A 121,664-nucleotide genomic window follows, 5' to 3' on the forward strand; every position below is an offset into this window, starting at 1 on the left:
GACACATTCATCACACAGAATTAGCTCGCTTTGAACTGGGAAAGCAGCACAGCAGCCTTTGCCAACCTGGTGCCTTTCAGATGATTTGGACTACAACTCCCATCAGCCCCAGCCAGTATCAGTTCCAGCATAATATGGCCATGTCAGCTAGGGCTCAAGGAAATTGCAGTCCAAAACATTCTAGAGGGTGTGTAAAGGCTGCAGTCATGTAATGCCCATTTTCCAAACAGGGTGCAAACAAAGCACCCTCTTCTCAAAACACAGCCATGAACAAAACCTGCCAGCAGCCAAGCTGGATTCTAGAGCACCCCAAAAAAAGTGCATTGTAAAAATAATAAAACTCAGATAGTAGCAAAGGTTTGTGAAATCATGCACGGCATGGGGAAAGTTTTTCTCCCTCTCTCATAACAATAGATGTCATGCACATCCAATAAATGTTGGAAGATTCAAGACAAACAAAAGAATGTACTTCTTCATGTAGTAGATATTTAAACTATGGAACTCACTCCCACAAGAGAGAGAGAGAGAGACACCCACTTAGATGGCTTTAAAAGAGGACTGGACAAATTTATGGAGGAAAAGGCTACGGATAGCTACTAGCCAACACTCTGCTTTGCCTCCATGGTCAGAGGCAGTCATGCATCTGAACAATAGTTGCTGGAAACTACAGGAGGGGAGAGAGCTCTTCTGTCTGCATTGTGGGTTTCCCACAGGCATTTGGGTGGCCACTGTGAGAACAGGATGCTGGACTCAATGAGCCAGCAGGCTCTTCTTATGTTCTCACTATCTACTATTAGAATCCAACTAAGCTTTATTCAGAGTGAATGCACACCAGCCATGTCCCTTAGTTTCAATGGGTGAGGGTCTACTCTGACCAGCACTAAATACTACCCTCTGTATTGAGTTCACACATAACCAATTCCCAACATACACAGCAGAAGAACGCTTCTTGTAGCCAGAATGAATGGATTACTCAAAAAAATCCAGAGCAAATCAGAATTGTACTCCTAGGGAACATTAGCAAACCCACTAGCAATCCATGCTGAGAACATCCAACAGCTGCTCAATTTTCTCCATCCACTGTAAGGCTACTTTGTTGGCAGGACAATTCTGGAGGGACACAGACCCTTCCTTCATCCCTCTTCACAACACCAGCCTCTCTTTTTCCCTAGCCGCTGGGTGTATAACTAACGGCCATTCCAGAGTTTACCTTTGCAACAGACTGGGGATGGCCAGGGCTTTGCTTGTTCATTAAATATTTGTGCAAAACTGGCCAGCTGTCTCCGTACATGGACTTTCAAAACACAGGCCTTTCTGGGGGCAGGAAGGAAAATGGGGAAGGGCCAGGTCTCTTCGTGAAGACACTTTTGACAGCCAGCTGATGCAACAGGAGCGGCTGGGAAAACTACGAGATAGATTCACGGGTTGCGTTGCAAGGCTGCAGATTATTCATTCGGAATAATCCAGAGCAAGAGGAAGCCTTTGAAACCCTGAACTGTCTTGTTTCAACAAGGAGCTGCGGGGTCACCAAAGGAAACCTCTCTTTACTTCAGTTCAATGCACTTTGAAACAAAAACAAAGGCAGTCATTATTCCTGAAGGAACAGGTGTTGAGAAAAGACGACAAGCCCAGAACATATCATCTGAAAATAATAATCATCAGTAATCTCCATGGAACACCATGAGAACACCATGAGGTGCTATTTCTCCAAATGCCCATGTCTAAGAAGCCACCCCATGTATTTTACTTAATTGCAGCTACTCACACAATACAGCTGCAGTTTTGCTGCTAGCAAGATTGGAGCTTCCATTTGAAACAGCCTGGCAAAACGGAATTCCGCAAGGGAGAGTCACAGACAATTTTGTACAGATAGTAGTGCTTTAAACTGCAAGGATTCTCCTTTCCCGCCCCTGTTTTGCAATGGGGGAAAATTATTATTCTTGATATAGTGCTACTGGTATAGACTACATTTTACAGTGTAACACAACAAAAGATGGGTTCACACACCCACACCCCACCCTGCCCCGCTAAGCATGCAATCTAGATTTAGGCAAGTGAGTGGGGCAGAACAGAGGGAGGGAAAAGAGAAAGAAATCAACCAGTGAAGGTAGATAGCTAATGGAAGATTAGAAGGGAGGGGTGAGATTAGGGCAATCCATTGGGCAAGTTATTGTGGCTGTGATGCAGAACCTTAATGTAATTTTTAAAATATTTTTATCTATTTTATTAAAATGCAAAATCACCACAGAAAACAAGTGTCAAATATTGAAGCAAAGGCAAAAAGGGAGCCAGGGACATCAGCAATACGTTCCAGACTTTGGGCTTAATATAAATGGTAACAAGTCTATAAAAATAAGAATACACATTTAACAATGATATCCTTTATTCTCCATGGAGATGAGCTGCATTTCCATCTAAATAGTTTGTGAAGCTCTGCACACATTCCTATTTTATTACTGACAGCCATTTACATGGGGGGGGGGGGCATTGGTTATAAACAATAAAATAATACCAAACAGAATGACATTTGTGCTTACTTCTTTGACCCCTAGAAGTTCTCAGTTTCTCTATAATTGTTTCTAATACTTTAGTTTTAAAAGGTTCCACAGTTTTGATGCAGTGCCTCGTCATCCCTTGGTAATGCACTTGGGGATGAAAAATGAGCCCCACCTCTCTGACAGTGCCCTGTAAGGAAGCCTGGAAAAATACTTAAAATTCCTAGAAGCCAGCCTGGGCATTTTTGTAGGTGCCAAATACACAGAGGAACAATTATTAAAATAAAATAAAGTTGGAGTGTCAGCATCAGAGACTTAAGTCAGTTGGTTCCTGGATGATGATGATGACTATTTTAATAAAAGTCTCTGCTTGTACAGAGATCTCACTTACTCTTGCTAGGCTCAACAGCAAAATAATTTCAATAGCTTTCCCTTATTTCAGCCCTCAATAAATAGCAAAGTACCGTATTTTTTGCACCATAACACTCACTTTTTTCCTCCTAGAAAGTAAGGGGAAATGTCTGTGCGTGTTATGGAGGGAATGCCTACGGGTGGCATGCCTACGGATTTTCCTCCTCTAAAAACTACGTGCGTGTTATGTTCGGGTGCGTGTTATAGAGCGAAAAATACGGTACTTCATGCCTTAGAAGTTTGTTTGCTCTAACCCTCCGTACCAGGAAAGGCAGTGCTGAAATCTGCTTCCTTAAGTTTGCTTTGGGGGTATTAACAACATCTGTGAAGAAGATGTAGCTGTATGTTTTATTGGAATTTTAATGGGGTTTATTAGAGACTTGGAATGCATTGTTTGTTGCCCTGGGCTCCCACTGAGAGGGAGGGATATAAGCATATGTAAATAAACATCAGAAGAGCCCTGCAGGATCAGACCAAAGGCCTCCCTGCATCCCAGAGTGGAGAACCAGAAGCCTCTAGGAAACCCACAAGCAGGAGATGAGCACAACAGCCCTCGTATCCTGCCTCTGATCACCAGCACCTGGTCCTCAGGGGCAAACTGCCCCTGATCCATTGAAATTAATAGACCAAAGTTAGCCATATGCATCATTCAATGTGTCTACCTCGTGTAGAACTAACATGGATACATACAAGCCATATACATTTATCATGACTAGTAGCCATAGGTAGCCTTATCCTCAACGAGTTGATCTAAACCCTTTCTAAAGCTGTCTAAATTGGGACCCATCACCCCATCTTGTGGATGTGAGTTCCACAGTTTAATGGCACACTGTGTGAAGTGCTTCCCTTTTGTCTGCCCTGAATCTTTCTGAATTCAGCTTCACTGGGTAACTCCATTCTGGCTTTATAGGAATTGTAGTTGCATAAAAGAGAGGGATAAAAGAGTTTCCTCTATCCACCTTTCCCACAACATGCAGAACTTTCCCAAGTTCTGCAACATCCCTTTTCAAGCTGAAGCTACCAATACTGAACATAGTATTCCCACTGCTTTCACAGTGTAGATTTGTATAACAGTGCAATGATATTGGCAGTTTTTATTCTCAATTCCCCACAAGGAGGATTTGCCTTTCTTCACACAGCTGCCACACACTACATTAATGTTTTTATCGCACTATCCATCGTGAATCCACCATCACTTTTTCTGTTCAGTCACTCCCAGCTCAGACCCTGCATCATGATGCCACGATTGCAAGCCTCAATGTGCAAAACACAATGCTCACTGATCTTCCCTTCCACGTGTTTGCTACCTAGAGTCTGTTAGCACCACAATATTAATTCCCACCAGGAGGTCTGATATCAACTTCCTACTTTCCTTTGTGTCCAAAAAGGAAGAGGGACTCTAGGATACTGGAAAAGCAGGAAGTGCAAAAAAAGGAAACACAGTCCTAACCTTCAATTTATACCTCTCTCTGCATTCTCAGCCTATACTTGTCGGTACAAAATAACCCTTGTTGGCAGGACAAATTATGCACGTGCTGTCAGCACCAGAGAGCAGCGTGTGGGGGTGGGAAGAGACTTCTAGGGAAACTCTAGACCAGCACCCTGTTCTCTCAGTGGCTACCCAGATGCCCCAATGGGAAGCCTGCAAGCAGGGCAGGAGTTCAACAGCACTCTGCCTTCCAGCAGTTCCCAGCAGAAGCATTCGCTGCCTGCGACAGCGGAGGCAGAACAAGCAAAAGAGACGCTCCTTCTGTGCCTTGCGAGAACCAAGGTGGGGCTGCCGCCAGTGTCTTCCGCAAGGCTCACCAGTAGCAGCCACCTTCTCCGCAACCCACCCAAGTGACTCACAGCCAGATCCACACAGGATGGGCTATTCAGTCATGAGCGAGGAATTTTGCAACTCTACCAAGAAGTTCTCCCTCGCCTCTTTCATTCAGAATCTCAGATCCTCAGACAGGAAAGGAACAGAATCCATATGCCAGCCGGTATCCACCACATGCAAAAACTGTGCGCCATGGCGAGGGTCCCCTAAAGGTCATTGACTCCAACCCTCTGCCTTGTGCACCATGCACCAGGTTTTCAAAGGTTGCTCACGCTGTGGTCTAGTAGACAAAACCCGGGGCTTTATTCATTCTTCACTTCAGCCACTGACCCCACTCGTGGAAATGGGCAGGTCCTCCCAACCAAGAATTCCCCGATTCGTAAAAAAGGTAATGAAGGCAGCCAGCGGGCGCGACTTCCGCGGAAGCGCAGCGTGGTGGGAGCGGGCCAGCAAAAGCGCAAGGTGACCGCGACGGAGACGCGGAGCCCCAAGGTTGAGTCAGCGAGGAGAAAGCGAGAGAGCCCCCCCCCGCGCGCGCGCAACCCTAACACTCCACCACCCCAGCTGTGCCACTGGAAGAAGCACTTCTCTGAACATCTGGAACGGGGGGAATCCCTGGAAAACGCGCGGGCGAGAAATAGGAAGAGAGTGCTGGAGAAATGGGGGGGGGGGCGGGTGTGTCTCCCACCCCAGGTCCACTACTTACCCGCCAGGAGGGAGAGCGGCAACAGCAGCCAGTAGAGGACCCCGCAGCAGACCCGCAACTCCATCTTCTTCGCCCACTGGGGCAGCAGCGCGCCCTTTGCGCGCTCAGGCGCAAGTTCCGCAGCCAGCAGGCAAGGCGCGCGTTGCCGGCGCCAGCATTGCCGCCCGCCTGCTCCTCCGGCGTGGACGGGGGAAGGGAGGAGCCTCTAAGCCCCCCGCCCCCAAGTCAGTCCCCGCGCCAGCCCCGCGGTCAGCGGGGTCCTCCCTCGCTGGGGGCCCCGCCGTGCTCCGGCATGGAAGGACCACTCCCAAGGCGCCGAAGCAGCGGCAAGGCGCGCTTCCCGGCCGCTCCGGCCAAAAACGCGCAGAGGCTCCCTCGGGCGAAACTTGCTGACTCCCTCGGGGGCCGCCCTCTGGGCTCTGCTAGGCGGCGGCGTCTCCTCCCTCCCGGCCCTCGGGGATCTCAGGCGCAGCTCTCCGGGGAAGAGGGCCGAGAGGTGGGGAGTCTACCCTGGCTTTACTCCGGAGTACGCGCGGGGTACCCTGGCGGAGCAAGGTGTTCCAGGGCAGCCTGCTGCAGCCCGCGCCAAACTCCGGTAGCAGCTGCTCCTGCCGCGGCGGCTCCTCGCCTCCCTCGGCCCGCAGCACGTGTCTGGCTCTGGCCGGGGCGGCGCTGCTTTGCGTCAAACTTGCACTTTGCTGGAAGGAGCCTCCGCCTCCGCCTCCTTCTTCTCCTTGGCGCGGCCTCCCCTGGCCTTGGCTCGTGGGGCTCTGCAGTCCCGTTCCGTCCGGGCCTTTTTCCGGGACGCAGCACCATCTAGCGCCAGCTCAGCCCCACCGCAGCAACAGACCACCAGGACAGCCCGTTTCCAGATGCCACATCACGCTCAGAAAAATAATAACAATAATTTTGCCAGAAGAAAGCGCCTCTGGGCACTTGGAGAGTGTGATTTCGGAACCACCCCGAGGAAGCAGAGCCCTCGCTACATGCGGAGGTTTGACTGAGACTAGACTGGACAAATTCATGAATGAGAAGCCTGCCATGTCAGGGTGGATCAGGACAGCGGCTCCTCTAGTCCTGTGTCCTGTTCTCGCAGTGGCCAACCAATGCCTGTGGGAAGCATGCAAGCAGGACCTGAGCACAACAGCCCTCTCCTCTTCTGGGGTTTCCAGCAACTGGTTCGCAGAAGCAGGGTTGCCTCTGACCGTGGAGGCAGAGCATAGCCATCATGGCTAGTAGCCATTGGTAGCCTTTGCCTCGTCTAATCCAGGGGTCAGCAAACTTTTTCAGAAGGGAGCCAGTCCACTGTCCCTCAGACCTTGTGGGGGGGCCAGACTATTTTTTGGGGGGGGATGAACGAATTCCTATGCCCCACAAATAACCCAGAGATGCATTTTAAATAAAAGCACACATTCTACTCAGCTAATAACACCAGGCAGGCCCCGCAAATCACCCAGAGATGCATGTAAAATAAAAGGGCACATTCTACTCATGTAAAAACACGCTGATTCCCAGACCATCCGCAGGCCAGATTTAGAAGGCAATTGGGCCAGATCCAGACCCCGGGCCTTAGTTTGCCTACCCATGGTCTAATCCTCTCTGAAAGCTGTCCAAGTTGGTAGCCTTCACTGCCCTGTACATGAGCTCTGGGAGTGCGGCTTTCTCCCGACTGAAGTGCAGAGTGTTTGAGGACCAGGACATTCACAGGGAAACCAAAATGCTTGTTTACAATGCTATTGTACTACCAAACTTACTATATGCTTGTGAAACATGGACCACTTATAAACTCCAGCTCCTCGAAAGATTCCATCAACGGTGTCTCCAAAAAATTTTACACATCACTTGGGAAGACAGGTGAACTAATATCAGTGTACTGGAAGAAGCAAAGATCTCCAGTGTTGAAGCAATTGTTCTTCAACATCAACTTCATTGGACTGGTCATGTTGTGCCTGATGATCGTCTTCCAAAGCAACTACTCTATTCCGAACTTAAAAATGGAAAGTGTAATGCTGGTGGCCAACAAAAGAGGTTTAAAGACTGTCTCAAGGCAAATCTAAAAAAATGTAGTATGAACACTGACAGCTGGGAAACACTGGCCTGCGAGCGCTCCAGTTGGAGAACAGCCTTTACCAAAGGTGTTTTGAAGACACTCGAACTCAGGACGTAAGGGAGAAACTTGCTAAGAGGAAGGCACGCTTGGCAAATCCACACCGTGATCAACTCCCGCCCGGGAACCAATGTCCTCACTGTGGAAGGACGTGTGGAACCAGAATTGGCCTCCACAGTCACCTACGGACTCATTGCTAAAACCGTGTTTATGGAAGACAATCTGACCCGGCTACGAGTGATCGCCAAAGAAGAAGAAGTACATGAGCATCTCTCATAGCTTAACTATGGGCTGTGTGAAGAACTATTTTCTTTTGTCTGTCTGGAATCCTACAGTATTCAAGCTTGATTGGATGTCCATGAATTCTAATGTTACAAGAGAAGGAGAAAAACTTTCCTCTGTCCACTTCCTCCACTCCGCCTCTATCATTGGGCCTAAGGTTGCTACTATAAAGCCACTGATATGTCTCTCTTCCTCCTCTGTGTATGTTGGCTACATGAGCTTCCGTACTTTTCCATTTTCTCAGTTGTGGATACTCATTGCTATTCCACCACTTGCCATCCATATCAGTGAGTGGAGCTTAGTGCAATGTATCCACAGGGTTTTTAAAATTGTGCCCACAGTCATTCCTCCCCTGTCCTCCCCTGCCTTTTTTCTGTTCTGGGCAACACAAGAATTCCCATACACGTGTAGTATTCCTATACAGTGGTACCTTGGTTCTCAAACCTAATCCGTTACGGAAGTCCGTTCCAAAACCAAAGCATTCCAAAGCCAAGGAGTGCTTTCCCATAGAAAGTAATGCAAAATGGATTAATCCATTCCAGACTTTTAAAAACAACCCCTAAAACAGCAACTTAACATGAATTTTACTATCTAACGAGACCATTGATTCATAAAATGAAAGCAAGAAACAATGTACTGCAGTCACACAATTAATCAGAAGCTGAACTGGGTTCCGCAAAAACAAAAAACACAAAATAAATAGCAAAAAGCCGCAAAAACAAAAACACAAAATAAATAGCAAAAACAGACACTCCTCAGCGAAACACTCAAAACGGAAGTGTGGTGCTCAAATCAGAAACGTAACACTCAAAAGGAGCACATTTGGCTTCCAAAAAAAACTTTGCAAACCGGAACACTTACTTCTGGTTTTGCAGTGTTTGGGTTCCAAGTTGTTTGAGTACCAAGGTGTTTGAGAACCAAGGTACCACTGGACAAGTATTCCTATACCCATGTGGGCACAGAAAATACGGTATGTGAGGAAGGGAGCCATAGCTCAGTGGCAGAGCAAAAAGTCCCAGGTTCAATCCCTAGCAACTCCAAGTAGGGCTGAGAGCATCCCCTGCCTGGAGGGCAGCTGCCAGTCAGTATATTGTGTATTGTATTGTGAGCTAGATGGACCTATGGTCTGACTTGGTATAAGGCAGCTTGCTAAATCTTCCTGTATTTCTACACTAAAAAAATATCCAGGAAGTACACAAGAGCAAATGTTACCAGCATTAGTTATAATGTTTCACAATGGGTAAAATGGAGGCTTGAGCTTCTCTTTTTTGGGGTGAGAGGGTGGGGAAAATATCCATTTGTTTTTGTTGTTCTAATAACCGTGGCCTTGTGCAAGAGTAATGTTTGCCTGATTAAGACTAGCACAAGAAATATGTCTTGCACAAGACCTCTGCATAATTCTTTTTGGTAAAAAAACACATGATTGCTCCGCCCACTTGTGCCTCTGCCCATGATTGGCAGGTGGCCCCCAGAAGGTTGCCCAGAAAGGAATGTAGCCCTTGACCTGAAATAGGCCCACCACCCTCATGTGTTAGTGGAGCACCCCTTCTTGAGGGGTGGTGGACTGTATTTCACGAAAGGCTTTTAATAAGAGTCTGGATGGCCACTATCAAGGATGTTGCAGCAGCAGATCCAGGGGGCTGTGCTAGATGACCTTTGATATGCCTTCCTATTCTCTGATTCTATGCTTTTGCTGATTAAGGGAGGAAGAAGGAGCCACCAATTTCAGGATCCCACTTTTTGTTCCCCTTTCGTTTGTTCTGCTCCCACCCAGATAGGCCCATCCCCAGTGTGCAAGCCACAACTCTAACAGGAAATAACAAGCTTTTGACATTCCTCAGATTCCCTGGCACAGCAACTGGGTCTTGCATCCTGAACATGACTAATAAAAACATCGCTCAGCTGTCTGTTGATGGCTTATTTCCCATTGTTTCATCTGAATCAACTCGGCTTCCCTCGTTTTGTTGCGATTCCTCTGTTGTTTCCTGTATGGCATGCAGGTTCAAAACATCCCTTATTTCAGTTTGCTGCTAAACCCATATTAAGGCAAGGCCTCTCACTGTGTAAGTACCAATTCTGCAGACACTTAAATATTTACACTGAGGGGAGTTGTTTGCACATAAGACAAGCCACCTATCCCTAGCTAGCTGCCACCTACATTATATAGCAATAATGTAAACATTACCTGTCTAATATATTGTACTGCTTACCTTGAATGGGCCTTATGTTTCCTTTCTTGAGGGTACAGGAGAGTTCCTGTGCAGAATGAAACACACTTTTTAAAACCTGTATTTCATAAAACACAGACAAGAAGTTTTCCCTTGGCTCCTAAGAAGGGAGTTCCCATGGAGTTGCCTTACTTCAAGTCTCAGAATATTTTGTCCATCTGTTCTAAATCTAAATCCAGCACTACTCTAGGGGACTCTCATGAGACACAGCAATTTGTTTTGTACTAGGACCCCAAGATCCAGCCACTGACAGAGCATGGTGCAAAAGGTATGCACTAAGAGAAGGGGACAACAGAGGACAAGATGGTTGAATAGTGTTCTTGAAGCTACCAGCATGAGTTTGACTAAACTGCGGGAGGCAGTGGAAGACAGAAGTGCCTGGCGTGCTCTGGTCCATGGGGTCATGAAGAGTTGGACACAACTAAATGACTAAACAACAACAAATCAATTATGAGGAAAGATGTGTTTTGTACAGGGAAGGTATACAGTGGTACCTCGGGTTAGAGACGCTTCAGGTTACAGATGCTTTAGGTTACAGACCGCTAACCCAGAAATATTACCTCGGGTTAAGAACTTTGCTTCAGGATGAGAACAGAAATCGTGCTCCGGCGGCGCGGCGGCAGCAGGAGGCCCCATTAGCTAAAGTGGTACCTCAGGTTAAGAACAGTTTCAGGTTAAGAACGGACCTCCAGAACGAATTAAGTTCTTAACCCGAGGTACCACTGTATTTGGAAAACACAAGCAGCTGTGCTCCAGATGTGGCCTGGGAGTAGATCCCATTTGTTGGGATGTGGAACAGCTGTAATCCAAATGTGTATCTCTGATGGCTAGAATGGGATCACATGGGTCTTGTGCCTTCCTCCCGGTTGCTCTTTTCAAGGAGTCCCTCAAGCAGCCTTGAAAATAATTTCAATCACTCCCTGTTTCAAGGCTGCCTCCCAACTCTCTTTCAAATTCTGTCAGCAGGAAAACTTGCCTTTGTGGACATTGTTACTTCATGGCTTCTGGCCAAGAGTCACGTTCAATAAAGCATCTTCCGAGGCTTGGGCAGGCATTGATCTATGAAATAAATCCCAATGGATTAATTATTGCAAGAAGGCTTCCTTGATCTTTCCCCAGACAATTATGCCACACTTCCTTAAAGGACCCGACACAGATTGACCACTGGCAAGGTGCCAACTTTGCAGTTCTCACTGCATTCCCATACATTACTTAAAAAGGTAAAGGGACCCCTAACCATTAGGTCCAGTTGTGGCCAACTCTAGGGTTGTGGCACTAATCTCGCTTTATTGGCTGAGGGAGCTGGTACACAGCTTCCAGGTCATGTGGCCAGCATGACTAAGCCGCTTCTGGCAAACCAGAGCAGCGCACGGAAACACCGTTTACCTTCCCGCCAGAGCAGTACCTATCTACTTGCACTATGACGTGCTTTCGGTTTTTTTTTTAATGATATTTATTAAGGTTTCAAAAAAAAAAGATTACATAGATAATAAAAAAGAGAAAAGAGAAAAAAAATAAAGAAAAGAAAAAATACAGAATACAGAAAAAAAATAAAAAACACTTAAAAACAAATCAATCATAATGAGGCATCTAATCATAGCCTGCATTTTTATCAAGGCTTATAGTTTGATTAGGGTCTGTATTTTAAAATGAGCTTAAAGATTTTCAAATGTTTTATGCCAGGCAGAAGACCAGCTGCCTAAGTACTTTGGCAAGATGTTTATCCTCCTGGACAAGGGGGCCCCCTGATTTATAGCAGAAAACAATTCTCAAAGTCGTAAAAGGGAATTACAGGCTGAGAGCAAGGTTACACTGACCCTACATAATTAAGAGTTGGTAAATAGTAAAATAAAACCATGTGCCTCCCATTAAATTTGAGACATATCTTCCTAAGGTTAAAGGCCAAGAGCAAATGGAAAAGAAAGCAACTGGCTGGAGAAGGGGAGTGTAAACAGAAGAAGAGGCTTTTTTCCTATTTTATTTTGAGGCTGTAAACTATTCCTTCCTTTTACTTTGAGAAGGTTTATTCTTCTAAAAAGCTATCTATGATAATGTATGAAATATACTGGCTTAAATGTAATTATGCAAAGGATCTAGAAAGAAAGAAATGTTAAATTCTTATTTCATAGAGTCATATTGCTGTAGGAGACCAGAGGGGCAAACGAGCCCAGCCCCCTGCCAGACAGGAGACGCCATCGAGCACTCCTGACATATGGTTGTCAGGCCTTTGTTTAAAGACCTCCAAAAAGGAGATCTTTCATTGATGATGCATGAGAATGTGAACCCAAGATCTCTGACATCTGTTTAAGATAAAAATTTAAAACTATTAACCATCTGTTTTGGAGGGCAATAGGGCAAGGAGGGCAAGAGGTGAGCTGGTAATTAAGGTTCCTTGTTGAGACAAATGTAAGATATATGACTACTTATTTGTCATTTATAGATAGAAGAATATATAGCTTTTTGTATCCCATAAAAGGCAATAGGAAATGGGTGTATCTTTTAGGATTGGTTATAGCAATCAGCCAATAGGAAATTCAACCAGGCTGATTGGACAGAGGCAGCCAAAGGAGGAGCAAGGGGGCTGGGCTGAGGGAATATAAGTGCTGGCCATAATGGCAGGAGACCAGGCCAGAGCTTGGTAACCATATACCACTGTGCCTCTCATTTATTTGTCTGACAAATAAATTATTATTTTAATTTCTCTATTGCTGCGTTGAATATTTCATTCCAGCTAAGCGTTAACCACAAGCAGGGTGCTACAATTCCATGCCTTACATTTCATTTCCTTACTTCCCTGACCTCCTCACACCTCCCTTCATACGTTACTTACAAAGCAGTTACTTACAAATATGTTACTTACAAAGCAGTAAAAAATAGATTAACTGTACTCTATGGGATTACTGCCTCTGAACATGGAGGTTCAATCTACCCATGATCCACCATGACTAACTGGCATTGGTGTGCCTCTCTTCCTCAGTGAGTTGGTCTTAGTTCCCTTCTAAGAACTGAAGCATAGTGACAGGGCATAGGCTTTTTATGCAGAAGGTCATAAGTTCAATTTCTGGCATCTCCAGGTGGGCCTGACAAGATCCCTCTTGAAGTTTTCTGGCGAGCTGCTGCTGGTTAGTATAGTGTAGATACTAGTGAGTTGGATGGACCAATGGTCAGACTCTGTGAAAGGCTGCTCCCTATGTTTTTGGAAGCCATCTAAGGTTGTAGTCCTCAACATAGGTAAAAAAGGTAAAAGGACCCCTGACCATTAGGTCCAGCCTTGGCCAACTCTGGGGTTGCGGCACTCATCTCGCTTTACTGGCCGAGGGAGCCGGCGTACAGCTTCCAGGTCATGTGGCCAGCATGACTAAGCCGCTTCCCACCAGAGCGATACCTATTTATCTACTTGCACTTTGACATGCTTTCAAACAGCTAGGTTGGCAGGAGCAGGGACCGAGCAACGGGAGCTCACCCCGTCGTGGGGATTCAAACCGCCGACCTTCTGATCGGCAAGTCCTAGGCTCTGTGGTTTAACCCACAGTGCCACCCGCGTCCGGTAGTCCTCAACATACCAGAGAGTTAAGTTCCATTGAACACAATGGGAGTAAGCATTCTAGACAGGTCTACTCAGAAGTAAGCCCCAATAAGATGCTTACTCCCAGTTAAGGGTGTACAGTACATGATTACTCTCTGTTTACACCTGTTTTTACTTTATTGAAATGTTGTTACTTCTGGACAGGGATACGAGCCTGGATCTCTCCTGTGTCCTCACCCAAACAAACCTCAAAGCAAGTCCTACTCTCTCACTGCAGAAAAACAGAGAAATACAGAAGTACTTAAATTAGCTTCCCTGGGGGACATCTGCGGCTCTCGAGATGTTTAGCGGACTCCAACTCCCATGGGCCCCAGCCAGCATGGCCAATGGTGAAGGATCATGGGAGTTGTAGTCCAAGAGCATTTGGCGGGCTGCAGCTTGTTCACCCCACCTCCCTGCTAATTGCCAGAGTTTTGGACTACAATTCTCATCAGCCCCAGCCAACATAGCCAATGGCCGGAGATCGTGTGAGTTGTAGTTCAACAGTACCCTGAAGACTACAGGTTCCCCCGCTCCTACAGAAAAAAGAAGAAGCGCCGCCTCTCTAGTTTTGCTTCGCCGGGCTCAGGTCTGACCCCACAGGTCTCTGCAAGCAATGGAGGCGGGAAAAGCTACGCGGCGCCTTTAAGAGCTTGTCCGCGCCAGCGCGGGAAAGGAAGCAAGCTAAGGGGCGGGGATTAGGCCAAGCCCGCGAAAGTCAGATACTTTGTTGCAGTCGGATGGAACGCTGAGTAGCCGGCCGGGCTCGAAACGTTCCATCGGGAGACGAAGCGGCCACGTGGACGCCATGGCGCAGCTCCGGGTCACCGATTTCTTCGCGCAGAACAAGAAGGGCCCCGCGGCGGGCAGCTTGAGCGCCAAGCGCCGGAAGGTACAAGCTGATGGAGCCCCCGAGCTCCCGGAGGCCGGCAGGCCCGAGAAGAAGGAGCAGCAGCAGCAGGAGGAAGAGACGGGGCTGGGCCTCTTGGAGCCTCCTCGCACCCCGCTCGGCTCCAGCTGCCCGCAGCCCTCGCTGCCCAGCAGCAGCAGGAAAAGGCGCAGGCCGGAGCCCGAGGCGAAGCTCACGCCGGTCTCTGCCCAAGGCCGCCTCGGTGCGAAGGGCAGCGCCCGGAAGACGCTGGTGATGCCCGCGGAGGAAAAAGGGGAGGCGGTGAGTGACCCGAAAGGAGGGGAAGCAGAACCGCGCGCTCTTACTTCGAGCCTCTTTAATCCGGATTAGTTGCCCGGAGCCTTGTTGTGTAGTGGGAAAGGCTGGAAGTCGGGGTTGTGTGAATGGGCCCGCCCCTTCGGGTTTTCTTGGTCCTTCCTGGGTGTGAGCTCTGAGGCGACATGGCAGCAGACACCTTTCTAGGGAAGACACCTGTGGGGTCAGACCTGCCATGCCGTTCCCACGTTGGTTGTCTGCAGTGTCTTGGATGGTTGAGGTAGACTGTTCCTGAATATGGCGGTGCTATTAAGTTGTCCTAGTGTAGAGGCCTTGTTGGTTGGTTATTCACTGTGCCCAAAAATGGGAAAAAGAATACTTCTGAAATGGGCATTAAAATGGTTAATGGGGCTCAGAGCAAAATATGTGCAAAGTGTTGTACATTGAGAGTAAAAAAATAATAATCCCCCTGACTTTGCAGCACATGCATTAACAGGGTTTGAATTGGTGGGGACTGACCAAGGAGGGAATACGGGTTTGTAGTGAGTAAGATATTACAGTGAGAACCCAATGTGGTTAGAAAACTTGGAATACTCTGTTCAGTTGTAATTTGAATCCATTGGTTTGGTTCCCACACTCTGGAGCAGCAGAAAACAAGCCTGCTCCTTATTGCATGTGACAGCCCTTCAGATATTTGAAGCTGGCCATCATGTCAACTCTCAGCCTTCTCGTCTCCAGGCTACATACTGAACTCCCTTAAGCAACTGGTATTCTGAAGGGAGACGTGTTGCCAATTCTGACTGGAGTGCTTCTGTTTCAGGTCCCAGGCTTTGCTTCCCCCACAGCCCTTGGGCTACCCAGCCCCTCCAGTCTGGATAAAAAGGCAAAGGATTTGGCCAATGTAACTCTTTCACCAGATCTGCAGCTGGAGACCACAGTGCAGCCTGGCATAGTGCCGGTAGAGAAGGTGAGCTTTGGAGAGGAAGGGGGGCGGCCTTTGGATTGTATAGGCCACCATCTCTAAACATCTGACATAGCATTCTGCCACCTCCTGAAGCTTGCACAGCTCAGTAAACCTGATAGCCTCTGAGCTGCCACAGCACCCTTTGTCATTAGTATACACATTGACTGGGTTCAGTGGCTCCAGATTCTAATGACCCAGCACTACCTCCTGTGTTCTAAACTCCCATTGTTCTAGCCGCATTTTGCAACAGGGAATTTCATTAGTACGAGCAGTTCCTGAGTTCTGGGCGCAGTACTGCGCCTAAGATTTCAGATTAAAGCTGCAGAGTGGAAGGAAAGGATCAGCTTTTTCTGCCTCCCCACTTCCAGCTATTCTCTGAAGACTGGAGAAGAGGCCCTCTTAAGAATATTAGAGGGGTGGGCAGGGGAAAGGACTAGACCCTGTGAAAAATGAACATAATATTTTAGCTGCACTTCATTCATTTTCAGCTTCGTATTCTTGTTTTTAAAAATGGGTGGCTAGACATTCTGTTGTAGCACCTGTAACCTCAGTTTAAGGTGCTATTTAGCTCCTAGCTTTCATATCTCAGTTTCTAACACTGACTACTTCAGAGCTGCGAGATTAAGGAAAGATGAAGCACTGCTGCTAAGTTTGCTTAAGAATTGCAACCGTAGTGATTGAGGGCTGGCAGTCTGATGGAGTCTGTGATGCTCACAGGCCATTCAGTTGCTTACCTCGCCACTGGTTGCCGCTTGCCACTGGCAAGTACCAAACTGTAGAGATTACTTAAAAGGATTGTCTGCTGGATATTTAGATTTCAAAAGGGAGCGTTGCCTGTACAAAGGAACATAGGAAGCTGCCTTATACCAGCTCAGACTATTCAGGCCACTGCTGTCTACTCTGAATGGCAGTCCCTCTCCAGGGTCTCTGGCAAAGAGAGGTCATTCTTGCCCTTTCCTTCCCTATGTGAATAAGGCAGGAATCTCCCTGGCTGAGATTTCTCTCCTTCCAAACAGGAGATGGTGTCTAAGGAGAAGTTGGCGGAGCTGAGCGGTCGTCTGGCAAAGATCCGTGCCCTGGCACAGAAAGTCACTTTGCCAGCCAGCTCCTCAGAGGCTGACGGTGACATAAAGAGCAGATTAAAACGGGCTCGGCTGCTGGAATCCAAAATCAGCAAGAGGAAAGAGGCTGAGAAGGAGAAAGTGAGGAACCTCCCTCAACTCCAGCTGGGCGAAAGCAATCCTGAGCCAACAGCAGAGACCAGGTAGGGGAAGAGCTTTCTGAGGGGTTGGCCTTGGTGATGAAGCCAGGTGTCTGGTGAGAGGGGACATGGCGATTTTCTAGATCAGGGGTCTTAGGGTATTGAACCCTTTTTTTTGGAAATTCCCAGGGCGACAGCTTGCATTTGATGCCTTTTTACTTTTAGCATATCAGTACTCATCCATCTTTCTTCTTTGTGTGTAATATTGTGCTGCTGCATGTAACCTTCTGCAGGGATTAAGTTTAGCAAATTTATAAATTTGTTTTCTGTGCCTGGTGTTCTGTAGTACAACAGTTATACTAATAGTTTGATTGCTGTTGTTTTCTATTTTGCTTTGTATGTTATATATTTGTACAAAGTTCCTTTCTGGTTACTGGCCATTGGCCATAATAGAGTGATTGTTTGATTCAGTTTAGGGGTGGTTAGCTTGTGCCCACCCCAATTGTTACGTGACTGCCATTTCCCCTAGAGATTATTGGCCTCGCTGGCTGGGATTGGTGGGAGTCTAGCAACATCTGGACAGCGACAAGTGAGCCATCCCTGTTCTAGGCCATCAAACAGCCCAATCCTAAGCAGAGCTGGCCGTCTCCTACCATTTGAGTCTGCAGGATGGTTGGATGTCCCAGTCAATAATTAGGATTGCAACGCCCAGCCAATAAATTGATTTAAAAATATTTTTGATCCGCTAGAAAGGTGCCCCTCAGTAACTTGTACAGCAGATCTGAAAATGGCTTTGCTGCTCTTAAATGTTTGCAACTATCATCCAAAACCTCCGCCGACAACTACCTGTGTGAGAGCTAAGGTGACATCGTGCTGCCGTGTGACGGAAACACCCGATTATTTTATTCTCCCCATCTTCCCAGTGCGAAGGCACCAGCCTTCCAGCGCTTCCACAACCTCGCCCAGGACGTCCCCCCGGGACTCGCGCTGCCTTACAAGTACAAGGTGCTGGCCGAGATGTTCCGCAGCATGGACACCATCGTGGGGATGCTTTTCAACCGCTCGGAGACGGTGACCTTTGCCAAGGTCAAGCAAGGCATCCAGGACATGATGCGCAGGTGAGAGCTCAGCCTTTCTCCTGGGGGTGGGCAGGGAGCGCGGGGGGCAGTCGCCTGTGAGCAGTCAGTCCGGAGAGGCAGAGAGAGTGACTATCTCTCCACCTGGCAAGCTAATAATTCTGCCCAGGATGCCAATTGGGAATAACAGAGTGAAGATGAGAGCAGCCTTTGTAACACAGCGGTAGACCAGAATTCCCTTCTGGGCTGGTGATTTTTTCCCCTGATGTTAATTATTTGGCATGTAATAAAATTGATGGCCTTCCCTGAGCAGAAAGCAATAGTACTTTGTGCAATGAATGGTGAACCAAAGAAGTTCAGCACACAGGGTGTTGTCATCAGCTCCAGACACCTCTGGTTGGCCCCCAGTGCTCTTCCAATGCCGCACACCCTCGCCAAACCTGCTCTGTGCCCAGAGTGCTTTGAGGACCCATTAAACCAGGGGTCAGCAACCTTTTTCAGCCGTGGGCCAGTCCACTGTCCCGAATTCCTATGCCCCACAAATAACCCAGAGATGCATTTTAAATAAAAGCACACAGTCTACTCATGTAAAAACACGCTGATTCCCGGACCATCCTCGGGTCGGATTTAGAAGGCAATTGGGCTGCATCCAGCCCACGGGCTTTAGGTTGCCTACCCCTGCATTAAACTGTGGTCATGCTGCTCGGTTGCTTGAATGGATGCGAGGGGCTGTAGAAGCCTCTAACTTTTGGTGAGGTGGTTGGACTGCCCCCTACTGCTCAAAGTTAAGAGTTGCAGCTGTTGCCCTGCTCACTTTTGCCCCGACCCTTGTCTACCACTCCCACATGCACGCCCCCCCCCTGCAAAGATTTCCCATTCCCTTGACTAGATAAAATCATGGAAGCTGGGTAACTGGTCTTGGGAGCTCTTGGCAGTGATAAATGGTGTTGGAACCTCCACAGCTAGAGTCAGAACACCTCTTTCTTCTGCTTGAAGACTTCTGGCCGGAGAGACAAAAGTGCTGGGCTAGGTGGATACTCTTGACCACTTTTCCTTCAAGCTTTTAGTCCTCATGGTGTTGGTACTAATGCACAAGGCCAGTACAGCTCAGGGTCAGGTTACTTGAGAGAGAGACTGCCTTCTCCCTTATACACCCAGCAGATTGCTTGGTTTGTGGGTAAGTTTCTCGGGCAAGTCCCCAAAATCTCAGAGGTTTGTCCCATAGCAGCTTAGAGCAGGGCTTTTAGTGTGGCTGCCCCTGTTACATGGAATAGCATTCCTGTTGAGATTCAGCAGACGCCCTCTGTCTGCACTTTCTGAGAACATGTTAGTTGTGATTCCTGCATTGCAGGGGGTTGGACTAGATGACCCTTGGGCTCTCTTCCAACTCTTACCGTTACAGTGGTACCTTGGGTTACATACGCTTCAGGTTACAAACTCCGCTAACCCAGAAATAGTACTTTGGGTTAAGAACTTTGCTTCAGGATGAGAACAGAAATCACGCAGCAGTGGCGTGGCGGCAGCAGGAGGTCCCATTAGCTAAAGTGCTGCTTCAGGTGAAGAACAGTTTCAGGTTAAGAACAGACCTCCAGAACGAATTAAGTTCTTAACCCGAGGTACCACTGTATTTGTTCCATCAGCCTTTCCCAGCTGGACCAATGGTTATTTGCCATCACTGTCTATTTTGGACGGTTTTCATCTTGTTTTAAATTTATCTGCTGTTTTTTGTGTCTCTAAATGTTTTTTGTTTGCTTGCTGGTTTTAACGCTACGTCACCTTGAGATGATTGTATAGAAGGTGGTTAATAACTTAATGACAATATCACGGGTGCAAACCTACTTTGCGTGCCTTGTATCTGTCTGCCAGACCCAAGAACCTCAAGACTCTCCTGGTCCTCATTTTGAGGGTGCCACTATATTAATGGGATGTTCACTCCCGAAGGGAATGATTACATTCTATTTATCTGATCGTTTATAAACCTCTGATTGCATGCAAGATCTTGGGTGCTGATGTTCTCCCTGCCTGTCTGCAGGCAATTTGAAGAACGGAACCTGGGTCAGATCAAAGCTGTGTATCCAGCTTCGTACATCATGCGCCAGGAGAAGAACATTCCCACCTTTGGCACCCCTGGTCAGAAGAGAGGAGACTACCAGCTGACGATCGAACCCGTGCTGGAGGCAGGTGGGTCCCGTGCGGCATTTGCAAAAGAAGCTCCTATGAGCTCGGGAGGAAAGTGGGCAGGTAGACTTCATTGTACGTTTCCTGCCACACCCTTTGAAATGTACCAAAGACCAAACTTGAAGACGTTTGTGCTGGGCTGCCAAAGAACAACCCCAGCGTGTGTCATTGTAGGACCACTTCTTTACAGTAAGGCAACCTTGGTCCCGGGGACCCGGGGTGGCTCTCCAGGCCCCTGTTTCTGGCCCTTGGGAGTCTCTTTGGGCCGCACCCTGTTTGTTCCTGACAGTGGCACCTCTTGCTTGCCTTGGGAGGAGGATGGGGAGAGGAGTGTGTAAACACCAGCCTATGCCACATTTTACATTAGTTGCCCCGCCCACTTTTGCCTCTGGCCCCACCCACCACTGGCATGTGCCCGCCTCCAGCCCAACTCAAAGGTTTCCCATCCCTGAACTGGCGGGTAGAAGGGAACAGCAGTTTCAGAGGGAGCAAGAGGGAGATGTGGCTCATCACCCTTCATTTTTTTGTTTCAGGAGAGAAGCTGTCGGCATCACACCTGATGCAGCGTCGGAAAATATTTGGCAGGAACTTAGTTAACATCGTAAAAGGGCACCACAAGGCAAGTCTCTTCTCCCCTCCCAAAAAAGTGCTGGATTTACCCAGTAAGCAGACTAAGCACATACACCAGCAACGCATGAGAAGCTTTGGGAAGAATTTGACAGTTCAAAAAAAAGCACCAAAGAATCGGAACTTTCAGGCATCTTACACTCCACAGTCTTCCCCAGTTTTCCTGTTCTCTTCTTATTACTTATCCCCACCTAAACTGGGGATGACGACAACTAATGTCTACTAACGTAGACCAAAAGAATGTGAAGAAAGCAGATCCTGTCATGGGTTGCATAAGACATAATATGCACACACATTTCTGCAAGCATGCAAGCTCTTGAAAAATACAATTTTATTTTACGGTTTAGTATCGTCCTTGTTTTCAATTGCATATGGGGGCACCATCATCTTGTCAGTGCCTAGGACCTCTGAAGGTCTTCTTCATCTGGCCCTTCCCCCTCCCAGCTGTCGTCTCCTCCCTCCACTTGTTCCTGCCTTTGCCACGTAAATGAGAAAATACCTCCTATGGAGGGTTGTTTCACATCAGGGTTTCCCAAACTTGGGTCTCCAGATGTTTCTGGGCTACAGTTCCCCTCATCCCTGACCACTAGTCCTGATGTGAGTTGTAGCCCAAAAGCAGCTGGAGACTCAAGTTTGGGACAACCTTGCTATACCTTATCAGTTGCTGGTCTGGGTGCTATACCAGGCATAGTCATCACCTCCCCTGTGCTAACTCCCCACAGGCTTTCTTGGCGTCTCTCAACCCTCCAATGGTGGTGCCGGAAGACAAACTGACAAGGTGGCATCCCCGGTTCAACGTTGATGACGTGCCCGACATCGTCCCTGCAGAGGTGCCTCAGCCCCCGCTGGTGGACAAAATCACGACTGCTCAAGAGGTGCTGGCCAAGGCTCGCAGCCTGATGACGCCCAAGGTAAAGCTGGCCAAAGGAGAAGGCCCTCTGATTGTGGGTGGAACTCTTCGACTTAGCTATTATTATTTCCATTTTATATCCTGTTCTTCCTTGCAAAGGAGCCCTCAGGGCAGCAAACCTGTCAATAACATCAATTTTTTTATACAGCCTTCTTGCAAACAGTTAGCCAGTGATCTCTCAAGGTTGCCAGGAGCAGCTTCTTTCAGCCGTCAGATGGAATTCCTTGTGGAAGGAATTCCACAAATGGGGAGCCACCACCAAAGAGGCCCTGTTGTAGGTTGCTGCCAACTGGGTATGCCCCAGTGATGTTGCAACTGCAACCTCACCTGACAATCTTGGGATAGGAGATGCTTCATATTGAGGAAGGTGCCATATTTGTATGCTAATACTTTGAATTTCTGTGTACTAAATTTGTAAGGAATATTTTATATATTTTTTTACTGATACCTTGAATTTATTATGAGTGGATCTTGACCATCGAAATAGGAACAATTGTGATGGGTCTGCCTCCTTGTGTGACTATTGACTCTTTCCCTGCAGTCAGAAGTTGGCCAATTTTTTCTTTGGACTTGTTTTTATTTTGGCCTTAATGCAGCTTTCTTTCCTCTCCCCCCCCCCAAAAAAGGGAGGGGTCCAAAAGTTGGGATTTGGTACTAGAGAGGGAAAGCCTGTGGCTAGATAAAGTTGGTTGTTGATTACTGTGCTGGGGAAGAGGGAGCGAGAGGTCTTCTGCTGCCTCAGCCACCTGCATTTCACTTGAATGGGCTGTTTGTGCATGATGGGGGCGAGAAATTGTTCAGGAGCTTATCAGTTTACTGTTACGCATGGCATCGCAACTGCTTTTCAGCTACGCAAGACTCCTTTGCTTGCCAGGTGAGAAAATCTGCTAGTGATGACTGATCCACCTGCTCTCTCTTTCTTTCTGCCACACCCAACAACAGATGGAGAAGGCGCTGGCCAATCTGGCTCTGAGGACCGCCGAAACCAGCCCCTCTGTGCCGGAGTCCCCTCAGCCACCCCCGCCAGCTCCGACTGGCACCCCCAGCAGCCTGAAAGGGGTGTCGCAGTCCTTGTTGGAGAGGGTGAGTGCCTTGCCGTCTCCTCACCTGGCAGGCTTCAGGCTTGTGGGATGTGGGTCTCCTTTGTTCTTGGTTTGTAAAGTAGGGAACTCCAGGTCGCAACATCCAGAGTCAGAAAGGGGGTTTGCAGATGGGGCAGGACCACCGACCTGCTCCACCTCATGCATCATTACCATTACTATTACAGTGGTACCTCGGGTTACATACACTTACAGACTCCGCTAACCTAGAAATAGTGCTTCAGGTTAAGAACTTTTGCTTCAGGATAAGAACAGAAATCGTGCTCCAGTGGCGCGGCAGCAGCAGGAGGCCCCATTAGCTAAAGTGGTGCTTCAGGTTAAGAACAGTTTCAAGTACGGACCTCCGGAACGAATTAAGTACTTAACCCAAGGTACCACTGTACTATTACTTTTATTTCATTTTATTTTTTATTTTAGTTTAGTAAGTAGTAGTAGTTTCCGAGCACAATTCAAAGTGTTGGTCCTGACCTTTAAAGCCCTAAATGGCCTCGGTCCTGTATACCTGAAGGAGCGTCTCCACCCCCATTGTTCAGCCCGCACACTGAGATCCAGCGCCGAGGGCCTTCTGGCGGTTCCCTCATTGCGAGAAGTGAGGCTACAGGGAACCAGGCAGAGGGCCTTCTCAGTAGTGGCGCCCGCCCTGTGGAACGCCCTCCCATCAGATATCAAAGAGATAAACAACTACCTGACATTCAGAAGACATCTGAAGGCAGCCCTGTTCAGGGAAGTTTTTAATATTTAACGCTGTACTGTTTTTAACACTTGATTGGGAGTCTCCCAGAGTGGCTGGGGAAACTCAGCCAGATGGGCGGGGTATAAATAAATATTTATTATTATTATTATTATTATTATTATTATTATTATTATTATTGTATTAGGGTGGCACCTTTGAGTGCAAGTTGCTGGAAACTGCAAGATGGGAGAGTGCCCTTGTGCTTGGGCCCTGCTTGTGGGATTCCCATTGGGGGCATCTGGTTGGCCACTCAGAACAGGCTGCTGGGCTAGATGGCCTGATCCTGCGGGCTCTTCTTATATTCTTTCCCTTCCCACACAGACTCACTCCCTGTTCTTTTTGCAACGCTCTTTGCCCTGCTCTACCCACCCCCTTTCCTTGCCGCAGACAAGATGCACACTTAGAATTCTAAAGGATGCTTAGCTCACTTCCAGCAGAGCATCTGCTTTGCACACAGAAGCTATCAGGGTTGATCGCTTCTGATGCTGCCGCCGCCGCCACCTCTCTCCCTTTCTCTCTCTCTCTCAGGTCAGAGCCAAGGAAGTTCAAAAGCTGCAGGCGCTGATGGTGCGGAACCCGCAGCAGGAGCGGCGCCTGGACATGCTGTCGCGTCTGCCGGAGATGGCGCGGGTCCTGCGCAACGTCTTTGTGGCGGAGAAGAAGCAGGTGCTGCCCATGGAGGTGGCGTGCCAGCGGATGATGGCCAGCTACCGGTCCCTCATGACGTTTGGTAAGGGGAGGAAGAGGGCACATCTGGCGAGCTTGGAGAGGGAGAGAAGGGGGGTGATGCGTTGTCTCCAGGCAGAGATGGGGAAGCTGTGCCCCTTGGATGTTGCAGAACTATAGTTCCCATCATGCCTCATTTTAGGCGGCTCCCAACACCTGAATCTGCTCCATTCTTCCACCCCATCAGGGTTTGTTCCTTCTTATTTCCCCAGCCATTTTAAAAAGTGTGTCCCCTCTTTCTATGAAGTTTCAGAACAACTAGACTAGGCTGTATTTTAGGAGCATAGGAACTGGCCTGCTGGGTCAGGCAAGTGGCCCATCTAACCGAGCATCCTATTCTTCCCCCAGTGGCCGACCAGATGCCTGTTGGAAGCCTGCAAGCTGGACAGGAGTGCAACAGTGCTCTGCCCACCTGCGATTCCCAGCAGCCTGGTATTCAGAGACCTAACGTCTCTTAACATTGGAGGCAGGGTGTAGCCTTGTCCTCCATGAGTTAGTCTAATCCTCTTTTGAAGCCATCCCAGTTGCTGGCCGTCACTGCCTCCTGTGGAAGGCAAGTTCGAGATCAAAGTTTCAGCTTAATTGGTCTTTGCTGCTTGCATGGCTTGGGATGAAGTTGTTTACCTCCCAGCTGTGTAAGAACAAACACCTTATAGGTGTGTGTAGCACACAATTGGAAAAGATCGGCTTCCCCTGCAACAGTGGCTGAATTGGTCTGTTGTGTTTACACAAAAAATAATCTTCTGTATACTTGAGGGTAACCCGATCAAACCCAGTTGGGCTAGGTATTCCAGCCTGAAGCAGGGTGATCGCTAGTCTAGAAAACTTTCCCTTTTTTGTCCCTGGCACCACCCTCTGCCAGCATGTGACTTCCGTCTTACTATACACGGAGCCCTGGGAATGTGCCCTCTAACCCAAAAAAGCTGCATATCTTTTTAAGAGGAGTTGTTAAGAGGATTAATCGTGCAACTGTCTGCATGCAAAGAGTCCTTTCCCTGCCATGTTTTCAGTGGTGATTTAACCACCATGGAGTCATTTATAGTGGGTATCCCTATGATAGACAGGGGCTTTCTGTTCTCACTTAACAAAAGCTGTTAAGTGAGAAAACAATCAGTTGGCACAGTGCTCTGTCTGAAACTCTTCCTCTGTCCCTGCAGGAGAGACAGAAAAGCACCTTCGTCTCCTCTCAGAGCTGCTGCCCGACTGGGTGAGCGTTCTCCCCATCCGGCAAGAAACGTACATCAAGCTGGACAAAAGTGTGGACCTCAACGTTGTCACGGAGAGACTGGCCGCAAGGGCAAAGCAAGAGGAAAGGCTCTAATCTAGGCTGCAGGATGTGGGGAGATCATGCCTTAGGCTCAGCAGCATCATTGTGTCCCAATCTCTCTTGGGAAAGGACCCCAATGGCCAGAGACGTGTGTGTCGTTTTCTCTCCTTGCATGAATGTGAGCAAAATGTGAATATTGTGGCTTTTTCAGAATTAAGAGGATATGGCAGCTCTCCTTCCTTCCTTTCCTCCTAGTTTTCTAAGTGCCATCCTGGTGCCTGTGTAGCTGTTACGGTTCTGTAAGGCCACAAGAGGGCAGCACATACAAACCAGGAAATTCAGTTTGATTGGCGTATCACAACAAAGTACCAAACTTTTCGCCTTCGTGCATTAAAAAAGTTCTTTGTCAGCACCGCTTTCCCACTTGCCAGATTTGCTGAACAGGCATAGAGAATGACGCTGCAGGACCACAAAGCCATTACTCCTTTCATGACTAGCGTTTCCATTCCCTCATCTGGCAGGAACGGGTGGGAGCTGCCTTTTCCACAAAGGGAGTTTCAGTTCCTCCAAGACTTGGTAGATAGAGGACATTAAAAGTACTTTTAAAAAAATTGGTTGTAAAACATAACTTGTATATGAACCTTAGCAATAACTATTTATTGATCAGGAGGAGCTTAAAATGAGTGATTTTTAACTGGCCAAGCCATTTAGTTGACATTTTTGTCTCTTAGCTTCAGTAAAAGGGGATTGAGCCAAGAGCAGCGGTGGTGGATTTCTACAATTTCGCTTGAGCCTGAGGTCACAGGTCCACCATACATTTAACGTACTGCCCCAAAGAATGCTGGGAACTGTAGTTTGTTAAGGGTGCAGGGGTTCTAGCTGAGTGGTAAACTACAGTTCCCAGGATCTTGGGGGGGGGGGGGAGTCATGTGTTTGTAATGTATGGTGTGGTTGTGACTTGACTTTGCATGCCCTAGAGCACTCTGTCTCAACCTTTCCCCAGATGTTGGACTTACAGCTCCCATCTTCCCTGACCACAGCTCCCGCCTGGTTAAGGATTATGGGATTTGTAGCCCAACCACCTGGGACCCTGAGGTTGGGAAAGGCTGGCCCAGCCCATTGTACGGCTCTACAATCGCACACATGGAACCAGGGAATCTATCTGCCAGTAAAGGGACTTCCTTGTGACTGCATGTGACCTCATCTCTTCCCCTTCCTTTATTTTTTTGGCTCTTTCCTTTAGCAGATGCTGAGACAGCTGCTGTGCAAACTGCTGTTGTGACTTATTTGCCTTAAACCTATTAAATTAATTATAGTTCACCCTGTTAGGCAATCCATGGGTTTGGGAGCTAAATGGGGCCCTTGAATTGAGGTCCCTGGCCTGCACCTGTCTCTTAGCATTGCAGCACTGAGTTTTGCAGCAGCACGAGAGCTATTCTGTACTAACTCCAAAACCATCAGTGGCAGCAGTGGATTATCTGTTCTGTGGCCACAGGAAGCTGAATAAAACCCCTATTCACAAATACCTTAACTGACTCTGCTTGCAAGCTTAAGGGGTGGCTAATTTGAGGCCCTCGAGCTGTCGCTGGACTGCCGACTCCTATCATCCTGAACACCAGCCGTGCTAACTGAGGCTGATGGGAGATAGCTGGGGCACCTCCAGTAGCTACTACTGCCTTTTGTTGAAATGATCTTGATGCCATTTTTAGTAGTTAGAGCAACCTTGCAATAACATTTTAGAAATCAGCATGAAAATAAAGAGAAAGCAGAATGCAACAAAACCAAACGACCCCAAACCCACAGCAAACAGAAGAATCCACACCAGAAAAGTGGTGCAGGTGAGTCTGCACAGTGTATTTTGATGGCAAAACTGAAGACCTAGCTAGAAAAAATGGCGTTATTGTTAATTATGCAAATAAAACTTCATTCTTTTTCGAGTTGGGGTTGTTGTTTTTTTAAGGTGTTGGCATAAGAGAAGTTCTAGGGTGATCAGAGTATAATATTTATTATATATAGAGAATATTTTTAACTTTAAAGTAAACATAAGCAGAGACATTTTGTATGCGTCTCTTAATGCTGATAACATAAATGATTTTAGCCAGAAGAGTTATTTTGAAGAGAGTCAAGGAGGGGGAAGGAAAGGGTTAAGAGTGGGCTGTATCCACTAAGTCATGTCCATTAATTTCAATGGTTCTACTCTTACACTGGATGGTTTTAAGTCACTGGTGCTTTTACTACCTGGTTCTCTTCCTTACCTGTACATTACGTGAAAGGAACATTTTTTTTACAAGCCGTTTCAAATCTGGGACAGCACAGAAGTACTTTTCCATTCCGGTGCCAAAAGACCTGTGCAGAACCGCAAGCCATAGCTATTGGGGGAAATGCTCAGGGTGCAGTTCATCCAAAGTCTTCTAAGAGGATGGCCATAATATGCTGGTATGGTTTAGGTGGAATTTAGCAACCAAGACCGATGCCAACCCTAGGCATCCCTGCCCTGGGGGTGCATTCCAGCTTTTGCAAGGACTACAACTTCCATCATGTCTTCTTACTGAGGCTGATGGGAACTGTAGTCCAAAATGTTTCAAGGACACTAGGCTGGCTCTCCCTGCCCCCCCCCCCCCCAATTAGCATAGAGGAATAACAATCTCTTGCTTTCTAAAAGGTGTAAGTGACTTCTGTTTTGAAAAGGCTGACTCTGGGAAGCCTCTAGGCCTGGGTTCTGGTGAGCGAGTCATCCCCAAGACTGCCTACAAGGAGATAGCCTTAAAGAAAAATCCGAGCATCATTTGGTGCTTTTAATAATAATAAAAGCCTCTCCCATGGCACTTAAATAATTAGCCCTTCACGTACAAAGTCCAGGGTGACAACGGCAACTTGATGGGAGCAAGGGTCACTTTAAGGGAAAAAAAGGAAAGAAAGCTTGCAGGCAACAATGCAAAGCTGGGAATTGTTTGGCAGAGGAAGGCGGCAAGGCCATCTCAACTGAAACAAGGCTTGAGGCAGGCGGTCACTCCTGGGTATCAGTCATACTGCAGCAGCGAGTAGAGGGAGTTTGGCTTGATGGCTTCTTGCCCTTTAAGGGACTTTAACTCTATAAGTACCACACACTCCAGGATATTAGCCCCCAGCTTCTTCATCAGCTCACAGGCAGCTTGCATGGTCCCTAAATGAGAGACGGGGATGTTAACTCATGCAGAAGAAAAACCTGCACTATTCAGCTACCGTTGATTGTAACATGAGAAGAACCCACAGCTGGAGCCCACATCCTGTTCCCTCCATGGCCAACCAGGCAGCTATCGGAATATCTCTCCCCTAACTTGTGATTCCCAACAACTGGCACTCAGAGTATGCTGCTTTTAACAGTGTGGGGTAAGGCACAACCTTATGCTCCACCAATATGTTAAATCCCATTTTAAACCCAAGTGGGCCAACATTACGCCATGTGTTTGCAATTGGGTAATTAGGACGAAGTAAAAAAATGGAAGCAAGCTTCCAAGTTCTCCAGAATTCCTCATCAGGAAAAATGTGACACAAGTTGAGAGGCAACTTTTGAGAAGGAAACTAAAACAAAAAGGCAGAAAAATGAGGCTGGATAATGTTTTAGCTGTGAGATCTGCTTACATGTCGAGTCTAGCATGGAGATTGCAGACTTGTTCCACTCTCGGGTGCAGAACTATCATGTTGCACACTTGAGATTAAGGAGGAAAAACATGGCTTGAGCAAGCAAAGCCTGGCATGTCACCCAGTGCTGACCAGCACCCACAATGAACCCACAAGGTCCTGGGCAGGCAAGAGAGCAGGAATAAAGAGGGACATGGCAAGTCTGTCTTTGGGCTAAGCCAGCGGGGGCGTCATCTTCCATTTGGGTGTCTGCAGAACTGGAGAGGACCCCGACTGCCAATCTACCCAACAGCCTCAGTATCTGCCCGGTTCTCACCTCCTGTGGCAAGCAGGTCGTCGATCAAGAGCACATTCTGACCGGGGTTCACTGCGTCGTTTTGAACTTCGAGCTCTGCCTGTGGGGTGCAAAAGAAGGGTGGATTTTAGGCTTGCTGAATGGGCAATGTAGTGGCCAGAATCCTGGGGTGGGGGTGGGGGGCTCATCACCCCAAAATGTGGGACAGAACTGCCTAGCATTGGTGAGGGAGCAGGGAGGACTCAACCGCCAGCAAGTCAGCTGTCTGTGGGAAGAACAGTGGCATGGATGTTAATAAGGGATTTGATGGGGATCGGGGTGGAAAGAGGACTTCAGGGGTGGGGCTACTCTTTATCAAGCAAATGGCAGCCAGAAACACCACTTGCCTCAGTTGTAACTTCCAAGAACCGTAAGAACTTGTGTTTGGCAAGATGTGGGTCACAATATTGATTATGAATTATGCAAAAAGCTGTGGAAAGTGAATATGAATTTCATGGCATGCTATGCGATAAAATATGAAAATGACCCACAGATGGTGTTCAACACACACCAGATTGGCAAAAATGTCTAAAAAAAGAAAAATGTTTATGTTGGAAGTGTAATAAAATTGAGCGATCCTTTTTCCACATGTGGCGGTCCTGTAAAGTAATTAAGGAATATTGGGCAACTATATATAAAGAATTAAAAAATATATATTAAAAAGAAAACTTTCCCTAAAACACCTGAGATTTTCCTCTTGGGAATGGTAACAACAAAGGAACCAGGAAGGAAAAACAAAGGAACCAGGAAAAGGGTGGAAGGGAAGTTATATGGTATATGTATACATGCTGTATTTGGTACAAAGTCGTAAGTGGGGCAGGCGGAGGGGGGTGAAGTGTGCTCTGTTCCTGTTTTTGAAAATGCAAATAAAGGGAAAAAAGAATTTGTGTTTCAGCTTTTCCCTCCTCCTTTTTCCTCATGTGTCACGTATTTTTAGATTGTGAGCGTGAGGGAAGAGACTGTCTTAGAGCTGACTTTGCTAAGCTGCTCTAAGATTTTTTGGTGTACAAATGTGGTAAATTAAAAATTATAATACACTTTTTTAAAAAATGGCTTTGCATTCTCCTGCTGAGGCAGCATAAATCAACACTGGACGATCTTTAGAAGCCCCTCCACCAGAGCTGCATTTGAAATCCTTTGATTAGCCCCCACCTCCACCCCCTAGAAAAAACCCCCACCAATACCTGGCCATATTCCAGAGAGTAGGCAACGGACACTGTGGGACCTGGTAGCTTCCCCTTCTTCCTTATTAGCACAAATCCAACTCCCAATCTCTGTGCCAAAACTGGTCCAAAAAGGAATCCTCGGGAATCAAGACCTGTCAGAAGCAGAGAAGCAGCAGCTTACTTTCTCAGTCCTCAAAGTTAAAAGCGGTACTCCCATCGTTGTGGCACAGTGAGTGTGGTATCTGAGGCGTTCTACCTGCTGACAGGAAGATGAGATTGTAAACCTGTCTCTGGACTTCACATTGCAGGGGGCCTGCACGCGTTCACATGACAGAATGCTTCTCTATGCAGTGCAATCCCCCGCAAGTAGAAAGTTAGCAGACCAGGGAGAAACCAGGCACAGGTTTAGCACTTCTTCTGCTGTTTGTGAGGCCATTCAGTGGAGGCTTAAGTGGAGCAAATGCCAAGCTCTTTATGATTTAAAGGGAGTACTGTCTGGTTTCAGTGGCTCAGCCTTGGCATATACATTTGACCAAGAGTGCATCTGAGCATGCACAGAGAACTCAGAGGAGTCAAGGGAGGAAGATTTGTTGTCAGGATGCAGCATGTTTGTAGATGGGGCATTCATGGCCTCAAGATCCACTGACTTCCTCTTAAGGACAGCCTCCCCCAACCTGGTGCCCTCCAGAGCTTTAAAGACAAACTGGTCCCTGACTCACCTGCAATGTACTCAACCTGGGGATGTGAGGCCTTGACATGAGCTTCCAGGAGGTCAATTGCAGCTGCAAAGGCAACCGGGTCCTTTAAGAGGGGGGTGATATCTCTATGGAGAGAAAGAAGTACTTGTCAAAAGAAATTATTTGTGAGTGGGAATTATCCTTCAGAAGAAAAATATTTGGGATCCAGCATTGGAGCTGCTTTATAAATGAAGTTAAAGCAACAGGTATCCAACCTCTTGTGTATTTTCCTTATTCTCCCACTTCTTCTAGGCTTAATCAAACCTGAAAGCTAGGTATCACATCAGTCACATCCCCTGGCCCACAGGTGGCATATTCCGCTTGCTATGGCGCTCTTTGGGGCATGGGCCTCAGCAGGAACTTTTCGCTGGGGCAAAGTAAAACACTGAAAGGGGGAAACAGGCCAAAAAATGAGAAGAATCATGGCTACACATTTCGTCTTATATCTCAGGTTCCACGCATGCTAGAAACTGACTGTGGAGTCAGGGAGCTTTGGGTCATGTCCCACCCACCCCTGTGGATGCCCATACTTGCTGAGAGGGCAGAAGCACAGGGTCCTGCTTCTCCTTTGTCCCCTGGCCAAGGGCAAAAACCAGCATGGTCCTCCTTTCATCTCTGCAGTCCTGGGGCAAATCATGTAGCAAATGCGCACATAACTGATTGTGCTTTCTGGACTGCAAGCTCCTCCAGAGACCTGTCCTGCTGGTACTTTGGAGAGCACCAGGCGCATGGAGGGCGTAATCATAAATAAAGGGATATTTTTAGAAGACGACCACCCCCACCCCTACTTCGAGACCGGCTTAGTCTGAGCCCTGGAGCCTCTTAAATGAGGGGAATTCGACAACCAGAGGGAAGAAGTTTACGGTCAGAAAAAAAGTGTACTTCGGAGCATGGGCAGAGTGCATTTTCCTTTCCGCAGTCGCCGGGACCTTGTAGTGGTTCACTGGCAACAGGAGCGCTTCCCCAAGGGAGGGGGAAGGACTGCCCTCTGCACATGCTCAGGGGAACAAGACCTCGGCATCACATATAGCCCCAAGTGGCCGCTACCCGTCCCGCTTACCGGAAAAGCACCCCCGGCGTGGGAAAATCGGGGAACTCCCGGATCCGCTCCTGGACCAACCGCCTCTTCTGTTGCAGCCGCAGCTGCCGCAACTCAGCGCCCATGGCTAGAGCAGTCAATCTGCCCGGTACGAAGCAACGCGCATGCGTGGGAGAGTGACCTCCTGGGAGAAGCCATTCGGCGGGAGGGGGGGGGACACTAGTTGTAAGGAACCACCACTCTTACGCGGTTGGGGGTGGGGAGGAGTCAGCAAAGAAAGTTAGAATCTCCAGGTCCCTATCTATGTGGGGTTATATTAACCACAAATAATTAGTGGCTCCTTACTTACCATGAGTTTTAAAGTCCAGCTTTGTGCACAGAACCAAGGCCGTTAAATACTTTTGGTTTTGAAAACGGGGAGTTATTTTCCTCCACTTTGCCAGCGGGTGCTGAAGGGCGAGGCAGGACTCTCATTGCATATTTAGCCGGTGAATCAGCAGAGACTGTGGTTTTGCAGCCCTGGGCTTCCGCTCTCTGGCTTGCAGCCGTCATCAACGCGAGCTATACTTTGCAAAGGTCAGGTCCCTGCCCCACCTCCCTTACAATCGAGAATCTTGACACAAGGCACACGCAGAGGAGGAGAGCTGGGGTCAGAAAATATGGGGTTATTGCAGCTACGAGGACATGGAGTGGGTTTGTGCGCAATTTTCCAGAGGAAATTCCTCTCTTTATTTTCTGTGTTATTTAATTTTCCTCCAAGAAGCTCAAGGTGGCATACATCGTCTTCTCCTCCTTCCCCATTTTTATAATTCAGAATCCTGTGAGATAGGTTAGACTGAGAGTGACTGGCCCAAGGTCACCCAGTGTGCTTCCTGGCTGAGTGCGGATTCAGACCCAAGTCTCCCATGTCCTAGTCCAGCATTCTGAGCACTACACCACACTGGCTGTCCAGTCCAAGTCTGGTTTAAAGATAAACCAGCCTACCAGTAATTAGCAGATCAAGCAAGCACACAACTCCTCCCCCCCCCCCCCGATATTTAAATCATTGTGATTTCCCCCTTAAAATATGCAAATATAATTGGTTTATGCAAATACCTTGGGTTAAGAACTTAATTTGTTCTGGAGGTCCGTTCTTAACCTGAAACTGTTCTTAACTTTAGCTAATGGGGCCTCCCGCTGCGCCGCCGGAGCGTGATTTCTGTTCTCATCCTGAAGCCAAGTTCTTAACCTGAGGTACTATTTCTGGGTTAGTGGAGTCTGTAACCTGAAGTGTCTGTAACCTGAAACCCCTGTAACCCAAGGTACCACTGTATTATGCAAAGGTGTCCTCATTTTGTGTCATGCATTTCCTGTCCTTTGGCAATCTGTAGGTGGCCATCCTCTGTGTACTTTTTGCTTTTTTAATAACTTTTTTTCGGGTTTTATAAACAAGGAACATAGGAATTATAAGTGATACAAATAAATAGACCAAGTCTTCTCATGTCATTTGTACATCACAAAAATAGCATAAAAAATTTGCAGTAACAGCTACAACATATCTTCAACCTTTTCCAACCAAAGACCCAGTTCTAATCCAAACATGCATATGAGAACATGTTTCTCATTTATTTAACCATATATCTGTATGTTGGCCATGCTGCTGCTGTGACCCACTTTAGATCATGCCGTGATCCAAACTGTTGGCCCCAACCCACTAGCTGAAGTCCCAGTATGTAGTTTAGGGCTTTAAATGGCAACAACAAAACCTTGAACTTGGCTTGGTAAGCAGTAGACCGTCAGTGCAGATTGTTTAACCCTGGTGGATGTGTTCAAAGCCGGATGTCCCATGAAGCCCCCTGGTGGAGCCGAAGGGACAGTTTCCAGAACTCACCTTGGCAATGTTGGATTTCCAGTTTCTGTTCCTGTAAGAATGTGGCTGAAACCCTGAACATACTTCTCAATTAATATGCTTTGTGCAAGGCATTTTTACTCTTCTTGCAGACACGAAAGAGGCAGCCAGGTTTGGTCCATTAGAACAGAATCCACAGATCAGCTAAATAGCCAACATTCATGGTACAGTCTGCAAGCTTTCAAGTTACGCAGAACTCTTTGCCAGGCTAGATAAGACAGAAAAGAATGCATCTTGGGTGAAGGAACACCATACAAGGTGCTTGTAGGGGCACTGCCATTTTCCCGTTTCCAGTCTCCATTGCTGAGAATATTTATTTTTTCTTTAAAGGGATATATTGGTGAGCTGAAAGCCTATACAAAGGTCACATCCATCCAGAAGGATCTGCATTTCCCAGAAAGGCCTTTGTTGGGCAAGACAGAGAACGGGGTGGGTGGGTGATGAAGCAGAAGGTCACTGTGTAGGCTATTTTCACAGCTGTCCCTGCTAATACTAGGATTTTCTCAAAGACAAATTATCTCCTCCACCACCAGAAAAAATCCTTTCCCCAACAGCTGGCCCAAGTTGGCCAGTCCTTAGCAACAGAAGAAACAAACACTGACCCAAGCATGCAACTTTCCATCGGAACACAGAGCTTTTTTAACAGCTATATCCCCAAAGACAGGAAGTGATTGGAATTGTAGGGGGGGGGGGTTCTGTTTTGCAGTTGAGTTTGTTCTGCAATTTCACCACCAATTCAGCTTTTCTGTGAGAACCCCAACACCTTCCTTTTCACAGGAGAAGGCTATAAATAGCATCTTTATTACAACTTTGCCATCTTTATTGGATCTGTCTTCACAACAACCCTGTGAGATAGGCTACTGTCATAAAGTTTGACAGAGAAGGTGACTTACTCAAGGCTACTTAATGAATCCATGGCAGAGGCCAGTCTTTCAATGTCTCCCCTGGGATCCACTTAGTGAAGTGGAGCAAGACTTTGCTGGTGTAGGCATGTGAAGAAATCCATCACAGCTTAAACCAAGAGGCTTGGCTTATCAGACAGAATGCTAGCATGACAGGCCCCAAGGCACTTCTTCTCCTTTCCGTCCCCAACTTCTCACATTTTAAAATACTGCACGCCGGGATTTGCATTTCAAATCTTATTATCTTCCACAATCTCATTCAACAAGGAGCTCAGGGAAGAGAGACACAGCACTTGTCGATCACATATTATATTGGCCTTAATTTCTTACAATCACACAATAAGAAAGTTATAAAGCTGACAGAAGTATTTCTTGAAAGTTAACAACAAACATACAGAACTCTTCTAATCATACTAAAAACAACATCACAGCAGCAGACATTTATTCATATTAACCTTTGGCACTTCTTGAAAATGTATATTTTGGCACAATTTGAAACCGAGTCTTAAAAGAAATGTTGGCAATGGAGAACACTTCTTTGCATAGCAAAATAACAGAAGAAAGGTTTACCTTGCCAGCCATCTGTTTCCAGCAGTGGCTGACCAGGTGCCTCCAAGAAGCCCACAAGCTGGGCGTTATGACAACTACCCTGTTGTTCTTCCATCCAACAGCAACTGGCATGTAGAGGTAGACTGCCTCTAAACATAGAAGCTCCACTTAGCTATCAGAGGCATTAACTATTGATAATATAGCTCAGGTGTGGGGAGCCTCTGGCCAGACCGTTTTGGCTGAGCCACACTCACCTGCCCTACACCTGCTAGCATATATTGCATCAGGTGTGAGATGCAGGTAAAGTAATAGCTGGGCCCAAAAGGGCTGCGGAGCCCTTTTTGAAGTGGAATGTAGGACTCTATGCAAACACCAATGATCAGCAAACTGTTAGTGCTCGAAGAGAGCCCTGCACTGCCAAAGCCCCAACAATCAGCTGGGATTGGCTGCACTAGGAAGTTATCTAGTGCAGCCAAGGGGGCTATAGGAGGGAACTTGGATTTAAAGCACTTCCTCCTGTGTTTTGAATCCAAAAAGCTAAGAAAGAAAGAAAGAAAGAAAGAAAGAAAGAAAGAAAGAAAGAAAAAGATGAAGCAGTTTGTATTGAAAGAGCTGGAGAAAGCACTTTGAGTAGAGACCATTTTCTTTGCAGAGGGAAAAATACTTCAATTTTAGGTGCATTGTCTTCTCTGCAAAGACTTCAAAGGGGCTTCCTGTAACTAATGATCAGCTGAATGGTGATCATTCAGTGCCAATGAGCTGATTAGTGCTGGAATAACATCCTCAAAGAAGGATGCAACAACCTCCTTTAAACTTTGACACCATTATGATGTCTGGTGATTGACAGGTGGGTAGTCCTGCCCACCTGCCAAAGCTGGCCTGCAGAGGGTATGGGAGACATTATAGCCAATAGACTGTAATGTTGCTGGCACTGCATGCAGTGAGCAGCAGTCTTTGCTCCAAGCACGTTTAAGCAACACTGTACATTTGCTGGAGCCGCTGAATACTGGCATTGACGCTTAACAATTTTTAGATGGCACAAAGATGCTCTGCCTCATCAGGTCCAGAAGGGTTCCTGAGCTCCAGGACAAACTTCCAATTCTAGGCAGTGGGAGGGGAGCAGAATGCTGTGAGAGATGATCACAACTGATAACTGAGGGCTCAGTCTCAAAGGAACTTATGTGTAGCAAAGGACTAAGGCAGGCTCTCCAGCCCCAATATCTGAAATAGTCTTAAGATCACAGTACCTTGGCCCTGTCTGTACTGAGAGACTGAATTCATATAGATTTACTGCTGTAACCCTGAGAAAGAGAGGAGGGAAACACTCTGGGCTTCTTCCCACAATGCCCCTTTTCTGAAGAAATGATCCGCAGCAGCTCTGTCTCCAGCAGGTTAGGCATGAGATGCTCAGTGGGGCCAAAAGCATTTTTGAGGGTTGGGGCTGGGAGGCTTCAAACACTTCCCTATCTTCTCACAGCCTGGAGGAGCCCAATTCTGTTGCAAGACAGGAAGAGAAACTGGGTCAGCCACAAATCACTAGGAAAAATTGGTATCTGAATTTGCTTGCTCTCCTGTTATATCCCAACCCACCCCCATTTTCATTTGGTGTCTCTCACCTTGGTAGCCTGAAGGCAGGGGCTGTTGGGTTTTTTTAAAACAAAAACAAAAACACCAAACACTTTGTGCATTACTTAGGATACTTTTGACCTTCAGTAGCTAACCTGAAAGCCTCTGATGCTCTGCTTCCAACCCCCATCCCCCCTGAACACTGGCTTTCCTGGTTGAGGCTGATGGGAGGTGGAATCCAGCAAGGTCTGGAGGGATGCAGGTTCCTCACCCCAGGCTCAGGCACTTTATTAACAACAACTTATTTCTGTTAGAAAAGTGACATTCAAGAATCGCTACACCCTGTGAACAGGATGGTAAAACTAGTGCAAAGACCCACATGCTAAAACCCCATTCCAACAGACTGGGCTGCCTTGTCCTCTTCACAACAGGGTCATGTATTAGGCCCCCCCCCCCCCCCGCACTATCCCTGCATTATTCTGGGGCTGTCTCAAATCCCTCTTCTGGCATCGTGATAAGTGAGCAAACCTTTGTATTGCTGACAGGAAGAGAGAAACAGCCCTAGACTTTGAAAGGCTCTATAATTATTTTGCACAGACATATTTGCGGAGATTACCCAAAGCGCTCAGGAGAAGACAGCAGTCTCGGAAGGCCAAGGGTGAGACAGATAAGAACATTTGTGTTTTAATGAGCAGTTTGATGGATTAGCCCGCCAACTGATGGATTAGAAGGCATTTACATGGCGACACCGAAACAGGAGAGCTCAGCCTCAACACCTCTGTGGTTCACCGGAATTATCCTGCCCTTGCTTGAGTTTTGTAGAAGACAGCCAATGTCAGGAAGGAGGAAGCGGACATCCTCCAGAAAGAGAAATCCCTTCCAGAGCCCAGAAGCGATTGGTTACAACCAGGCAATGAGTGCAACCCACCCACCTGAGAAGTCTCAAGGGGGCCTTTAGTCACCAAACGGCCTGCCTTTAGATGCCATGCAGGATGAGCATCACAGAATCCCCCAAGGGTGTTCCTGATGGCAGTGGGTCACACAACTGGGGCACCGGGGGAGAAAGTGCCAAAGTGCCTCCCCTCAGGTTCTTCACCTCAGCCCTTAATCCAGTGAGCTTCCTCGCTCCCACCCTTATCTCTGGGTCCCTTTGGCTCTGTCATCTTCGCCCTTGTGCTGGAAAAGCCTCTTATCCCTCAAAGGCATGTTTATGCCTAGCCTTTACTCTGGCCTCTGACACTTGAGATAGATAATATTTTGGGCCCCACCCTATTCCTGTGGCTGTCATTTGTTTTAAAACGTTATTAATACTGTATTTTCAGATCACTGTAACTTGCCCTGGGACCTTATGGTGAAGGGCAGGTAATAAATAAGGAAATCAACTCTATTTGGAACAGAGCTGAAAGCAGCTCTGGAGAAGGCAAGTGAAAACCAGCAGTACAGAATCAAGCCCTCACTCCTCATCGGCTAGTGTGGACAAGTCAAGAGGGCCTAGACTTCTGCATGAGCCACTCTCAGTCCCCATAAAATGCTCTCTGCTGCACATCCCTCATAAGCCACCCTACCTTCTTCCAATTTGTCCCTTCCCTCATTTGAACCTTTGCTGCTCATTAGTCAATCTATGACCCTCCGTTTTGGTCCTTTTCATCCAACAAAGGCTGCAAGGCCTCTGAGGCGGAGATTGCCTCACATCCATATTCTGTACTGCACCTAGCACACGCTTGGCCCAACATCAATCACCTTCAAAGGGCAGCCAAGCGCATCACCATCTCCCTCCTTCGGCGTCTCTCTGCAAAGCCCACCCATCCATGGGAGAATCCAGCTGTCAGTTTATTAAAGGTCATTCCTGCCCGCTCTGTGCTGTTTGCGTTATTTTTATCTGCTTTGTTTCATGTGAGAGCCCTACAGGGGGAAATAGTTTTTGAGAGGCTGCTGGTGAGTGAGGCTTTGCATTCTGCACTGCTAACACCAGGTGGCAATGATGGCCTGGCAATCACAGCAAAGGGCATTTTTGCAGGCATTCAGCTCTTGGAAGGAGGGCTCCAGCCAACTTAAAGAACAATTAACAGGGTTTTCATAATCTGGCTATCACTTCCAAAATGTAAAGGGAAGGACAGTGGAAGCAGTGCAAGGCAAACAGATGGACGCCTCAGTTGCCAGAGAAGCTGAAGTTTCTCACAGAGAGTTGGACTCTCCTAGATTTTATGACTGCAAGGGTCAAATTTCTACCTCTTTCAAGGTGCTGTGGTCCCTTGTACACTAACTGGCAACAGATCTCCTGAGTTTCAGAAAGTGATATTTCCCAGCCATACCTGGAGATACCAGGAGTCGAACCTAAGACCTACTGCATCCAAAGCACATACTAAAGGTAAAGGTACCCCTGCCCATACGGGCCAGTCGTGTCCGACTCTAGGGTTGTGCGCCCATCTCACTTAAGAGGCCGGGGGGCAGCGCTGTCTGGAGACACTTCCGGGTCACGTGGCCAGCGTGATGAAGCTGCTCTGGCGAGCCAGCACCAGCACAGCACACAGAAATGCCGTTTACCTTCCCGCTATAAAGCGGTACCTATTTATCTACTTGCACTTACGAGTGCTTTCGAACTGCTAGGTGGGCAGGAGCTGGGACCGAAAGATGGGAGCTCACCCCGCCGCGGGGATTCGAACCGCTGACCATGCGATCGGCAAGCCCTAGGTGCTGAGGTTTTACCCACAGCGCCACCCGCGTCCTTAAGCACATACTAGGCACTGCAAAAGCTGAGAAGAGGAAAGATGCCTCAGTGATGATGGACAGAGACTTTTCAGGCTCATTTCCATATGTATGGAACTGGTCTTTCAGTGCTGCTGCCTCTTTGAATTCACAAAGGAAGATATAGGACTTTTTTTTTTTACATAAACTCCTAGTGAATTGAAGCACTTCCTGCAAAAAGGGAAAGATGATGTTCTGAGTTGCCCAACCTCATAGAATCATAGAGTTGGAAGAGACCACAAGGGCCATCGAGTCCAACCCCCTGCCAAGCAGGAAACACCATCAGAGCACTCCTGACATATGGTTGTCAAGCCTCTGCTTAAAGACCTCCAAAGAAGGAGACTCCACCACACTCCTTGGCAGCAAATTCCACTGTCGAACAGCTCTTACTGTCAGGAAGTTCTTCCTAATGTTTAGGTGGAATCTTCTTTCTTGTAGTTTGGATCCATTGCTCCGTGTCCGCTTCTCTGGAGCAGCAGAAAACAACCTTTCTCCCTCCTCTATGTGACATCCTTTTATATATCTCCCTAAGGGGAGATAAGTTCCACAGACTACATGAAGGACCAAGGGGTTTTATGCTTATTTACATTTTAATCCCTTACCATGACCGCCTTGTCACAGACGTTCAGCTGAGGCTGCCCAGGTAGCAATGTCTCCTTGTGCTGCTCAACGATGGGGGAGATTCTTTCTATAACACTTTGGTATTCAGCACTTGAAAAACTGGAAAGGCAGAAAAAGGAGATCAGGCAGGACAGAGATGTAAACACAAGGAATGCTGGCATAGCTGGTGTGGTGGGTGGGAGATTGCTGTGTTATACCACATTAGACTTCTTTGACTATTTAGCCCAGCATCGTCAACTCTGACTGGCAGCAACTATTCACCACCTGCTATCAGATCTACCAGGGACTTCTGCAGGCAAAGCAGGTGCTCTATCAGGGATCTGTGGCTTGTGATGAGTTACTCAACCCATATGTGGACTGGTAGATGCGGAGAGCCATCAATGACAGCTTCTGCTCACTCTGGAGATGGTACAGCACAGTCTAGATTAAAATTTCACGTGTTGCACGGCTGTGGGTGCATGGAGTTCGCACATTAGGGCAGGAGTGGGCAGATGGTAGACAGACAGCGTGTACACAGAGATCATCCCAACAAGTGACTAATGGGGTGTGCAGCAGAAAACTGGTTCTGCCCCTTGAACTACCTTTCTGAGCCTGGTTCTGGTTGGTGGATCCTGGGATTCTAATTTAAAAACAACAACATAGCTCTCCCAAGCCTGGCATTTGCTCATGGTTGAATTAGGGATTACCAGACCTAGACAGCTTAAAAAACAGTCCTTCGGCTTCAACCCTAAGGGCCCACCACACTTGCTACCATGCCTTCAGATGGTTCCTGGACCTGGATGCTTAAAACACTGTTAGGAATAGCATAGAATACGAAGATTGGCCTTCAGCAGGCCCAAGATGCCGTGGATACACAGGGAGCATCACAGCATCTGCCTCACCCTCTGCCTGCTCCCAAGGTAATAGATATAGACTCCATGTCATAGGAACACAAAAGTGGACTGACTCAAGTTATGCTTCACAGAATGGCACCCATTTAAATAGATGTGAATTCCTCCACTGCCACCCTACTGCCACAGAGTGAGCAAAGCACTGACATGTTCAAGGGAATATATTATCACGAGAGTATATTTTACTTACTTACTTGTTAGGGTCTTTAATCCCATTTTGTTCCCAACTTCAGAATAGGAAGTTAAGTAGTAACACAGAAAACACCTTCAACAACTCAGAGCCAAGTGATCCAAATCTTTATTTCTGTTTTGGACACTGCAACCATCTAAAGCTGATGTAGTTTAAATGTTCATAGCTATGACCAATTCAGATCCAGCATGGATCTGGGTTGCAAGATGTCTTATTGTGGCTTCAGCAGCTTTGAGAGGTGGAGAGAGCAAGTCTGAGCATGTGGCAATGTGCATGCCCCACACGGGAGCACACGCTGAAGACCTTTACCTTGGTTGACTTTGGTCTGCACAAAAAGTCACTTGAATTAGAACTTCCTAAGATCATGGAACGTGCAATGTTTGAAATATCGTAAAAAGTTGGAAAAACTAATAATTGGATACTGCAAAGATTAAAAGTAACGGATGCAGTGGAAAAGGTTGTGAACATGGATATATGCAGGACATGTGGCAAGAGGCAATTTGGGCTGATGAAGGTTAATCAAAGCTACAATTTCAAAAGGCCAAGGGCATGACCACCTATGTAATGGGTAGACAATCTAAAATTAATAGCAGGGCTTATGTGGATGCAAGAAGCAAGCAACAGAAGATGATGGAGGGAACCTGAAGAGGCATATATCCAAAGATGGGTGAGAGATGATGGAGAAGACGAAGACAAGGTTGGACACCTTGCATTGTTTTCACACAAGAGGGCTTTCACTGACTCTCCTGTGAATGTTAAGGAGGAGCAGGAAACCAGGCCCCTTCCCACTCTCCCCCACCCCAACAACCCACCCCTTACTCTTATCAGGATTATAAACTTCAGCAGGTATTTGTTTAAGTGGCTTAACGTTCCCTTTCACTGTGGTATTACTTCAAGTACTTCTTAAATGGAGGATTAATACCCAGTGATCTCATTTTGTCCATCATATTAAGAGTCACTTAGGAAACAAAGAACTGCAAATTGCTTTTGGAGATAAAATGGAAACAATGCCACTCAGGCCTGACCCTGGACCCCCTTTACTTCTGGTCCGAGCTGCCCACTGGCCCCGGGGGCTCCAGAGCATTTCCTTCTCCAAAATCAATCACATTCGAAACCGAGGAACACGCCAACGGTTTCCAGTAAGTGCTATAAATACCATATCTTCTTGGCAGCCTTCCAGACAAACACACACACACACACACACACACACACACACACAGTAAGTCCAATGGGGTCCATGCTGGATCTAAGCATGGCTCAGAACAAAGTGGAAGGAAGGTTGCAAGGAGGAATTGCATTCTTGAGAACAATGACAGACTTCATCTCAGCGAAGAGAGAATTTGTGACCTCTTCTGCCACAGAACGTAAGAACCAACTGCTGGAGGAGACCCAATGGCAGTCTCTCTAGCCCAGGATCTTGCTTCCCAGTAGCCAACCAGATACAGATAAGCTTTTAAGGCAACGGCTATCAGTGGCTACTAGCCATTTTCTTGATCACTATACATCTGTTGATGCACCCTAGAATAGCATTCGCTTCTTTTGCTGCTACATCACACTGTTGGCTCAAGTTTGACTTCTGGTCTACTAAGACCCCTAGATCCTTTTCACATGTACCACTGGCAATCCAGGTGTTCCCCATTTTATATTTGTGGAGCTGGTTCTTTTTGCCTAAGTGCAGAACCTTGCAATTGTCCCTACTGAAATTCATTCTGTTAGTTTTGGCCCAGTTCTCCAATCTGTTAAGGTCATCTGTTGTGCTCAGGTCCCTGCCTGTAGGCTTCCTGGAGGAATCTGCTTAGCCACTGTGAGAACAGGTTGCTGAAGTCTCTGGAAAATAGGGGCCTGCTTTGATCTGAACCCACTATCCCACTTTTTAAGAGGGGTAGCCCTGTTGATCTGTTGCATCAAACAGACTGTTGTGGCACTGAAAACAAATGCAAAGGCATTTCAAGAAATTAGTAATGGGAGCATAAAATTTATATGCACACAAAGAAAGAACAGTGCAAGTCATTCCCAACAACTGGCAATGGGGAGAAATAAGTAGAGCAAGATCTATAGTATTGTATTATTATCATATAGTATTAACACACACAGAAAGAGGCAACGGCCTGGTTCATGTGCCAAATTATGGCTTACTGGAACTGTGCAAATTTACAGGCTCCTGGAGAACAGCTCACAGCTGCTTTGCTCTTCCCCAATTTTTCACTCCCGTGCTGTGCTATGCAAGGCCAAGACGAGCCACAATGGAGCAAGGCAATGGCGCACTAACCTCACCTGTCTGTCTTCTTGCAGCTGCCCACCAGACATTGCTGTCAAGTTTAATAAAAGCAGGGAACATGGGCATCAGCCAGCACTGGGTGATGGAGGCTGTTTATTTCACTGGGGTGCACACAGGAAATCTTCCCACACAAAAGCAGAGAGCCAGCAGCGCAGATTGTAGAGATCTTGTCTTCTCCTGCGCTTATCCTCATCAGCTTTTTGAACTGGTTAACAGGCTGGTGCACATATAGATTGCATATGGGATGTACAATACCCCCTGCTCTGCAAAGAAAAGCTGCTTGGTCATGCCCACCTCTGCATTATCCAAGGGAGGAAAAAGAATCATGAGGGAAAGAATGACCAGAATCCACAGCAATTTTCATGCTGCTGGTGGTGCTATGCCTGTACAGGTGTTTGGAACGCCTATTGTCTAAGCAAACTGACAGGCTGCTTTGCCCCTGGGCCGCCCTAAATTTGTATTCCGTCTCTTCAAGCCTGCCAAAGGGAGGATGGGAATTGCAGTGGAAGAATGAGAGGGAAGAGCGCGCCAGGGTGAGCAGGTGGTGTTGTGAGGAGTTTGCTCGGAGAGATTCCCCCTGTGTACGCAGAATTATTCCACGCTCAGGATGAAGGAGCAGAGTGGACAGAGTCCAGGGTCATTACACTAATTGACACTTTACCTCCAGGAAGTCCCCAGAGAGCCAATCAGGGATGGATTGGAGGCGCAAGGTCCCAGGCACAGGTGTGGCGTGTGTTTAGTTCATTTAGCGTAATTGTGCTTCTGCAATCTGTTCTCATTGCCCTCCCACTCCAAGCAAAATCTGTACACAACTCACTACATTGTTAACCCCGCCGTGGCCTGCCGTGAAAACTCAGTTTGGGGCTGGAAGGAAGGAGCTGGTGTTAATATATTGCCTCCCTCCCTGGGCTATGATGATCTTAATCTTTGAGCCTTTACACTCCCCTTTCCAGCTTCACAGAACTGTCTGAGGTTACTGAATCTGAATGATGAGAAGCCAAGCTGTAAATATATATATAGCTTTTTTGTATTTCTCTCTTCCTTTGTTTAAGTATCTGTGTACACACACACACACACACTCTCTCTCTCTTTCTGCATCCAAATGCCTGCAAAGCCAGGTGGTGCAGCTCTTTCCATCTGCAATGAGTTGTGTGCCTCACCCCCTGACTCAAGACAAAACAAAGAAGGATCTGGTAACATAGGAGTCTTTGCTGGAGAAAGCATTTCCCGCCCCCAAAAACCTAAGATGCATAGCAATGCAAGTTGGCATAATATAGACATCACCTCACCTATTTTCTCCCCATTTTATATTTTATTCCAAGACAGGCTCTCATTTAAAAAACAACACCACATTTCCACACTGCTCCTCCTCTGTGCAGGAAGACCTAGACACAGGGAGAACAGCTTGGAACCCTGAGACTACAAAGAGAGAGAGCATGAATTATGCTGGACTATGAGGGACCTATGGCCTGACCCAGCTTTGAGGATCTTCTTATGTTCAGTGGTATGTGCAATACAGTGAGCTCAGATTTACAGCATCCCCACAGACAGGCAGGTCCTCCCCATATTCTGTGGACAGAATCACCGACAAGCCCATTTTTGTTCCTCTGCTTGCAGGGCCCTTGCTGGTACCCATCTTTCAAGTGAAATTATGCCTGGGCAAGAAAACACTTGCTCTCCCTCTGAGAAGCACTAATACAGGGACTCCCAACAGGCAGGCTGCCAAGGGGGATAATTAAGGCAAATCAAAAATACGCACCCGCCACACTAGTAACATCTCTGCAAATGAGGATAATTTAATTACCCACAAAGAAGGGGAGACCTCCTTTCCACAAGGCTTCCAATGTGACCGGAGATATGAGAGGATATAAACATTAGAAAGCTTCCCAAATGAACTTTCATTTGGTTTATTATTATATTTATTTAAAGAGAGAGAGAGAGAATGTGCGCCTTTCTATTATGCCCTGCATATTAAAACATCATTTCACCATAATCATGTCATAATCTCCCCATAAAATTCAATCAAGACAATAGCTTGCCGGGTGTTTGGAAAGCAAGGGAGCCAGATGAGAAATGGCTGCAGATGAAAACAATGGAATGCAGCTCAACTCAGAGAGGGCGGTTTTCCAAAGAGACAATTAGATGACAAGGCAGGGGATGCCCTGTGGAGAGAGAGCTCCCAAATCTGGATCCAAGTAGCTTGGATTTTGAAAGGAAAACCCCTCAGCCCAAAGCACAAAAGTAAACTGGAGCTCTGTGTGTTACACTTGCAGGACTGGGACACCTGGGATTTGCTGCTGGGTGCAGAACTCAGCATACCGACAGCCATAGCTTTTTCTTTTTGAAAGGAAGTTTCCAGCTCTTGTGGTTGGTAAGATAAACTTGACAACACTGGGGCCATGCCTGGGGGCCCAACAGGACATAAAAGAGTGGGTACGATGGGGCTTCTGCACCCAGCATGGCAGGTTGCTCCTTTTGTAGGGGGAGGGGAATTGCAGAAATAATTCTATATATGCAGACTGTTGGACTGGCATGATGTATTCAGAAAGCTGATGTGTGTTGTGGTGAGCAGCATGTTGTGCAAGGACCTGCGAAGACCCTATAGTGTTCAGGCAGGCCTTTGAAAATTGAATTTCTTTACAAGGCAGTTCTTCTTGAGATGTTACTGATGTTATGATAATATGATGCCACTATGCTATTTCTATTTTCCGACCAGCCCTGAGGCTCACTGCGTGCAGTTGGCCTGGCCATAATTTCACTGCCCAATCTATAAGGAAGATGGGAATATGAATGTAATAAATAATAAATAAAATATTCAGCTCTCAGATTCAAGGTGTTGCTCAATGCAGCATTCAAAGTTGTTGCTCAGTGCAGCCCTACTAGGCAGCACTGGGCGGTGGTGGGATAGATGAAGGCAGGAACTTGTATATGAAAAGATGCAACAAGACATTTTAGAGTATTGGTCATAGCAGAGGTCTCACTTCAGGCAGCAAAATATTATGATCTGGCTTTGGATTTGGGCTCGCTTGGCAGACAATTTCTGCTTCTAGTGTGGACTATGCATGGTCTTGACAAAAAAAGAAATAGTACTGCATAAATGATTATCAATATAAATTAATACATAGCTGCCCACTGAAATGATAAGTTTCTCTTCACTTACCATTTTTTTCGCCCTATAGGACGCACCGTCCCATAAGGCGCACCTAGTTTTTTGGGGGGAAAATAAAGGGGAAAAAATTATTTCCTCCCCAAGCGCGGGGCTGGGTCGGGGGAAGCCCGAGCTTCCCCCGACCCCAGCCCCCAGAACAGGCAACTCTCCGCAAGCCATGGGAGCCCGGTGCTGGGCTCCCGCGCCTTGCGGAGAGCCGCGCGAAGGCTGGGCGTGCTGAGCTCAGCGTGCCCAGCCTTCAACATCCAAGCAACTCTCCGCAAGCTGCGGGAGCCCGGCGCCGGGCTCCCACGCCTTGCGGAGAGCCGTGCGAAGGCTGGGCGCGCTGAGCTCAGCGCGCCCAGCATTCGACATCCAAGCAACTCTCCGCAAGCTGCCGGAGCTCAGCGCGCCCAGCCTTCGACATCCAAGCAACTCTCCGCAAGCTGCGGGAGCCCGGCGCCAGGCTCCCGCGCAAAGTCTGGGCATGCTGAGCTCAGCGCACCCAGCCTTCGACATTCAAGCAAATCTCCCGCGCCTTGCGGAGAACCGCGCAAAGGCTGGGCGTGCTGAGCTCAGCGTGCCCAGCCTTCAACATCCAAGCAACTCTCCGCAAGCTGCGGGAGCCCGGCGCCGGGCTCCCACGCCTTGCGGAGAGCCGTGCGAAGGCTGGGCGCGCTGAGCTCAGCGCGCCCAGCATTCGACATCCAAGCAACTCTCCGCAAGCTGCGGGAGCTCAGCGCGCCCAGCCTTCGACATCCAAGCAACTCTCCGCAAGCTGCGGGAGCCCGGCGCCAGGCTCCCACGCAAAGTCTGGGCGTGCTGAGCTCAGCGCACCCAGCCTTCGACATTCAAGCAAATCTCCGCAAGCTGCGGGAGCCCAGCGCCGGGTTCCCGTGCCTTGCGGAGAGCCACGCGAAGGCTGGGCGTGCTGAGCTTAGCGCGCCCAGCCTTCGGCATGCAGGCAACTCTCTGCAAAGCCTGGAGAGCGAGAGGGGTCGGTGCGCACCGACCCCTCTCGCTCTCCAGGCTTCAGCAAAATCCTGCATTCAGCCCATAGGACACACACACATTTCCCCTTCATTTTTGGAGGGGAAAAAGTGCGTCCTATGGGGCGAAAAATACGGTAGATCACCTATGAATATAACTATAGCCTTTAAGTCAAGAGGAATCTGCAGATCCAAATTAGGTTAAGAACTTAAGAATGGCCCTGCTGGATCAGACCAAAGTCCCATCTGGCCCAGTACCCTGCTCTCACAGTGCCCCTCTGGGAAGCTCACAAGCAACACCCAACTCTCTGGGAAAGGGGCACAGCGTTCTTTCTGACTGGTGCAACCAAAATGCTTCAGAGAATGAGAGAAGGAAAGGAGAGACACAAAACCACCCTCAAGGTGAGCGAGAGAAAGTCATATTGTCAGGCTACCCTGTTTCCTTCTCAGTGGGTCGTTACAAGTACTGAAACTTGAAAAACTGTTGCCTGGCCTTCCTTTTTTCCTCCTCCCTCCTCATCAGTTTTTCCTTGCAAGTAATGCATTTCAGATGGGTTGTCTTACTACTAATCTTTGTAAACAGCTCTGGGAGGCTTTTTGGCTAATAAGTTGGGCAAAAAGAGGTTATGAATAATTTTGAGTTTGTGCCAGAATTGGTGATTCCAATAAGAACCACAGCGAGATCAAAGATGGAATTATTTCACCCACCCCCAACGACAGCATCTCTATATGCAGAGTTTACGCAAATTATGTGCACATTACAACCTATAAGTCAGCTATACTTCTCCAGCTCATGATTCACTCCCACACTGCCTGCCCCTGCAGTTAGTGCAATGTGAACCAGCAACGCTCAAGCCACAAAAATCAACTGCAAAAAGAATTCATTAGGGCTGAAAAGCAGAAAGATCTTATTCACTCCAAGGATAGGACCAACGTCTCTTTTTCCTTTCCTCCCCAGCAGAGAACACTTAGTGGGCAGCGCAGTCATGTGGTTCTGCCAGGACAGTAATGGAGTGAGCGCAATTGCTCCGCTATTTAGAAGGGATGGGTAATTGCAGCCCTGTCAGTTCTAAGAGCACCTTGCTGTAAAAGCCACTTTGGTGCAGGTGGAGCCAACAACACCCGTTTCCTCTCTCCTTAACGCTCCATTTTGTAAACAGGATTTGTTTCAGGGAAAGCAGATGGTACACTCCAGCTCCTCGTGAGAAAACCCGCCCAACCTTTCCAACTGATCCGCCAAGGCTCTTTTGCTCCATTGCCAGTGTAACCTCATGTGCCTCTCTGCAGCTACTCCTGGTGGCTGCTAGAATCCCAGGCTCACCTGCCAATTCAGAGGGAGGAGGCAGGCATGGAAATATGCTTACCAAACAGCTGCCACAGACTCTCAGTTCACACCCTGCCTTTCAGTGGCCTCAGGTGAGGGCAAAAGGCAGGCAGCAGAATGTCTTAAATCCTTTAATGGAGCATGGATTTAATCTTAGGGATACATGAAACCTATCTTGAATAGCTTCTGGCTAGACAAACATGCCAAGTTCCTTAGGAACATGGAAAGCTGCCTTTTCCCAGCCCAGAATATTTCTCTGCCTAGTCTACATATCATCTGCTCTGACTGACAATGACTCTCCAGGGTGTCAGGCAGAGTCTTTCCCATCACCTATGGCCTGATCCTGGAGATGCAAGGACTGAACTGGGGACCTGGCGCTTGCATACTGCATCATCTGCTGCTGAGCTACAACCCTTCCCCTTCGCCACCAAGAGGGCTCCCAGCTCTGACATTAAGATGATTGCTACCAAGGAGACAGTCTTCGTGATTATACTCTTCATCAAAAACACCCTCGAGGCTGAAAGCGGGAGGGTGGGGGGAGCATTCAGAGCACCATTATAACTCCAAGCATGTTGCTTTCAGGGGCCTTCTCTGCAAAGAGCCTCCCACCCGCATCCCCTAAAACTGCAGATCCCCTCCCTGTCTCCTCAGGGTCTTGAAACCAGCTTGCAGCATGGAAGTCTGGGGCCACTTGGCTGGAAGGAGGTCAAGACCTCTTGCACGGCTCTAATTAAGGTTGAGGGGGCTTGCAAAGAAGAACCAACTGGAGGGGAGGCATTGTTCCACAGGTCAGATATGCCCTCGCTTTCTACTTAATGGCATTCAGAATCTACCACCTGAGACAGCTCCCTCACATTTCACCCCACAGGAGAGCTGTCTTTGTCTGCAGCCATTAAAAATCCAGTTCTGTTGGTTTTAGTTCATTTTACCTGCTTGTCAGAGAGCTGTACAGCTGCAGTGCTGTCAGGATAATGCATTTTGATCCAACTTGCTTCTTTCACACTTTCATTCTGAGCTTCCCAGAAGCCTTGTTATTAAAAGCATAGATGCTGCCTGTCAACTTCAGGACCAGCCCAAGACATTTTGCTGCCTGAGGCAAAAGATAAGATGCCACCCTCATCCCCCGCTTTCCAAGTCCAGAAGCAGACCCGGCTGGCAGCCGAATTTTAGTTCAGCACTGGCAGTGGGACACCATGGTCTACCACAGAGCAGGCTGTGCGTGGTACACAAAGCCCCAGCCCCTTGCTGCGGCTCCCTGCATCCCAGCACCAGCTGCCTGAGATGCCCGCCTTCTTCTGACTCATTGTATGGCAGGCCCTGGTCAGCCTGGCTTTGTATGCTGCTGCTGAACAATTCTGTGATGCTCAAAAGCTTGCATTCTTTCCCACAGAGAAAGGACAAGCCAGTTAAAAGGGATGCTGTGCTTGACCAGTTTACCTCACTCTCTTGCGCGGCTGGTGTTCACCTCAAGAACACCACTTGTGTTTCCGATCACATGCCTGCCTTACCTTATTGGATACTTTTCCCCAGGGTCCTTTCCCAAGTGAAACAGAAGTGGAAGTTTGGAGTGCTCCTCTTGGTCATGGGTCGTTACTCCAGAAACATTTTGGCCGGGGCAGAAATCAATGCCCTGCAAGAGAAAGAGGAATGCCATTCACTAAAGATCAACAACAAAAGCACATGAGCTGTAGGTGGCCAGGGATCTTGAATTCTCATCAGTTTACATTAAGCAAGAAACTTTCAAGTCCTAGTGATTTAACAGAAAAACCTGGAAATAAATGTATACAGGGCCCCAGATTCATAGGGTTGTCAAATGTTGCTATGTTAATTCCAATGGATTTCAAAGTGGCTCAGTGAAATCATGTTTCCCCAGTGCTGATTCATTACCAGAATCTCCTCTCCACACCCACACGCGTTCTCAAGCTGGCTGCCAGGCTGTACTGAGCACAGGAAAAGCTTCCTAATTGTCATTACATTTGTATCACCCCTTTCCTCTACCTGGAAAATCTTGAGAATAGCATACATAGGCATCCCAGGTGGTCTTCCATCCAGGCAGGGACCAGACTCAGACCTTTTGCAAGGTGGCTGCCTCACAAGCCTTTGGACCAAAAGGCCAATAATTGGTTTCCTAGGAGTTCAATGTCACGCAAGAAAAATGGACCCAAAGAGGCTTGCAGAATGGAATTTGTTTTTCATGCTCAACTGACTGGCACATGTGTGGTTAGGAAGGACCTGCTCACCACCATCCCCAGTCAGTGACACACAACCCTCAAGACATGCTTTCCCCACAACCATGTGCCTTGACCCACTTACTGAAGGCATTCAATAATATCTATCCCCAGGACAGCTTGCTTGCTCCTGCTTCCCAACCACTATGGCTTCCAGGTACACCGTCTCCTTACTTTAATTAGTGTACACATGGCAAACTTCTCCACCATGCAAAGGATGAAACCATCCCTCACTCTCTCAGTGTAAAGTGCAGAATCATAATCAAAAGATAGACAACACATATTGCTGGCCCCACTCCAGATTCCACAATAGTCAGGTCAGGTTGAAATAGTCAAAACTGCTGCACTCCAGCAGCTGATGACAGTTCTACAGCAAATCCTATACTAATGCACTGTCCCAAACTATCACCCAGGACATATCATACTGCCAACCACAGCATACCCTTTCTTTGCAATAATGCTATAATGTCTCTGGTCTATTCCATAAGCCAAACTTTTATTTGCAACACACACACCATCACTAACAGGGCACTCGCTGGAGTCAAGAGCATGATGCAACGAGCTCTCTTTCTGCACCACACCCCCATGCACCACATCCTTCTGAAAAATTAATTATGAAGAGAGGAGTTCATTACAGTTGTGTCTGCTGGATGCTCTGGTGGCAGTCTGGATGTTGCTCAGAAAGCTGCATCCTCATGTTCCGGTTGGCTGGCAACTTCCATGTAAAGATGGAAACAAATCCATCTTTGTTGTGTGCAAATGTGCATTTGTAGACTGCTTACACCAATCTGAATCTCAAAGTGGTCTATCATAGAGGGGCATGATCCTGTGCAGCAGGAAGTATCCACCCATCACCCAACATCTCTGGAAGAAGAGTTAACTGCTAGAAATCCCCCTGGACTAGTGTGTGTGTGTTTTAAACCACCCACAGAATGGCTTCATTCACCTTGCCCAACTTCTAACCCAATACTACAATGGCAGCATTTCCAATTACCAGCATTCTCACACTGACTGAGTTGAACTACCCAGTCTGCAACATCTATTTTCAGCCTGAGTGAATCTTCCCACTAAAGGAGCTGTCAATGGGTTAGTAGGATACTTTTAAATAAATATGGCACAAGATCAGCAAATGAGATGCCAGCTCAATACACATGGGCCCTAGAAGTGTCTCTTTGAATACCAGTCACCAAGTATGTTCTTACTTCTCCTCTTGTAGGTAACAGACCACATTTCTGCCTATGGGGGGGGGAGCTGCAGATGCAAAAGCTCCCCTCATTCAGGAGAGCCTAGAAGCAGGAGGAGAAAACACATGGTCACCTAGAAACAGCCTCCCATACATCTACACCGGCCCACCACTAGTTGCCTGAAACTGATGTTTTAGGTAACCGGGGAAGGAAGGAGAATCAGAAGGAGAAGCTTGGGGCCGGGAGGAGAAAAGACGAAGAGGCTGCCCTGGAACTGCCTTGCTTTTCCACCAACCATGTGGCAAAAGCTAAAAAAAAGATCATAGGTGGGCAACTGGCAGGCCAAGAAACCAAGAATGGGTCTGCATGCAGCAAGAGGAGAAATTGGGACCAAGATGGCAGAATGGACTGGACCAATTTAGAGGACAGGCAGAGAATTGCATTTCTGAATGCTCCCCTAGGCACAAGACAAAATAAAACCCCCAAACTAAGCAAATAGAATACGAGTGCAGCAGGAAGAGAAAAGAGGCAAAACCCTTTTCCTAACGCTCTCTTATTTTCCAGGACTTTCTGCATGCAGAGCAGGTGCTCTGCCGCTGAGCTGTGACCCTGCCCATTTGCAGACAGGAGCTTCCAGCCACAGCCTGATATGGCGCTCTCTGCTCTCAGTCTCCTGCACGTGTGGACCAGGCCCTGGTCTTCTTGGCTGGGGACTGCAAGATGACAGCATCCCTTTGAAGAACACCCCTCTATTCTATGCCTCCTATAAGGTCGCCAATGGTCACAGCATCTCATTGGCATCTGGTCAATCTAGGGCTTTCCTCTGTCCCCTTCCATGAGGCTTCTAGCCTGTCCAGGTTCCTTGAAGTCACCCTCCTTGTGAAAAGCACTTACATAATACAGAGGCCAGCATGGCAAAACCCATTTAAAGGGGGGACGGGAGGGGCAGCGGCACAGCTGTACTGTTTGCACATAGAACGAACACTAAGCTGAAAGGCTCTCCACAGACGTTGGAGGGGATTTGATCGGCAAACAATTTTCTAAAAATATCCTGTGTGTCTTTAATGGACAGGCTGGTCAGTGGAGCAGTTAATATTCTGCTTTTCAATAAAGTAAGAAAGGTTAGAAGCCCATGAAATCCCATTTACCTGCACAGAGCTATAGATTCCTGAATCAGTGGCTAGAAAAATAAAGAGAGAGAGAGTTGCTTGATAAGCTGCAGCAGGCAGGCCATAATGGATTTTAAATGGATACGGAGGTGATTGACCTTTTCACCTCCTGGTGCTGGAGACCTCCGAGACCAAGCGGGGTTTGCATTTGCGTAAAGTGGAGCATTTCAATACTATTTTAAGAAGAAGAAGACGGTGACAACAGCTAATCAAAGCCAAGACGTAACATACAAGTTGTAATTTGGATGCAAATCAAAAAGGCTATTTAATTAAGAGCCTGCTAATTAGTACTGCGCTCCTCTAGTGCAAATGTTTTCGTTTGAGGTAAGAATTTATTCTCTGGGTATTTGCTTCCACGCTGCTCTGTTTACAGAGCACCCTTGGCTTCTCATGTTAAGACAGCCTTAGCATTAACGCACTCAGCTGATTGGGGGCTGAAATATATTTCCATGCAACCATGTGCAGGCCCACTACCTCCAGATGTGAGCTGTGAGTGCAGCCACCCAAGGAACAGAATGGTGATTTGCAACTGCTGCACCAGCACTCAGCTTGTGTTTGGCTTTCATTCCCAATATTAGGGCAGACCCCCAGCTCGGACCAGCAGGCAGTTCTCTTGTGCCAGCTGTGTCCCCTGTGACTGCTGCCACTTCCTTTTCATAGAATCATAGAGTTGGAAGGGACCCCAAGGACCATCTAGTCCAACCCCCTCCATTGCAGGAATCAAAAGGAACAACCACAGAGGAAGCAGGGGCTCCCCCAGCGTGCTTCCTCTGCAGTCTGCTCCAACCCTTCTGGCCACCCTGTGGCTTCTGAAGCTTGTCTGGCCCAAGGGTTGCTGTTCCCCATGTTTTCCATGGCATGTTCTGCATTGGTGGCAGCCATGGGGAATCTAACTTGCTTTAGTCACTATAAAAACAAAAGAAGGTGGAAGCGGATGTTACTCCAGATTAAGAAGGATACTCAGTTTCTTGTGTATACACACAGTAAGCACAAAAGCCATCTTGTTTTGAAAACTAAAGCCAGATGAAACAGTGAGGATTGGGCCAACCAGTCTTCTCTGAGAAGGATCTGAAGTGGCTTCTGGAAGGGATCCAGAAAGGGAACTTGCCTTCAAAAACATGGGCAGAAGTCCCCATTCTGATTTCCCTCCCTACAGTAAGGCCAAAAAAAACACAGCTGATTTTTCCTTCCAGAGATTGTTAAAAACCTAACTACATTTTTTATTTTTGATTACCTATTGATTTTTCTACGCAGACTTTGCCATAGCACACATCCCCAAGTCTACGACAGAACAGTTTGAATCTCTTAAGTATTTAAAGAAGCACCAAGTCGTCTTTGTTGCCCTGTCATCTCCACCCTAGCTTTTGTGGAAGATCAGATGTGTGTCCCTTCTGCCACCTGCCCTATTTCCCCAAAATTTTCTTCCTTCCTCCTCCTCCCCCTCCTCTTTCTTCTTCTTCTTCTTCTTCTTCTTCTTCTTCTTCTTCTTCTTCTTCTTCTTTTCTCTCTCTCTCTCTCTCTCTCTCTCTCTCACACACACACACAGAGAGAGAGAGAGAGAGAGAGACGACCTTGGTCACAGTGCTCTATGGCTGCCCTGCCAGTGCATCAATTTCCCAAGCAAATGGGCCACAGATGCTCAGTCGATATAAACATGAGGCAAAACAGCAGGCGGTTGCCAGTTGGCTCCCAGCCAAGCAGTGGAACCACCAACGTGTGCGTACGTGTGTTAACAAACGGCCTTTGGCAATCCATCACCTGGGCACGATCCCAGATCATTCTGGCCTGATGAGCAACTGCGATATCCGCCTGGCTGACACAAGGAGCGTCTCTGTCCTCTTGCTGAGGCTTCCTCATTCCAATGGACACAGCACAGGAGGAACGGGGAAAAGAGCTACGTACTAGGAAATGAAGTTATGAATGAGGAAGCTGATTGAGCCAGGAATCCTCAGCACAACCACACTCTTGGCCCTTCAAGCTCCAGCCGTCCTGTGGGAAGACAGGCTATTTCCACCGACCTGGAGGATTCCAGGCAAAAGTCTCTAGAATTAGGATGCAGAGTGAATCACCACCTAGACCCCTCCTTTGAAAATGCTATTACTATGACTTCTTCTCAGCAGCTGTTGCTTCAGCCCTGCTGAACAAAAATCGCTTTTCACATGTTAACTGTCTGGAAGGGACCGGGACCGGGGGGTGCAAATCAGAAAGTCTCCATCGGCTCTCAAGCAGAAGCGATCGATGGCTAACCCACATGCTCAGAGGACCACAATCAAATGTCATTATTTGTGAGGTTCTACTTGACTTCACACCACACACCCTCCCCCCCCCTCGCAGAAAAGGTGCTATCGATTGCTTCACGTCAGATGAGAAGGGCAATCAGAGAAGATTGCAGCATGAAAAAAACCCTTTGGCATTTTATATTAAAACAATAGGGGTCTTCGTATAAACATGGACACAAAACCTTTTAAAAATACACAGTGGCCTTTATGATAAAAAAATCATTGAAAGCTAACAAGATACGAAGCTGACAGCACCAGGAAGAAGCTGAAGCTATCGGCTAATATGCAATCCACCCAGGGGCTATGAAAAATACATCTTCTTTCAGGGACTGCAACCAGGGCTGTAGCGGGGACAGAAAAAAATGCTTTGTGGAAGGCAAGCAGAGAGGAGACTTCTGCCTTCATGTCTTGCTACGAGGAAAGCACAAGGGGCAAAAGAATGAGAGTGGAGAAGCAGTATGTGAGATGAGGACCAGGGAGATCTGGATTTTAATCCTCATTCAGCTATGAAGCTCACTGGGTGACCAGGGATTAGTCACTCACTCTCAGCCTAACCTACCTCACAGGGCTGTTGGGAAAGTAAGATGGGAGACAGCCAAGTACACCACCTTGAGCTGCTTGAAGGAAATGTGGGATAGAAATGTAACCAACAAGCCTTGAGATCCCAAAGTAACAGACAGCATTTTAATAGTCCAAGGTGGTGGTGGTGTGGAGACCCTGCCCTCCTCTTCTTGAGAACGAGACAAGACTATAGAGAAGGTGGAGAAGAAGGTAGGGACTTCCACCCAATACTGCTGCATCCTAAAGGACGTAGGACCTCCCCTCTGGCCCACAGAATCTGTGCAAGTCTGCTTCAGACTCAACCAATTCCTGCACAGAGTGCTTGTCTGTGCATAACAGTGATGCATGTCTCCATGTGGCCAAACATATTTGTCACGGGGAAGTGCTGTCAATAAATCAGCTGAGCCTCTTTCCAAGAGGAACAGGTGCATTCAAGGGCGGGGTCCTGACACTTCTAGAGCAGAAGGGTAAGCGAAGTCACAGGCCTTTCATCCTTCCAAATACTTGCCAAGAGCTTGCCGTTCCTGTGGTATCTCAAATGGATTTGCCAGTGCAGCCCAAGGTTCTTTGGTTTGCCTGCATAGGCTTAAAAGAGTTATCTACTGTACTGGCCCAGAAAATAAATGTGTCTCCAAAAATACCACAAATTTCTTTGTTATTTACTAGCATCTCCCTCCCTACACTAAACTTTCCTTTTACTCAGCACAAACCCATTCATCAGTTTCCAAGTGTTATGACAATTTGAAACTACATAGACAAGAACTACTTGTAAATCACAAACGGCTTTTTTACAGCCTCTGGCTGGCAGCTAAGTAAATATTCCTAATGCAACCCTCCCGCACAACTTACAGCTGCAAAGCGACACAGCCAGGTTTTCTTTAGTCATGCGGATTTCCTGTGGAGTGGGTTTATATTTCTTCTTTTGGCACTTTAAGGAAAACAGGTGCTCACTAAATAACATTTATATTCATAATTAAGTCAGAGAAAAATGCCAAGGTGTTCTAGCTAGAAAACAGATCATGACAAGGAAGGGGAAAACTCAACTTGGAGAACACCAGCCTAGGGCAAGACTAGGTAGTGTATGTGAGAGAGACAAGTCATATTTTTCCCTCCTCTATTATATACCCAGTAATATAGTCCATTTGGTGTGATGATGCAGGTGAGGGTGACCAGCTAGGATGGACTAAGCACCATCAAAGTTTAAGGAGCAAATGTTGTCTGTGTTTGGGACACTGAGGTTATTGGATCTTAGAATTGCAAACACCAGAAGTTAAGGAATTCAAACAAGACTTGATTTCCAGAGCAAATAAGAGTAGCCAGCATGATTTGCAAGAATGGAGCACCTTAGCTGATGAGCCAAGATGAGCAAAGAGGGGCAAACCATGGACCAGGATCCCCATCCAGAATGAAAGCTCGTATTGAATGGAGCACTTATGAATCTGTAATGTAGAGGAAAATGCTCACAGACATGGAAAGGGACCTGGGTCTTGTGAACTTTATCCACCATTGCTATTACCACAGAATGTGGAACCTTCATGAAACTTATTCATTCATCACGGGCTGGAGGAAAGAGAGCCAGGGACAGACAGCCACTGTCCCTGCCTTAAAAGACCTAAAAATAAACAAACTGGCTTGTGATGACTGTTTAGATAGGTTGAACTCCACTACAACCCCAAGAGGTGCACTCTTTTTGTCGTCACAGCTTTGAATTCACAGCTTTGCAAGTGAAAGCTTTGGGGATGCAGTTCTGGCTCTAAGGAAGCTAATGACAATACTGCATTCCCTTGGGCCAAGCACAGCCAGGCATCTGAATCAAATGGCTGATTATGAGTCACTGAGGAGACCCAACAATTGCCCATGACAAGCTCCAGTGGATCCAATGCAATGCGGGATCAGCTCATGGCTGGAATTCCGGAGTCACTTACAATTTATGCATTAGGACTCACATTTTTGCAATGAAACCAACATCTGTAATTCCTAACACCCAATTTTGCAAAGAAATCAGCTTTTGTAACTCCTAACACCCAATATCAACAATATTGATACGGAATCTGAAGGCAGTGAAACAAAGATTGTACAACAATTTCACCTTGGGAGCATTTCAAGTATCTGCAAATCGAAAGCATAACATTATTATTATTATTATTATTATTATTAAGCTGGCTTGGGTTGTAATTAATGTCTGAGCATGAGAAGAAGAATTTGAACAAATTTCAACCCCAGCTCTCTCTCTGAGCGTTGTTAATGGCTGTTCTGTCCACTAATTCTGTGCTCCAATTTTACCCACATCAACCACAGACGACATGAGCGGCAGGAAAGCAAATGAATTTTTAATCATCTCTCTGATGTACAGTATAATTGCTGACTTTTATCAACTAGCAGTTAAACAAAGACTTAGAAAGGAATAAACATTCCTTAATTGCATGTCTGCCACTGCTCACAGGAGGATAACCTTGGGAATGAGTAACTGGTCCCCATTATCTCAGCTAAGCACACACAGAAAGGCAGACATGTAGCAAGAGGCTCAGGTCAAAAATAAATGCTTCTCAACATCAGTTTGTGTGCTAGATACTTAAAACACAGCATAAAAACAATTAAACTTATCCGAGTTCTCATCTTTGCATAAAATATGGCGGCGGGGTGGGTTGCTGCCCTCTCCTGCTTCCAAATGCAACGGTCCTCCCACCATCACAAAAGGCCTATTCTCTCAAGAAAGCTAGGTAAGAAGAACCTGAGAGGACATGAAGGAGAGAAACAGAAATCTAAGGAAAGAAATCTAAAAATACTAGCAGGATTGGCACCAATGCTAAGCTTCATCAATGAACTATCACCATTGCCAGAGCAGCTTGGCAAGTGCAGCTGGAGGAAGGCTGTGACCAGATGGAAACTGGATGAGAGAGTGGATATGGGAACCTTTCCTGCAGCTACCCCCATTCTCTCTCTCATAGGAGTTTCCTTTGTCCCCCCTTCTAGCAGGTGAACCAATTTGGTTCAGGTGGGCTTTTCATTCATTTTGGTATTTGAAGCTGGTTAACTATTATGTTGCTTCTGTTTTTTTGCATTTAATTTTATTTACATGTTTACTTCTTGATTCTTTTATTGTAGTTTTAATGCTGCCAGCCACCTTGAGCACTGCTTTGGTAAATGTAAACGGGATGGAGGAAAGGAAAGGTGCAGCTAAAAAGAGGAGAGCAGCCAATGGAGAGAAAGAGAGAGCGGAGAACAAAGCCACTTCGTGAGAAGCAGCAGAGGTCAGATTGCCCTAGAGTTTGATGCATTTTTGAAGGGCGTTCTATAATTTATGGTGTGTATTTGTGGCCCATCAGAGCAAGACAGGGCTTGGTCCTTGGCCTCATCCCACTTCTTTTGGTGCGTTGGATACTAGGACCCCTGGAATCGGGTGCTGGGCAAGGCGTAAGCAGGTTTCAAAAGAACTTATTTCTGTGGTGGTTGAATGACAATGTGCTGGTGATCAGAAGGGTGTCAGTAGCAAACATCCACTGGGGTCTGGGAAGCCTGGCAACATCTAACGGTGGAGGCAGGAGGGGAGGGTCTCCTTATGCCAGCACAAGAAGCTCAGCACCCTGACCAGCTGCCTCTGTGCAGCAAAGCACAGAATTGGAAGCAAGCTACATTTTATTCATCCGTAGAAAGATGATCCACTCCTCCGCACTGCACGATCAAAGCTGCTGCCTGCAATATTTCTTCTGCTCAAAATTATTCTCTCTCGCTCTTAACTAAAGTCTAAACTCTGGGGCATTTGACAACTGGCAATGCCAAAAGTCTGGCAGGCTGATTATACCCTTCAAAGTGAGGCAGATTTATGCTGCTGTGGCTATTGGTGGTTCTGACAAGAGTGGCGGCGGCAATTTCTGAGATTATGGTTATTATCATTTTACATAGTTACACTTTACATGCTGTTGCTTAACAGGGCACACCAAGCCTCTCCAAATCCCCTCCAAGCCTCTGGTTCTTCCTTTACCCTCTCCTTGATGCTGCCCAGCACTTTCCTCTGATGCTCCCAGAGGCTGCTGGTGCCCAGCTCCACCTGCTGTGCTTCCGAAGGATGCTGTGCCGGCATATGCTCTACCAGAAGGAACATGACAGCAGCCAGGACTAGACAGAGACAGTCACAAAGAGCAGCAGGCACATGCACAGGCGATGGCCTCCTGAGCACCACTGTGGAAGGTGGGCTAGCCTGATCTGTACCCCCTTAACATATCCCCAAAACCATGGCTTGCATTAAACAAAAATGAAGATGGAGCAAAAGTTGACATTTTGATGATCTGAGTTTCTCTTCTGGGAGTGACGGGTGTATTTCCATGGGAGGAGGAAGACAAGCATGCAGGAGGGAAGGAGGGAGGGAGGATATTCAATTACCTGGCTGAATTGCTCCCAGGAATTGCTCCAGGTCCAGTAATGGGCCTTATAAGGCCCAACCCGTATTGCCATCATCTCGTTGCCACGGTAATAAAATATTGGCCTGATGGAGAGAGGGAAGGACAACAAGAGAGATGTACAGCCGCATGAGAAATGTAACGTGTCCAAACAAGCGGCTTCCCTCGCTTTTGGCAGCCACACAGATAAGGGAGACAAACACTTTAATGGAGCCTGGCTGGCAACTCAGCTATCACTCAGGAGCAGGTTGCCTTCTAATAGCCTCCACCGCAAGGTTTTCAATTAGCATTTTTTAAAGCGTCCATCAAGGCGAGAGTCTGAGTTTGCGTAAGCAAGAATGAAATGTTATGCAAGTCATCTTGCTGGCAATTGTTAATCCTTGAACTACCAGACTATGTAATTTCACACACAGAGCCTGATGGCTTAAAATACTCCAAAAGAGGGGGCACCTGTGTGATGGGAGCTGCAAAGGGTACAGGAAGCCAAAGTCTTCAGCGTACGGCCCTGGAAAGCCAGACTGTACAAGTGTGCTGTGAACACTGGCAAACCAGTCACAGAAAGGGGAATTTTGAACAGAACGGACAAATAATTATCTTGATATCTGCCATCTGAGGGACATCCTGCGCCCTACACCACCTTGAAACTACATTAGGGCGGGTGACAAAAATGTAGAGGAAAGGGATTTTTAAACACTATCTGTGTTTTGCTTGCATGCAAAAGATGTAAGAGAAAATTCCCCCAACCAGATATTTTCAGCGCACACAATGTGGATCAGCTGTTATTTTAAAGGAGGTTCATACTGGACCAGTACGCAGTCTATTAGCAATGAAGAAAATTCAGTGGGGAGGTCTGCATTAATTCACATTTTCAGGATGATTTCTAGAAAATAGCAGAAGGATCTGGTATAGTTTTTGCCCTTCACCTCATGTCCTGCCACTGACTCTCTCTATCCAGTATTTCTTATTACTTGTAGATGAACATTTGTTCCTAATTAGAGAGGACAAATATAATCGACATTGTATTATGGGTGTATATGTGAAGCTGCCTTATATCAGTCAAAATCACTGTAAATTGCCCTGTGATCTTCGGATGAAGGGCGGTATAGAAAAATTAATTAATTAATCAATTATAATAAATCAAGAGCACTGGTCCATCAAACCCAGTACTGTATACCACGCTGACCGGCAGTGGCTCTCCAGGGTTTTAGACAGTTCTCTCAGTCCTACTTGGAGATGCTGATGATTGAACCTAGGACTTTCTACATGCAATATGTGCTCTGCCAGGGAGCTAGAGTCAGTACAATAGCATTACTTTAAAACACCCAATCCAGCAGCCAAAATACCCGACCCATTCTAAAAATAAGAGGCTCTAAAAATATCCAACTTTTTCTGCTCCACACCAGTAATTGGAGGAGTCAAGGGATGGAAAGCCGCGAGTGTGATGTTCATAACTCACCTGTCAATTAACTTGCCTTGCAGGATGACAGGCGAAAGGTCGATTCCGTCGATCTGTCTGTCACTGGGAGGCTGCAGTCCTGCCAATGCGAGGCTGGTGGTGAAGAGATCCATCACGCTTGCCAGCTGATGACTCACCTGTTATTGACAAGACAAGAGAATTTGCAAAACAATCAAAGCTAGCAGGCCCTGAGTTGAGGGAGCTTCTGCTTCCAATGATGAGGTCTTAAGAATAGTCTCATCACCTTCCAAGATATGCAGTTCAGGGTTCGATTCTGGATTCTACTCCAGGCAGTTGGGTAAAAAGCTTGTGTTTAGGAAGCTTTTTCTCAGTTATCACCTACACTGGAAGCAGCTTACCAGGGTTTCAAACAGGGTCTTTCCAGTCTCTACCTAGAGGTATTGAGGAAGCAGCCTGGAATCTTTTTGCATGCAAAGTATGTGCTCTAAAATTCAGCAATGGCCCTTCCCTGGAGGGAAACTAAGAATCCTCATGATTCTGAAGGAAGGAATTATTAAAATAGGATCAGCGGAAGCTGCCTTTTATCAGATTCAACAGTGACTGACAACAGCCTTCTGGGATTTCAGATGGGTCTGTTTCCCCATCCTACATGGAGATGCCAGGAATTGAACCCAGAGCCTTCTGCATGCAATACATGTATTCTAATCTACAGCCATGTCCCAGCATTATTTCATTTTTACAGCTAAAATTTTGTTTTACGGCTAAAATTTTATTCTGTGAACCACCCTGAGACTTCTGGGTATAGGGCAGTATAATAATAATAATAATAATAATAATAATAATAATAATAATAAACCAAGTAGCAAGCTACGTGGCCCAAGCGTCTTTGAGGGAGGGAGTCTAATCATCCCACCTCTTGTCCTCTATACTTGTTCTTTGAACTCTTAGACCCAAACAAGCCTGGTGCCAGGCCTCCCAGCAGAGGTTTGCTAAGATACCTAAAGGAAGCTGCGGAAGCAGTAAAGTCGCACACTCACCAGTTTCAGAGCAGCATGCGATTTGGAATTTTTGGACACATTCTCATGATTGAGATGATATATAAGTTTAAAATAATTCAGGTAAGTGATGAAGTGTAGTATGGTGGTGGGGCTTTTCAGGGCGATGAGAAAAGGATACTTCTGTACAATATGGTAGTAGTTGGAACCTGCATATTGTTTTTATGGGTTCATGTTTGCAGTTATATATTTCAAAAAATAAATTTAAAAAGACCCTTTCAGAGCAGCTATCAAGGTCGAAGGCTTTTGGAAGCAGCTGCTGAGCCCAACAGGAGCAGCATTTCTCCAAGCTGGGCTCCTGTGGACCACAAGATGCTGTAAATTCTCCAAACTGCGTTTGGGCTGGAAGGGCAGCGGCAGGGGGAAGAGGTGAATGGTTTAAGGTCACTTTTTTAACAGAACATTGTGGGTAAACTCAAAGAGCCTTTGATTTCTGTCCTGAACCAATAGACTGGCCAGTAGGGAGCTGCCAGCGACTTCCTTGTACCTGCCCCTTGCTATTAAACAGAGCCCGGAGTGCAGGCAGCTCACTTTAAATGGCCAATTACATCCGTGGTCTTGCACGCTGTTCTCTCTGCGTAAAGGGGGAGAAAACTTCTTAAAAGAAATTAAACGTCAGTGTTACAGCCACTTGGTTTTATCTGTAGCACCACATTAAAGAGAAGAACCGGAGGGGGGGGGAAGTGGGGCAGGGAGGAGGTTACGATTTTTATATAAACTTTGAAGTATTTTCAGAGGAGAAATAAGGTTGGGGGGGATTTAGTATTTTCTTGCGTTGACAGCATGCTTTCATTTTGCTTGCAATTCCTGTAACAAATGGGGGGGGGGGGAGGAAGGATATTCTAGAGAGTAACAGCCCAGTGAAAAATAAATAATGAAAAACAGAGGAGCAAGATCAGATATTTCCAGTATCAGCAAGGAACAGCCGGTATTCCGCAAGTAAAGAAGAGGTTGTGTTTTTTTTAATAAAAAATGTTTTATATATATATATATATATATATATATATTATAAACTCTCGGCATACACAGAATGTCTTTAAGAAAATGAAATCCTTTTTGCTCTGGGCCACATTGCGAGAAGAAATAGCCAGCGCCAGCGTTATCAGTGCTTTCAAGCTCTAACTCTGAATCAAAGGCGACAATTAATAAAGTTGCCCCCGCCAGGAATGGAAAGGGGGAAAGCTAAATATTTGAAACTGGGTGAACAAATGTCAGGGTGTTTTTAAATAAAATCCTTTTACATTTATCACAGCAAGCAGACCTGATATCCCTGTCTAATTCAATTTCAATTTGTGCCCTGTGGGAGATAGTGAAGAAAAGGTTGCACTGCTGTCTTTGGGTTGATATGTTCTTTTCTCCTTCAGGGAGCAGAACCGGGGAGGTGGGAAGAGGGGAGCGCGCGGGGAGGGGGGGAAGAGCTGTGGCGGTGGTGGGAGGGGAAGAGAAAGGAAAGGAAAGGAGGGGGCACAGAGCAAACAGAGGATTCAAAGAACAGCAGAATACAGATTCCTGCCAGCAGGATACTTCTAGAAGGCAGAGGCAGCATGGGAAAATGTTTAAAGTTTGTTTTCGCTGGTTATGAATCCACCTGGAAAATTCAGCCAAGACTTTTGGATAGTGGGGAGAGCAAGAAATCCAGAAAGAGTGCTTGTTTATGTTCCACAACCTAAAACAGTATGGGCAAAAAAACCTATGAAAACTGACACTATGAAAACTTAGTAAGGAGGACGCTTCTGGTTCAGAAAACTCTCTTCCAGAACTAACCCAAAAAACCCCCAAATCACCCACTATTCTCTCATTCCAGTTCTGCTGTACCATGTTCCTTTATTCTTATATTTAACACACTTTCTTCAGTTTGACTAATGTATGTATACTTAGTACATTCCCCATGTCCACTCTGTTTGCACACTCAAGAATCTTGACATGCATATTGACCTTCTGAGAACTTCTGCTTTCATTTGAAGCAGTTTCTAGCCCTCATGTTTGAGAGTATAATGAGGAATGTCTGTAGAAAGCTTAAAAATGCCATCTTGAGACAAGATTACGATAGTTCTCACATGGCAGGGCAGCTAATGCCTTTTCATACCCAAACTATTTACCCCCTCTTCTATTGTTTTTCAATGTGCTAGTAGTTGCCAGAATATTCTAAATCCTGCAAATATAAATATATCCAGATTTGCAGTCTGCATCACACAGTACATAATTTAAAAGGCATATATCAATTGGGCTTCCTTCGGTACAATGAACACACAGCTCCATCTTTAACAGACACATGTGCTGCTTCTGCTGCTGTTGTTGTTTAAAAATGGTTTATAAAGCTCCACAGCTGGAGAGGAGGAAGGCTTGTTTGTCTGTGAATATCAGAGTTCGTCATGTAACAAAAAATATCTGCTCACAAACCATTCATTTGGGCAAAAAAGAGTTCATGTCAAAGGCTGCAATCCAAGACAGAGACAGGAGTATTTAAAGCCACTGGTCTCTGGGGACTAAGTGTACCTAAAATGATGTTGGAATGTAGCATTTCCTATGAAGCCTTTGACACAGCCCCATTTCCTATTTTTCTATTGCCGTTTTTGTGTCAATTTCAATACTGTATGTCACCCTTTGTTTTGTTTTTTTGTTTTTTAAAGATATTTATTAAAATTTTCAAAATATTACAAAATGAAAAAAGGAAAAAGAAAAAATACAAAATAAAAGTAGTTAAAAACAACTCAATCTTTCCATTACTTATCTTTCATTGGCTTGTTTCCCGGACCTCCTTGCGCCTCCCTTTTTTGTATTCCAATTCAGTATGTCACCCTTTGCCAGCGTGGTTCCCTTCAGTTATTTTGGATTACAACTCCCATGAGCTCCATCCAACATGGCAAGGGCTGATGGAAGCCATGGTCCAAATCATATGGAGGGCACAAGGTTGGCAAAGGCTGTTGACAGTCCTTAGGAACAGGTGCCTGTTCTCTCCTCATTCTTTGTAAACTGCCATGTAGGTGGGTAGCTCAGTATCAAATTAAAGACAGCCAAAAGAAACAAAAACAGATCAGCTTCTGTAATACAACAATGGCGGAATACAGGGTTAACTGAGGATTTTTTCTGTTGCAATACATTCCTCTGGGAAGGAGCTTTTGCCCTCTCTTCAAAAAGAGGAAACTCCAGCCACGTAAACAACTTCCACTCATGCTTGTATTGATTCCTAGATTTCCAGAGGAGTAGCTGCCTTAGTCTCCTGCAGCAAAAACAACGAAGGGTCTTGTAACACCTGAAACATCTAACAATTCTTTTCTGGCATTAAGCTTTCATGGGCTGCAGTCCACTTCATGATGCATGAGGTGTTACCTACGGATGTCCTAGAGATATTTCTGGCATTGATTATAAAGATAGGCTGTGAGCTACTTCAGCTTCAATTAGGCAACACAGTAAAGTAAGCAGTGAATTAAGCAATGCAGATATGCAATGAAAATCTGTAAATATGTCCCACTGAAATCCTTTTTTTGGAGGGGGAGCAGATAGAAGAGGTCAGGCAACAAACCTTGAAAAGAGAAAGAATGAAGAAAGAACTAGAAAAGCAGAAAAAGCACCATGCAGATCAGCAAAACATGATGCCAGAGCAGATAGGTAGAAACAAAAAGCAGCTCTTTACTTCTCACCTGCAGCAGGGAGACTATGGGGCTTCAGAGCATAAGAGGTCTTGAAAGTAAGGAGGAAACAGCAATTAACATCTATTGTGCTGTATTTCTCTATAAAATAAGAGCTGCCACCACATTCTCATGCTGGCACATGGAACAGAGGCTTTATCTCTAAAGGTGTGCAATCCCAAAAAAGGAAGCCAACTGCCCAGGAGAGTCCTTATAGGATGGTGGGTAGGAGGCACCAAGGGATGGTAGAGGGGCTCAGACGGGGCCTGCTGGCTGAGGATCAGAAGTATGTTGTGTGCAACATTCAGAGACCACTGACCTTTGCTTGCAAAGAGTTCACCTACACAAACACCTCTGAATAGAGATCAAAAGTGCTATGTTCAACATTTTAAAGAGGATGACATATTATTGTGTGCAATACCCATTAACAGTGACAAACCTGAAATCATCTTTCCACTTCATTCACTGGGTTTAAGATATCTGGAAGCATCCTTCCCAGTCAGTCAATGACATGGTACACATGTTAACATTGAGCCAAACCATGACTTAATGCAAACAAGCAAACATGATGATCACAGGGAAGAGCATGTTATGGTTGAACCTGGGCTCATTGTTTGTCTCACTCCGAACCACAAGGTGTGGCCAATGTTTGCTATTGGTTTACCACTTGTGGTTTGTCAGGGGGACAAGCCAGGATTCAGACTTAAAACTAAGCTAAACCATAATGTAGTCCCAGGCAGCACAGCAGCAACAGGACCAAGGGAGGAATGCAGCAGCCAAGATCTTCACTCTGGGAACATGCACAATTGCTCATACCCACTAAGCCATGGTGTGTGGTTTAGCGTTTTGTGCAAGCTGGGCCAATGTGTCATTCATACAGTGCCTTCTTCTCAATTTAATTAAAAAGCCTTGAAAGGAGATGTAGATTAGAAACTAAAAGTTTTCTTCGTCCAAGAGCACAAAGGATTCATAAAAGTCCAGTTTCTGAATAGCTCTCTCTCTCTCTCTCTCTTTGGAATGAAGATATCCACAAAAGAAAGAAAACGCCCATTATTTACTTAGAAACCTGTTTCCTGCAGGCTTTGATTGTTTGATCATTAATGAGCACCAAGATGGTTTCTTGCACACACCATTTTTGCCCCCTGAGGAGAGCTACCTGCTGGTTACCGTAGAGCTCAGAATCACTTCACATTTAAGCAGAGAAACAGCCACATCCTAGTACACAGACCTCCCTCAGTGCAACAGTCACCTAAAAAATCACAACCCACTTTTGCCTACTTCTTGGATGCTTTAGGACAACATGCAAGTGCTGCTTCCCTAACATGAGATCTGCTAATTTAGTATATCAGTTATAAACCCATCACTGTGCAGATACAGAAGGATTCTGTTCCAAAGGGCTCACAATTAAAGCTAAGTCAAGCTAGGGAGGAGGAGTGAGCACACATACTCCACTTTAAACATGTGCCCTGAATATTGTGCATGCACTTGTTACAGGTAACAGTGTTGGCCCTATGGAAGCGAGCCAGCAATCTGGAAGACAATTAGGGATGTTTAGGTGCATAGCTCTCATGGCAATGGCCTGGGTGGGTACCAGCAACTGTACTTTACAAAGGCAGTTCATAGTGCCATAGGTAAGCCACTGCCGTACAGCTTTAGTCCTCCCAGTCTCCCCACCCCTTACCCCTCCAATATGGGGGATAATAAAAGAGACTTCCTATGTAGGGTTACTGTAAGGATTATGCATCTGAAGTAATGCATGTGAAGTGCTTTGAACTCCTGGACTAATGTTAAATATTACTACTGTATTGTTATTTGCTTTATAGAAGGCTAAATATAAAATTAGGTAACTTTGCTCCAACAGGAGATTATCATGATTGGTGTTCCAACATTTTGCTTTGCCTTCCTACAATCTGTTAGGAAGAACTGAAGTTGTTTGTTCTAACCTTCTAGAGATACAAGGAGGAAAACATACTGAAACAGGCTGAACTGCCACTAAAAATGTCTAGGCAGGTTTGGAGAAAGGTCATTCTAACTATAAGGGTGGTGGAAGATCAACTGAGTTACCCTGATGATTATTCTAGCTGCCTAGGAACATACAAAACTGCCTTATATTGACTCAGACCATTGGTTCATATGGCTCAGTGTTGTCTGCACTGCCTGGCAGCAACCCTCCATGGATTCAAAAGGGTGCAAGAAGCACACAAAGCAGGAGGCCACACACTGCAGGAGAATGCCCATCTACAGGCCAGAGGATTGCAGTTCTCACAAAGGGGGTGCAACCAGGGAGAGCAAGACTGGAGGCAAGAGCTCAAAAGGCCCCCGTCTACCTTTAGCCTTGTTGGAGCAAGCTGCTCACTCCATAGTGCTGCAACACCAGATCTTACTGCCGTGCCTGGAAGGCTCTTCTGCAAGATGAGAACAGGTCTCTCTGACTAAAAGCCCACTAGAATTCATTAAAAAGAAAGAGACACCTTCAGAACAGACTGTAACAAAGTCATTAAATAACTGCAGACTCTCACCTGCCCAGCAGGTACATGTCCTGGCCACCAGGCAATTGCTGGCTCTCTCATGCCACCTTCAAAGGTAGTTTGCTTGCCACATAGGAAAGGGCCATTGCTACCAGCTAGAGAAAGAGAAAACAGTAATTCTAAAAGAGCTCTGGAGAGGTATGACTCAAAGGTGAAATAAGCAAAACTAAAGGGTAAAACAAACCTATTCCCCAAGGACACCACCAACAAATTTTGTTCAAGTCCTTTGAACAATGTCAATCAACATCATAGTCTACATAGCATATTAACCCTTCCATCCTGGACATTTGCAGTAGCATACTGAGTTGTGACACTGGTGTGACATCACTGAAACATCATAATGACAACATATACTTGATGTTCGTTTATTTCTTGACATTGTATTTGTGTAGCTTTTAGAAAACAAGCTTTAAGTCTCAGTTAAAGATGGTTTTTTAACCTACAAACTACCATACAAACCTTAATGCATTCATCCCCTTAAGTGTTCCAGAAGATTAGGCTCTTAATTATTATTGTTATTATTATTATTACTATTAACATTTTTATGAGTAGGGAAGGAGACTGAGAAACAGTGATTTGCTGAAGGCTATAAAGAGACAGAATGAGACCCCAGTTTCCATACAGTGGGTTGGTTAACCAATGTCAAGAGTAATTTCCAAAGTATATATTGTTTACTTCAGTCTCTTTGCATCACCATTAATTGTAATTTGAATAAAGGAGAAACAAGGTGAATAGTAGCAGACAAATTTTCCTTTCCCTCTATACTAAAGATCACAACTGCAAACAGACATAATGTTCAAAATCAGCAGCCAGTTAGCAGAGGCCATTGCTGCTCAGCTGAAAGTCAGGAGTTGCAGGAGGTCATAAAAAGAGCCAATAACCTGACTGGGATTAGAACTCGTGGCAATTCCTTCTGATCTGTATGCTCCTGAAATCAACCTCAGAGTTGCCTCTGAGACTGCGGGGATGGGATTGTTGGAATTCTGCCTGGGTCAGAGGAATGTGCCACAGCGTAGGCACCGGCAGATATTCCTGTCGACCTCCCCGCGTCTCCCAACCTCTGCTGATAAGCAGGCGAGGTCCGGCGATTCTTCTCAGATGTATGAGAGGAACACACCGTTCTTCCTCTCTCCCCTTTGGTGTCCCCAGGGAGGGGAAAGAAGCAGACAGAAAACTATTTACATCATTTATTTCTGCCTCTTACATCAGAAAACAGAGAATCATGTCTGCACTCAACAACAGCAAGAAGAAACTCCACCCAAGTACATCCAGTACGGGTCATATGACACACACACACACTGAGCTAACATCCGGTGCTCAGTACAGAATGGACTGCCCCTTTGTTCCCATGGCAACAGTCACAAACATCCTGTCTGGCTTTCCAGCCACAAGCAGCTGGCTGAGCTGCTAGAGCCTTTGCTTGCTGCAGCATTGGTGCTTTATGGTAACAGGGATGTGTGAACAAATTACAGGGGGCAAGTGATTAATTCACAGTGACTGTGCCCAAGGGAACTAAAAACCAAAAGGTTGTGAAATGGAGCAAACCTGTAAATGCAAGGGAATTGTCATCTTAACAGCTTTTCAGAGTTCAGTAGACATGCTTGTAAGATCCTCTGCATTTATTGAGACATGCTAAGGAGAATTTACAGATCTGGGGCTTAATAAGTTGGTTCAGATGTCAGCAGGCCACATTTTACCTGTTAGATCTTAGGAATGGACCAGTTAGATCTTAGGAACGAACTAGGTGAAATGTGGAAGTCTCAAATTCTCTATTCCTAACTTGACAAGCTCTGTACCAGGAAGACCAACCTTGATCAGGACCGGAAACAAGGGCAGCACCGTTGTCAGATGTGAAAAATACAAAGGTGTTGTTGCTTATGCCCAGCTTTTGAAGGCGACTCAGTATTTTCCCAATGCTGTCGTCAATTTCTCTCACTGCATCACCATACCTGAGAGGCAGGGAGAGCAAATTACAAGCCTGTCAAGTGGGGGTGTGGGGGTGTTTGTGTTTAGGACTTGTAGATTCTGTAATATGCAATGGTAATATTTATTTATCTGTAAATAGTTTCCAACACACTGCTCTTAAAGCTGCTCACAACAAAATAATAAACACATTATAAAACAACCCCCCTTTTTAAATCAACCAGTTCCAAAAATAGCTAGGGTTCAGAAAAAGTGTTTCATTTACAAAATAAATTTTATAACAGACTGCTAAGGGCTGAGGATACTGGTACTGACAAGGAAGATGTCACTCTTTATTGGTTTTAGGCAGCTATTACTCATCTATTTGCTAATTGTTTACAACAGCTTATGAGATCCCTGCTTACAGGATTCCCATTTGGGCACCTGGCTGGACACTGTGAGAACAAGATGCTGGACTAGATGGGCTTTTGGTCTATTCCAGCGGGGCCCTTCTTCTTAAAGGTCTTAATACCAAGCTTTTAGTATTTCTTTTAGGTACTGTAGATATTAAGTATTCAATGGTTTTAATGTGTTGACTTTATGTAGTCAGTATAAAAGTTAGCACACTATATTGGATTATATTGTTTGTAAGCCACCCTGGAACGTTTCTTAATGAAGGGCAGTATAAAAATGTCTTAAATAATTGGAAAAGGAAATGAGTTATTCTGCATATTTGTTTGGGCAACAAATGTTTATTTCCAGTTCTTCAAATATGGAGTCTTTTTGGGACCTTAAATATGTAAAAGCACATGCATGTTTACTCAGAAGTGAGTCTTACTGTGTTCAAGCGGGCTTACTCTCAGGTAAGTGTGAACAGGATTGGATTTTTTTTCACCCTGACCTTGTAGTAAGCTCTGTTGAATGAAGTGGGGTTGAATTCCAGGTAATATGCACTATTATTCTAGCAAAAGCTTGAATAGGTCAGAGTCCATGCTGTCAAGATGCATGAGTCATTCAGGTCGATTTTAAGATACCATAAACCTCTTTGTTTTTGCTTTAACAAGACGGCTACCCACCAGGAATTTACAAATCTTAGTTATGTTTGGGGAGGGGTATGTTGGTTGTTAGAGCAAAGCTCTTAACTGTTTTTAAAAGTTTTATTTGTTCATAATTAACACATTAATTATTAGGTATTGTTTTTATATATAGCTCTTAGTTATATTCAAGTGGTCACTCAGTATCACCAAGAGAACTTTCAGATGTGCTCCCAGAGAAGCTAAAAATCCAACAGCAAGATCCACCCAATCTCACAAGGGAAGCTGCTGATCACCACAAAGCTGGCTCCCTTCTTTCTGATTTGGGGGCCTTTTGAAAGCCCCACTCCATTTCAGCTGGTCATCTTCACTCAGCACAGAATGTCCTCAAAGCAAAACTGGAATGGATGGTGAGGAGAAGAGGAACCACAGAGGAAGCGTGTGTGTGGACAAGCACACACACAGAGTACTTGAAAGTTGAAAAGGAAATCTTAGTGCAAAGGATGGGGGGGGGGGAGTCTTCCAAATTTCTTAGTCTCTGATGCTGGACATGTGTCCTTGACTAAGCCCTGGTGATTCCTGGCTCAAATTAACCTCTATAAACAAAACTGGAGAGAGGAGGGAAGACACCATCCACTAAAAACACCGTATTTACTCAAGTCTAATGAACCGTCAATTTTCAGAACCTTGAAACAAAACAAAAAAACCCTATTTGCTGGCAAATGTAAATGTGCCATAGAATCTAATGCGCACCTTAATTTTCGCAATGTAATTTGGCCAAAAAAGGTGAGCATTAGATTTGAATAAATACGGTATTCAGAAAGCAAAGTTACCAATCTACTGTTTAAAAAAACAAAAAAATAAAATGTGGCCATTTTAAACGTTTATTTTTGGTTTTGCTTCGGGGTCAGTTGTCAGAAAATGAGAGTCTAACACTTCCCTCCAGGTTTTTTTGGGCTGTACACCTTTGATACGACAGCTTTTATGCTTGGCTCCCTGGCTAGATAACCCTCAGATCAGCTTTGGTCTTGCCTCCAGACTGTACCCAGGTACCAGAATCTTTGATCTCAATCAATAGTTGTCAACCCTATTTGCTTTGGATGCAAGACTTTTATTTCAGATTGCAAGAGAGTCTTCAACCGAGGATAAACACTCTCAAAGCACCTGCTGCTCTTTAATGCTCATAACAAACGTACTTTTAAACTTGTAAGTTGTGCTCTCTATTGTCAACCACCACTGTTCTTGGTTTTCTTCTAGTGCTTTTCTTCTAGTGCCAAAAAAAGGAAGGGAGGAGGAAATGATACTTCAGCTCAAAAAGCGACTTACAGTCCTCGTTGGCTAGTGCCCAAGAACTCCCTGGAGGCATACACAGGCGCGTGAGTAGCATCGATTGCCCAATACAGAAAGAACGGCTGTTGGCTGGCATGCTGTGTGCTAATGAAATCAAGGGCTTCCTGGAAATGACAAGAGAATCAACCTTAAATATGGCCACCCATGCTACATATGTATAAGCAAGCAAGCAGAAAGTGCCTGTGGGTTTTAAAGAACGTTTTATCAGAATACAGAGTACCTGTAAGTACATTTGAGTTAGGTTGGCTTCCCCCGTCTTATGGTCAATTTTTACATCTTCGTAATACCTAGAAAGTTTTAAACAAAAAACAGAAAAAATGTTCCAGATGTTTTACAGGATAAGTGCTTTGCTCCCCATCAGTCCCCTGGGAAGATGGCAGCGAGTCACTATGTAATAGGAAACGTTACTCCATGTACACAAACCATGAATACAATCTCAAATATCACCCCTTAGTTTCGCTGAGGATTGCTTTTTTGGCTGTTTATCTTATATAGTTTAATCCAGCTTTCCCCAACACTGGGCCCTCCAGATATATAGGAGTACAGCTCCCATCATAGCCAGCACAGCCAATGGTCAGGGGTGGTAGGAGTTAGGAACCCAACAACATGTGGAAGCTGTTGTTCAAAGTATCTGGAGGGTACAAGGCTGGGGAAAACTGCATTAATGTCAGAGTAGATAATGCATAAACAGGACCTTTCCCCACCCACTCATAAGTACACTAGACTGGGCAGCACCGCAGACAAAAACACATTTAATGCCACACAGAAAGCAGCCAGAGGCACTTCTTAATATCTCTTACCTTTAAATGGAGACATACTATATTTCTGTAGAGGAAAGCGTAACTTAGAAGGGGCCTTCAGAGTGATTTTCTCAGGAGTAACATTGGCTGGTGGATTTCAGCCAAAGCTACAGCAGAAGAGTAAGCCAGTTGGGGGACTGCTGTTTCCTAACTTCCGAGTGATTAACTCTGCAACCTTGTCATTGTTAATGGAGTTCTCATACATAATTCACTGCATATGGCAGCTCCTCAGGGGGTACTGAAAGCCCGCTCTGTGTACGTATCAGGTGGTGTTTCCATCACTTCACCTCGGGTGCCTGGTGTGTCTCAGTAAGTGTTGACGTGTGGTGGAATTTCTGGAAAATGCAGCCCTGCAGAGGTCCTTGATCCAGAAGCCTAGAGCCCCCTGGCCTCTTACAGGGGGGAAAAAGGCAAACGCCAGCACGTTATGCTCTGCTGGAAGGAAGGAAGGAAGGGCAGCAGAATGGAGCCCTAGGCCCTCTTCTGTAGTGGAGCTTAAAAGGAGCCAGAAAAAGCAGAAGAAAAGCAAAAGGCAACAAGGCACAGGTGACACAGAAAAGTGGCTACCTGCCAATCATTTCCCAGTCCCTGTAAATAGGGATGTTAGGCGCTGCCTTGTTATCGTAAGGTCCGAAATGGCAATTAGGGGATCCAAACCACTCATCAAATCCATGCCTCAAGGGATGGAACTCAGGTCTGTGGCCAAGGTGCCTAGAAAAGATTAACAAAAAGAAAAGAAAAAGAAAAAACCAGTCAGGGATGCATAAGAGAAGATCAATCACCCTATCAGCACCGCACAAAAAATGCACTGTAACGAAGAAGCTGACAAATGTAATAACCCATGGTTAAGAAAAAGACAATGAAAGGCCCACAGCTAACTAATTCAGATAATTTGCCTTTGGGGGCTTCCTGGTCCATCACATGTAACCTCCCAAAGTCCCTTGCTAGACCATTTCCTCTGCTGAACCCTGCACAACATTTATCAATAGTAGTTTCCATGGCTCAAAAATATGTGAAAAATGTAATATACCCTTCACCTGATACCCTTCAGATTTTCTTGGCTACAAGTACCATCAGTCCAAGCCAGCTTTGCTGTGCTAGCTGCAGCTTATGGCGGCTGTTGTCCAGAAAATCTGAAGGGCTCCAGGTTGGCAAAGACTGTGCCATTTCCAGAGCCAGAGCAAGATTGATGCTAGCCCACATAGTTCCTTATCCTGCTCCATAAGGAAAAGAAGAATGATGATGGCAAATGAGAAAATCGAAGCCAACATGCTTAATTTGTATAATTAAAGCTTAAGGCGTGTGCTGGCTTTTCAGTTTTGGGTGCTCTTAGAGAAAAATGATTATCTGGATCCAATCCAGTCTGAGTTCAGGCTTAGCCTGAGGATGCACAATTAACTAGTGGCTAGGAGCACCTTTTACCAGCTATGGCTGGTATACAAGCTGTGATCATTCCTTGCCATTCCTGGACAAAGATAGCCTGGTCACAGCAACCCATAACGTTGGTAACCTCAAGACTGGGTTACTGTAATCTGTTCTATGTGGGGCTGCCCTTAAAGCTGGTTCAGAAGCTGCAGGTACTGCAGAATTTGGCAGCTAGACTGCTGAGCAGAGCTGCCTGCTGTGACCATGGGATGCCATTGTTGAAAGAATTGAACTGGCTGCCAATTTATCACCAAGCAATATTAAAGGGTTTTTATTGACATAGGCCTGGACACTTAAAGTATGTTATCTCCCATGCTGAGATTCTCAGATGAGGAAGTCTTAGTTGTGCCTCATCTTGTCTAGGGCCATGGTGTGACAAGCCTTCTCTGTTGGGTAACCGAGCTCATGGAATCATTTCCTCCCTGAAATAAGGTGCAGACTCTGATGCGCTTTTGACACCTGCTAACGACTTGCTTTTTCACTCAGGCATCTTCTGGTTTTTAAGACCAGGTATGTGGCAATATGCTTCATTGTTTTACTGTGGTTGGTCATATCACATTGTTTTCTGAGTTACTGTATTTTAACAAGTTGATTTTATTTTTGGAATCATGTTGAAGGAAAGTATAGACCTATTTAAATGATTAAGTCACAGAATTCAGATTCTTTTGGGGGCAGAGTTTTGACCAGCTGGCTAAGCATGGAAGATTGCACCAAACATGTGACAAGTGGTGGGGCGGGCACTGGTCCTCTACTTGACCAGCATGGCCCACATTGTGCTGTTTTTTTGTGGGGGGAAGCACCACAAAAAGACAGCCTGCAGAGTGAAGAATGCACTGCATTCCCTCTTCTGCGCTGCACCCCTTTACCGATTGGCAATGACATTCAGCCCTAGAAACAGGCTGACACAACAGGCGCCAGGTCTAACCAATCTGGTGCTTCCTACCCTCACAAGAGGAACTATGCTGCAAGCTCAGACTTAATTAGCTTTCTGCTATGGCTCTGAGGTTGTTTGAGACTTGCTGCTTTCCAGATAACTCCCTGGAACCAATCTGTATCTGTGCTGTTTATTTCCTTTCCCCAGGTGTATGAATTTACATTTATTAGCACTCAGCTGCATCCCATTGCCTGCAGCCCACTGAGCTGTATTTTTCTTCTTCGGCAGTCTGCTGTTTGGATTTGCAGCAATAAATAATTCACGGGTGTGGGTTCATTTGCTTTCTTTCCTAGGACGGTGCTTCTAGTGGCAAACAGCTTGATCATCAGTGAATGTTCGCTAGCTTGTTGGCAAATCCCCTGAAATATATGCATCCTTTCTTGGCCTGTGTTATTTTGCCCCTGTTTTTAATCTGCCCTTCCTCCAAGGAACAATGTCACCCCACTGCCCTTTTATCTTCAGTGAGGTGTAACGTAAGTTGAGCTGCCAACCAGGAGTCACATATACTGTACCGCCAAACAGGGTGTTTGAACCCAGGTCCCCTGGACTCTCTATTAACAATAACCCTTGAATCTGCTCCCCAAACCAATGGGGAAAAAATGCTCATGTAGATGCTGCATTTATTAGCTGTATTATCCTGGCCTGACATTTTTTGCATGACACACTTTATCTCCAGAAAGATTTGGCTATTAATTCTGTTGCAGAATGTGCTACTTGAAATTGGGGGAATCCTATGTGGTGCCCTCTAGATATTGGTAGACCACAATTACTATTGTCTATGACCACTGGGCCTGCTGGCCGGGACTGGCTATCCTTGCTTTAAATTTGTTACAGCGGCAACCAAGGCCAACACACTTCAAAGTCAGAACCTTTGGGTCTGTGTATGGTTGCCTCATATGGTGAGCCACTAAATTACACACTGACTCTATCTGCCCAGGCTGGTATTTTGAATCCTTCAGGGCAGAAAACCCCACAACAGGCTTGCCTGTTCCAGTTAAGGTCTTCCTGAACAGCAGTGTAATTTTGCATCCTTTTGACCATTCTTCAGTCCCAATTTCTGGCTTGTTTCTCAATTCTGCCTCCTGGTTTCTCCTTTAGTCCTGGGCTTACTCTTTGGTCCTGACTACTGGCTTCAACCCACAGCTCCCAGTTCCTGGCTCACTGCCCAGCCCCAGCAGTGGCATCCTTTGCCACAAAGACTTGCACATGCAATTTTACAATGCACTTTGATCTAAGAACTCCCCAATCCTGAGTCGCCCCATTAATAGATCAGGGAGGTGGCAGTGTAGCTGCAGGTGCTAAGGCCACAGAGTAGAAAGGAGGTGTGTCTTTTAGGTTAGAAGGTAAGACCAAACTATGGTCCTTAAACACATGAACATTTCAAACAGAAGAATCCCCTTAAGGAAAAAGTTACAAAACCCTGCCTGAGCCACTGATCTCTTCATCAGCAGTAAATTCATACACCAATCTGGGAAGTCAATCGTCAGGGGAGCAATAGGAAGAGAACAGTCATCTCTGTCTCTCTCCTTTTTTCTTCTAAAGTGGCTCAGAAATCACACTTTCCTCCTCAGCTGCTGTGAGCCTTTTCTTAACAACCATGATTTATATAAAAGAACCATTTTCAGTGGCTTTGCCGTTACCTTTGTTAACACCTGCGCCAGCACCACAGAGGTTTGTCATCAATTTCAATGATCCAACTCTTAGCTCTTTTAAAAGTGCTCCTGGGATACAGCACAAGCAGATTGTGGGTCAATATTTGTTCAGTAGTTCCTGGTTTACCCTCTGCCCGCCTAGATTATGCTATGACTCCTTGGAAGAGTGCTAGCATCAGTCCTTCTCTCCTTGGGGAAGGGAATGCATCTCTGAAGCCACTCAATAACTCTGCTATTCAAGCAGGATCAAAAAGGAATAGCTTACAATTTAGGCAGAAAGTGCCATACCTCAGAGATCAACACATTTTGCAAGGGCCAAAGATAAAAGATTTGATGACTGCTTATGGCATGCTCTGGCAATGCAGGTTTGTAATTTCTTATGAAAATAAGTGCAGCATGTTGCCTCTATTATACGATAGTCCTTGGCTCTAAAATTAGTCACAGCAGGTGGTGGGGGGACGATTCCCTGCCAAGATTTCTGAAGACAGAAATCACAAACTAAACCAACTTATTTGAACTCTGATTCTCTCACATATAAAGCAAGCCATACAAAAAAAGGGACATATTCAAAAAGGAGCTTTACCATTTGCCAACGATCTTATTGACATAGCCTGTTTTCTTCAGCAATTCTGGAAGGAGGAGCTCAGAATCTGGGATGCCCCCTGTTATGACCTGAGGGGTGTAGGCTGCATTAAGACAAAAACACTTCAGCCAAATGAGAAGGTTTGCAGGTGGTAACATTATTTATTAACTGTACAGTGGTACCTCGGTTTAAGAACAGCCCTGTTTACAAACTATTCGGTTTAAGAAAGCCGCAAAACTGGAAGTTGTTGTCACTGTTTGCGAACTTTACCTTGGTCTAAGAACAGAAGCCTAACGGTGGAAGGGCACCGGTGGCAGGAGGCCTCATTAGGGAAAGCATGCCAAGTGGGATTGGGGGATAGGACAAGACAGGTCAGAAAGACAGGTGGATTAGGGATTAGCAGGATTTAAGTGAGGTGTAGCTGATACGGTAACCTCCAGATGTAGTAGACTACAACTTCCATCTGTCTCTGCCAGCATGGCCAATAGATGGGGATGATGGGAATTGCAGTCTAAAACTGCAAGTAAGGCACCAGGTTGGGGAAGACTGATCTATTATTTATTTATTTCATAAAATTTATACGCCACTTGATTGTAAAAAAAAAAAAAACACCTTAAAGCCATTTACAAAAAAGATAATGCAATAAGATTAGCAATAAAAATAATTAACAATGATTTAGAACATTCAAAAAATTAAATCAACAATAAACTAAAAATAGATTAAAACATGTGCCATCTTCATTCTAAATATCTGGCCCAAATTGCACCAAATATTAGAGGACATTTCACATAACTATCTGTGTCCATTCAGTTTCATGTCTAAAAGTTTATTCTCTCTCGGACTTCCGGGTCAGCGCCATCGGTGAATGGCGGAGTTCCTCCGTCCGGAGGAACGGGCTCTGTGGAAACTGGGTCTTCCCGCCGCGGCGAAGGTGGGGACCCGCTAGAAATCCCAGGCGGAGGAAGCCTGGGAACGTGGGGTTCGGCAGGGCACCAGGAGCGCCCCCCTACTCGCAGGGAATCCCATTTAGGGGCTCCGGAGCGAAGTGGGGTGAGAAGCGCGGTGCTGCAAACTGACTGCTACTTTCACGGAGTGAAGCCGCACAGCCATTGCCGGAGAGCGCTGACTTTTTCCTGTGGACAATTGGATTTAAAACAAGTACCCGTGAGTAGAAACGGAAAATTGGATCAATAAATTTCTTAATTTGGTAACGAAGCGGGAAAGTTCAAAACAGGAAGTCTGCCTTCCGCTTTTTGTATATAGACTAAAGCAAAAACTTTGTAAGCTAAAGCCTGGAAAGCTGTCAAAAAAGTCTACATTTTCTTCATTTAGAATTACTGAAACCCCCTTGGAAGCAGGAGAAAAGGGGGGGAAACTTTGTTCAACCCTAGCAGGAGAGGGAGTGAAGAAGGATAAGTTTCCACCGTCTCTAACCTGGGAACGGGGTGTCAGAGACAGAAATTGTTGGAGAGGTTCATTGACTGTGAATGGGATATTTTGACAGATAGCTAAAGAAGAGAAACAAGCTGATTCCAATGTTGCCTTTTGCATCCTAAAGAAACAAAATATCTGAAAAATATCTGAAAAACGAAAGTAATTTTCCTTTGTTGGACTTGCCTTAAAAAAAATGGATACAAATAGAAATTGCCTCCTCTAGAGGGAGCTTGTCAAATTGTTGCTGCAGTACACTTGAGGGCTCAACAGATGTGAGATTAAGACCGTGGGAACAGACTTTTCTGACCTTGACTAAAGATGAGTTGGAAAGAAGACTGGGTGCTTGCCTTATGTAAGACAAGTGCCCTGCTGGAACAGATGCATGAGAAGATGGACTTGATGAATGAGAAAATGGATTTGACTGTTGCAGTTAATAACTGTGGGCGAACAGGGAATATTGATATAGAAATTATCCAGGGACCAACTCATGAATCTGTACTGACTGGGCAAGTGCAGAAGATAACGGAGGAGGATGCGGTTGCACCCCAAATAATACAAATGGAGAGTCCCGAGGCCCTACAGGAGTATGAGCCGCTGTCATTGAAAATTGAAGTTGGAGTGGGCCAGGGGGAGTCTGGAGTTGAGGAGGTTCCTAACGTTGGAGAGACCTTGGAATATGCTTTTAAATACTTTTTGGACTATATTGAGGATTGTGGGGAGTGGGACTGTGGGGAATGGGCGGGTTTGATGAAGGGAGATGGAGATAATTCTGGCTTGGAACCCCCCAGAGGCCTACCCCTCAATGAGAAAGGAAAGAAACTAAGAAAGAGACCAACAAAAGACAAGGAAAAGGGCAAGTATAAACAAGAAGAAGAAGAATTGCAGAAGGGACATGGAAGAGACTTAAGGGTCTCGAACATAAGGCTTCCATGTTGATGGACTAGATGGAATGGACAGTAAGGACTGACACGATCCGAGACCAGGAAGAAGGGACGTTGGATGAAGATTGGAAGAAAATTTATAAAGAAAATTTTCTAATTGGGGAATTGGCTAAAAATTAATGAATATTAGAGAAAATGTTGGAATGAAACTATATGACTTTAGCAGAAATGATATCAGGAGTAATGTATATTTGATAACTAAGATTCAAGCTTTAAGGTGTTTTAGGGTAAGATAAGGTTAAATAAATTAAGGTAATGTGAACAATAGAATATGGGGAAAGATGGAAAGGATTTGTTGAGTTAATTATTAGATTAAATTAGGCTAGGATGAATTTTTTAATAAAAATTGAGAAAGATGGAAAGAATTTGCTGAAATAACTAATTAAACTAGAATACAAAAAGGGAGGTGTGAGGAAGTCAATGAAACAAGCAAATGGAAGTTTTAGATATGTAAGTTGGGATTTGTGTTGTTTTCTTTTTTCTTTTTATCTTTTTGTTGTATTGTTGTATTGATTTTTGTGTTGTTGTTTTTTGTCTATTATAGTGTTGTTTTTTAATTTTTTAAAATGTTTTTCTTCTTATAATTCTGAAAACTACTAATAAATATTATTATTTTTTTTAAAAAAATAAAACTTTATTCTCTCAACAGCAGGTTCCATTGCAGTGGTGTAGCTAGCCACTCAGGTGCCCGGGGCAAGGTGAGTGGCCCATGGGGGCAGGGCAAGCTGCCCACTGTAGGGCAGCTGATGGGGAGTCAAAAGACAGCAGCAAGTCCCACACTGCGTCACTCCCAGGAGAGACGCATGGCTCAGGCGTGCTGTAGGCCCCAAGGTAAGTGCCATCTCCCGCAGTGTGGTGCCCAGTGCCCCCTGCCCCCCCCCCAGCTATGCCTCTGTTCCATTGATTCCCAAGGTATTTCTTAAAGCAGAGAGCCAGTCAATTGTTTTTAGAAACACGAAGAATGCAGAGGGGCAGGGAACAAGCCAATACAGTGGTACCTCGGGTTAAGTACTTAATTCATTCCGGAGGTCCGTTCTTAACCTGAAACTGTTCTTAACCTGAAGCACCACTTTAGATAATGGGGCCTCCTGCTGCTGCCGCACCACCGGAGCACGATTTCTGTTCTCATCCTGAAGCAAAGTTCTTAACCCAAGGTACTATTTCTGGGTTAGCAGAGTCTGTAACCTGAAGCGTATGTAACCCGAGGCACCACTGTATGGCAAACCTGCTTGCACCATGCACTGAGATGCAAATTTGCCCTCTGGCTCCCTCACAAGCAAGTGGAGGAGAGCTGCTTCCTTTCCTAAATGGTTTCTGTGTTCAATGAGAGGCAAAGCACTTTAGATAATGTGAATGTGGTCTGTTTGTGCACATATCACCTGAGCAGGAGAGTCCACTTGTGGTTTTCTAGATAGCAGCTCTCAGATTTGTACCCTGGGCACTGAACTAAAAGAATGGGCAACTAACAGGCCAACCCCCCACAGGAGCTGAAGGATACAGACTTAATAGACTTGGTCCCACAGACACTGGCAGAGCATTGGACAGAACACGTTTGCCAGAAGTCTAAACTGATCACTTGCAGACAGATTTTTCTCTCTTCCTCCCATTTTGGGTCTCCCCCTCCCACTTTCCCCCCTCTTTCTCTCCAAGTTCCCCCCATCTGAACGAAATCAGGCTAGGAGCTCACAGGTGCCCACCCTGCTTTAAAGCATATCTCAGTTTTCTGTTCATTCTATTGTTCCCAAATGAGAAAAACTGCAGCCTGCATATCAGGGAGGTACCACGGCTGAATGGCTAAGAGGGTCAGCCACCCACATTGCTGGTAGTTAGGAGGACTAAAATAAATTCTTTCTAAAGACCCTGGGGATTCCCTGCCTCAGTACATCAGTGGCAGAACACATGCTCTAAAGACTCAACCTCTGATGTTGCTCTTTAAAAATGAGAACAGGGAAAAGTAGGCCTGCGGTAAACTTCTTCTGGAGACCTGAACAGCCACCAGTCATCAATGCAGACAGTAACAAGCTACATGGTAGATTGCTCAGAATTAGGTGACAAGCCCCCTTTCATGCCTCAAACAAAGGACATGCAGATCAGGCCTCAGACCGTTAGCTAATTTTAAATGCATGCATTCTTCCGTACTTCTTATGGACTTCTAATATACAAGCATCCCTCCACTGTCAGCTAAGAGATGAACACCCACACTTGCCAATATGCAGCACCAATCCGGAGCTGTAAATGCATGCTCTAAAACATATGGTCTCCTACAGCATCTGCCATTTTGGAACAAACAACCCTAACACCAACTAGATCGGCCGCAAATCAGCTCAAGCTGGCACCTCCCAACAGGAGTGCTAGAGCAAAGCACTCATTGTGGACAGCTTGGTAGTGCCCTCCAGACGCCCTTGCCTGGCTTAGTAGGAAGAACATATTTCTGTAAGAGTGTATTTCAAACATATTGCTAACCTTCCATAATAACATGCAACTCTTCTCTTCACTCCACCCGCCTTTTGCTGAATCTTAATTAACCTATCCAATAAAACAACTTCTTTAGCAGCAAAAGCAAAAACAGATTTAACAACCTGAGCACTAGAATTTGTACTGTAGCAGGAACATTTGGAGACATTCTCTTTATGCAGGAAGTCTTAGGTCTGCTTCAGGCTATTATCTGTATCATAGTTAAGATGATCGCAAGCAAGCTTTCATAAGCCTCAGGCTTTCACACTTGCCCTCTTTGCATGCGAGCAGAGAAGAGAGAATGCTTCTGCTTTCCCTTTAAAACAAATTGCACTTCTCTGTTGTGTACAAATTCAGGGAACTATGGTTTATTCTGACCCTGGTTAGTTAACAAAGCCGACTATTAAACCATGATTGATTGATTTGTTTTAACTAGTTAGAATGAACCACAGTTCCTGTAGTTTGTCTATAACAGGAAACTGCAGTTTGTCCTCAAGTGAAGAGTGGAACCTTTTTCTCTCCTCAGTTTGCATGCAGAGAAGAGGCAGTCATGACAGTCAATAACATGTGCAGGTTCATTCAAGATCCTATAAACCCTGTTAGCTGGACTAGCAACACCAGGCCTATTTGTTTGCAATACAACCCTGATTCTAAGCCTGGCAATTACTTCCATGATCTCAAAAAAGATTAATTTCTGAGTAAATTTGCTTAGGATTGCAGCCTATTGTAAACTGCCTGGAGGTCTTTTGTTCCAGTAAGTAGTATATATACATTTTGTTAAGTAATGAATGAATGAATAAATGTGTCTTTATTGGGGGAACTTGAAGCAAGACCCCAACATTTGGCTTGCAAAAGTAAAGGCTCATTTGCTGGAAAAGAAGGACATACCATTTCTGGCATGGGCATTTGTGGTGTAGAAGCCATTCCTGATGGGGAGACGACCAGTTAAGAGTGCTGCTCTTGCTGAGGAGAGAAAAGCAAGGGGTGGGGGCACACAGAAATAACTGTCTATATCAGTTGGGCGACTTTCTTTTCTTAGACAACATCCTTCCTGCTTCAATTTTACTATTTCATCACATCCAGTTACCACAATCTCAGTCCGTGTGGCTGGGGGAGAGCTTGGAGGCATTTCGAGGAAACAGTTACCAGTATTAGAAGGTCTTCCAACATTAACAATTTCTGCTATTATTTTTCTTTAAGAAAATGTGTTCCTAGAGTATTAGGTTCTAGTACTGCTACTATTATTTATCAAATCACATTTGATTTGCAATCTTAATCTTTAGAAGTTGAAGACAGCAATTTGCCTAATGTGATTTCATGACAGAGGTACGATTTGTACCAAACCCAACTCTCCACCCCCTAGACAGCACTGCTTCTCTAGAGCTTTGGAGTTTACTCACATGGAGAACAAAGAGGGTTGGCAGTGTAGAAGCTTGGGAAAAGCATTCCTTCTGCAGCCATCTGGTCTAAATTTGGGGTTTCTTTGGAAGGTTGCCCAAACACACCTAGGTCACCCCAGCCCATCTGAAGACATACCAGGACACAAGACAAATAAACGACAATCAGTTGAAAGGACTCGTGTACATTTTTATCATTCAGCTATTTAAAAACTTTACTGTAGCATCCACCACTGTAATACCCAAGCACATTGTACAATGATTTCCACTGCTCAGCTGCCTGTTTAATGGCGAGCAGCCTTTTCGGCTTCATGGAAGCAACATGGATTATTGCAGGGCAGCAAAGGGGAGAGAACAGTGTCAAGTGACCTTCAGAAACACAAGGAACAGGTTATTCACCATTTCCAGTTTTGTACAATAGGAGGTGTGCTGGCAGCATCCATCTGACAAAACACACTATGGGTGAAGCCAAGAAGCAGATCACACCATCCCTGGCAACACCTCTGTGGGAAGAACTGCATCACAGTTTCAGAAACCCTTCTGTATGAAATGTCAGGCTGGGACAGATCAAAGGTTCACAGAGTCCAGTATTCTGTCTCTATCAATGGTCAGTCCGATGCCCCAGAGAAGCTCAAAAGTTGAGCAAGATGCAAATAAGCCATTCACTGCTGTATGCTTTCAGTGACAAGCAATCACAAATATGCTGCTTCTGAACACAGAAGTTCCATTTCTAACTGTAAAGACCAATAGCCATTGTTAGACCAATTCTCCACGATTTCCCCCTAATCCTCCTTTCAAATTCACGACCCCAACTTTGTGAGTGAATTCATTCTTAACACAAATTATGTATGGCTTGATGAAGCAAGTTGTTTTGTGGTAGTTGCATGAATCCCCCCTGGGATGGGGCAAAATCAAGAGAACTTCCAACCTTTTGGAAAATGGCACCATACCTAGCTTGTCCTTGCTGGCACCTGCAGCTAAAACACTCATTCCTGCTTCAACTGCAACTTTTTCTTGACACATATTTACTGAATATAATAAGGAAAGGAGGGTGAGGGGATGAGAACCTTTTTGTAGCATAGGAAAATACTCAAATCAACAGGAGCCCCCTTTTTAAGGGGGGAAAAAATTACACCAACAATTTCAAGCAGCTAAAAACAGAGTGCAAAGAGTAATAGCCTGAAACTAAAAAGAAATGCAAGAAACACATTAGAAAGCATTTTTCTAACACTACGGTCAGCAGAGCAGTGGAATAATTTCCCTAAAATGGCTTATGAATCACAATCACGAGGTGCTCAAAAACAGACCGAGGCCCCAGACCTGAACTCTTGTAGCAAGTTCATATTGCTAAGCCTTTTACTGAGACAAGCAGTGTCCACTGTGCACAATCCTCCTCACTTCAGTAGGACTAAGCAATTTTGTGACCCTTGTGTGAGGGATAGTTTTTTCAAGTGCTCAAAGTGCGCAGTCTTATATGACAACAGCTCTGTAATGCTTGGGTCTTTTATTCGCATATGTCAGATGTGAAAGAGTAGCTTACTGAATCTCATATGGACAGCTATATTGGTCTGAGCTGAAAGAAATGCAGTGGCGCAGTAAGGATTGCAGCAGCTTAATACATATGTTAGTCTTGACTAAGGCCACATAGTGCATTGATGGCAAAGGAAATCCAAAATGGTGACGTTCAGATTAATAGCACACAAGTAGTTATTTATTACTTCTTGCCAGCAATAAAGGTGAAAAGCGAAAGGATTGCTCCACTTGAGACAAAAGGGAGAGGAATATCTAAACACTTGATAGAAGCTGCAGAATAGGCACCCTTGTGCAAAATTTCCAGCTCAAAGAATAATGGTTCCAGCTGCTAGCTCTCTATTTCTAAATGGTTTATACTGTCCTTTGCATAAGCCACAGGGCAGTTTACAACAAGCAAACAGTTAAAAAACCCAATCCTTTAAAAACACATAACAAAAAAATCACTGCTGAAACCCTGAAAAAAATGTGTCCTAACTAGCCACCTAAAACCACTGAAAAATTAGGCCAGGAAGGAGAGGGTTCCATTGAAAACGCCCTTTCCCAGGGCCCAACATCATGTATTTCATACAATTTATTATTTAGAAATTAACCTCATTTATTTAGAAATGTACTTCACACAACTTATTTGTAACACACCATTCCTCAACCACCAACACAATCTCTGTAAAACTTTGCAAACTCCAAGCTGGCCCAGAAGCCTATTCATACATTTATGGTGTTTCCCTCCTATCTTTCATCAGGACAGTCTCATGTCATCTTATAAAAGAATTACAGCCTAGCTTACATACCAAGGCAGGGATTCTGCATCAAAGTGCAATACTCCAGCTGATAAGCCATTTGCCTCAAATGAGCATCCAGCACCCAAAGGAACATTTTTCATAGCCTTCCTGCCTACTTCGTGCCACATATCTGCTTTGGGACACCCCTCCAACACCCCAAAACCAGTCCTTAAAGGAGGTTTGGGGAACCTGATCTAGGCTGCAGACCAGGTCTTCATCTCTCCAACTCCTCATGGGACAAATTCTGTCACAGTGAAATAAGGTGATAACTGTTGCCACAAAGGGCTTGCAAAGAGATGTGTGTGGTGTGTTAAAGTGCTACTGATCAGCAGGCTTGTAGTCACTGCCTATCAGTTGATAGCTGGTGCCTTTGAAGTTGCTTTCTGTAGGAATCAGCTATGTAATGGAGTTCCCCATTGAGAAATCGGTTCTGCAGTAAATCCAGTCATGTCTTGACTATTGACATATGATGCCAGGTGTGGGGCAAGTGGACATGGTGTAGGGTAAAGAGCCTCCCAGGCCAAATTTGGCCCATGGGTCGGAGGTTCCCCATCACTGCCTTAAAGAGAAACCATTCCTCTCTCTTCCATCTTGTGGAAGGGGTGGAGAAACTGTAACTCAAAAAGAGGTTTGAAGAGCTAGGTCAACCAATTACTGTATTATTATTTTTGCCTTCCCCAGGAAAACCTGGTCTTCAACACTGAACAAATGACAATTTGGGCTTTCCAGAGATTGCCGTTTGCTCCAATTCAGTGGCAAAGAATGTGTTTTCATGAGGAAAGTGCCAGGACAAAAAAAAAAAGGTGTTCAGACACAGTGCTTTAAAGCATGGGCCCGTGCCTAAAAACGCAGCAGAAAGGGAAGTCTGGAAGAGCCCTCATTGTAACTTTCAGCCTAACTTACCTCACACAGAGTTGTTGTGAAGATAAAATGAGTGAGAGAAGTATGTATGCCACTTTGAGCTCCTTGGAGGAAAATATAAACATAATTTAAAAAAATGTAATAATGTGCAAATTGACCCCCAAAGATAAAGCACCACAGTGTTTTGAAAGCAACTGATATTACCTTGAATGCCTCAGTGCCAAAGGTCAGCTCTTCAGACACTGGGATATCAGAGCTTCATGGTAACTCTTCCTCTCTATCAAAATTCAGAATGGAAGCTCCTTGGGGCAGGGAAATGTCTTTTGACCAACATTCATTGATGTGGTGGTGCCTGTATATATGTGTGTTACCATTCATGTATATTCATGTATATGGCTGGTATAATCCTAGAACTAGGCTTCTGTTAATTTACTGGAGCCATTTTCTAATACATATCACACTTATTTATTTAATTGATTTCTATCCCTCCTCTCCTCCAAGGAGCTCAAGGGGGCATAAGTGGTTCTCCCCCATCTCCCCATTTTATCCTCACAACAACGCTGTGAGGTAGTTTAGGCTTACAGGCAGAGGTAGCTTAGGCTTACAGGCCAAACATGACCCGGAAAGTTTTATGGCTGAGGGGGGATTTGAAGCTTGGTCTCCCCGCTCCTGGTCTTGACTCTCTAACCACTGCACCACACTGTCTAATGTAAATTCATACATTACGCGTGCGCGCACACACACACACACATATATACACACACATTGTTTAATACAGTACACACACACAAAAACTGTACCAGTGTATGTGTAAATGACAGACACCCCCACCCCCACATATACACCCTCTCAAATGCTTCACACCTACCAAATGGGCTCCACAATGGAAGCAATGCTACTCTCAGCACCCCACTTCCTCCAGGAAGCAGACCCACCCAGCGCTCCCCAGAGAGGTGGCCCCTTCCCAGGCTCCCTTTCTCCTCCTGACCCCTTTCCCTCACGAGAGGAGGATGCCCCCTCCCCACTTGCAGGAACCATCCCTCCTTCCCTTGCCACCTCCCCTTCCCAGGCTCACATCGTCCATCAACAGCAAGACCAAGTTAGGGGGTCGTGGTAGAGTGGTGTTGGCGGCCCTGCCCAGGCCGCACAGGCCCAGCAGCAGAAGCAGTCTCGTCTCCATGGCAACCACTCCAAGCCCACCGCGAGTCCGAAAAAAAGTTGGGGAAGAGGGAACGGCCCAAGGGGCACGTGGGAACACTCAGGGTAACTAGAAAGTCACTACCGGTTCTCCGTTGAACGCGCTGAGTTAAAGACATGGGCGGGACTCAAGAGGGAGCACTTTAGAAAGAAGGAAAGAGCCCACGCCACACTTCTGGCATATGGTATAGTTTTAATTATATGTAGTAACCCACCCACAATATGGGAGTTTTGTAAATATAGGCGAAATAATTGCTCCTGGCCCCGCATATGGCGGCAGCGGATATGCTGTTCAAAAAAAGCTGGAAGTGGGAGGCGACTGCCTGGTAACCCTCGCCTGCAGTCTCTATGTAGGAACAAGAGTCTGGGCCGGCTCATTCACTCGCGCCTGAGGAGAGTCACGTGCGCAGAGCCGCGGAGGCGGAGCCGTGGTCCGCTGGGCTCATTGGTTCTCCGATCACGTGGATGTAAATACTGAAAGGGCAAAGATGCTGTTACGTGAAAGAGGGAGGGACGAAGCGAACCCACCAGTACCCAAGATGGCGGTTTGTATTGCTGTGATCGCCAAGGAGGTGGGAGACCGGGCAGGGGCAATTGAGGGACGGGGCGGCGGGTGGGGGAGGGAGAGAGGAAGGGGAAGGGTGGGGGAACACAAGAATTGCCTTCAGACATTCCTGGGAAGCCGTTAACCAGGGAATGAGGGTAAATCCTCTCTTCTGCTATTCTACCCCCCGCAAAGGGTACGTAGCTAGTTAATCTATGGAACTCTCTGCCACAAGATGTAGTAATGGCCACCAACTTGGATGGCTTTGAAAAAGGGTCGGACAAATTCATGGAGCAGGGAAAGCTATTAATGGCTATGCTCTTTTTTCACTGTCAGAGGCAGGTTGTCTTTGAGTACCAGTTGCTGGAAACAGCAGGATGGGAGAGTTGCTCTTGCATTACGTCTTGCTTGTGGGGCTTCCCATTGGGGCATCTGGTCTGCCACTTTGATAACCGGATGTTGGACTAGAATCAGCCTTTCTCAACCTTGGGTTTCCAGATGTTGAACTACAACTCCCATCATCCCTAGCTAGCAAGGCCTGAGCTCAGGGATGATGGGAGTTTTAGTCCAACAACATCTGGGGACCCAAGGTTGAGATACACTGTTAGATGGGCCAGATTGAGCCTGTCAGACTCTTATGCTAGGTTCTTAAAGCAGGGCTGCTATCTTTGGCACCTTCTGAGGCTGACACCCCAACTGTGGGGTGGGGACTACTGCTGATCCCTGGAGCCCCCAGCTCCTCCCTTCTTGTTACTTCCCGTTTGGTAGCATTCAATAAGCAAGAAAGGAGCAACGGCTGCAGCAGCCTCTGTTAAATTTGCTCTCTCTCTCTCCGGGCAGTGGTGCAGGTTGTGCAGGACAAGTGAATGGGTTGCAGTGACAACCGTGATAAGGAGTTGGTTTTCGTCAGGTTTTCTTCTCCTTTCCCAAGTAATAATCAGGGAGGGGGATCAGGGGAGGAAGCAAAGCACCTAATTCATATATGAACTGTATGCGGAAAACTGTCAAACTTTTTGGGCACATCCTTGTCAGTACGCCTTTGAGCTGATGTCGACAACTGGGCTCAAAGACTGGTTCTGCCCTGACTAGGCTAGGCGAGCTAGAGCACTTCCAGAGACCTTCCACTCCTGGAAAGCAGGTCTAAGTGCACTGGACCCACAACTGTCCATTGTGAGCACCAAACTCAGCAGAGTATGAACAACACAGAAGAAAGCTGTGAAGCATAGCTCTTCTTTATTTTCTAATAGCTACTGCAAACTAAAAACTAAAGAGCTACTGGCTTGCATGAGTGTTACAGTTCTCACTCAGCCATCTAATCTCTACATAGATAACACTCAGACTCCCCACAGAGTCAGGCAGGAGCAGAAGAAGTGAAGAGCAGTTTCCGCCCCCTCCTTTCTGAAAACATCAGGAGATTCTCGCAATGGGAGGGGGTGAAAATATCCACAATCCTTCCATCGGGATGTTGGAGTCTGGGGGTTTAAAGCTGCTTTACCTTGCTTTTTCTGCAACCCTAACTGGAAATATTAATGTGGGTTGCATAAAAATTCAGATATGAATATTGTTTTATTGTGTCTTGCCTGTAAACGGCCTTGAGTCAAAGAAAGGCAGAACATATTTTAATAAACATGTACTTAAAAATGTGACCTTTGCTTGGGGATTTGAGTTCTTCCAGCTGTGAACCAGTTGTTGGGGGCTTGCACCTGGCTTGATTGAGATAGGTGTCTGATTTGGATTCTGTGTTAAAATCGGTATGAAAAGGTACTACTTAGAATCCTGTTGTGGGAGAGGGAGTTAGAACTGCATAGATCAGTTGGATCACTTCATAGTTCAGTAACTTGGTGGTTTGTTTGTTTTTTCATTCTAGAACTACCCTCTGTACATCAAGAGCATTCCAACAGAAAATGAACTGAAGTTCCACTACACAGTCCACACGTCTCTTGATGTTGTGGATGAGAAAATCTCTGCTATGGGAAAAGCTCTTGTGGACCAGAGAGAGCTCTACCTGGGGTTGCTCTACCCAACTGAAGACTACAAAGTGTATCTTAGATGCCTTTTGGGTTGAATGAGGAGTTGGCCTAGATCACATTCAAGATCCCTTCCAGCTCTGCTGTTATGTGATTGTTTCTCAGGTTCCCTTCTTGCAGTCTTGCTTCATTATTCCAAGTGAACTGAAAGGAGGGTAAAGTTCTGATCACAGCTGGGCTGCAGCACTGGAATTTAGTTGGATCTGTTGCTGTTTAGTTTTAAACTAGTTTTGTGTGCTTTGATATATAGAGAAAAGTCATAGCTCAGTAGTAAGGCACTAACTTTGTATGTAGAAGGTCCCAGGTTCAATCCCTGGCATTTCCAGGTAGGGCTGGGAAAACTAGAGAGCTGCCAGTCAGTGCTGAGCTTGATGGACCAATGGCTGACTCAGCATAGGCAGCTTCCTATGTAGTTTAGAAGTTACAGTGGTTAAGGCTGCATGCAACTGCTCTGTGGCCTTAAGACTGTGCAGTCAACAGCCGCTACTGAGCAACTTGTTCATCCAGCTGAAGGACAAATCTGGAATGTGATACCTCAGGAGCCCCTGGAACTGAAATCTAAAGTCGATTGGTTAAAATAGGGTGTGGGTTGGGCTTGCAGAATGAGTGACAGTGCAGAGAGCTGAACCCAGTTACATGTGGGCAAGCTGCTCCTTGCTTAGGGAGTGTTTAGCATAACCCAGTTGTTTTGTGTTTATTTGTTAAGGGCTCAGTGATGGAGCACAGACTTATTTGGCCTCTCCAGAAAAGGCTGAGAGATTCTTGTTTGGAACCCTGGAAAGCTTCTGCCAGTCAGTGTAGACCAGTGGTAGCTAAATTGTCCCCCCCCCCCCCGCCCCACCGCAAATGTTGCTTAACTATAACTTCCATAGTCCTCAACCACTGGTTATTCTTGCCAGTGCTGATGTGAGCTGGGATTTTCAGGAGGGCCTCAGATTAACCACCCTTGGTATAGACAGTACTGAGAGATGATGGACCAATGGCCTGACTATGTGTGAGGTGGCTTTGTATATTCTTAAAAATAGACCTTGACTGCTGAAGCAGATATGGCTACGTGACCAATTCCAAGGTGAAGTTTGTGATGGTGGTGGATTCTTCCAACACGGCACTCAGGGACAACGAAATCCGCAGTGTAAGTACAGGGCAGCTGCAGGGAGCCAGTCAAAGTAGAACTTCCTTCTGCTTACTCAAGACTAATTGGTCCCTACATTCTGGTCACTGAAGTGGTTCTTCCCTTTTCAGATGTTCAGGAAGCTGCATAATTCCTTCACAGATGTCATGTGCAACCCCTTTTATAATCCCGGGGACCAGATCCAATCCAGGTGAGCAGGCTGGTGAGAGTACCTGTCTCTTTGGAACTTAACTAGCTTTGTTGGTCTTAAAGGGCTGTTGGAAGCTTTGTCTTTCCAGAATCCGCTGAACTATTCTAGTGGCATTTAGCAATATTATCCTGAGCCTCTCCCACATCTGCTCTGCAATAGTATTCACCTCTTGTTTCCCCTTCCAAAATCATGGAATGATGCCATAAATCTTCCTGTCAATTAAGATCTTAGGAGCTCCCTCACTGGGTGTTCCCCACTTTCTGGAGGTACAGCAGGTAGCTACTAAAGAGTGGGATTCTTGTGGATTGTACCCAAATTATGGAACTTCCACCTGAGGCATTTTGCCTGGTTGGTTGTTTACTATTTTTTAGAACAGCCTTTCTCAACCTTGAATCCCCAGGTGTTGTTGGACTACAACTCCCATCATTCCTTGCCAACATGTCCAGTGGTCAGGGATGATGAGTTTCCACGCGTACGTAAGAAAATACAGTGGTGCCTCGCAAGACGAAAAGAATCCGTTCCGCGAGTCTCTTCGTCTTGCGGGTTTTTTCGTCTTGCGAAGCAAGCCCATTAGCGGTTTAGCGGATTAGTGCTACAGTATTAGCGGCTTAGCGGGCTTAGTGGATCAGCTGATAAGCGGCTTAACTATAAGCTGATAAGCGGCTTAACGATCAGCTGATAAGCGGCTTAGCCATCAGCTGATAAGCGGTTTAGCGGCTTGGGAAAAAGGGGGGGGGGGAGGAAAAAAACCCCGCAGGAACTCGCAAGACATTTTCGTCTTGCGAAGCAAGGACATAGGAAATTCGTTTTGCGAAGCACCTCCAAAACGGAAAACCCTTTCGTCTAGCGGGTTTTCCGTCTTGCGAGGCATTCGTCTTGCGGGGCACCACTGTATGAGTATGCCTGTAGGATGGAATGAGACAGGTGAAGCAACCTGCTTCGTTAAATGCTCTCTTGGATATCTGTGCTTTCAAATCTGCTTGCAAGATTGAGGAAACTGTTTTAAAGGCAACAGTGATAGATGAACTGCTGGCAAACGCAGCCATATAGGTGAAAAGCTGCCTTTTTATTGCTCCATTATCTTAGTTAGCTGGTCTGTCTTTGATGAACCTTTGCCCTGCTTCTTTTAACACTACATGTCCTTGCTTTTCCAAGGGCCTTTGACAACATGGTGACGTCCATGATGGTGCAAGTTTGTTGAAGCTTCTGCCTCTTCTTCCAGCTGATTTACCTGAGACAACTTGCCCCACTGTACAGAATTGTTTGTTGTGTATATTCTTCCTTCCAAAATCCCACATTGTATAATAAACTGATTAACTAAGTTAATCTGTGCTTGTTCACCAAGGTATATGGAAGGGGATGGTTGTAGCCATACCGTGAAAAAGTTGAAAAGCCCCCTCTTGCTAGCAAGATGTCTCCCAGGTAAGAGAAATAACTTGGACAAGAGCGTAAGAATAAGCTTGCTGTATCTGACCAGTGACCCATCTACTCCAGCATTCTGCCTCTGACAATGGATGGAGAACATAACCATTGATAGCCTTATCATCCATGAATGTCTATAATCCTCTTTTAAAATCATCCTTGTTGGTGGTCCTCACTGCCTCTTGTTGGATGCAGTAGATCAACCCCAACAAGGTGTCCCCCAAAGTGGCCTATTTACTTGAGCATGGTTCTACTTCCTTAATGGTTCTAAACCTGTTACAAAAGAACTAGCTAGGGCAGCTCAGAGGGGCTATTAAAAATGGGAGATTAAACCATGAGAGTGGATCAGAACTAAAATCAGTATTTTGTCTATTCAGAGTCCGCATCAGATTACAGGTGCTTGTCACACAAAGGCTGAATCTGGGATCTTCTGCCTGCAAAATACCTGCTCTTCTGCTAGGTCCCTTTACTGGATTGTACTACTTCAGTTTGCAGGTGGAGCTGCATATTTAAATGCCCCTTTAAAAATCCCTTTAGTGCAGTAGGTTAGCGTGTCAGGGAACCAGCTAGGTTAGTAATCTCTGACCTTCTGTGTTCATGGAGGGCTTCAAAAAAAACCTGAAAAAGGTAACAGGAGAGATATTAAAAACCCAGTCACCAATTTGCTGTCCAAAGTGGCATAGTCCAGAAATAACTGCATTTCATGGTTTTTTTATGTTCATGCAACATGACCTCTTAAAGGAGGGAGATTAGCCCAGAGAGAAATCCACAGCCAATGCTTTTGTTGTGGGTTTAGTTTAATCAGTTGGATCTTTTATTTTATTAAAAAAATATTAACTTACAAACATTACCACAAATGGCATCTCTATTCACATACAAATTTAATACAAAAAAACCCCTTTTCACTCTGCTTATTTCAACTTCTGCCCATTTATTACTCCTTAAGGATACAATCCCCAGGAACATTTCTCCTCTGCAGTTCTCTTACACAAGAGAACTTCCCAGGGGATTTATTGTTTTTCTTATCCCTTTAGGACTTGAAGTTGCATCTTTTCACTTGCCAAAATCAAAAGGTCATGTTTTTCACCCTGTAAAGGTGACCTGCAGCCACCCCCCGGGTACCACACTTCTTGGAATTGCAGTGCTTGAGGAAAAGATTACTAGAATGAATTATGGAATTTAACAGATGTTTCTTTTAGAATTTGCTGGCTACTGTAAAAACACTAAATGTGAAATATAAATTTAGTTAAGATGTGAGCTAGACTGTCCATTCCGGATAACAGTGCAATTCAGAAAACAAGGTGATAAGTTTCGCCCATATGAACAACTTTCAAGGTTTGAGTTTTTTTATCATTATTAATGTTTTGATCTGGCAAGTCCTATTATTTCAGGGTTGCAGAAAGCTGCTTTTAATATCTATCATTTCATTGGGATTCTTTTGGGCTGGAATGAAAACAGTCTAAACAGAGATAAATAGTAGGTGAGTGCAATAGTAAAAAACTCATTTAAATAGGCAATAGGTTAACTTCAAATAAACTTTTCTTAAATTAGTTTTAAAAGGAGGATATGATAGGAAAGAAATGCAAGACATGCAAGGCAGACAGGAATAAAGACACCCTGCTGCCTCCACCACTACCCTTTGGTGGTTCTCTTCCCAGCCCACCAAAATCGACACAATTTCCTTCATTTGGCCTCCACAGCTCCTCCCAAGCTGGGAAGAGAATGGAATTTAAAAATGCTCAGATTAGACCCATCAGTTTAAGCTCAAGCAGGTAGCAAAGGTGTACAAAACTGGCCCACCATTTTGAGTTACACCTTCATCACAAGCCCATGTAACAGAAAGTGGTTCTATACAACCAGGCTGAATGGGGTGCAAAGGTGCAAAGTATTACACAAAGACACCTAAGGCTGATGAGAGCTTCACAACACACCTGCCCTGCAAACTTAATCCAGTTTCTTAAAATAAATATATATACAATTAATGGCTTTGGCCAAGGAACCTTGGGAAGCACAGGAGTGCATGATTTCCAACAAGACTTGGGATCTAAGTGTATTTGTTCGCGATCATATGAGAGGGTGAGCAGAAGGACCATGATATAATTCACTCAGCTTACGATTCATAGCATAGACACTCCTTTAGATGCAACGGTGAGGAAGGGGTGGGGAGAGGAAGAGCAATGGAAATAGATGCCCTAGTTGCAAGACTTGTTCATCACTAGCATGCCAGCTGTTTGTTTCTCTATGTAAGAGTTGGATCTGGCCTCTTTCAAAGGAAACAAGTCCTCATTTGGGTTTGGGTGATGTACATTTAAAACACCTACCAGGATGCTACTTAGTCCCCTTCTGAAGCCATCCCTAGAGTCAAATGCTTACCAAGAAAATCAACAGGATAATACAGCATGCCAAGAATCACGGAAAGGGGGGCAGAGAGAAGTGGGGTGGTTTCCAGACCCTACCAGAGTTCTAATTTTCTACCCATCAAGTGAAAATTCAAATGAAGCTCTAAACGATGACATATAAATTTGGGGGGAAAGTCATTTTTTGCACGCATTAGGCCACTCCAGCATTTCTTTTTTCCTTGCCCAAGAAGGAGATACCCTGTGTCTTGTCTGGAAGACTGGCATAGAAGTTCAACGCTTGCAAGTCACTCTCACAGGATAACAAAGGAGAAATATTATTTGGGCGGATCCACTTGCTTTTGCTCCCCTGTTCCGGTCCAAGTTGAGTCCTGGCTTGGGTCACCTTGTCCCACTGCCTAGTAAGGCATGTACCAAGGAGAAAGTCTTCCACGGCCCCTGGAGAAGAACACACACACACACATTGGCCATGGCAAAAGTTAGCCCAGGTGTTTCACCACCCCATCCCTGGCCTAGGCATCATTTACTCAAAGGGATAAAATAAAATAAAATATTGAATTATTAAATTGAAGAGTCGCTTTGCCTAATTTCATGCTGGTGCCAATGAAAGAAACAATGGGGGGCAAGTGCAGAGAAAGTGAGGGAAGGGGGATAGTTGCCCTGCCCACGGCAGTCCATTATAGTAGGTATGGGGAGCATTCTTCAGCCGGAAGGCCACACTCATGGGCAACTTTCCGGGGGCCGCATACAAGGGTGGGCAGGGCCAGATTAACAGTGGGTGGAGCAATGGATGTGACTCTTACCTTAACACCAGTGTAGGCTACATTCTAGCCATGCTGGTACCAGAGATTTCTACCTGCACAAACACCCCTGTCTCCATCTTTGCAAGCTAGAGGCATCGTCACAGGTAAGCATTCAAAGATGGGAGAGCAAGGCGAGGGGTGTGGCCAGAGGAGAATCCCAAGGGCCAAATAAAGAGTCTTGGAGTGCTGCATTAGGCCTCTGGGGCTGAGGTTCCCCACCTCTGCCCTATAGATTGCCCCTGAATGAATGCAGCCCTTAACAGAACCCTTGCCTATGATCTATTTTGCTCTTCCACAATCCACCCAACCCTTTGTTGCACAACTGTAGGCCTCCCTTATATGAACTTCCCTTTCCCAACACCCCAACTCCAGGATGCTGTCCCCAAAAACCATCTAAAATTAAGAAATGCATACAAAATGGAGTGGAAGAGGTCAGGAGAAGCAAAGGAATTTCTTGAGACTATAAACCAATCTAGATGAGTAAATGCATCAACTCAGCCTCTAAGGCTGTTCTGCCTTTCCTTCATATAAGCCACTTGCTCATTAGCTACAAGAGCCATCCATCACTGATAGAATTGATTCCCAGTGGCCTTGTCAAACTGATTCAGGGCCATGGTCAGCTGGAGCTATGCACAAAGCTGGGTATATTCCATGCTGTGTGATCACAGCATACAAGTATGGTATTGTTTTACCACTGACAACCACACATAGCAAATTTCTAGCCCTTAATCTTAATAATGAAGCACACTGGGTGGCTTTCGGACAGTCACTGCCAGGTTGCTGAGAGGATAAAATGGGGAGTTGGAAAACCATGTGCACCAGCTTGAGCTTCGAGGGAAAAGGTGCCATATAAATGCAATGAATAAAAAATAAAATAAATGATCTTTTGCCTTTGCTATTTTTGCATACCGTTTAGTCCTTTTTTACTTTTTTACCTTTTTTACTTACGGTGGTAGTCGGTCTTTTAATGGTTAGGCACATTGGTTTCAGTTTACTAAAGAAAATCGGGATCTAAATTATTAAAATAAACCCTTAGTTATCACAGTCAGTCCAGACTCTCAACAGCAGCAGAGAGGATTGACAATGGTGTATAGGTAAAGGTAAAGGTACCCCTGCCCGTACGGGCCAGTCGTGTCCGACTCTAGGGTTGTGCGCCCATCTCACTTAAGAGGCCGGGGGCCAGCACTGTCCGGAGACACTTCCGGGTCATGTGGCAGCACATGGAAACGCCGTTTACCTTCCCGCTATAAAGCGGTACCTATTTATCTACTTGCACTTAAGGGTGCTTTCGAACTGCTGGGTGGGCAGGAGCTGGGACCAAAAGACGGGAGCTCACCCCGCCGCGGGGATTCGAACCGCCGACCATACGATCGGCAAGTCCTAGGCACTGAGGTTTTACCCACAGCGCCACCCGCGTCCCTATGGTGTATAGAGACAGCCCTAAACACAGATCCCTGTACTCAGACCAGCTTTTAGATCCTGCAAAAGACAGAAAAGTTGTTTTTTGGCTCATCTAGGGCAAAGGTGTCAACCCCCCCCCCCCCTGGAAACAACTTGGGGATGCTGAAAGTGCAAGCCAAGCCAGAACAGCACAAGTGACACACTCGCTCCCAGGGGCACTCCATGCCAGCTGCTCTTTCTGGGATACCGAGCTGACTGGTTGCTCATTTCTGTTCCTTCCGATATGGAAAAGAGAACTGCTGCCCATGGGCACCACTAAGGTGTCCAACTCCTTGTCTGCGTGCAGCTTACAGGCCCTGCTGGCCACGCAGATGCACAGGTGACGCTGAGCCAGCCTGACAGCAGCAGCACCCAGGAGCCAATGTGCTTCTAGTGGCAGATTGTGCTAGCATCTTATACCGTCCCCCAGAAAGACGGTATATAGCAGGAAGAGGTCCTCGGTTCTCCTTCAGTTCCTAGCCTCAGACATCCAGGGCTGGATGTAACTAAGTTGTTGCGCTAGCAGAAACCAGCAGAATGAGTCCTGAGAGTGCTATGGGACTCTCCTCCACACACACAAACAAACAAATCTGCTCAGGAAAACCCTCTGGACAGCATTGGGGTGTGGGAAGAGAGGAGGAAAGAGCATCCCATCTGGCAAACAGAAATGCTTGTATTGATGGAATGATAGCCGTACTGTGATGTTGGACTGGCAAACACTCTTCTGCTGTCCACTCACCTGTGCACCCTTCCACGTGGCCTTAAACGCTGCCCTCCACAGAAACTGGAGCGGCGAGGCAGAGCCCCCCGGCCATGGAAAGCACCCCGGGAACCACCCCGGTCTGTGGAGCTGATGCCTGGCATGTTGGTCCTCTTGGGCAACACCTGAAGCGAAGCAAAGACAACATGGTGCCACAAAATTAGCTCACATCGCTTACAGCAGAGATGGGGAGCCTGCCCCCCGCTCCAGGTGTTGTTTCACTACACTGCCCATCAGCCCTGACTGAGCCTTGTCCACGCTGGCTGGGCCTGATGGAAGGATCGAGCCCAACATCTGCAGAGGGTGCAAGTTTCCACATCCCTCGCTTTCCATCTTGGACTGGGATGTGAACACATGATGGAAGGCACCTTGAAATTTTGCACAGAAGTGAAACACTGGGCTGTAGTTACATAGAATGGAAGTGAAAGGCCAGTTTGGAAAGCAACACACCCACATTTGGAAAGACACAGATAGGGAAAGGTATATAGGTACCCATAGACCAGTACTGTCTACTCTGATTGGCAGCAGCCCTCCAGGGTCTCAGGGAGAGAGAGGCCTTTCCCATCAGCTGCTTATGGGGAGTTGGTGCCAGGGATTGGGCCTGGAACCTTCTGGATGCAAAGCAGGTCCCCTACCCACTTAGAAATACAAGCCCACACCCCCAAGGTAGGGTTCTGCATCCCCAGACACCCCTCCTCTTCCCATGATACACACCTTGATGATGCGGCCTCTGAAGGTGCTCTCGCCCAGCTCCACAGCAGCCTTCACAGAACTCTTGTCAGCAAACTCAATGTAGGCATACCTGCAACAACAGGAGGAGCTGTGAAAGTCACCTGGGGCCAATTTGCAAGCTTCTGATGGGAGAAAGATGCACTTGTGTATTCCCCCTGGGGCCACAATGGGAAGCAGATATGTCCTTCTCATTGCATCTTTATGTGTCCCCAGACTGTCTCTATTTTCAGGTGTGATTCAATCACATCCCTGCCAATTCAGGTTGTGCACTTAGAGTGAATTCAAAGCTCCTGAAAAACAAGCCAGCTTCCCCAAAAGACTGGCCATTTTGTGGTAAGGAAAGTGATGGCAAAATGCACTGGAAACTGTTAGATAACACTATCTTTGTTGCAACGTTGCCTCCTCCACAAACAAATCAGGCTGAATGCTACCTCAATAGCCAGCATTGTCTTAGTGCAGGCATGTCCAATAGGTAGATGCCTATGGCAGATCACCAGATGCCTATGGCAGATCACCGGTAGATCAGTGCCCCCGCCAAGAAGCTCAAGAACTTCCGCTACCCTAAAAAAGGCTCAACAACTGACCTGAACCCCCAAAAAGGGGGTAGATCACTGTCAGTTTTTAACTCTGGGAGTTGGTCACCCCTGTCTTAGTGCGTCCCTGCAAACAAATCAGGATGAATCTACTATTTTGGAAAGTTGTGTGTCTCTTTGTTATCTATGCATTTAGACACCTCTTAAGATACTGTAACCAAATTTTGTGTGATAGTTTCCTGAGGTCAAAGAGCAGGTTTCTGTCCGTTTGTATACAAATGGATGCCGCTGTGAATCAAGATGGTGGACTGAACCCTTCAAAAGTGCACTGATTTTAACCCACTGATATCAAAATTACAATGATTTTTTGGTTCCTTATAATTCCCATGCAACGCTGGGTATGAGGCTTTTAGTGCTTGGTAAACAAGCCTTCTGGAAGCACTCTTCATCTCAATGACTTGCTGGAGCAATACAAAACCTTCAGAAAGACATGATGGCTACTCAGCCATTTACAATCTGCACTGCCAGGAGTGGAGGGACAGAGAGGAACATGTCTGATCCAGAAGGGCAGCCTCAGGGGTCAGACTCACTGGGCACCTGGCAAGGCCCACACCCAGCCATGTTGCTCATGGCTGATCCCCAGAGCCCTACATGTGCAGGATGATCGCTTTCTTCATCTTGGCTTGTTCCATCTGCCCTCCTGTGAGTCATGAGATGAGCAAAGAGGAGGAGCCAGTCCCCCCCAGGCTGCATTCACTCTGGCACCCGGAAGCCATCCCATCCATCTACCTGGCCCTCAAGAGAGGCAGCCACCCCATCCTTCAAAACCACAACTGCCCCCCTTCCCCACCATCAAATCACTTGCCCTTTAGGATGACCGGAGAACTTGTCGCAGAGGATAGTAACTCTGTTGATCTGACCGCAGCTGTTGAAATGGGACTCCAGCTCTTCTGCGCTTCCACCATAATCCACCTATAAAGATCACATCACACGTGTCCAGACTTCTGCCCCACTGCCCAACGATTCAGGGAAGAGGCAGAGGCTAGTGGGGAAAGCACCTGCTTTTGGCAGAGGGTCCCTAGTTCAATCTCTGGCATCTCCAGCTAGAGCTGGGGGTGTCCCCTTGTCTGAAACCCTGGAGAGCTGCTGCTAGCCAGAGTGGACAATATTGAGCTTGGTGGTGATGAATTCAAATCATATCCTGCCCCTCTTCTTCCAGAGGAGCCCAGGGCAGCAAGCACATCAACAACAAAACAATTTTGGAGTAGGGGGAACCATTCTAAAATCAGTTCTCAGGGCTGCCAGGAACACTGCCTTTCAGACATCAAATGCCTGGGTCAGCAGGGATGTTTTTGATTTCCTCCTGAAAGTCGGTAATGAGGGAGAGGAACACACCTCAACAAGGAGGGCATTCCACAAATAGGGAACCGCTACCAAGAAGGCCTGACAGAGCAGCCCGCAATGGACTGACTCAGTGTGTTCTTATGAGAGTACACAGTGATTTATAAAGATCAGCAAAGCCTCTGCAGCAAGAGACTATTTAACCACATGCTGGGGATGTACCAGGTCCTAAAAGCCCCCTTCCTCCTGCCCTCTTCTAATTGCTGGGAGTTAACGTGTCTTAATTTTTGGAAGACAGGTGCTGAAGCTCATGCCTGCCAATCACGACTGTTCTCGTATCCTAACCATGTGTTTTGCGGTCAACTGGTTGGCATCACAGCAACAAGGGGAGACTGTTCTGCAGGGTCTCTAGCCCAGACACTCAATGCTGCTCCCGCTCCCTTGAAGCCCCATATCACTTACATTTCCCACGTAGACAGAGCGCTGGTCAACTTCCATTTTTTCCTGAGTTGCCCGAGGCAAACCAAGTCCTGTGGAAGGGAGGAGGAGGAGACCTCATGGGAATCGTGGTATGCCAGAGGTGGTTGACCTGTGTCTCTTCAGAGGTTACTAGACTCCAACTCCCATCTTCCTTGACCACTGTCCTGCCTGGATGGGGCTGATGGGAGTTGGAGCTCAGTTTCTGAGTTTTGAGAACCTGCTTCTGAGCTCTCAGCCCTTTGAAATAAGACCACACGCACACACACACGCACACACAGACACAATACATTGATATCCCACCTGTTTCAAAAGGAGTTAAAGGCAGGGAAAATGGCCTCCTCCATTTTAACCTCAAGACAACCCTGCAAGGAAGGTCTGCCTGAGCATAAGTAGTGGCTAGCCTTCACCGCTGAGCGAGGATCTGAATGCAGTTCTCCCCTGTCTTTCCACCAGACTATTAGCCACTGCAGCAAGCTGGCTTTCATGACTTGTAGTGTCCTCATAATACCTGTCCATGCAATCTTTACTGAAGTTATACTTAACACAGCTTCTTTTCTAAAAGCCTTTGCCAGCCTAGTAACCTCCATTTCTTTTGGATGACAACTATCATCATCCCCAGCAGTGCCCTTCCCACTTGCGATTCCCAATGGATCTAGGCACTGTTCAAAGGAGCAAACCAGGCTCTGCCCAAAGACTTGCAACCTAATATGCCCAGTTATGACTCCCTTTCTCCATTCACTTGCAGGCACTTGAGGTGGCACTGTCCATTGCTACAAGGTCTTCTACAAATATCTTTTGGAATCACACAGTGAAGCCGCTTGGGATAACAGCATGCTGCTGTCAGCCAACCCTTAAAACACACACGAAAACCGTACCTGCCTCTGATCTCATGATGAGGTTCTTTGCTTCGGCCTGCAGCTCCTGCAGCCACTCCTCCTCCTTCTCCATCTCACGGACCTTGGCCTTGATGGCCTCCAGTTCCTGCATAGCAAGATTGGGGGAGGAGGCAATAAGAGAGGTGCACAGGGTTGTGTTGAAGGAGCACAGCAGAGTAATCAGCCCATCCTCAGCCAGCTTCTGTTCAAGGAGGGAATGAGTGAGACTCTTGTGCAAAACCAGGTTGCCCATTCTGATTGGGAAGCTCAGGCTTCTGGACCTCCAATTCCAAAGCTCTTTGCAAACTTAGAAGTTCCACTGTTGGTTAAGTAGATAGGTGCGCGTGTGTGCATGTGCATGCACACACACAACTTTGTAAGGCTCAGCAGAAGTGGAGATGGTTTGCTGTTTGCCACCTGAGTCAGTTAACCCAACCAGCTCACCTGGCTGCACAGACAGCCTCTCAGCAATATATTTCTGGCTCCAATGAAACCATGTTGCAAGAAAGCACCCTTGAAGCTGGTCCCTTTTGGATTTTATTTTGGTTTTTTTACGTATTTAAGCTTAGCAACCATAAATCCACCATTCATCAAAACTGATCACAGGCTGACTTCACAACAAATATACATAAAAGCAAATATAAAAGATGCAGCCAGATCAACAATACTTTAAACATGTACTTTAGATGCCTTGAACAAACAAGGGCTCTATCCATCCCCCAGATCACCCTTCACCCACCTGGTACACGCCAGTTGTTTTGGACTACAACTCCCATCACCCCTAGTCAGCACTGATGGGAGTTGTAGTCCAAAACATCTGGAAAGCACACGATTGGTGAGTGCTGACCTAGATTAAAGCAGCATTGGTGTCAGACAAACCTCCCAGCAGAGGGTATTCCAAAACTGGGGCAGCACAGCTGAAAAAGCCCATTTCCTCATTGATTTTGCACAGCACACCTTACCATACCTTAATGCCATCCTATAAAGATGAGGCTCAACCAGTAGCCCTCTAGCTGTTGCTGCTACTACACCTCCCATCAACCATAACCATGCTGTTTGGGGGGGGCGGTGATGGGAGTCCAAGCATCTGGAGGGCCACAGCCTTCAAGTCATCCCTTAGAGTAGGGTTTCCCAAACTTGGGTCTCCAGCTGTTTTAGGACTACAGTTCCCATCAGCCCTGACCACTAGTCCTGCTAGTTAGGGATGATGGGAGTTGTAGTCCAAAAAATAGCTGCAGACCCAAGTTTGGGAAACTCTGCCTTAGAGGCTCTTTCTGTTATTGTTTCTCCTGCCCCAAAAGAAGCCAACATGGTGCCTTCCAGATGTTGTTGGATGACAACTCCCATCATCCCTGGCCATGCTGGCTGGAAAAGATTTAGGAGTCCAACAACATATGGGGGCTACCACAGTCCAGACTCACAGGGTCTTCCACTTCCAGGAGCTCCTTTCTATCTTCTTCCAGAGGACTCAGCTTGGTCTCTTCTTCCAGGTGCTTCTGCCAAGCTGAGATTTCAGTCGCATCCCAGGGGGAATTGGCAGTGGCTAGAGACGGAGGGTTCTGCCACCAGGATTCAGCGTCAGGGAACTGGGGGCTTGGGGAGGAAAACAGAAGCACCAAAAGTGAGCTTGGAGCTCTAAAGTAACTGGGAATTTACACAGACTCATCCAGACTTTGCCCCCCCCCCCCCCGTTTTCCTTCATGTGTTTTGGACTATGACTCCCATCAGCCCAAGGAAACAACAACGTAAAGCACAGAAATTTGTGCCCATGGCATGCGGGCTTAGCAGCTGGGCTAATTCAATTCTTTTCAACCACAGACACTTACAGCAGGAGTAGGAAACTTGTGGCCCTCCAGATGTTGCCAGACTACAGCTCCCATCATCCCCGCTCACTGGCTATGCTGGCTGCTCAGGCAGTTGGGAGTTGGCATCCAGCAACCTCTGGAGAGTCACGGATGTTCTCCACCCCTGACTTAAAGCATAGTCCTAAGATACCTCAGGGACGCGGGTGGTGCTGTGGGTTAAACCACAGAGCCTAGGACTTGCCGATCAGAAGGTCGGTGGTTTGAATCCCCATGACAGGGTGAGCTCCCGTTGCTCGGTCCCTGCTCCTGCCAACCTAGCAGTTCGAAAGCACGTCAAAGTGCAAGTAGATAAATAGGTACCGCTCCGGCGGGAAGGTAAACGGCATTTCTGTGCGCTGTTCTGGTTCGCCAGAAGCGGCTTAGTCATGCTGGCCACATGACCCGGAACCTGTATGCCAACTCCCTTGGCCAATAAAGCAAGATGAGTGCCGCAACCCCAGAGTTGGCCACGACTGGACCTAATGGTCAGGGGTCCCTTTACCTTAAGATTCCTCACTCATCATAGCTAAGCCCCACTGAGTTCAATAAGGCTTATTCTCCAGCACACACAGGACGGCAGCCTTTATGTGAAGCAGAGCCACAGAGGGGTGGAGGGGGCAGAGTATATATCTAAGGGACCTGAGGCAAAGCGATAAACGACATCCTTCTTCTCCCAGCCCCCAGTCTAGTCTGCCTGAGGCAGAAAATCTCACAAGTGACTCCCATCTTCCCTGGCAATAGAAGCAGAATGATAATAATAAAGTAAATAACGTGAAATTTGCTGCCCTTTCATGACATACATAAATCAGATCCCTAAGGCAAGCTCTTCACGCTGTCTAATGGTAGAACAGGTTCCCAGGAACCAAGTTAGAGGCACAGGGGAGCTTCAGGGACAGAGTGTGTGGGGTGAGTGAAAGTGTGTGTGTGTGTGTGTGTGTGTGTGTGAGAGAGAGAGAGAGAGAGGTGTGTGTGTGTGTGTGTGTGTGGAGAGGGCAGAGTATATATCTAAGGGACCTTTTTCAGGCTGAGGGTAACATCCCCTTCCAGGGACCACATGCTAGTGGAGGGCGGGGGCAGGGGGGAAGTGGGCGGTGCAACAAATGTAAATTTTACCTTTATACAGTAGGCTAGTTTCTACACACGCTCACATACTGCTCTTTCTCCTCCATCCAGCAAAGCAAGAGGCCTTACCAGAGATCAAGGACATATTACCGCTCAGCAAAAACACTTGAAAAGGGAGTAAAACAGGGTCAGTGAACGTTGTGGGTGTGTAGCTCCGAAGACTCACTTGGGCAGCTAAAGAGGGGGGCTCTTTTTGGCCCCCAAATCCGAGGTTTCCCATCCCCATTATAGCAGGATACACCCATCTTTAAAAGAGACCCCTATTTTGTAAAAAGGAATATATGTACAGGGAGCAAGATGACGTTTGAGTTCAGGAAGGAAGGAAGCAGAACACTCCAGCAGAAAAATCCAATGGAAATGGGAGTTTTGCAGGTAAAAGCCAGCTAATTTGGGGGAACCAGATACTCCAGAGAGCACCATCCTTCCATGGTTAGAAAGCAGCACCTCACAGTCACCTTTTAAATGTCCACAAATGCTTGCTTTCCCATAATAAATATGCTTGCTTTTAAGGTGCCATAATGGAGTTTGCTGCTTTGGGATGCAAAAAGCACCAGAAGCCCCTATTCCCTCCTGTACACCTTTCTCCAGTTCTTCCTCCCAGCTGGCAGGGAGGACCTTGCACCCACCAGGCCCTGGCCCCACCCATCCTGAAACCAAGAAAGAGGCTTATAGAGCTTCAGACCCACTCAAGCTTCTCCCTCCCTCTTTATAATTACCTTGCCCCAAGTCCAAACATTGCTGCTCACTCACACCCTTTTTTGCAAGCAGGTCCACTTCTGTTTTATCTCACGTTAAGGAAGAGGCTCAGACCCGTTTGGAAGAAGCAACAGGTGAAGAAGGCTTCTTGCCTTCCATTTGATACATCAAGAGCCAATCAGATGCAGAGTTTGAGCCCCTGGAGGTGGGGCTAGCTACCTTGATGGGAGCAGAGAAGAGAAACACCTCCTGAGTCCTGACAGGCAATTCAAGGTCAGTCTTATTGGTCTGTTTAAAGGCACTTCTCAATTGTATTTAAACATCTCCAAGCAATATGCAAAAATGCAACACAAAAACAGAGAGTGTTTGCAGCTCTGGTTAAACTGACACACTTTCACAGATTCAAAGATGGCAGGCAAAGGCAAGTTAGATTCTCAAGAAGCTGGGAAAACTTTGTGGACTACAGCAGAAGATATGGGACGCTGCCAATTATGACATACGAGTTTACATTATTTTAATTAGCTAAGATAATACAGCATGAGAGTTTCTGGGGAAAGCATTTGTTTGAAATGTCGATCCAGGCTATTTATAAATACCTCCAAATATCAAGTGAGAGTGTGTGTGTGTGTGTGTGTGTGTGTGTGTGTATTTGACTGATAGTTTTTTCCAATAAATAAAGATAAGTTTTTATATAAAAAGGACACAAATACAGAGATACAACATAAAACTTAATAAATGCAGCATATTATTAAAGAAACAGTCTGCACTAAGAAACAGACAAGGTGGTCCCTGGCCTCTTCAGTAGCTGCAGCTTTTGTAGCTGGAGTCAATCGGGGCTCCGCCCTCCAGGGCTAGGTGGAAAAAGGCTTGCAAGGCAGGGAGCAGGTCCCCCACGACTCACAGTCAATATAGGGCATAGTTTGTTATAATCTTAGTCCTGTGGAGCTCCCTGCCGCACAAGGCTGGTTAAGAAGAGAGTTTGGATTTGATATCCCACTTTATCACTACCCGAAGGAGTCTCAAAGCGGCTAACATTCTCCTTTCCCTTCCTCCCCCACAACAAACACTCTGTGAGGTGAGTGGGGCTGACAGACTTCAGAGAAGTGTGACTGGCCCAAGGTCACCCAGCAGCTGCATGTGGAGGAGCGGGGAAGCGAATCCGGTTCACCACATTACGAGTCCACTGCTCTTAACCACTACACCACACTCGCTCTGTTAAGATGTGTCCTTTTGTTTATAGATGGGACTTAGCTGGTTTTACTAGTAATAATGGTCATGGCTTTGCATGTGTATGTTGATTTAAAGTGTTTAAAGTGTTATGGGGTGTTTGGGGTATTGGGGAATGGTAGTACCTCTGGCAGGGGACATGTGCTCTTTCTGGGGCACTTAGTTCTCACCTGTGGCTCCTGAAAGCATGTGATAGCGGCCACACCCCAGCTTCGACTGGCCAGCTCAACCAGGTGAGGGTAGCCGGTGGGTCTCACACCCTCAGTGAGTTAGGGACTTCCCCTGCATGCAAAGACAGGCTCTGGCAGACTGAGCGGACAACACCAATAGTGGGGCCAAGGGTTGAGAAAGCAGTTTCTGCACATGCTGTAGAGGGAAATGAGGGGCAAATGGGGCTCGTCAACCTGGGAAGGTAGCCCATCTAGGAGAAGGGAAACTCTGATCCTCAGCCCCTTCTGCCTTGTGGGATATCATCAGGAGAAGAAACGGCTAAGGAGTAAACGCTACACAAATCCAGAAGTGAAGTCCCTAAGGCAGTTAGATAGCACCTTGTACCCCTTTTTCTGGCAGCTCCTGCAGCCAAGCTGGTGCCAAACATATTGTTCTGCTTTCCTTTGGACCACATCACTGAGACCAAGATGCGGGTCTTTGTTGTCTGGGCAGCCCAGGACCTCCATACACACTGCTCAGGCTTGTGCCTCAGGGAGGTCACTTTGGTACTGCTAACACAGTGGTTTGACTTCACCCCCAGAGGCGCACTCCATTTCTTCTTGAGACACATGGACGCCAACCAATTGTTCTGGGGCTGATGGGAGTTGTTCTCCCAAACATCTGGAAAGCACCTGTTCGGAGTTCCCTGGAACTCATGGGTAATTCCATGAAACTTTTTGGCTGGAGATTCAGGGCAAATGGAAGTATTTCTTCACACAGTGCATAATTCATTTAAGGAGCTGTTTCTGCCAAGAGATGTGGCAATAGCCACTGGCTTACATGGCTTTAAAAGGGAATTAGACCAACTCATGGAGGAGAAGGCAATCAGTGGCTATTTAGCATGGTTATATGAAACCTCTGTGTACAGTGGCAGTTTATCTCTTAGTAGCAGATGCTGGTGACCCACTGTGGGAGAGGGCTATTTCCCTAATGTAACCTCCTTCTGGGCTTCCTAGAGGTGTCAGGTTGCCTGCTGTGAGATGCTAACTGAAACGGACCTTAAGGTTTCACTCAGCGGGGCTCTCAATGTTGATAGTCTGACTCCTCCCCTTTTAAAATAATTCAGGGATCTCCAATTATTGTTCATGCTGCAGACAACAACATCTGGAGAGTAGCAGGTTCCCCATCCCTGTACAAACACATGGAGGAAAAGTGATCTATCAGCAGTTATTAGCCATGATAGCTCAGTGGAACCTCCACAGCCAGGGGTAGTATAAATCTGATTACCAGTTGCTGGCAGTATCAACAGGATGCTTGCTTAGATGGGTCAGCAGGCTCCTTTTGTCTTTATGCAGGCCAACATTGCTATTCTCAAAGAATGGATGGAAGGCTTGAACTATTTTTCTGCGTTTTGGTTTCAAGACTGTCAACAACATTAGGCATGGAGGCTTGAGTTAAGGCCTCTTAAAGCCTAAAACAGCAGCAATAGCTACAGAAATGAACTATCACTTCATTGTAATGGCTCTGTAAATGATTAATTAAGAGGAATACCAATGAATAGAAACTTCTCCCCATTTTCTCTTTTGAATTCTTGCACATTCATTGGCTCCTGGAGTTACTGGAGCCTGGGTTCCAGCTGGAGTGCCAAAGTTCCTCTGGTTCTTCTATTTATACAAATCTGACTACTTCCTTATGGGTTGGTTGGTTTATTACGGTATATTTCTATCCCACCTTTCCTCCAAGAACCTCTAGGCAGTGAACACAGTTCTTCCTATCCCCATTTTATCGTCAACCTTGCAAGGTAGGTTAGGCTGAAAGAAGTGACTGGCCCCAGGTCACCCAGTGAGCGTCATGCAGCTGAGCGGCATTTGAACCTGGATCTCTCTCAGGTCCATTTTGTTTTTTAAATTTTTTGGCAGAGCCGCTCCGGGAACAGTAGAAGGCCTAGCAGTTCAAAAGCATACCAGTGCAAGTAGATAATTAAGTACTGCTGTGGCGGGAAGGTAAACGGCATTTCTGTGTGCTCTGGCACTTGTCACAGTGTCCCGTGGTGCTAGAAGCAGTTTAGTCATGCTGGCCACATGACTCGGAAAGCTGTAGACAAACGTCGGCTTCCTTGGCCTGAAAAGCGAAATGAGCGCTGCACCCGTCGCCTTGGACTGGACTTAACCGTCCAGAGGTCCTTTACCTTTTTACCCTTTTTTAAGGGTGGGGCCACTCTGGCTTGTGACCCAATCTTGGCCTAACATGGCCTTTCCCCCCAAGATCACATCCACCTGTCGATCAGCTGACATCACTTGGGAATTCTGCATTGGCTGTGCAGGTCACTTCCCTGCAGGGAACTGGTGTGGGCAATCAATACATTCAGCTGATAAATAGGGGGTTAAATCCTGTTTGGTTTAAATTCAATTCAATCCTGCTCAATTCGGAAAAACGAATCAGTAAGGGATTTGCATGGAACTCCCTGCTAAAATGAAGGGAGGAACTCTTTGTTCCATCAGCACCTTGCTTCCTGTGCAGTGTTTTGAAGTCCCAACATCTGGACTTCAAAGCACCAAATCACCTGTGACGTCAGGTAGTTGCCCACTTGCCAAAAAAGATCTGGCCTATGCAGCCAAAAAGGTAACCCCACCCCCTAACTACTACACTAAGTAGGCTCTCACTTAACGTGGCAGAAGGAAGAAGAAGCCCCCCCCCAAAAAAAGACCCCAGATCCGGTTGGGTGATATTAAATTTTGTTTATTACACGGATACAGAGTTAAGAACAGACGTAACCTGAATCATAATGTTTACATCTTTCACAGGTCAAACATACAGTACATTTAGAGAAAGCAGGAAACAGCGAGGGAGTCGGGGACAGCATGCCAAAACAAGAACAGAAAAACAACCTTCCTATCACATTGTTATTTCTCTGGAATGGCCACAGAAACCCACAAACACCAGGGGAAGATGATCGGGGGATGGGGTGGCGGGAGTTGGGGTGGGGAGTTAGGGTTTTATTTCCTAAAATTTTTGTTTTGTTTTAAATTTCTATTAATTCTCCTCTCTTTAAAACCTCTTTGCAAACACCCACACACACGCGCACCCATGCCCGTCTGTACAAAGCCACATCCTCCCCTCCCTCCTCTTCACAACACCCTCGGATTCAAGTATTGCACGGTTCTAAATGTGACACACGCTTCCCAAACACCCTGAGAATGGTGCTTTCCTCAGCCTGGCGGCTGCAGGGCTCACATGCAATGCCACCGGTCCGTTTTGTTTCTTAGTCTTTTGGCTGAGCCGCTCCAGGAACAGCAGAAGGCCCAAGAACGAGCCACTTCTGGTCCAGATGGTGCATCCTTTCTGGCCAAGAAAGGAGCCAGCCTTGGGACATACGCCAGCGAAAAGAATCAAGGAAAGGAGTCCTTTGGTTCCCCCAGAATTGCTTTGATTAGGTCATATCCACAAGATTTTGGTTGGCCTAATAAAGGTTTTGCCCTAATATGGACTGTGTGTGTATGTGTGTGTGTGTGTGTGTGTGTGTGTGTGTGTGTATATATATATATATATTTCTCAAAGCCAACAAGGCCACCTTAACTTTATTTATTTTTTAAAAAAGAAATAAGCAAAGGCTGGCCAAGGTTGTGTATGCATTCTAGAAGGATTTGAACCAAGTTCTCCTCCATAACCACTCCTGAGCCTGGTATTATTATTATTTTTTGGCTATAGAACTGTTAGAGCTGGAACAGTTCTCAGAATTTTGCCCATCTAATAATGAGGTTGAACAGAAAGTCTTTAAAGCTAGATTGGCCTTGCGTTTATCTTTCTGTGGGGATTCTCTGTACCTCCGTTTCCCCTCTCCTCCCATTTGTTTCTAATTCTCAGAGCTTTCCCCCAAGAAACCGAGGACCAGTGATAATGATGATGATGATGACACCTTTATGTCTTAATGTGCACTGAAAACATACCATGGGAAGAGCATCTGTTTCCAAGGCAATGTGGGTGACCTCAGGTCCTCCTTTCAGAGTCTGACCCCAAAAGCACCCTCGCTCAACACACTCAGAATACATCCTCCGGTTCCCACATTATATTTTCACACGAATTAAAACATGGGGAGGATGGGACTCATCTTTTCAAAATATCCACCTGCACGATACAATTATTTGGGGGGGGGGATCACATATACCACCATGCATATTGCTTGTCTCCTGCCTGTTTATACTGCGGATGAGGGGGCAAATTCGCAGTCTGAGCATTCGTATGGCAAACTGCATGGGAGGTGGGTACTGTCGGTGGGAGGTGCTGAACATCTCATCACACCATCTCTTGGCAAGCAGAAGTAGAGAGGGGCATCAGTGGCAAATGAAGCACCACTGTTTGTCAATGGACCCGATTTAGGAACATAGGAAGCTGCCTTAGACAAAGACCACTAGTCCATCTAGCTCAGTATTGTTCACAGTGCCTGGCAATGGCTCTCCAGGGTTTCAGGCAGGTGTCCTTCCCTGTCTGACCTGGAGATGCTAGGGATTGAACCCGGGATCTTTGACATATAAAGCATGTGCTCTGTGACTGAGCTATGGCCCTTCCCCATGTTGGTTGCTAGGGATGATGAAGCCTGCACACACACAAGAGACATTTGGTGCTTCATTTCATGATGACCCTGGGACTGTATGTACAGAGCAGGTGAGGCCAAGTCAAGAGAAACAGCAGCTGGATGGTCTTTCTGGAACAACAGATGGATGGGACAGGAAATGAGACTTGAGAGGAATCCAAAGTGATTATAGTCGGTGACCCTGGATAAATAGTTTTTTGTTCCCCAGGTGGTCAGGCCTTCAAAATTTTGGAAGTATCAGGGAAGGGAGGGAGGGACCAAAGTAGATTTTATAAGAATCAGCACCCAACCAAAGAGTGTGACCTCAAAAGACACCTGACATTTTGGTCAAAGGAAAAATTGGACTATCAACCCCCAATGCAAGAAGTTAAGAAGGATGGTTAGTTGGCCATGTTTCAAGACAAGTTGCCTCTTTTCCATGGACCTTTGGTGCCTTCAACTGGCAAGACAAAAGAATGGTTCCCTGTGTCCATGTTCAGCCCATTTCTCAAAGGTCACGAAAGGCACTGTGAGCCACAGGGTGAGTCACAGTATAATTCTGCATGTCTCAAGCCATTAACAAAATCAAACTGTAAAATGGTTGTGTGAATTGGATGCAGCCTGTCCAAAAGGTCATGTCTGACATAGACATCCAGCAGGTCAACACTGCCGTTCGAGCAACTTTGGTTGGGAACAACTTAAAGCATGCTGAAGGGTTGAATTTGGAAGAATACCACAATGTAACTGAAATTAAAGGGAGGGCCTCTTAGAGAAAGCATCTTCACAAGGGATGCTTAGGATGGACCTGAAGTTTCCCATGGTTGTAAACTTTCCTTTCTGTTAAAAAATGTCTCTCTTCTACTTTCTACCTGGATTTACTTCTGGGCAAAGCATGCATAGGATTGGACTGTTAGCTTCATTTGTGTGAACACCCAAAGACTACTGGGAGAACATTTCAATGAAAGAAACCATTTCAGCTTGTTTTTCACCAATAAGTCACCCTCCAGCCACTTTTTTAAACCAATGGGCAAGTTTGGGCCAATGGACTTGAGGATGCTTCACAGACATTCAAGGCCATGCTCTATAAAGACAGAGGTTGGGCTGCTCTGGCTTCCCACTCCTGTAAGTTACAAAGCTATCACACCAGTTAGTCCAAGTCTTAGTGATCTTCCTCTTTGCTTCTCTCCCTAACTTTGTCAGAAAACCATTGACAGATGCTGGCAACCTCCTCACCTCTCACCTGGGAGACCCATGGTCACATACCCATAATTAGAACCATGTGCTCTGTCTTAAATGACTTTGAAATACTTGCCACCTCCTGGCACCTTATTCAGTCTAATCAGAGTTAAGGGTATGACGGGGCGATTAAAAGGAATTAAGGAGTGTTCAGAAGAGCTTGGCTGCTGGATCAGGCCAGTGACTCATCTAGCCCAGCATCCTGTTCTCACAGTGGCCAATCAGATGCCCCTGTGGAAAATCTGCAAGCAGGACCTGAGCGCAACTCCACTCTCCTCACCTGTGGTTTCCAGCAACTGACATTCAGAGGCCCTCTGCCTCCAACAGTGGACTGTGTTACTATAGATCAGCAATTTGACAAAGGAGTAGCTTGGAGAAAACCAAACCTGAGTGCAGAACCACCTGACGAGGCTGTGCCTCCATCCATCGTCACCAAACAGCTTTTTTATGAAAGGTCTAAAGGTTCTAACGTAGGGTTCATCCACACTTCCTCTTGTCCCACTGCTTTTCCCTGAGGAAAACCACTCTTTAGCATTCACTTGGAGCAAACAGCAATTTGGGCTTTCTCCGGATTGATGTTTACTCTGATTTCGTGCTAAAGAGCAGGTTTTATCTAGGAAAGGAGTGGGACAAGGGGAAAACCGCTTGGAGCCATGTTTTCTAGGCACAGGACAAGTGGAAGTGTAGACAAACCCTTAGGGTGCTACCAGAGGAGGACTTAATTTGCAAACAAGTCATGGAGATACAGTATTGCAAACCAGGTCAGCGGCAGCAGACTTTATAGCTTACTGAATTTCCCCCAGAAAGGTCAAATCTGGAAGCAACTTGACGAGGAGACAGATCACAAGACAACCCAGTTTTAGTGGGGTGGGAAGAGTGGCTCCTTCCCTCCTGGAATATCCACCTTCTCCAAGTCTCTTGCACCTTCCGGCAGGGCAGGTACCACAGTTTAAGAAATACTGTCTTAGCTCCATGCTTTGTAAAAACTGGACCACCCCTTCAGCTTTACAGAGGCGACACAAGTGAGGCCATGAACAGAAGCTGTCACAACATATGTCTCTAGGAATGCTAGTGCCATCATGCAGCCTGCCCACTTTACTTAGAACAAATGGCTGTGAAGTTCTCAGTATTGGAGAGTTCTCCCTGTCTGAGGCTATTATTAAACCCACCCAGCTGCTTTGTGCTCTGGAGGGAATACCACTTTTGCAGTTGGCAGGTAGGAAGTGGAATCTGAAAACAAGCAGGATGCGAAGGGCAGACACATTCACGAAGTAGAAGGCCTCCTTGCCTGATGCAGTTTGGAACAGGAAATCTCACAGAAAAATGACTTGGAAAGCAAGCCCCCACCCCCACCCCGCAACAAAGTAAGGAAGCCCCCCCCCCATTGAACAATTAGCAATGTAAACAAAGCCCTTATTTGACAACAGAAACACTTGCATTGGTTTCAATCATGGAAGATCAAAGCCCCACCTCTGCCCCTTCTTTTATAGCTGCCTCCTGCTTTTTGCTTGTTTCTTGTTGCCCACACGGGGGCGGGGGCGGGCGGGGGGGCAGGCATCATTTTGGAAGCCATTGGGATGGGGGTAGAGAGGAAAACATGCATACACCGGAATACCATACTTTAAAGCTATCAGATTTGGGACAACTGTTTGAGGCTCTGACGGAGGCAATCTCTCCCTCATTTAGGATTTGGTTTGAATGTAAGCTTATTCCATTCCTTATCCATTGGTATATTGTTAAATTCCTAAAGGATTTCTTCTTTCTGTGGTTTCCCAGCCAGTCAGAGGTAGCATTACGAGGTCCAGAGATGCAGAGCAGACGAGAAAAATGGCCTGCGCAGACAGAAACGCCGGACGTGACCCCCGTAATCATGAGATGAAGTTTTGGCAAACTAAGGGATGAGCCAGTGAGCATATCTGAAAACACTCCATTTATATATTATCTCTTTGCATGAGAAAAACAAATAAACAATATACCCATATAGTGCAGAGAAACAAGCAGGACACCCTTACAGCAAGAGCCGGAAATTCAGATCCATTTTGTTGTCTGTCTGCTTCTAAACAACCCCAACTGGAGGAAGGCAGGCAGGCAAAGCAAGGCCCTATGAACCACCATGCTGCCGCTTCACTGCCATGTGGCAACAGTGGAGGACTGCAGTTGCAAAGGGGAAGATCTCACAGGTTGGAGAAGATACCTATCTCACTCAAAACCAGCCTGCTGACTGGAGCTGATGGGAATTGTAGTCCAAAACAACTGGAGGCCCTCTGGTTGGGGAAGGCTGGGGAAATTTTAAAAAATCGCCTTGTGAACAAGGCTGCAAGGGAGGAATGAAGCAGTTGCAAGGGGAATTTGGGTTTTCTCTCATTCAGAGGCCTTTGGCTGCATTTACAGCAATCCCACAGATGCATACCTGGAAGTAAGTTTGAACTCAACGGGATTTACTTCTAGGTAGACATGTATAGAGTTGCACTTTAAAATACCAAGACTGCACAAACAATTTCCAAGCAAGGGCTCCAGACTGGTTCATACACCGGAAGTAGCAGGCCCAGCTGTTTTGCAGTAGACAGCTACCAACAACCAGCTTGCACATTCTTTCCTGCTTTCACTGCCTCACATCAGCTGTCTCACATCGATAAAAGCCTCTCCTGCCGAGACCCTGAGCAAAACGCACCGGATCAATGACATGTTGGCCTACTGTAGCTGCCGAGGAGACCTTTGGGTGTAAAAACAGAAAAACACTTCCAGCGATAGTTTTACAGGCACAGCTACAGTCACAGGCGGTGTATGCAGCTAACACAAATGGGGCAGCTCAACCCAGATGACAGAAGGAACTGGATAGCATGCTGCATATGGGACAGAAGAGATTTCGGGAGGAGGTTCCTGCCCACCAGGTAAAACAATGCTGTACTACTGGTTTTGCACGCATGGAGATGGAGTAAACGCAATAGTCCATCTACCCCAGACCTGTTGTTCTGAGTGGCAACAATTCTCCAGGATCACAGGAAAGTACTGCCTCAACACCCAAAATCTTTGTAAATGGAGATACTGACAGGCCCCTCAGCATGCAGATCTACTGCAAGCTTCTTCCCCTCTCTTGGTTTCTGGAGAGCGCAAAGAAGCTCTCCAGATAGCAGGAGTTACTTTGAAGATGGAGTGGCAGAAACTAAACATTCCATCATGTATTAAACAATTGCCCATTCCATTTCCCCACCCCAAGGCAGCTACTTCTGACTCCGTAGGCTACTGGCTGCAGCAGAGAGCTGTTGGTCACAAACTGGAATGCAGGCCAGGAGGCCAGAAATTTGGTTGCACAAGAGAATCATCTCATCAAGGAGATCAGTTTGTACTCTTCTCTTGCCTGCCCCTTGCAATGAAATGCGATGAGACCCTTGTATTCCATGGCACAAGATAAAACTAGGGTGGCCCAGTGGCTCACTTTTAGAATAGTGCCTGGCAGCTGGATCAGGCCAATGGCCCATCTAGTCCAGCATCTTGTTCTTACAGTGGCCAACCAGATACCCCAATGGAAAGCCTGCAAGCAGCACCTAAGCAAAAGAGCCCTCTCCCTTCCTGTGGCTTCCAGCAACTGGTATTCAGATTATAATCCTCAGTTTGATGGTGGACTTGATTTGGAAAGCTATCTGGCCCAAGTTTGGTTTAAAGATAAAGAACCCCAAGAAGGGAGAGCAGAGAGCCATCCAGGCCACCTGCCTACAGTCTTCGGCCATTGTGGTGAGATGAATGGCATCTCTATTTAACTCCTAAGAAATACTTCAAAATTGGCACCTACACATGAATTGGCATATACTCTCCCCTTTGCAAATCTGTGTCATCTTGGATGCTGTACCAGTGGCCACTCTAGAGCAAGCCTTACATGGTTTCATAAATGAGAACAGGACCTCACTTTTGCCCTGGGCCTTCTGTGCTTTTAAAGGAGAAGCCTCAGCCAGAGCTCCCCTGTTGGGACCATGCCACACCTTGCAGATCTGTCTTCAAGAGGCTGAAGCACCACCAGTAGAATGGCTGTGCCTTTAGGAGGTTGTCTCGTGGAGCCAACGTTGAACAAATAGCAACTGGCTATAATAAATCCCTCCAACATGCAGGGACACATGAATGATCAGCTCTCGCCTTCCTCCTCCCTCGTCTATTTTTTTGTAATGTCCTAGAACCAAGGAAGGGAATCTTGAAATTGTCAAATCATGGATCTGCTATGTAGAAAAGTGGAAAGGGATTGAGAAAGGAGAGAACGAGTGGAGGTTTGTAGAACTTAGTATCTTCCCTTCTCATTTCAGCTGTAGTGGAGCCTGGTCCATTGGGGCAGGGGTGGCACCGCCCCTCCAACCTCAGTATGCTGCCACCTACCTGCCTGCCTTATTTACCACCAGTCCAGTTGGCAGCACTGCCTGCCAGTGTCCTCCTCCTCCTCCTTAGGCTCAGTACTGCCCTTGCTGAACAAAGCAAGGAGGATGGGAACAAAGCTAGAATGAGTTGACTCCACCTAACATTGGCTCTGGCGCCATCTACAGTTGGGCCTCCTGTCTTCTGCCCTACCAGCTCCAATGGCCACTGATTCCAGGCATGCCTTTTCCCTAGGGCTGGGGGGGGGGGGGAAGAGAGATGGAAGATGACGTAGGTGATACAAAAGTGGGATGGAGGGAGGGACCCAGAGGGAGAGGGAGAGAGAGTGGTCAAGGGGAATATGGGTGAGGCAGCTAAAAAAAGGAAGAAGGAAGTAGCTGATATAGCCTCTCTAGGCCACTGTTCAATTGTCCACAGTGCTGCCATATGCCGGGACCTGGCCCTTTCTTTCAAAATCCCTCCTTTGGAAAAAAGAAAAGCACAAAGTATTCTGTGAATTCCGGAAAACTACACCTCCTAATGACCACATAAGTTTGTCTTTCTTTGAAAACCTATTTCCCAACTGTTAGCATACTTTTAGTGGTTTGTCTGTGTGTTTTTTAAATTATTTGGCAAAAAGTCTCATTATTATTATTATTATTATTATTATTATTATTCATTATTAGTATTTTTGGACCTCTGCAAATACTATATACATTCACATTAAAGGTACAATGTTTCTGCCCTGAGCCCATGGCTGGGCAGCCTCCGTGAGGGTCCCCCGCCCTCCGTCCCTACAGCCGTGCCATTTCCCCCCATATTGCACTACCGTCCTCAGCGCTTTGTACAACGATGCATGAAATGTGACAAATCGACATTGTCTCCTCCTCCTCCTCCATCATATCTAAGGACAAGCATCTGTTGGTTTCCTCCCAGAAATAATTGTAAACCTAGTGGGAATGGAAGACGAAAAGAGGCCTGAGGTGGGGTGGGGAGAGCCAAAACATACCAAGAAAAAGGGGGTAAGGGAAAAAGAAAAGAAGGGGGGGCAAAGATGTTTTTTGTCACAGGACATTTGAAAGATGAGACATGTACACACACACACACACATAACGAGAAGCCAAGGGGTATCTACAGGCCATGGACGTAGGAGGGAAAATGAAATACTTCCTTCGATTCTCGTGGGTGTTTGGAAGAAGTCAGGATGACAAAACTGCAAAAAGAGACCGCCTGGAGTTTGGAAGGTTACGGAGAGCAGAGAGAGGTAGTGGAGGAAGGGTAGAAGCTCCAGGCGGAAAGCCCTGGGTACAGTTATTTTCTGCTCAAGAACAGGCAGAAGACGATCACAGGTTTTTCTGGAACAGTGCTCTCTTTCTCTGGAACAGGGTGGTGGGTGTGTAGGTGGCTGTTTATAACTCTTTTTTTAAAAAACAAAAAAGCTCTTTGAGAGAAAAAAAATGCAACAGATTTATAATCCACCAAGGGAGGAGGGGCTTCCAAGAGTCACTTCTGCCTCTTGCACACACACACACGCAAGCACACACTCTCCGCACACGCACAAAGTGGTGGATT

The 121,664-nt window shown here is 46.2% G+C and overlaps 6 protein-coding genes and 1 long non-coding RNA gene across 13 annotated transcripts in view; 3 read left to right on the plus strand and 4 right to left on the minus strand.

The window, feature by feature from the left end:
• PIEZO1 (piezo type mechanosensitive ion channel component 1 (Er blood group)) overlaps window positions 1-6,087 on the minus strand; it is a 108,887-nt gene extending 102,800 nt beyond the window's left edge. For both annotated transcript variants that reach the window (XM_081017740.1, XM_081017739.1), the window contains exon 1: window positions 5,435-6,087. In XM_081017740.1, the coding sequence (XP_080873866.1) occupies window positions 5,435-5,498 (64 nt within the window). In that variant the 5' untranslated portion in view covers window positions 5,499-6,087. The remainder of the gene's footprint in view (window positions 1-5,434) is intronic.
• A 7,956-nt stretch (window positions 6,088-14,043) lies between these two features.
• Window positions 14,044-27,882, plus strand: CDT1 (chromatin licensing and DNA replication factor 1). 2 transcript variants are annotated; one of them, XM_081017799.1, is made up of 10 exons: window positions 14,046-14,787; window positions 15,602-15,748; window positions 16,762-17,009; window positions 17,870-18,064; window positions 20,055-20,203; window positions 20,734-20,819; window positions 21,550-21,738; window positions 22,680-22,820; window positions 24,099-24,300; window positions 25,454-27,882. In XM_081017799.1, exons 1-10 carry the CDS (start codon window positions 14,425-14,427, stop codon window positions 25,615-25,617), a joined length of 1,884 nt encoding a protein of 627 aa, XP_080873925.1. In that variant the 5' UTR covers window positions 14,046-14,424; the 3' UTR covers window positions 25,618-27,882. The 2 variants fall into 2 exon arrangements, with proteins under 2 accessions (XP_080873926.1, XP_080873925.1); XM_081017800.1 differs by lacking the exon at window positions 15,602-15,748 and having other exon boundaries at window positions 14,044-14,787.
• A 463-nt stretch (window positions 27,883-28,345) lies between these two features.
• On the minus strand, window positions 28,346-32,640 carry APRT (adenine phosphoribosyltransferase). Its single transcript, XM_081017874.1, has 5 exons — window positions 32,482-32,640; window positions 31,404-31,507; window positions 30,703-30,836; window positions 29,501-29,579; window positions 28,346-28,726 (listed from the first exon to the last, which is right to left on the minus strand). The coding sequence occupies exons 1-5, from the start codon at window positions 32,583-32,585 to the stop codon at window positions 28,584-28,586; spliced, it is 564 nt and encodes a 187-aa protein (XP_080874000.1). The 5' UTR covers window positions 32,586-32,640; the 3' UTR covers window positions 28,346-28,583.
• Window positions 32,641-35,146: 2,506 nt separating this feature from the next.
• GALNS (galactosamine (N-acetyl)-6-sulfatase) lies at window positions 35,147-90,440 on the minus strand. Of its 4 annotated transcripts, XM_081017819.1 has the most exons (14): window positions 90,152-90,435; window positions 85,907-86,030; window positions 85,395-85,469; window positions 79,678-79,780; window positions 75,651-75,794; window positions 74,504-74,570; window positions 74,260-74,387; window positions 71,807-71,946; window positions 69,989-70,092; window positions 62,825-62,961; window positions 61,352-61,454; window positions 51,059-51,180; window positions 40,713-40,830; window positions 35,147-37,293 (listed from the first exon to the last, which is right to left on the minus strand). In XM_081017819.1, exons 1-14 carry the CDS (start codon window positions 90,254-90,256, stop codon window positions 37,207-37,209), a joined length of 1,557 nt encoding a protein of 518 aa, XP_080873945.1. In that variant the 5' UTR covers window positions 90,257-90,435; the 3' UTR covers window positions 35,147-37,206. The 4 variants fall into 4 exon arrangements, with proteins under 4 accessions (XP_080873945.1, XP_080873946.1, XP_080873948.1 ...); XM_081017820.1 differs by lacking the exons at window positions 85,395-85,469; window positions 85,907-86,030; window positions 90,152-90,435 and adding an exon at window positions 84,516-84,537; XM_081017821.1 differs by lacking the exons at window positions 35,147-37,293; window positions 40,713-40,830; window positions 51,059-51,180 and adding an exon at window positions 59,042-59,080 and having other exon boundaries at window positions 90,152-90,440.
• Window positions 90,441-90,698: 258 nt separating this feature from the next.
• TRAPPC2L (trafficking protein particle complex subunit 2L) lies at window positions 90,699-95,492 on the plus strand. 2 transcript variants are annotated; one of them, XM_081017882.1, is made up of 5 exons: window positions 90,699-90,818; window positions 92,685-92,857; window positions 93,889-93,976; window positions 94,087-94,166; window positions 95,322-95,492. In XM_081017882.1, exons 1-5 carry the CDS (start codon window positions 90,762-90,764, stop codon window positions 95,365-95,367), a joined length of 444 nt encoding a protein of 147 aa, XP_080874008.1. In that variant the 5' UTR covers window positions 90,699-90,761; the 3' UTR covers window positions 95,368-95,492. The 2 variants fall into 2 exon arrangements, with proteins under 2 accessions (XP_080874008.1, XP_080874007.1); XM_081017881.1 differs by having other exon boundaries at window positions 90,704-90,845.
• A 961-nt stretch (window positions 95,493-96,453) lies between these two features.
• On the minus strand, window positions 96,454-108,918 carry PABPN1L (PABPN1 like, cytoplasmic). Its single transcript, XM_081017865.1, has 8 exons — window positions 108,592-108,918; window positions 106,331-106,502; window positions 104,910-105,015; window positions 104,017-104,084; window positions 103,079-103,185; window positions 101,663-101,750; window positions 100,928-101,073; window positions 96,454-98,383 (listed from the first exon to the last, which is right to left on the minus strand). Exons 1-8 carry the CDS (start codon window positions 108,609-108,611, stop codon window positions 98,344-98,346), a joined length of 747 nt encoding a protein of 248 aa, XP_080873991.1. The 5' UTR covers window positions 108,612-108,918; the 3' UTR covers window positions 96,454-98,343.
• A 3,778-nt stretch (window positions 108,919-112,696) lies between these two features.
• LOC308483737 lies at window positions 112,697-116,578 on the plus strand. The gene is made up of 2 exons (XR_013989767.1): window positions 112,697-113,475; window positions 113,507-116,578. It is a non-coding gene; the product is annotated as an uncharacterized lncRNA (long non-coding RNA).
• The last annotated feature ends 5,086 nt before the right edge of the window (window positions 116,579-121,664 follow it).

The sequence above is a fragment of the Podarcis pityusensis genome (assembly GCF_964106645.2).
Source record: "Podarcis pityusensis genome assembly, chromosome: 8".
NCBI lineage: Eukaryota > Metazoa > Chordata > Lepidosauria > Squamata > Lacertidae > Podarcis > Podarcis pityusensis.

Bases quoted from the DNA above. Each gene is read 5' to 3' on its own strand.
- APRT (XM_081017874.1), bottom strand. From the start codon at position 32,585: ATGGGCGCTGAGTTGCGGCAGCTGCGGCTGCAACAGAAGAGGCGGTTG. The intron at 31,508-32,481 runs GTAAGCGGGACG...TTCTCTCCATAG, and splicing joins ACGCCGGGGGTGCTTTTCCG to AGATATCACCCCCCTCTTAA. The intron at 29,580-30,702 runs GTATTGGTGGGG...TGCACCCCACAG, and splicing joins ACTCTCTGGAATATGGCCAG to GCAGAGCTCGAAGTTCAAAA.
- PABPN1L (XM_081017865.1), bottom strand. From the start codon at position 108,611: ATGTTTGGACTTGGGGCAAG. The intron at 105,016-106,330 runs GTGAGTCTGGAC...CTTGCTATGCAG, and splicing joins TCCTGGAAGTGGAAGACCCT to GAACTGGAGGCCATCAAGGC. The intron at 101,074-101,662 runs GTGTGTATCATG...GCTTCGCTTCAG, and splicing joins TCAGAGGCCGCATCATCAAG to GTGTTGCCCAAGAGGACCAA.
- GALNS (XM_081017819.1), bottom strand. From the start codon at position 90,256: ATGGAGACGAGACTGCTTCTGCTGCTGGGCCTGTGCGGCCTGGGCAGG. The intron at 85,470-85,906 runs GTGAGTAAACTC...TTCTCTCCTCAG, and splicing joins CAACCCTCTTTGTTCTCCAT to CAAGAGCAGCACTCTTAACT. The intron at 71,947-74,259 runs GTAAGTCGCTTT...CCTGCCTCTCAG, and splicing joins GGCACTAGCCAACGAGGACT to GTATGGTGATGCAGTGAGAG.
- TRAPPC2L (XM_081017881.1), top strand. From the start codon at position 90,762: ATGCTGTTACGTGAAAGAGGGAGGGACGAAGCGAACCCACCAGTACCC. The intron at 92,858-93,888 runs GTATCTTAGATG...CTGCTGAAGCAG, and splicing joins CCAACTGAAGACTACAAAGT to ATATGGCTACGTGACCAATT. The intron at 94,167-95,321 runs GTGAGCAGGCTG...TGCTTTTCCAAG, and splicing joins GGGGACCAGATCCAATCCAG to GGCCTTTGACAACATGGTGA.
- CDT1 (XM_081017799.1), top strand. From the start codon at position 14,425: ATGGCGCAGCTCCGGGTCACCGATTTCTTCGCGCAGAACAAGAAGGGC. The intron at 17,010-17,869 runs GTAGGGGAAGAG...CCATCTTCCCAG, and splicing joins GAGCCAACAGCAGAGACCAG to TGCGAAGGCACCAGCCTTCC. The intron at 21,739-22,679 runs GTAAAGCTGGCC...ACCCAACAACAG, and splicing joins GCAGCCTGATGACGCCCAAG to ATGGAGAAGGCGCTGGCCAA.